The sequence below is a fragment of the Capricornis sumatraensis genome, chromosome 13 (genome assembly GCF_032405125.1).
Source record: "Capricornis sumatraensis isolate serow.1 chromosome 13, serow.2, whole genome shotgun sequence".
Lineage (NCBI taxonomy): Eukaryota > Metazoa > Chordata > Mammalia > Artiodactyla > Bovidae > Capricornis > Capricornis sumatraensis.
Window position 1 is genome coordinate 9,861,181 of NC_091081.1, and position 138,820 is coordinate 10,000,000.

At 38.3% G+C, this 138,820-nt stretch overlaps 1 protein-coding gene across 2 annotated transcripts; it reads right to left on the reverse strand.

The window, feature by feature from the left end:
* Positions 1–40,332: 40,332 nt before the first annotated feature.
* On the reverse strand, positions 40,333–121,683 carry IBTK (inhibitor of Bruton tyrosine kinase). 2 transcript variants are annotated; one of them, XM_068984987.1, is made up of 28 exons: positions 121,363–121,683; positions 114,900–114,996; positions 111,624–111,748; positions 107,596–107,706; positions 105,819–105,989; positions 103,920–104,037; positions 103,652–103,832; positions 101,387–101,510; positions 99,284–99,461; positions 96,321–96,495; positions 94,464–95,063; positions 93,415–93,501; positions 92,511–92,593; positions 92,392–92,429; positions 91,876–91,972; positions 83,246–83,347; positions 80,666–80,783; positions 77,823–77,883; positions 70,184–70,305; positions 68,711–68,823; positions 66,665–66,768; positions 64,056–64,219; positions 62,887–62,979; positions 62,191–62,334; positions 52,799–52,948; positions 42,876–42,947; positions 42,351–42,483; positions 40,333–41,630 (listed from the first exon to the last, which is right to left on the reverse strand). In XM_068984987.1, exons 1-28 carry the CDS (start codon positions 121,681–121,683, stop codon positions 41,499–41,501), a joined length of 4,014 nt encoding a protein of 1,337 aa, XP_068841088.1. In that variant the 3' UTR covers positions 40,333–41,498. The 2 variants fall into 2 exon arrangements, with proteins under 2 accessions (XP_068841088.1, XP_068841087.1); XM_068984986.1 differs by having other exon boundaries at positions 66,665–66,813.
* Positions 121,684–138,820: the final 17,137 nt, after the last annotated feature.

Here is a 138,820-nt window from a genome sequence, read left to right on the forward strand (position 1 = left end):
GTAACTTCACTGGGACCTGGTGCACAGACATGGCAGTTGGATGCCCTGCAATTCCGTGTTTCTCTTCTTTCTCCTGAGTATGCAAAACAGGAATCTAGACCAAGGCCCAAAAGTTCTGAGGTTTTTGTTCAGAGTGAGTTTTTGTCCAGTTTCTGTGTTTCTTTTCTGGGAAGGTGATTTCAGGAAAACTCTTTCTTTTCCCAGTATTACTCATTTCTAAGAGTCTGAGATTGGACATTGGATGTTGTTTTCTAATGAACATGAAACCAGAACTAGCTCAGCATCATGACACAAAAAAATCATAAGCTCCTTGGGAGAAATTTGAGAAATGGGTTGTAAAAAGAATCAAAAGCTCTTTTCTGAGACATGCTTGGGAACTCAGAATGCATTTTTCCGTAGGAAATTTCAGACCAGTCCACCGCAGCCAATGGCACTCATCACAAAGGCAAGAGAGTGCTATACTAACAACATTCTAGAACCTGATCAGAACTGCTGAGAGGACGCATCACAAGTCCCAAGCAGGGCTCCCAGAACCGCGGCCCTCTTGCTTTCCCTGTTTAGTGGCAAGATCTTCTGCTATCCTCCCACCCCCATTTGGTTCCAATGAGCCCCACAGGAGGTTTCTGCCCAGCGTGAGGCAAGGCCACTCCAGCGAAGGCCTTTCAAGGACCTTGCAAGGTCCACAGGGCCTGCATGGTGGGGCTTGCCTGAGAAGAAGCTTCCAACGGAGCAGAAGGATATGAGAGCCTCTAGATTCCAGAATTATAGAGCCGTGCCCCAGTGAGAATGGGATTCCGCAGGAAGTTTTCACTGAGTCTGGTGGGGCAGGAAAGGGGCTTAGAGGGAGAGTGGTAGAAAGAGCCAGATGGCAAAGGGTGGCAGAGCCTAATAGGAAGAGATTTTAAGGGAAGTAATTTTCCTGGTAATGGTTTCGTCAGAGGGTCCTTTGAGAGCCCCGGGAGAAGAGCAGCAGTGGAGACTTTCTGTTGCCATCGCCACTGGTGAAGGCCCCTTTAAATGACCCTGACTTATCTGTCCATCTCGCCTGGGCCCCAAGTCCTGCCTCAGACCGTGTTCACATGACCGTACCTTTGACCTCCTCTTCTGTGACTGGGACATCCTGTTTCAGCACAGTGTCAGTATTTATCCTCCAGCGCCAGAGGGCAAGTCAGAGTTGCTTCTGCTTTTGGAACTGATTAGGTTTCGGTCTGTTTGTAAGAACACATTCTAGGACCAAACCCTTATATCTCTGTGGCCAGGACAATGCAAACGCTTCTCTGCTTGTCCTTTTTCCTCTCCAATACTAAAGACCCACTGTGTGCTGGACTGACTTTGGTCTTGAAGGAACGAGAATGAATGCTAATGGTGGTTGGGTGGAATGGTCGGCGACAGCACAGTTTAACACAAAGTGGTAAATATTATGGAATCATTTGGAATCCAAGCTTTGGGCGCAAAAGGAGGAAATGAGTAATTCTTCCCATCCATGTGTTAAAGAGACCTAAAACAGTGGGAGCCAGAGCGGGGGCCTCTCAGGAAGCTGCAGTGAAAGCAAACAGCTGTAACCACCTCTGAGAACCCAAACGAGTGAGCCTTGGTTACCCTGCAGTCACCAAGATCAAAGCAATCCCACCCTGCTTGGGTTCTTTGACACCTAATCTAAACAGATTCACCCAGATGCTTGCTCACTCATGCTGCCTCTTAGCCATGTGGCTTTTCTCCCCACCTCCAACCTACAGATATTTTGGGGAATCCCCATGTGAAGGACACCTAGAGAGCGGAAAACCAGAGCATAATGGCCAGAATGTGTTTGGCTGAACCCTGACAACTCCACCGTCTGAGATTTCTTTCCTCATTGGCTCTGATTCCACCAGTTAGGGGATGGATGAATGGGGCAACTTTTTTTTAACCTTCTTGTGATTCAACTTCCTCAGCTTCAAAAGGCGGATTTCCCAGCCTCGTGGATTTGTTATGAGAGCGAAACAATACAATGCACAGAAAATGCAAGGCACACTGCCTGGCAGTAAATGGGCCCGGAAGAGCTGGCAACCACTAGTTCTGTTTGCCTCTTCTCTCTAGAGGCTGCCCCAGGCCAAGAAACACGAAGGCTGCTTCCCCTGTGGTTCTCAGAGGTTTCATCTCTCACAACCCACATTCCAGGGCCTGCAGCGGGCCCTGCTGTGGATCCCAGGGAGACACAGTGCGTCTACGAGATTAAAGATGTGGTCACCCAGAGCCTGATGCCAGGAAATGTCACCAGATGGTTCTCCCTTCACCCGGGAGTCTAGGGTTTCCGCTGTCTGGACATCCGTCATTGCCATACGCTGCCACCCTCAGGGCATTGTTCCCTGTAGCTGCCCTGCCCGCCAGCCAGAGGCTGGGGCACCGCTTTCCTTTCCGTTTCCCACAGTGATCTAGGGTTTGATCCAGAAGGAATGGAGAAGCGGGGTGGGGGGCAGGCATTTGGGCACAAGGTCTGGCTGCCTTTTGATCAGATGCTACGTCATCTGATGCCCCTGTGGGAAACCTTTCCTCTGCCACGTCTGGATCCACGGGGCCTTGGGATGAAGCTTTGGGGAGGAGCAGTGTGTGAAGATAGTATTTCCTGGCGTATTTCCCCTCTCTGTATCTTCTGTTTCCTTTCCCCACTCCCAACGTGGTGGCAGGCTCGAATCTTATAGTCTCGGGCCAGTGGGTGGTACCTCTGAGTGTGTTTGAAAGATGGAGCAGGGGAGACACAGCCTGCAAGCCTCTCTGAGTCATGCTTTCTAGAAGTTCCTTTGAGGAAATACACCCAGGCTCTGAAAGAAGTGAAGGGAAGAGAATGTCTTGAAGAAGTAAGGCTGCCCAAGCTTCCCTCTTGCTCTGATTTCACCTCCAAACTGGAAACAGAGACCCCAGACAGGAGTTGAGGACAAGGCCTGGGGTGTATGTGCTGGTTTCTTTTGTTACATCACCTGTCCCTACAAAGCTGGCAGCTTAAAATACCACTCCCGGTTTTGGTTCTGTAGAACCAGCCGGTCTCACTTACAAGCTACAATCCTGTCCTGTAGGTCCAATCTGGTGGGGCTGGATCTCTGCTCAGAGTATCACAAGACTGAAGTCAGGGTGTCAGCCAGGCTGGGAGAAATCCACTCCAAGCTCACTTGGGTTGGAAGAACTCAGTTTCCTGGCACTTGTGGGGCTGAGGCCCATGCTCCCCTGCTGGCCGCCAGTCAGGGCCGCTCTCCATTCTCCCTTCAGGCCAACAGTGGTGTGTTGAATCCTTCCCATGCTTTGAATCCTTGACGTCCTCCTCTATAAGCAGGAAAAACGCTCCGCTTGTAAAAGACTTAGGTAATTAGGTCAGGTCCACGTGAATGCTCTCCCTAATGTAAGGTCAACTGATTCAGAACTTCAGTTACATCTGCAAAATCTCTACACAGCAGTACCCAGACTACTGTTTGTTGAACACTAAGGGAAGGCGTGGGTACCCCTGGAGCCAGGAATCTTGGAGGCTGTCACAGAATTCCACCTCCTGTACTCCTGGGGCAAGGAACTGAAACTTGCTTCCCTGCAGAACCATTAAGGCAGCAGAAGGAAAGAGTGGGTAATGCTGTCCAGGGATACAGGATCACGGGGACCCCTGCAGAGATGCTCACACAGTCTAGGTTTGACATGAAACTAATAGGACAACGTTAACTCCCCAGTCATGAAGCCACCATGTGGAACGGGACAGTGGGCAAGTGAGAAGTGACCAGCTGTAACCATTACTCTCAAAAGTATGCACTTAGACACACCATTAGAAATGAAATTGACTTACAGAAATCAATGACAGTGGTATTTCTTTCACAGCCACAGGATAGCAGTGGGAGACCTCAGTACCTCCAACACTGCCTCTAGTACCTGGTATGTTTTTTCATGACTGAATGAGTGAACCAGGGAATGAAACTAGTAATGAATGGTTGGCAAAAGTTCACAAGAGCCACCAGCTTCATGAATCAATCTTTCTTTAAGTAATGGGAAAGGAAAAAAACGTGTCAGGGAAGCTCTTCAAAAGTTTGGTGAAAAGTTATTAAGTATTATGTTAAAAAATAATTCTTTAATCAAGATTACTGGGAACATGCTAGATCACAATGGTAAGCCAGTTTCTTTCCTGCAGGATTTTTTTTTTTTAATGCCAATGTACATTATTATATAATAACATATGTGGGACAGTATATGTGTCATTTTCAAAATTCATTTGAAAACAGAGAGCCTCCTTTGTTCCTGACAGTGTATTGGTGAGAATGAGCTGGGTCATGCCATTGTAACAAAATCTCAGTGGTTTATAACAATGTTTCTCTTCTCTTTCACTTTACATGACAACTGCTAGGTGGCCTTAGATCTTTTCAACATCTTCTTCACTCTTGGATGAAGGCTGAGAGGGCAGCTCCTATATAAGCCACTGCTGGTCTCATGGTGGAAATCAGAAGAAAATTGTAGAATCTTGCCACGGTCTTAAGATCTTGCTGGAAGTAGCACCCATTTTATTGACGGAAGCAAGTCACATGGCCAAGTCTCATATAAATAGACCGTATATAACCCTCCTACAGGGAGCATTTAGCAATACTGTTTGTGTGTGGAACACACTTTTTAAAAGCCCCACGTTAGGGATGGAGAACTTGACAGTCACTCTGGGCTGGGGGCACCCCGAATCGCCAATGACAGAGGAAGGAGTCAGAACCACAGGGCAGAGTGAGATTAGACCACAGACAAATCTTGGCTTTCACCCCAAATCTATTATACTTGTAGTTTGTGCTTTTCTGTCAACTTGAGAAAAACAGTAAACAAAAGCAAAAGTTATAATTATCTGAACTTTCACCGCTTTAGCTTAATATGCCTACATATTTTTAAAAGAAGAAAAACATTAAATCTTCCCACTATCTTTGGCCTAAAAATTCTGATTGTTGGCCATATCCAAGAGAAAATTGAAACCTGCCTTCTCCTCTTGAAAGGGAACAGATTTTATTTGGTTTTCTTTATGCTATGAATGGTACGGAGCTCCACGAGTGGGAAATTAGCACAGGCCACCCGAGGCTCATCTTTCCTGACAGGGCTGTGAGCAGGTCCAATTTGGCCCTGCCAATGTGTCACTGCAGATAGGTCCAGATGACTTGATGATAAACAACCAGTTGTGTCTAAACGACTACCTAACTCTGGGCTATATCTGGGCCGATAACAAAGCCGGTGAAAGGCTTCAAAATCCCAATGAGAGAACGTGGTATTCTGCTGCCAAGATAAGGAAGAGGATTCAAGAGGAAAAGGCACAAACCCAAGGCTGATGACTGAGGCTTTATTTTTTTCTTTTTCTACTTCTTGCCTTCACCTTCTCTTCTTTTGAACTTAGCAGGGGACTGAGAGGACAAAAATAAAAGCAAGTATGATCATTACCAGCTGGGATCAGTAATTAGCCAATAGGTATGGTTAAACTTCGGGCTTCCCAGGTGGCAGAGTAGTAAAGAATCTGCCTGCCAGTGCAGGAGATTCAAGAGATGTGAGTTTGATCCCTGGATCAGGAAGATCCCCTGGAGCAGGAAATGGCAACCCACTCCAGTATTCTTTCCTGGGAAACCCCACAGAGAGAGGAGCCTGGCGGGCTACAGTCCATGGGGTCGCAAAGAGTCAGACATGACTGAGCGCTCACAGTCAAACTTCATTCTCCTGGCTGCATCCTGAAAGCACATCAGATTTTTACAGATAATCCCAGTAATTTTTACAGTTTCATCCCAGTGAATCCATATCTGACATTTCCAGAGTAAGGATTACTCAGTGAGCTGCACTTTTGTAAGAAATGCCTCTTTACTCTTGCCCTGAGTTGCTGACCTGTTCAATACTGTTAGAGAACCACGTTCAAGATCAGCTTTAAAATGGGATCACATCTACTGGACTCTCTCACCTGTCACTCTCTACCATTCACTCTGGTCCCTTCATTAAAGAAACTTTTCTAATGATGTGAAAACAAACTTTTAATATACACTCACCACACAGACATATACCATGTACAGTTATATGTCTTAAGTTAACTTACTTTAAAACCAAATAGTTATACATTAATAGCTAGAAAGACCATGATTGAAATCTGTTCTAACAAAGGTTCTTTAAGATGGTTTTAATTGATGCCCTTTCAAAAAGCCTAGAACTGACCCACTGAGGGTTTTATAAATGTGTGGGTTTACCCTTTCCTGGGTCATGTGTTTTGAACAGCATAACTATTAAGGTTTGTATTTTCATCCCTGCTCCCAAGCTACTTGGCTTCATGGACAATACAATTGAGCTGAATTTGATTTTGAATGAAACTAGTCCTTGTTCTTTGGAGAAGGCAATGGCACCCCACTCCAGTACTCTTGCCTGGAAAATCCCATGGATGGAGGAGCCTGGTGGGCTGCTGTCTATGGGGTCGCACAGAGTCGGACACGACTGAAGCGACTTAGCAGCAGCAGCAGTCCTTGTTCTCAGCTACATGTCATCAGGATTTGCAGCCAATACCCCAGGCGGATACGATGGGCTTTTTCTTTACACACAAAAGAAGTTGTGTTTCAAGTCTTTTAAGTGGTTTTATGCAAAATAAGTTAGTTTGTACTGCCTAAAATGAGGACAAATCCATCAGAGTGTTTACAAAACAATAATCTATACTCTTCTCCTCCACATGGGTGTTTTGTTTGTTTGTATTTTGGCCTTGCCACACAGCACGTGGGATCTTACTTAGTTCCCAACCAAGGATCAAACCTGCACCCCTGCAGTGGAAGAGCAGTCTTAACCACTGGACCACCAGGGACGTCCCCACATGTCTTTATAAGAGTTTGATTAAATTATTTTGTTAGGTAAAACCTATAATTAAGATGTAATAAGAACCCCCTACATAACTTATAACTAGAAGTCAGAGCTAATCACGTTGAAACGCTGGACAATTTCTCAACTTGGTGCTTATTATTAAACTGTCCAGAGAAATGGAATATGATATTTTATTTTCTTCTAGGCTATGAAGAATATATACTATAGTTATAGCTTTGATTTTTAAGTGTTATAAGTTATTTTTCCAACTTTTCATAGTACCAGAAAACTAGAGGAAATTTGAAGAAAGAAGAAAATGGTCAGGATTCCTGTCAGTGAAGACCACAGATGTGAGCTAACTTGATTGTGGCAAATAGTTACTCCCTGTTGGAGAGAAAAGAGTATGTCGTTGGCTTATAAATATTTCAGGTGGAAAGTTTTAAATTTCCCTTTTATAAAAGCCAGCTTTAAGAGAACCTGAATCCCGTTGCCTAAACCCAAAACTTTTCACTTTTCCCTTTCCCCTCCATGACCCCTTCCCACCCCATCTACATAAAACTTTCAAAAAATATAAAGCGTCCCTTTTAGAATCCAATAGACAAGAAATTCACTCTTAAGAATTTTACACCTTGGGCAATGTAAAAGGTCATTTTCCATGAGCCTAACAAAGAAAATTTCTGTCCTGCCGAGAAGTCATGACCACATTTGATGACAGGTTTTCCTTACATCTTGATGATATTCCCTCACACTCAACCAAGAAAACAGAACAGATGCTTCTCTGATTTCAGAGCACCAATCCACAAACCTTCTTTTATTTTTTTCTATTTTGGTTGTGCCGGCTCTCAGCTGTGGCATGCTGGATGTTTAGCTGTGGCATGTGGGATCCCGTTCCCCAACCAGGCATTGAACCTGGGCCCCCCCTGCACTGGACCACCAGAGAAATTCCCGCAGCCTTCTCTTACCCACTCATGTTCTTTGTTCTCCCCTTTGCTGAGGGAAGAGGTGCTTCTGCTGCTACTCAGCGTCTCCTCTGATCTTCTGGAACCATCTCTCTCTCGTTTTTACCAGGAGGCCCTCCACCCTTGCACTTCTTTCCCCCATCCTTTATTTTTCATTCTCTGAATCCCTCAGCATATGGACGTATGCTTATGTGTTTCATTCTCAAAAAACCAACGATGAGTACAATTAAAACACTCCTTTGGCCCCACAGCACCCTCTCCTCCTGACTCACTGCTCTTCTCATCTTCACAGCAAAAACTTCTCAAAATGTATGTCTACACACTGTCTTCACCCCCAAACCCCTTTCTCCCCTCCCCTGACTGCACTTAACAGGGTCACTGACAAGCTGTATGTTGCCATTCCCAAGGTCATGTACCTGCTGCCCTCATGTAACCTGAACTCCCAAGAGCTCTCAAAGAGGGGACCGCTCCCTCATTCTTCAACACGTTTCCCCCTCGATAGTTCCACCCCTTCCTTCGTCTCCTCCTCTGCTCCTGGCCTCTGCTTTTCTCTCCCTCATGCTCCTCCTCTTCCTTGGCCCAGGTGCTAAGGCGGCAATGCCTCAGACTTAGTCCTCCTTCTCAGCACTTATTCCCTGAGATGAAATACTATTTGTGTGCTAGTGACTTCAGAGTCGTCGGTTAGGACTCATACTGCAAATAACCAAAAATCAAACTCTGTCGTAAGTAATAAAGGGGAGTTATTGGCTCCCTTAACTGAAACGTTCAGATGCAAGATAATTTTCATGGGTTCAGCAACATTATCAGGAATTTCTTTTCAAGTCTCTGTCCCACCTCCCGTGCTATTGGCTTCATTTCAAGCTGATGTCCTTCGGGTTGAGAAAATGGCTACAGCAGTTACAGATATTAATCACAAATCATGCTGCCGAAATGAGAGAGAAGGTTGATTTCTAGTTGCTTTCTTCATGCTCTCAGAAGGACAGGAAACATTCTTTCTTAGAAGACCCCAGAAGTGTGACTCCACATGTCCCACGGGCCCAGATTTTTCACAGACATACTTCTATTTCCTTTCGATAGGGTAATGCCACGTGCAGGGTGGCTTCAATCTATGTTACCTAAATCAATAACAATGACATGGGAGAGGATTATCTTGATGAAGATAAAACAGTCATGAATCCATGTCAGATTTCAGGTGAGGAGTCAATTCCCTCCAGATAATAAGGGTGCGACACAGTGGTGATGGGAGAGAAAGCATCGGGGGAGGTACCCCATTATCTCTGATTTCTTCTCTGTGCTCTAGACTTAAATATCCAACCACCTGTTTTGATATCTCCTTGTGACATAATCAAATGAGCACTCTTGACTCTCTGTTACCCCCACCTGCCCTCACCAAGTCTGGCTTCTCCAACAAGGACCTCCTTGAATAGCACAGGGGACTCTTCAATGTTATGTGGCAGCCTGGATGGGAGGGGAGTTTAGGGGAGAAAGGACACATGTGTATGTATGGCTGAGTTGCTCCACGGTACACCTAAAACTATCACAACATTGTTAATCAGCTATACTCCAATATAAAAAAGTTTAAAAAATTTTAAAAATCCAGTTTCTTATCTAATATTCTGTTGTCAATAAACGGAACCATGATCACTTTGCAAAAGACCAAGACTTAGAGATTGCCTTTGTCTTCTTGCTTGTCCTGACGCTCATAATCTAATCCACCACCAAGTCCTATTGGTTCTACGTCCCAGGTATATATTGTAGCTATTCATTTCCCCGTCTCCCTCCACTGTCACCTTCTAGGTTCACGTCATCACGGTCTCTTGCCTAAACTATTGCAGTTACCAACCAAATGTCGTCTTGATTTCCCTCTTGCCCTCCTATAATCCATTTTCTACACAGCCTCCAGGGTGGTCTTTCCAAAAAATCTGATCATTGCCTTTCAAAGGCTCTTAAATGTCACTGCCATTTTAAAATCCCTTTAGTGATTTCTCAATCAATTTTTTAAAGTATTTATTTATTTGGCTACACCAGGTCTTAGTTCCCTGACCAGGGATCGAACCTGGGCCGCCTGCATTGGGAGCTCAGAGTCTTAGCCACTGGACCACCAGGGAAGTCCCCCTCTCAGCCTGTTTAGGTGGACACCTCAACTCTTTATATGAAGGCCCTCCCGCAGCTAGCTCAGGCCCAGCTCTCCATCATTATCTCATTCCACTTCCTCTCTTCTCCTGTTCCAGAGACGGGCCTTTTTCACATGCTACACGTGGTCAGTTTGGATTTTCTTTCTCTGTTGAACTCTTAGATCTCAACAGCCCGTTCTTTGATCATAACTTCTTATCCTTCCTGTCTCCTCCCTCCTACTTCAGTCACTCCTCCTTATGTTCTCCAGGCCCTGACTCTTTCCCCGATCCACAGTGTAGCCATCCCTCCACCTGTGCTTGCTTCCTGCCCAGCCAAGACAACGTTGAGAAGATTATACAATCGCACATTAGCACCATTGTCTGATCTGACCTTTGGCCTCGACTCTCCCCAACACACTCTTCAACAACCTTCCTTGTGTCTCAAGCCAGATCCTCTTTCATTCCCTTTAAATTGTCATCAATCTTCAATGTCATCCCCTCTCTCATCATCTAGCTTCTTTTTTAAAAAAGATGTTTTTATTTATTTGGCTGCACAGAGTCTTAGTTGCTGCATGTGGAGTCTAGTTCCTTACCAGGGGACTGATCCCTGAGAAGTCCGACATCTAGCTCTTAAATCACACACACAGAAAGCTCCCTCAGCCTCCTGCCCTTTTACCCGCAAACTAAGATTACTATTTTTAATTGTTTCTATCTTATCTCACAGAAAGAGGTTTTTTTTCGTTTGGATGGTGTCTACTGTAAGTACCAACGTATTGAAATGAATAGGATTTAAGCAGGAGGGAAATATAAACCTTCGCATCACACGAAGTCGGAAGTTTCAGGGTGGGTTCAGGAGCTGATGCCATCAAGGACCTGTGTCCTTCCCATCTCTCCACCCTGCAGTCCTCATCAGGTTGGCCTTCATCTTTAGGTATCACTTTCTCACTCAACATAGTCCAGAGGCAGAAAGGTTAGTAGTGAGATCTCTTTGTATATCTGTTGACTTGAAAAATATTCACAGCCTAAAATTTGAGATGCTTTATTTGATATGAATTTTTAGGACTTCAAGCTCAGGAGGCAGCATCTCAAGTAACCCTGAGAGAACTGCTCTGAGGAGGTGAGGCAGGGAGCCAGGTTCTATAGAAGTTTTGCAACAAACAGCAGGTAGGCTGAGTGGCCAAAGATTATTGTAAATTAAAGGAAAACCAGATATCTCAAGGTAAAGGACTTAGTGCTTTTCTGTGTACAGGAAGATATACAAGAGTCTGGGCTCCCTGACATCATTCCTTTGTTATACACCTCAGCTCCCTGGGGCTGGTACCCTGTGTTTTCTTATCCTGAGCTTCCTCTGCTCAGGGCTCACCCTGCAGAGTGGCTGCAGTCTGATGCTGCTAGATGGCAGTCCTTCTTTCCCTCCTGAGTTTTCTCGGGGCTCACTGCTTCCTGTTGGAGAGTTGCAATTGATGATGGCTATGATATCCTTTGTTCATTGATATGGCAAGCAGTGTTCCATTTATCATCTCTTTCATCAAAAGTGGAAACCTTCCCCAGGAGCAACCAGGTATACTGTATCCAAGGCCCATAACTGCCAATGATCACACGCATCGTATGCTATAAATGTTTATAACTGCTAGCTCTCCATGAAAATGCAAATAATCCTCAGTAATTTACCTTCAGTCAAGACCTTGTTTTCCTTTTAATTCTAGATCTCCACAGCCAAGTGTCTTTTATACACTGACATAGTAAGATCTCCCAAGCATCTCTAAAGCTTCTGCCACTGCTTTGCTGGTAAAGCCCATGGCTGACATCAGTTATCCCAATGAGATGGTTTAGAGAGTCATTTAACATCCTTCCATTTCCTCTACCTGTATTCCAAGGAAAGCCCAGCATCGGCACTCTTTCCTCAACATCTCCCAAATCCTTACTCAGGGGCAGGGTCCATATTCAAGAACTGAGCACCTCTTTCTGCAGCACTGCAGTAGCTCCAAGTGGTCTCCGTGTCTCTGGATTTTCCTGCACACCTTTAATCTATCCTATCCTACTTTTCTAGGTCTTTCTGTTGCCTCAAAATTCTTTAGTGGCTTTACATTTTCCAAAGGGTAAATTTGAGCCTCCTCTGATTTATGCATGGACCACCAGGATCTGGACTCCAAGAGCCTGTCCTTTCTCATCTTCTATCGTCCCCTCCTTCCCTTCTTACTCTAATCTCACCCTTTCACCTGTTTGTGCAAAACACACCGTAGTCGCTCCTGCTTCCATTCCTTTGCACATTCCATTCTTTCAAATGTACTTTCTTTGGTTCTATACCCAGAAGACTCTCCGTGATCCTCACGCTCATGCAGTTGTGTCCAACCCTTTGCAACCCCAAGGATTGTGGCCCGTCCGGCTCCTCTGTCCATGGGATTTTCCAGGCAAGAATACTGGAGTGGGTTGCCTTTTCTTGCTCCAGGGGATCTTCCCGATCCATGTCTCTTCTTGTCTCCTGCATCAGCAGATGAAGTCTTTCCCACTTGTGCAAACTGGGAAGTTCAGAAAACACTCAGGAAGTCTCTGTGCCACTGTGAAGTCTTCTCTGAGTAAATCAGAGAAAATAGTGGTTTCTCCTCTCTTCTGACTGCCTTTTGCATATATCATTATGAACAGAATTCTCATTATATTTTAATTCTTGGTTTGTAGACATTTTAAGGATAAGGTCAGTTTTATCCCTGGACCCTCTCTGCCAAGAATAGTACCTAGCACACAATAAGCATTAAATAAAAACTTTTTGAATAACAAACATATTAATACTGAATCTCTAGGATAATAATTGGTATTGTTCAAAAGAAAACAGAGGCTGGTTTAGTAAAGCATCGCAGTGATGAGTCCCAGATCAAGATCGCCAGGCTTGTAAAGATCAGGTAACTCTACTCATCTCCTTGTCAGCCAGCCATCAACTTTTTCCCAACAATATGGTAAGATTGGTATAAATGTGTCTACTATGCAAAAAATAAACTTCATGGTCTATTGATAACAGGACTTTATATACAGTGGAAAACACATAAAAATACACTTTTGAGATAAAATCAGATATGCAAGACTTCTAGAAGCTAATTCATCCATTTCCTCTCATCTAAGTTGATATTAGGCCAATTACATTAGAAGATATCTTTTTTCCTAATTTTTTACATACCCTGCAACCTTCCAGCACAAGTTTTGCATTCTACATTTTTGAACCTTCATCCTGAAGGGATCGCTGCTTCTCTACTATTGTGTCTTGCTTTTTGTAACAGTCTGTTGCTTGGAGAGCAGATTTAGGAAAAACTATGACTACTATTTGGCTATGTTTTGCTTGAGAGGCAAGGCTAAGATTGGCCCTGATGGTCATTGGATGTGGGTCTGAAGGCTGAGTTTATCCATCTCTGTTGCTCTTCATAGTAAATGATGTCACCAATTACACTGTCAGTGATTTCACGGATGACAGGGTTTAGGCGAGATTTTTTTCTATCTATAGGTGTTTCTTTCTTTGTATCCTAAAACGGATTTTAGTTTATATTTCCTAAGTAAAATCAGAATCCTTTTGTGTGTAAACAGTAACAGGGACTCAAGATAATTTCCTACAAAGTGATGGATTGACTTTCTCTATAATTTTCTCAAAAAGCACACATCAAAAATCATATAGTTATTAAATTCAGTCTTAATTAAATAGAGAACAAGTCTTTAAATTATTTGGAATTCAGAAAGAATGGAAGTATGGATGCATTGATGAAATAAATAAAGAACAAGAGTTGAATCCTGAACATTTCTTTAAAGTATCTTCAGGAATCCTTTAAAAGGTCTTGGATTGATCAGAAATAAAGTCATTGATAGGCTATTTTAAAACTATTGATTGCTGGGTCTTTCCTATTGATTGCTGGCCATGTGGTTAAGACTCTGCACTCCCAAAGCAGTAGTCCCAGGTTCGATTCCTTAGTCAGGGAACTAGATCCCGCATGCTGCAACTAATACCTGATGTAGCCAGATAAATTTAGAACAAATTATTGACTGCTAACCTACTTAGTGAAAAGTTACTAGCCTCACTAGTTACTATTTGGGCTTACTTTACCTGAGCTAGGGTCACCTAAAAATTGTTTCCATGGCTTTTAGAGTTGAAATTAAAATTAAATAGATTTTGAAATGTATTTTGAGTCCTTATCAGGAGAGTTTTTAAAATTATAGGCACTTTGAAATAAAATCTTAACAAAATTTTATCATAATCCAGTAGGGACCCTGATGGCTCAGATGGTAAAGAATCCACCTGCAATGCTGGAGACCTGGATTTTATCTGTGGGTCAGGAAGATCCCCCTGAAGAAGGAAATGGCGACCCACTCCAGTATTCTTGCCTGGAATAATGACAGGCTACAGTCCATGTGATTGCAAAGAGTTGGACACAACTTAGCAGCTAAACGCACACACAAGCACAGTTCTTCAACTTGACCAAGTCCTGTTGTCGCAATTCCCGCTTCTTCTCAAGGAACAGGAATATACATCACGCTGGCATCCACTCAGGACTTCCTGACTATATCCTTTTGCTTATCTTTGAATTTGAAGTGATATCTCATTGCCGATTGCACTGGCATTTATCAGAGTAGTGTGAGACTGAGCAGCTGTATCTTTCAAAAATGCGCAGTATTTTTGTATAAAGTATACTCATTAAAAAATGAAAAAAAAAAAAAAAAACCTCAGGAAGAGAAAGCTCGCCCTATAGGGAAGATTCTTGGGATGGAGGGCCTCTATTGGTATTTGGACCAGGGAAATGGATACAGGGCATGGCAGAAAGAAAGACAGAAATTATTCTAGTAGGGGAAGGTGGGATAAAACGCATCAGTTCAGAAGCAGCTCATGGAGAGCTGTCCTTCAGGAGATGGAGATGCTCATGCAAGACTAATGTCGGAATCCCACGGAGCTTACTGGAGTCCACGGGCAGGCATTTGGATTTCCGAGGGAACTGAAAAATCCTCAGAGCAAGTTAAGCCTGTGATCCATCACCCTATTGGACCAGCTGGAGTCCAGAAACACACTTGCATCCTGCTTTCCAGACCCCACCTCCATAAGAAGTTAATTTGCATTGCACAACCCAGTCTTCTGGCTTCAACAGAAACATTTCATTCTTTAGAAATTACCCCCAAATATTTATAGCTTGACGAAGCTAATTTAAAACACACAAGAGAAGGCATGCCATGCCTGATGGAGTTCTCTGGGCTGCAGCTGCGGGTGTGGCCATGCGTCTGGAAGCCAGCAACAGTCCGCCGGGGCCTCTCTGTTACAAGCCATGCTCTCTCATCAGGACCGCCACTCAGGTCACCCGGGTCACCTCTTGCTGTCACTTAGGTGACCGTCCGGCGTGGATGCCGCTGTTGCCCGTCACGCGTCCTTCAGAACCTAAACTTTCGAGGCATTTGGTCCTGGAGCAACATCCTGAGCTTGTCTGAAGATCGAGGCATGTCATGTCCCACATCCTGACCCAGCAAAATGTTTTACAATCCGTATCCTAATCCAGGAAAAGCTGAAAACCTAAGGAGTTTGCCCTGAAAAAAATGAAAGCAATTAAATCAAACAATTGGGAAAAGATTGCCTTTGTTCTGCAGGGAAGATTCCACGCGTGCCCCAGGGCCACAGGCAGGAGTCTGCCAACACTGCAGGCAGTCCCAGAGCTGCCTGGGTCACCTGACCCAGCCACCAGATGTTTCTGCATCTTCTCCTCGGCTCTTCAGTGGAAGCAGGAATGATTGTGAGCCTCTTTAATATTAACAGAGCCAGCAAGGGATTTTCCTGGCGGTCCGGGAGCTAAGACTCCACACTCCCACTGCAGGAGGCCCAGGTTCAATCCCTGGTCTGGGAACTCGATCCTGTGTCTTACAACTAAGACCTGGCACAGCCAAATAAATAAATAAATAGTTTTAAAAAGACATCAAAAGCTTCTCAGATTTCCAGAGAATGGGAATATCAGTGTAGGTATACTAGACAAACTCTGTACTTTTCCAATTAAACTAGTTAAGTTCCAACTGGAAAAGACTTTTCTCAGACATTAGAAAGGGCATGAGAGGAGAAATTTAAAACATGTTGTTTGCTCTGAAATGTCAACATGAAGAAAATAAGAACGGAAGATGGGAGCAGAAGAGGGGGCGCCATTAGGAAACAGAAGTGCCCACCAGGTCACGTTTGTTTGGAGGCAAATATTGACTTCAGCCCACATTTGATTCCCACACGCCTCCCAAGAAAAGCAAAGGGGGCAGAATGACAAAGCCCAGCATTGTCATTGCCATCAAGGAATATGCAGATTACAGTCTTAAAATAAGCCTCGCAGACCTGGGCAGCTTCACCCACAAGAAGGCCACCGCTCTGCTCTGTTCTTACTGTTTGACTAACACTCATCTCCGGTGAAGCGAGCATGGAGTTCCTACCACATGCAGTGTTGTGATTCATGACATTTAACAGATGAGAAAGGGCCCCCCCTCCACCTCCAGGAATGAGCCACTGGGCTGAGACTGGGCAGAAAATAGCCTGAAATGAGTCATGCCATGTGAGACGGCACAAAAGATGATTCACTGGGTCCCAAGGAAAATAAAGAGGAGGGGACCCTGGTGTCACCGGGGGAAGCTAAGGTCCTGGTGGGCAGAGTTTATCGGTCTGCATCCCTGGGAGCCCCACGGAGCTGGGAGGGGAGTGGGGAGGGGGTGCTGGGCGGGAGCAGGGCGCAGTGCCCGCTGGGGTGGGCACCGCAGGGCGGCTGGTTTTCAGTCCAGGATGTCTGTGGCCTGGGGACACATCTGCACTCAATGCTCTGAAGAGGGTGATGTGAAATGATTTCTCCAAAAGGCCGCACAGCTGGCCTCAGAGAAAACCATTTGGAATCGTTTTCCATGTACGTTACCTAGAGGCAAGCTTTCCCTCCCCGGTGCTAAATTTAAACCATTCCTGTCCTTTCAGACGCTCTATTGAAAATCTGTTTCTCATAGAATGTCTCTGTCTTGGAAGTAGCACGCGACCCTCTCATGTAAAAATGGAAGGGAATCTGAAGCATATAAGTCACCTGCTCATTCTTTCTGTCTCCCTTGCTCACTCTCTACACACATACACACCTTGCTCTTTTAAGACAAATTTTTCAGAAGGGAGTAAGGAAGGCATGGAAGGGAGAGAGATGTGCTTCCCAGGATGGGGAGGGGCTGGTGTCCAGTCCCTGCCAGCAGTTCACAGGCCGCAGCGCCGACTGACTCATACAGGAGCCCCAAGGGCATCACTGGTTTCCTCAGTCGCCCTCTAGGAGAAGAGACAGAAAACGTGATATTATAAACGTTCCCACAGAATCACAGCCTTACTGGATCCAAGGGAACCACAGGCTTACACGGCTGCTCACCAGGCTGGAGTGTAAATAAGCCAATGAGTCCCACACAGCTGAAGATCTCACAGAAAACATTTCACACGCACCCTCGCACATGAGAGACAGGGCCAATGGGGAAGTGTCCACAGTCTGACAGAGTGCCCGTTCTACGCTCGAATGCTGCAGTGGGCTTTCAAGTCCTCCAGTATTTCTTGTGGAGAAGCCAATGGCACCCCACTCCAGTACTCTTACCTGGAGAATCCCATGGATGGAGGAGCCTGGTGGGCTGCAGTCCATGGGGTCGCTAAGAGTCGGACACAACTGAGTGACTTCACTTTCACTTTTCACTTTCATGCATTGGAGAAGGCAATGGCAACCCACTCCAGTGTTCTTGCCTGGAGAATCCCAGGGATGGGGGAGCCTGGTGGGCTGCCGTCTGTGGGGTCCCACAGAGTCAGACACGACTGAAGCGACTTAGCAGCAGCAGTATTGCTTGAGAGCTATCTCGGTGGCTCGGACGGTAAAGAATCTGCCCACAATGCAGGAGACCCAGGTCCAGTCCCTGGGTTCGGAAGATCTCCTGGAGAACAGAATGGCAACCCGCTCCAGGATTCTTGCCTGAAAAATCCCACGGACAGAGGAGCCTGGCGAGCCCCAGTCTGTGGGGTGGCAAAGAGTCAGACAAGACTGAGTGACTAACACTTCACTTCACTTCAGTATTTCTTGATGCATTTTAAAAGCAAAGCTAAAAATAAAGCAAAGTCAATGTGTAACTATTAATTGTTGTTGTTCGGTCACTAAGTGTGTCTGACGCTTTGCAACCCCATGGACTGACAACAGGCCAGGCTCCCTCGTCCTCCACTGTCTCCTGGAGCGTGCCCAAATTCATGTCCGTTGAGTAGGTGATGCTATCTAACCATCTCATCCTCTGCTGCCTCCGTCTCCTTTTGCCTTAATACCCTTATGTTAACTGTAGAGCCCATGATCATTTCAAGAAGTTAAAAACCAAGTTTAAACGAAACTCAGGAAGAGTTCTGGCTTGAAGTCCAAACACAGATGTTCTTTGCTGTCGGCAGACACGGACCTAGCTCACGCCCCGACGACGATGACCCACAGGCCTGAGCACACCGCATCTCTCACTTTGTCCACACGTCTTGGTTTCTCGTGGCGACAATGCTGCTGCTCACCCTAGCTCTTCTCCCCGCCTGGAGTGAGCGAGCCCCGGGAGGCGACACTGCCGTATGGGGGGCGGGAAAGATGCCAGGGTTCTGTGCAGTTGGGAGCAGAGCCCGTAAGTGCCTAGAAGTGCAGGAGAGGGTTGGAGCTGTGTCTTGTCTGAGGATCCTCCCCCATTCTCTGTGGGGCCCAGGGAGAACATGGACTAAGTCAGCCTTCGATGCCCCTCTCCAAAGGTGAGCACAGCGGCTCACCTGGAGCCCTCAGCAGAGATGGCTCGATGAGAACCGGGCAAAGTCTTGAGCTGTTCTATACCCCAGGTAACAGGCCTACCGAATACTTCCTTAGAGAGTCCAAACCCTCCGGGCTCCTGGCTCTCTGGAGTTTCCAGGGTTTTCTATCCAGGCCTTTTGCCAAAACTGCTGTTACCACTACGCATTGAGATTATGATGCTCAGCAAATGTGGCTGGAACCCTCCACTCGACATTTTAAGGGCTATGACATAAAGCCACCAGGAAAGAAAGGCATTCTTTGTAGAAAGCCCTAGATCACCATACATCATTTCAAGTGTCAGTCTTCCTCCTCAGCCACGTCGTCGATGCTTCTGGCCTTAATTTAGGCAAGGAAACCACCTGTCGTCCTCAGGCTGGAGCTAAGAGATTTAGCCTGCCTGGGGTTCTGCCACGTTTTTTACCCACATTAAGTGTTGCTGAAACACGTAATCCCCTCACACGTGTTGTTATGAGGGATTTGTCATCATGAGGATGTTTTCTGAAAAGTCAGGCTATCAGTGACAACCCAGCGTGTATCAGTACACGCTGGTGACCGCAAGCGACTCTTCCGCATCACTTACCATATCATTTTGCAATACCTTGCCTGCGTGTTCACCACAAGGTCACCTGCAAAGTCATCTGCAAATGTCACCACCGCTATAGTGACAAAGATGAATGACACTGCTCTGTTACCCAGGCAAAATGTTCAACAATGGCTCTAGCCTACCGACTATACTGCTGATTGTAAACATCTTGGTGGAGTTAGACCAAAGTTACCTCCATGAAGGTTATGTTAATGAAGCCCAGTCCACTTCCTGCTTGGTCACTGAAATCTTTACTCAATGCTCAGAACAAAGTTTGATTGATTACGTGCTGAATTTCAGAACACACAAAAAAATCCGTATTTTCTCTTTGATTAACAGAGCCTGACAATACGTAGTGACAGAAATCTTTCTGTGAAGTATCACAAGATGAGGGACTTTCCTGGTGGTCCAGTGGCTAAGATTCTGTGCTTCTAATGCAGGGGGCCTGGGTTCAATCAGAGAACTAGATCCCACATTCTGTAACTAAGAGTTTGCATGCTGTGACTAATGAAAGATCCTGCCTGCCACAACAAGGCCTGGCACAACCAAATAAGTAAGTAAATAAATAAATATTTCTTAGAAATACCACAAGCTGATTCATAGGTAAGAGGCATGAAACCAGGACTCAGAGTCAGGTATCAAATGAAGCACAATTCTAAGGCATATTTCTTTTCTAATAAAAGGTATTTGCAGAGCTCTCCTTTTGCAATAAGAAATAGTTTTGGTTCTTCAGATAGCTAGTTTCTAACACTGGCTGTCTCCTGAGGGTTTCCAGGGTCCGTGCTCAAGGCGGTGGTTTCTACAGAGGAGAAAGGGTAGCCTAACAGCCATGTGTGAGGGAGGCCTTGAGCTATGCCCAAAGGCTGGGCCAAGAATAGCCTACTTTAGAATATAAAATAAAAGTTAATTCCCATTTTGAGAGCTCAAAGAGCTCTGAGATTTTTTTAAAAAAAAGCTAACTTTGATGGCAACTCACTGAGATAAGGAACAAATGTTAACCAGATTCTTGTTCAACTATTGCAATTCTAGGCGGGAAAGAGCATGGTATGCCAGCAATCCAGTCAATCAACTGGGGTTAAAACAGTTGAGTTCAGTCGCTCAATCGTGTCCCACTCTTTGTGACCCCATGGACTGCAGCATGCCAGGCCTTCCTGTCCATCACCAACTCCTTGAGTTTACTCAAACTCATGTCCATTGAGTCGGTGATGCCATCCAACCATCTCATCCTCTGTCGTCCCCTTCTCCTTCCCACCTTCAATCTTTCTCAGCATCAAGGTCTTTTCACATGAGTCAGCTCTTCGCCTCAGGTGGCCAAAGTATTGGAGCTTCAAAGGGGTTAAACCACTCTGCACTCACTTCAGGTCTGTGTGCCACCAACCTAGCTTCCTGTTGAAGCGTCACTTCATGCTTTCATTCAACATACTTGTCCAACGTGTGAAACTAAATTCAGAATCATCTTCCTGTGAGTGCAAATACTTCTGCTAATTGAAATCTTGGCCTTCATAGTCACTACCGTCATTGTTAAAATACAGCCAGAGTGATGTTTGGTACCACTCGGAGTTATGTTCTAATGGAAAAATCTATATGAAGTTCATGCCAAATTGAAAAGTCGTAAGGGCAACTGAGCGAGCGCATTTATTCACAAATGCTCTGTTTAACTAAGAGCATGTGTTTAAACAGTATCCCACAGTAAACCCCAGATTTTGAAGCACTGCTTATTCAGTAGCCAGTGAAAACCAGCCTATCATCCGTGTAGCAGCATTGACTATCAAATTGAGGTTTGTTTTTTTTTTAAACATCCTCTGTGTACAAGCCAGACTACCACTGGAGATCGAATTAGGTCCTAAGAAAAGATTTAGATTGTGTACCTGTAGCTGACATTTCTAACATTCAAGCGGGGGCTGAGTCACAGCTGCGTGTGGGCAGGAGTGTGGAGCTGGGGCAACTGGAGGGGCACGGAGACGGTTCTGTACTAAACTCGCTTCCTGGGATGGGGTGGAAAGGCAGGGAGGCTGAGTAAGACAACCAGCATTTATCCACGTGCCTATTTACAGTTAACGGGAACATACATGCAAGCCGTTGGTCCATCCGTGTAACCTATGAGGCAGGGATGGAAGGAGAGATCAGGTAAACTCTGGGTTACTACCTTGGAAAGTGGACAAGAGAGCAGGATTTTTTTTTTTTTTGGTCACACAGGATCTTAGTTCCCTGACTAGGGATCGAAAGTCTTAACCATTGGACCGTGAAGGTCCTTGGTCAGGAAAGTTTTTTTTTTTTTTTTAACTTTTTATCTTATATTTTAGTTCAGTCGGTTAACAGCGTGGTGAGAGTTTAAGGTGCACTGCAGCGTGACACAGTCATATGCATACATGTGCGTGCATGCATGCTTAGTCACTCCAGTGTCTCTTTGCGACCCTATGGACTGTAACCCACCAGGCTCCTCTGTCCAAGGGATTTCCCAGGCAAGGATAGTGGAGTGGTCACCATTTCCTCCTCCAGGGGATCTTCCCAATCCAGGGATCGAACCCACACCTCTTGCATTGCAAGTGTACTCTCTACCCACTGAACCACCTGGGAAGCATTCTTCCTCAAATTCCCCTCCCATCCAGGCTGCCATATAACACTGAGCAGAGTTCTTGGCCTGGGAAATTTCTAAACCCAGATCCTTAAATGTGCTGACATAGCTTTGTTGGGAGATTGCATTGAGATTTTTTTTTCAAAACTTTTCTTTCTTATTAAAAGAAGAAAGCAAGGACAGTGTCCATGAAGCACAGTGCCCCTCAGAACCCTCCCGCTGTCCAAAGAAACATAATGACTTCATTCGCCATGTGTGGTTTGAGTCTGCCTAAGTATTGATATAACAGTAACAGTTCTTGGTACAGCAGTGTCTCAGTGCTATAAGAAGTATAGTACTTTGTGGTCATTTCCAAACTGGAAACAGGTTTAAGAAATGGTAAAGGAAAGGAGGTGAAACTCAGGATTCCTTGGAAAAGAAAAGTACCCTAATTCTCTGTGTGCTTGATTTCTCCTGTCTGCATTCTCCAACACTTTTCCACGAGGGGTCTGTCCCAGTTCCAGGGCCCTTTGCATTCTCCTTCCTGGTGGCTCAGATGGTAAAGAATCTGCCTGCAATATGGATCCCTTGGTTGGGAAGATCTCCTGGAGAAGGGGATGACTAGCCGCTCCAGTATTCTTGCCTGGAGAATGCCATGGACTGAGGAGCCTGGTGGGCTACAGTCATAGGGTCGCACAGAGTCGGACACGACTGAGCAACTAAGCCTTTCCCTTCTCGACCCCACCCTGCAGGATGTGGTGCTGAGTCACACAGCCGGTACAGGACCCGCTGGGTCAGATTCCCGCTGCCCTCAAAACTCCTGGGCTCCGCTGCATCTCGGGCTGCCCACTCCCCTCTGCAGTTTGGCCTTGTGTTCAGAGTCGGGTCTCTGTCTGTGTTCTCATTTAACGTGTGTCAGTCAGTTAGGCTCTTCATCCTCAAAGCAGATGCTCCATCCCGAGCCTGCCTTAATGGAGCCGGAGCCATGATGAATCTTGCCAAACCACACCTGCAGCTGGCTCCTGCCCACTCATCCCCACAACTGCTGGAGCAGACCATCCGGGATCACGGCTCTTGTGTGTTGGCTCCAAGAGCCCAAGCAAGTGCCCAGTCTCTGTGCTACTATTTACTGGCGTGTAACTTTATTTACTATTTACTGGTGTGTAACTTGTCTCCAAGATGGTGACAATAACCGTCCCATCCTACGTGCACTTTTTATAACTTTTGTATTTTGAGATAACTAATAGACTCAAGAAGTTGCAAAAATGATACAGTCCCACATAGCCTTCAATCAGCTTCTCCAAATTATGATGGCAGAAGTATAGCTATCGAGTGACACACAATTACAGGGCAATATACGGTGATGTAGCACAGATGGAAATTGGTGTTAGTCTATTACCGTTACCTGGACTATAGGCCTCATTCATTTTCCATCATTTCTTAACCTGTATTTGTGTGTGTGTGTGTGGGTGTGTGTGTACGTACCAGTGCATATAGTTCTATACAGTTTCATACCATGTATAGATCCGCATAATGATCACAGTCAACGCACAGAACTGTTCGGTCACCAAAAAAGGACTCCTTTGTGCTTCTTCTATTTTCCTGGGCCCCTCTCTCCCAAATACCACTCCCTGCCCCAAGTTGCTGTCACCTGCCAACCACCAATCTATTTTCCATCTCCATACTTTCATCATTTTGAGAATATTCTAGAAATGAAACCACACAGTATAATCTTGAGATTTTTCACTAAGCATAAGATCCTTGAGGTCTAGCCACGCTGTGGCTTGTTATCAGCAGTTCATTCTTTTTTTACTGATGAGGAGTACTCCAGTGTATGGATGCGCCAGAGTTGGTTCAGTTGAATGCAGGACAGGAGGGTTATTGCTGGCATCTTGGAGACAAACGACACAGTCCTCTGGCTACGTGAGTAGACAGTGGGCACAGAGGCTGAGAACTATTCACCCATAACGTGGGAGATGTGAGCTGAAGATTTAAGCTGCATCCAGTATTTTACTATCACACAGAAAGCCACTATGAACGTTTGTATACAGATTTTGCGTGAACACAAAGTTTCACTTCTTTAGGATAAATGCCCAAGAGTGAAATTGCTGGGTCAGATGGAAAGTGCATGTTGTACAGGAAACTGCCAAACTGTTTTCCAGAGTAGCTGTACCATCGTACATTCCCACCAATAAATAAAAAACTCCATTTCTCCACATCGTCCCTCATTAGCATTATCACTTCTTTTCACTTAAGCCCTTCTAGTAGGCGTATAATGATATCTCACTGTGGTTTTAATATGTGTCTTTCTAACGGTTAATGATGTTGAACATGGTTTTGTGTGCTTATTAAGCCATCTGTGTCTCGTCTATGGTGAAATATCTGTTTATATCTTTTGCCCATTTCATAATTGGATTTTTTAAAAATGTTCTTTATACAGTCTATTGTGTGCAGCTTGCCTTTCGTCCTCTTAAGTGTCTTTCACAGCACAAAAGTGTTATCTTTTTGTCTGAGGGACAGTACTTCTGATGTCATGTCTGAGAACTGTGCACCTATAAAAGAAACTAACATGTATCTGTATATGCTTGAGTATGCCTAAAGGAACTAGAAGGACAACTAATCTAATAAAAGTGTGGTTGTCTGTAGTGGGAACCAGGAGTTGTGGGCAGGAGCAGGAGGCATGTCTCTTCATCTTTTTATATGAATTGAGTTTTTAACTATATGGATATGTTCATTTAAAAAGGAGATCATGGGTTTTGGAGTCAGGTCAGAGTTTTAGTACAGGCTCCAAGATTAGCTGTGGGAGCTTGGGAAAGTTGTTTTTTTATGACTTCCATTTTCTCATCTTGTAAAATTAAATGTAAAAATAGACATAATATCTCACCAACTTTTAATGAAGATTAAGTGAGATAATGTGTATGAAAATTTTACTCAGTAAGTAAAATTGACTTATTTAAAGTGACTCAATTGTGGGATCGAATTACTAATCATGAACCAAAGAAAGATTTACATTTTAATATAAAATAGTTCCTAGTTTTTCTGCTGCATGACAGTTGTCTTTGGTGACGTAGCGCCCAGTTTTCTAGGCTTGTTACGTTCTGCTGAGGAATGAAGTGCCTGCTTCTGTGATCTCTCTTCTTCAATTGATGCTGTTTTGATAAGTAAGCATTTTTAGTGATAATAAGCTATGTTCTGTACCTGAACTAGTACTCTGTAATGTTTCATTAGGTAGAAATCATTCCTCTTACTGTATGGGTTAAGAGGGCTCAGAGAGGTCAAGTGACTTGCTAGACTGTCTAATTCTAGAGCTTCTATGTCTAACTTTGTTACCAGTGTAATTCAGAATATTCTCTATAGAACTCCAGTCCCTAGGGCTATTGCTAAAAGAAAAGAGTTCACTGGTTAAGTGATTTTGATATACTGCTAAAAAATAAACATATAAGAGTCCCTTCTTGAGAATTTCCAATTCGTTTTAGGAAATTAAAGGTTCTGAAAAGTCCTGTAGTCTGTAACCCAGCATTTCCCAAATTAAATTAGCGAATGGGCGTTTTAGAAATACAGAGAACTAATATGTGGATAAACACCCCTTGGAATTAGCATTCCATAGGAAACATTTTAAGGAATCCTGCACTGAGCATACATTTCTGTCCCATTTTATTATGCTTGATATTTCTGTAAACTAATTCTGTAGTGATACTGAATGTTTCAGCTTCACAAGAACTCCACAAATAGCTCATTCATATGGTGTCATAGCATCTTCCTAATGAAAAGAATAATCCTATGGCAAACTTAGTGTATGTATGTATATATGTGTGTGTATATATATAAAATATGTATGTATGTATTATATATAATATGTCTTTGGTTGATAACAATAACCCTAGAAGAATAGCAAGTTTACACCAACAACTCTGAAGGTAAATGATGTTAAAGAGAACACAAATCTCCTTTCTAACAAGCCTGCTTGAATGGTGTACAGTTCTGAAAAGTTTAAAGTCATTTGGAGGGTTCTATTTAACTAATGCAAAATATATGTTGTATAACATACTAGCTTAATTATAGTACTTACTTCCAATATCTCTTCTTGTAGGCTCTTAGAACATACCATGTTATGTTACATTTCAGTCCCCAGACAGGAGGAGTACACCATATTCTCTGTCTTGAATTCTACTATCTGTACAGTATCAGAGGGCAGTACTGGTAAAGAATCTGCCTGCTAAGGCAGGAGACACAAAAGACGAGGGTTCGATTCTTGGGTCGGGAAGATCCCCTGGAGGAGGAAATGGCAACCCGCTCCAGTATTCTTGCCTGGGAAATCGCGAGGGTGGAGGAGCCTGGCGGACTACAGTCCGTGGGACTGCAGAGAGCTGGACGTGACTGAGCGACTACACGCCCAGCACGTACGGCAGGAGCTCTTTAAACCGATGCCGGTGGCGAGTGTGATGCTGATGGCTTTAGATATAGTTATGGACATACATAAAATATGAAATCATACTAAATGCCTCTTTGCCTCTGAAAGTTTTCCATTTCTAAGGATGCAAAATGAGTCAAATATTCTTATTTTATGGTCATAGCATCAGAGTAATGAGCAAACCCAGACTGGTCACTGTTCCATGTTATTCTTAGAAGGCTAAGGAAAATTCATCTTTTCGCTCCAGCTGAATGTTATTTCCATTTCGTTGGCATTGGAAATAAAAGGAATACTAGAGTTATAAAACTTCAGTGTTTTTCTATTTTTATTGACAAGTGCGATTAGTAATTTGTTTGAAAATTATTTTTTAAATGTTTAAATCACAAATTGAAGCCAGTGACATAGGTAACAAACAGCACTTTAGAGATATAATAGCTAGGGAATTGTTTTCTCTAAAAATTCAAGGAAAATAAGATTTATTTCCTCAAAATATTATGCAAGAAGTTCAGGGTTGAGTTACAGTAATGAATACTGTGTTTATTTTTAATAGTACTGTCTGTAATTTCTACCTAGAGCATACTTTGAAAGGTTCTAAACTAGGACAGTTACTAATATTAGGCATAAATTATTTATGAATTGATCTTAAGATGCTCTTTTTTTCTATCTTATTAATAAATGATTTTTTCCACTGAGGATATAGATTACTTCCTCTTCATCCTAAGGCATACAAAACATAATTTTATAATATTCTAGGATACATTGTTTCCCAGAACTTTAAATTGGGTCATTAGAATAAGCAAAATACTAGAGTATAGCAAAATTTAGCCTGATTTGAAGTTTATGGCTAGGTTTATAAAACAAAAACAGAACTTTGTTTTTGCTTTCTGAATTTTTAAAGCTACTTGGCTCGCAATAAAAATAAAATGAAATAAATGCACTTTATGTAATTCTGTTTAAACATTTACTCACCTACTCTTTTCATACAGAATGCCTAAAGAAAAACCTAAAAAGTTACCTTTTCCAGTTCTTAAGCTAACAGTTGTGATTCACAACTTGAAAATTCTAAAACCGATGTGCCATCTGTTACTATGAATATGAAAGATAGTGCCTCATATGGAGACTTTTAATTATATCAAAACATGAAATTTAGACTTTTGGTTACTATCCCAGTAACCTATAAAAAGCTTCTAATTTCTAATTTTTTGAATACTTTTAGGATTCACAATTTCTTGAAAGAGCAATCCCAAAGAAGAATCTGGGTCTCAAATCAAACATGAAATTTAAAACTCATTTTAAAACTGCTTAACCTTAATAGAAATCAACTTGAAGCATTCATAAATTTTAACTTTCTTAACTTTCTGCTTTGGATTTATTTTCTTTACTGATCCAGAGAGTCCATATAGGAAGACCCAGCAATTCATACGCTTATTAGAAAAGAGTTTGTTCAAATCCACTTCTCTGCTACTATGTGGCATATATTAGCAACTTAACAGAATCCAGAATTTACCTCTCTTCACATAATTAATCCATCATCAGTTCAGTTCAGTTCAGTCACTCAGTCGTGTCCAACTCTTTGCGACCCCATGAATCACAGCACGCCAGGCCTCCCTGTCCATAACCAACTCCTGGAGTTCACCCAAACCCATGTCCGTTGAGTCGGTGATGCCATCCAGCCATCTCATCCTCTGTTGTCCCCTTCTCTTCCTGCCCCCAATCCCTCCCAGCATCAGAGTCTTTTCCAATGAGTCAGCTCTTCGCATCAGGTGGCCAAAGTATTGGAGTTTCAGCTTCAACATCAGTCTTACCAATGAACACTCAGGACTGATCTCCTTTAGAATGGACTAGTTGGATCTCCTTGCAGTCCAAGGCACTCTCAAGAGTCTTCTCCAACACCACAGTTCAAAATCATCAATACTTTGGCGCTCACAGTCCAACTCTCACATCCATACATGACCACTGGAAAAACCATAGCCTTAACTAGATGGACCTTTGTTGGCAAAGTAATGTCTCTTCTTTTCAATATGCTATGTAGGTTGGTCATAACTTTCCTTCCAAGGAGTAAGCATCTTTTAATTTCATGGCTGCAGTCATCATCTGCAGTGATTTTGGAGCCCAGAAAAATAAAGTCTGCCACTGTTTCCAATGTTTCCCCATCTATTTGCCATGAAGTGATGGGACCAGATGACATGATCTTCGTGTTTTGAATAATACATTATAATAGGATTCAAATTTTAGTTTTACTTTAACAAGTCTGAAGTGTATTCAGAGCATTGAAACATACAGATTTCCATATGTAAAACAGCCAATGCGAAGCTGCTCTATAACACGGGGGGCTCAATGTGGCACCGTGTGACAGCCAAGGGCTGGGATGGGGTGGGGTGTTGGCAGAGAGGTTCAGGAGGGAGGGGACGTAGGTATCCTTACGGCTGGTTCATGTTGTTGTGCGGCAGCAGCCAACGCAACATTGTAAAGCAATTATTCTCCAATTAAAAATAAGTTAAGAAAAATAAACTATATTCAGGATTAAGAATAAGATTTATATATATATAAATAAGTGTTTGTTACACTCCAGCACAGATTTTTGCCTTAACGTATCTAATACAGTATCTAATAACATAGAGTGAAGACAGATGTCTTGTACGTCTTCTGAAACTGGGGCTTATTTTATGGAGGAAACTTGGCTTAATATTTCAAACTTTCATGCTAACCAAGTTCAGGGCACTCGCTTTACATAGTTTCAAATTTTAAGATTAAACACAGGGTAGATCAGTATTTATCCTGAGCAAAAATTAAGTCTGGTTCTCTTTTCTATAAAGCCACCTATCTACTTGCTACATTTTTGAGTTTATAGTTTTACAATCTTTAAATTTCATCACTAACTTACACTTGCAGAGCTTAGAAGTCAAACCCTGCTAAAAAGATGAGTGCCGAAAGGGGCTCCCGACCCCAGCTCTGAGGCATCACTTTCAGCTCTCCTGCTCCTCCTTTTTACTTCCACTTATTTTAAAAACCACTTTATTGAGGTATGGTTGACACAGAAAAAGCTGTACATATTTATACAACTTGAAGAGTTTGGAAATGAGAACACACCGTGAAATCACCACCACCATCATGCTGCTGCTGCTGCTGCTAAGTCGCTCAGTCGTGTCCGACTCTGTGTGATCCCATAGACGGCAGCCCACCAGGCTCCCCCGTTCCTGGGATTCTCCAGGAAAGAACACTGGAGTGGGTTGCCATTTCCTTCTCCAATGCGTGAAAGTGAAGTCACTCAGTCGTGTCCGACTCTTAGCGACTCCATGGGCTGCATCCCACCAGGCTCCTCCGTCCATGGGATTCTCCAGGCAAGAGTACTGGAGGTGGGGTGCCAGTGCCTTCTCCTACCACCATCAAGGTCACTGACAAATCCCCCATCATGTCCAGTTTCCAACACCCCCTTTAATAGTATTTTGCATGTGTCTCTGAGAATACATGACCTGCATGTTTTCAGTGTGTAATCATGCTGTTAGCTATAGACACTGTGCTAAAATAGTAGGTCTCCAGTACTTATTTTTGCAAGGTAAGTTCTGGCCCTTTCCAGTCCACTGGGGAAAGAACACACACACACACGCCATCACTCCAGGGAAAGTGAGGCTGTGCTTTGTGGGTTGCAACATGGCAGCAGTTAGTAGAACTGGTGATGAGCCAGCGAGATGCTGTTTTGGGGTCAGCCTGATATTGAGATGGCTTGGGCCATGAGCACGCAGCATACTGATGTTTATTACAAGTCAGTTCTATTGGCTGACCCACAATTACTGAAACTTATCAAACTGGATGGCCAAGTCTACTCTTTGGGGGAAATTTTTAAAAAACTCAGGATACATATATTGGACCCAGAAGAGCTCAAATCAGAACCAACTAAAAAAGGATAAAATACTTAAAAGAACAGGGGCTTTATGGAGTTATAATCAACTAATAAAAGTGGAGGCCATTCTACGACAAGTTTGATGGGCCCACACTCATTCTGTCTTCCTACCCTGTGAAGCAGTCTTAGAGATATCTCCTGATTTGATTTAAAAAAAGGAACTGTGTGTTTGCTTCTTGCTTTTCTTAGCATTTAGAGATGATTTTCAAGAGATAGGGGAAGATGTCTTTTCTCTATCCTAAAACTAGAAATTCTAGTACACACTAAATTGTGCCTACAAAATTGCTGTAAGTAAAAGTTTACAGCACCTTTTTTTTCCCATCACCTCATGTAGAGATGAAAGGATTACAGATTCTTTTAATATTTTTAGCTGAATCTTTAAAAGCTAGTTTTACTTGTGGCTGTGCTGGGTCTTTGTTGCTGCGAGGGCACTTTCTCTAGTTGTGGCGAGCAAGAGCTACTCTCCAGTTGCAGAGCGCGGGCTTCTCACTGCGATAGCTTCTCTTGTTGTGGTGCACCGGCTTAGCTGCCTCACAGTGTGTGGAATCCTCCCAGACCAGGGATCTTGTTGTGGTGCACTGGCTTAGCTGCCTCACAGTGTGTGGAATCCTCCCAGACCAGGGATCTTTCTGTGGTGCACTGGCTTAGCTGCCTCACAGCGTGTGGAATCCTCCCAGACCAAGGATTGAACCCAATGCAGGAGGATTCTTAGCCACTGGACCACCAGGGCAGTTCCTGGCTGAATCTTTTAAAAGGGACAATATATTTGCCATCTATTTCAAATGCCATCTATTTTAAAAGGACTATGTTTACAGGATTTTATTTTTTTGGAGCTTCAAATACAAAAGTACTACATTAAGCTCCGTAGCTAAAGAAAAATTTTAAGCATTTGGAAAATCATTTGCATTATAGGTTGATATTAACCATTTAAAATATATCCACTTCTTCATTATCTATACATATTAACTTCAAATTTAAAGATAATTATACTAGGTATGGGATCTAAGGACTTCCCAGGAGGCACAGTGATAAAGAATCTGCCTGCCAAAGCAGGCACTCTCGGGACATGGGTTTGATCCCTGGGTTGGGAAGATCCCCTAGAGTAGGAAATGGATGGCAACCCACTCCAGTATTCTTGCCTGGAAAATTCCATAGACAGAAGAGCCTGGAAGGCTGCAGTCCATGGGATCACTGGGCATGTGCACACCACACACACACAGAATCTAAAAAGCTTCCATGGACATTTGTTGTTCAGTCCTTATATCGTATTCGACTCTTTGCAACCCCATGGACTGCAACACACCAGGCTTCTCTGTCCTTCACTATCTCCCAGAGGTTTCTCAGACTCATGTCCATTGAGTTGGTGATGCCATCTAACCATCTCATCCTCTGTCATCCCCTTCTCCTTCTGCCCCCAATCTTTCCCAGCATCAGGGTCTTTTCCAATGAGTCAGCTCTTCGCATCAGGTGACCCAGTGTACTGGAGCTTCAGCTTCATCACCAGTCCTTCCAGTGAATATTCAGGGTTGATTTCCTTTAGGACTGACTGGTTTGATCTTGCTGTCCAAGGGACTCTCAAGAGTCTTTTCCAGCACTACAATTTGAAAGCATCAATTCTTCTGCACTCAGCCTTCTTTATGGTCCAACTCTCACCTCCCTACATGACTACTGGAAAAACCGTGGCTTTGACTAGACGGACCTTTGTTGGCAAAGTACTGTCTCTGCTTTTTAATATGCTGTCTGGGTTGGTCATAGCTTTCCTTCCAAGGAGCAAAGCGTCTTTTAATTTCATGGCCACAGTCACTGTTCACGGTGATTTTGGAGCCCAAGGAAGTAAAACCCATCACTCTTCCTACTTCCTCCCCTTCTTTTTGCCATAGTTTTTTGAATGTTGACTTTAAGCCAGCTTTTCATTCTCCTTTCACCCTCATCAAGAGGCTCTTTAGTTCCTCTTCACTTTCTGCCATTAGTTACCACTCTAATATCTGAGGTTGTTATTTCTCCCAGCAATCTTGATTCCAGCGTGTGATTCATCCAGCCTGGCATTTCACATGATATACTCTGCATAAAAGTTAAATAACCAGGGTGACAATATACAGCCTTATTGTACTCCTTTCCCAGTTTGAACCAGTCCATTGTTCCATGTGTGGTTCTAACTGTTGCTTCTTAACCTGCATACAGGTTTCACAGGAGACAGGTAAGGTGGTCTGGTATTCCCATCTCTTTAAGAATTTTCTACAGTTTCTTGTGATCCACACAGTCAAAGGCTTTAGCGTAGTCAGTGAGGCAGATGTTTGTTCTGGAATTCCCTCGCTTTCTCTATTATCTAATGAATGTTGACAATTTGATCTCTTGTTCCTCTGCCTTTTCTAAGCCCAGTTTATATATACATCTGGAAATTCTTGGTTCGTGTATTGCTGAAGCCTAACTTGAAGGATTTTGAGTATTACCTTGCTAGGATATGAAATGAGCACAGCTGTATGGTGGTTTGAACGTTCTTTGGCATTACCCTTCCTTGGAATTGGAATGAAAAGTGAGCTTTTCCAATCCTTTGGCCCCTGTTTTCCAAATCTGCTATCATATTAAGTGCAGCACTTCTACAGCATCATCATCTATGATTTGAGATAGCTCAGCTGGAATTTCATCACTAGCTTTGTAGCAATGCTTCCTAAGGCCCACTTGACGTCACACTCCAGGATGGCTGCCTCTAGGAGAGTGGCCACACCATCATGGTTATCCAGGTCACTGAGACCTTTTTTTGTACAGTTCTGTGTATTCTTGCTACCTCTTCTTAATCTTTTCTGCTTCTGTTAGGCCCTTACCATTTTTATTCTTTATTGTGCCCATCTCTGCGTGAATTGTTTCCTTGATCTCTCAAATTTTCTTGAAGAGATCTCCAGTCTTTCCATTCTGTTGTTTCCCTCTAGATCTTTATTTCTATATGCACATAAACATAAAAAACATGGGGGAAGGGAGACTGTAAAACAGAGTATCTGATTACTTAAGAAGCCATGGTCTATCTTGAATATTTGAAATTGAGCCCAGCCCTATCATTTTTTCCACACAGCCTTAGCCTGAGCCATTCATTTTTTATTTTCAAGCGAAGAATAATGGCCCTAGGAAATTTTTTATTGAGGTATAACTGACATGAACATTAGTTTCAGGTGTACAACCGAATGACTCAGTATTCACATAGACTGTGAAATGATTACTGCGGATTAACTTAATTAACATCTGTCAGCATACCTAGTCACAAAAGTTTTGTACAGTGCTGTACATGACACCCCATGACTTATGTTTTTTTGTAACTGGAAATTAGTACCTTTTGGATCCCTTCGCCCGTTTTGCCCAACCCTCACCTCCTACCTCTGGCAATCACCAGTCTGTTCTCTGAGCTCAGGTTTTTTCCGTGTTTTTCGAAATTACATATAACAGTATATGCCTTTCCCATCTGACTTATTTCACTTAACATAATGCCCTCATGGTTTATCCATGTTGTTGCAATGGCAAGATTTCCTTCTTTTTTATGACTGAATATTCCAGTGTGTGTGTGTATGTGTATGTATCACAGTTTCTTTATCCATCGGTGGACACTTAGTTTATTTCCTTACTTCCCCTATTGTAAATAATGCTGCGTATTTTCATTTTCTCCAGGTAAATACCCAGAAGCAGAGTTACTGGATCGTATGGTAACTTCTTAAATTTTTTGAGGAGCTTCCACACTGTTTTCCACAGTGGCTGCACCAGTTTCTCTCATGCCAACAGCTCACAAGGGTTCCATCTCCACGTTCTTGCCAAAACGTTTACTTGGTAACAGCCATTCTAACAGGTGTAGGGTGATGTCTCATTATGATCTTGATTACATTTCCCTGATGATTAAGAGTGTTGAGGCCTGTTCATGGCCGTCTGTTAAGTACTTTTTGAAAAAGTGTCTGTTCAGGTACTCTGCCTATTTTTTAATCTGTTTGTGTCTTCGTGTTGCTGCTGAGTTGTCTGTTCTTCGTACATTTGTTCTTTATACGTTTGGCTATTATTCCCTTATCAGATATATAAGTTGAAAATATCTTCTCTAATTCAGTAGGCTGCCTTTTGATCTTGTTGGCTTCTCTCTGCAGCAGCTTTTTAGTCTGATGTAGTCGCACTTCTTTGTTTTTGCTTCCACCACCCTTGCTCCCAGTGACAAATCTAGAAAACCATCACCAAGGCCACCTACCACCGTTTTTCCCCCCCCAATTTTATGGTTTCACATATTTCATTTAAATCTAATCCAGTCATTTTTTATATGACAGTAGTCGTTTCATTCTCATGCATATGCTGTCCAGTTTTCCCAACACCTTTTATTGTATGATTTTTGTTCCTTTGTCATAAATTAATTGGCCATATGTGTGTAGGTTTCTATTTTGTTCCGTTCACCTATGTATCTACTTTTGATTACTATAGCTTTAAAATCAGAAGTGTGGTGCCACCAGCTCAATATTGCTTTAGCTATTTGAGTTCTTTGTGGTTCCACTGAAATTTTAGGTTCTATTTTTGTGAAAAATGCCACGGAAATTTTGATAGGGATTGCATTGAATCTGTAGATACTTTGAGTAATGTGAACATTTTAACAATAATTCTTCCAATTCATGTGCACAAAATATTTTTTCACTTGTCTTCTTCAATTTCTTTCATCAATATTTTAGTTTTAACCGGTGTTTCACCTCCTTGGTTATATTTATCCTGAAGTATTTAATTCCTCTTGGTGCAACTATAAATGGGATTTCCTTAATTTCTCTGACAGTTCTTTATTAATGTGTAGAAGCACACCAGACTTTTATATGTTGATTTCTTATGCAAGTATACTAAATTCATTTATTCTAACAGCTTTTCAGTGGAGTCTTTAGTGTTTTCTGTAAATAATATCATGTTACCTGCAAATAGTGAAATTTTACTTTTTCCTTTCAAATTTCAGTGCCTTTTATTTAGCCTAATTGCTCTAGGGCTTCCAAAACTGTTAAATACAAGTAGTGAAAATTGGCATCTTTGTTTTGTTCCTGATCTTAGAGGTAAAGCTTTTAGCCTTTCACTGTTGAGGTATGACACTGGCTGTGAGCTTCTCATATAGTACTTTTCCTCTAAACCCACTTTGTTGAGTCATCACAAATGAATGTTGGATTATGAAATGCTCTTTCTGCATCTACTGAGATGATGATTTTTATTCTTCACTTTGTGGTAGATCACATTGATTAGATGTTGAGTCATCCTTGCATCCCTGAAATAAATTCGACCTCATCATAGTGAATGATCCTCTTCATGTATTTCTGAATTCAGTTTCATGTTTTGTTGAGGATTTTTGTCTTTACGTTCATCAGGGATATTGGCCTGTAGCTTCCTTTTATTGTGGCATCTTTGCTTGGTTTTACTGTTAAAGTGACGTGGCACACATCAGATTCACCTGGAGGCCTTGCTGAAGCACTGATGTGGGGATTCACTCTACGCATTTTGGATTCCATAGAATTCGAGTGGAGCCCGATACTTTGCATTTCTCTTAAATTCCCAGTGATGCTGATGTTGCTGATGTGAAGACAATCTGAGAACCACTGATTAGAGATTATCCAGTTTCTTCCCTGCAGTTTAGGAGAAACAGGTAGCACTTCTCTCCTTTCCCACAAGTTGTACTTTGTACTGCTGCTTCCATCTTCATCCCCATTCTGCAATTATGTCCTCTTTTCCCAGCACCCTCTATAAGCACTGGCTTCCCACCTCCTGTTGTCTGGATGCAGAGACTTCCATTTTTTAAAACACTAAACATGTGCCCTATCTAACCATTATTTCTGTGTCTCATGCATCTATCTATTCACTGCCAAGTTTCTAAATGATATGCTGGAATCAAAACCTCTACATTCTGTTACTTTTCTCCATTACTTGGATCATCTCTGAATTAGTTAAGAGTCCTAGCAAGAAACAGCACTCTCAACTTGGGAAACTATTGAAGGACTGTCTATAAAAGTGTGGTCACAATGGATACTAGCAGTAACCTGGGCTGGAAACAATGGGAGATCTTCTGCCAGTCCTAGAACGGAATGGGTGAAGGGAAACCAAATCTGGAGGGACAATGCTGTGTGGAGTGAGCTACCTGAGGAGCTGTGACCTGCCTGAGAGACATACGGCCCATAGCAATACCATGCAGGTAAAGGGCAGGGGAAGAAAAAGCTTTTCTTCCTGTCAGTATGCCAGTATTTTGCTAGTGTTCCAAACTGGCTAATATAACCAGAGGTTGCCTAATGCTGGCTGGTAAAATCCTAGAGTTTAACCCTATTAAGACAGAGTAGAGGGGAGAACAGAGAATGGGTCTGAGGTACGAATAGAATACATCTAGAATCATCCACCCCTTTTGTTCTTCAGCTTATTCTTGTCCTTTATTTAGGCAACAAATTTATGTTCTCAATGTAAGAATCATACACAGTCCTGAAGCTATCATTTCCTAAGAGGCTGATATCAATTTAGTCATACTCTTCTCATGAATACAATGGAACTTTCTCCAGGATAGATCATACATATGTTAGATGGTAAGACAGGTCTCAATAAATTTAAAAGACTGAAACAATACAAGATCCAAATTTAACAATTAAATTAAAAATCAACAATAAAAGGATATTGGGGGGAAATTCCCAAATATTTTGAAATTGAACAATATACTTTAAGTAATCCTTGGTTCAAAAATGAAATCAAGAAGAAATCAGAAAATATTTTGAACTGAATGAAAATGAAAACACAGCATATAAAAAATTGTGGAATGCAGCTAGAGCAGTGTTTACTGGCAAATTTACAGCTTTAAATGCCTATGTTTTAGAAAGAAGAAAGACCTTAAATCAATAATCTAAGCTTAAACATCTAGAAAAAGAACAACAAATTAAACCTAAAGCAAGCAGAAAAAGGGAAATAATAAAGATCAGGGTTGACCAAGGATGATGCAGGCACAACAGGGAAAGATCTAAAGGAACCACAAAGCTGGTTCTTTGAACAGAACAATAAGATTAATATGATCAAGGGAAAAAAAGAAAACCAGACTACCAAAATCAAGAATGAAAGTGGGGACCTCACCACCAACTGTACATAAACGAAAAGGATTAGAAGTAACTGCTATCAGCAACTTTATGCCAACAAACGACGATTTAGATGAATTAGAAAAATTCCTAAACATACAGATTATTTAAACTGACTCAAGATATAGAAAATCTCAATAGGTGTATAACATGTAAAGAGAAAGAAACTGAATTTATAATTTAAAACCTTTCCATAAAATCCATATCCAAATTCCAGGACACAGGAAAAAAGGACTACTTAAAACAATCTATGAGGCCATCATTACACTAAATCTAAAGGTAGAAAAAAGAGCAAAAGAAAACCACAGACCAATATCATGAATCACAGAAACAAAAATCCTCCATGAAATACTCGCAAATCAAATCCAGCACCTCTTTTCCAAGGGGCTGTTAATGGTCCATTTCTTGGTAAATCACTGAACTAAATATTTTTCTCTTGTGCACTTTTGTCTGTGTAGTTGTTCAAGTTTAATGATTTAAATACACACAAGAATGAAAAGAGTGCCTATTTCTATGCATTCAAACTATAAGTAACAGTAAAAGATAAGGACTAACAGAAAAACAAAAATAATGGCAGAATATGACAAATTCCCTAAAAGGTATAAAGTTGTCAGAGGAAATGGGAACAGAATTGATCCATGTATGCTCCTCTATTTTACTTTTTGAGGTGGTATGAGAAGGAAGAAACAAAAACTTTATAAGAAAAATAGAACTGGGGTTGCATTTATCATGGCTGGGTAGAATTTCAATAGGTGAAGAGAAAGAAACATTTAGGTAGAAATATGCATGGGAAAACTTTAAGCCTGTCTGGAAGAAACACCAGGCCAGGTCTGGCTCTACCACTATATACACACAGAGATTAAAAAAAAAAAATCACTGGAAGCCCAAGGTGAGCAGAGCATAGAGGGAGTAACAAGTTTTCAGAGCAGGAGACTATGCTTTTGGGGCTATTATTTTGAAAGTTAAAGAGTTGAATGTCTTGGACCAGGAGAAAGAGAATAGGGTGGCAGTTAAGGGACTCTGGCAGTTAACTGGACCACTTTCTCAACCTTTCAGGAGTTCGCGAGAACAAAACTATTCATGTTATTTGCCTTTTTCAATCTCAGTCTTTCAAGTTTCCAGACACTATATGACTTTTGTTTTCATACCAGATTAAATGTGGAAATAGATATGAGAGTCTAGGGGTCCTCTATTAAACCAGGTGGTAAAGACCTAAACCTGAAATACTGAGTTACATATTTTTACATATGAAAATATAAAACAAGCTCACTGGCGTAATTTTTTGTAAAACAGTTACATTTTCATTAGAAATGTTATTTATGTTAGCATGTGCTAGTTTATGATTTTTTAATGCATTAAAATTTTACAGTCTGTTGTAACTTGCAATACATTTTGTATGACAGATATGTAATCAATGTAAGTGAACACTGTTTGGGGTCCTCAAAAATTTTAATCATTATAAAGGTATCCTGACACCAAAAGGTTTCAGAACTTTCAGGAAGACGTAAGGACATACAACAGACTAGTACTGCTAAGAATGAAGTGAAAAATATTAGATAAAAGATAGTGCAGAGACAGAACTGATAGGAGTTGGACAGTAAATGTAGGGGCAAAATGGTGAAAAAGACAAAGAATTCAAAAGTTTTTGACTTAGGAGAATGACAGATTAAGAGAGAAGGAAATAAAAAAGATCAGAAAGTTTGGGAAAGGCAAAACTGATAAGAATTCAGCTTTGCCAAGTAACAACATGTAAGAAAATGAACTATGTATAGGGTCTAAGATATAGTTTGATGGTCATTTTCCAGCAAAAGATATACATAAATATTACCATGAATATCTTAGATCACTTGTCCCCAGTTCCTTGGTGGAAGGTTGTGGTAGCTTCTTCTGAAAGTAGCTCTTAAATTGATAATTATGGAAGCTTCCAGATTATATTTATTTTTACTAAGTGTCTTAATATTTTCTTAGTCCTGGCTATATTACTATAGACAATTAGAAAGAGGGCAGTCTGGTGTAGCTGTAGGTGGACCAGACTGAAAAGACAGAATTCTCATTATTCATTTTTTCTGTAGTTCACATTCTTTTAATTTATACAATAAAAAGATATACAGGGTTGATCTATTAGGCTTCTTCAAATCTAAAATTATATGAATCAGCTATCAATCCCCTTCTCATGAACTAAAACATATACACCAGATTCCAGAAGAGTTATAGACAAAACCCAGATGTTAGCTACTAAGTAGCAATACCTTTCTCAATTGACTGTTATCTACTGTTATTCCTCTTTACAGTAAGTCCTAAATCCTAGTATTTTGTCCAAAAAATCTAACTTGTAGACTTCTTGATTTTGCAAATTTTAAGCATATGCTGCTCTGACACTTCTATCCCCAGCAATTCTCCATCCAGTCAACACCTTTCCAGGCTGAGTTCTACACGTGTTGTCATCAATCTTAAAAACCTCTTCATCCCACCGATCCCTTAAATTGCCCACTTCTGGAGTTTTAAGACTTTCTCCAATTCATAAGAGTAAAGATGAATTAATTATTGTAGGCTGAATAATGTTAGGGGGAAAAACCAGTTACTTCCCTAGGCTTTTTCGTCACAATGTATCAGGTTGCTTTCATGCAGTCATGTACGAATCAGTTTATAGCAGTGCTTACCTTTCATTTCAATAGCAAAAGAACTCTTTCCACTCCCGCCAAATGAAGTTTTATATAATACTCTACCATATAAAACAGGTCATAAAGTGCAATTACCCTCAATGAGGTTGGTAAAGACCTAAAACTCCACAGACTTGGTCAGCCCCTGCCCCTCCTTCATATCCCATCCACTAAAGGCTCTTAGGGTGCTTCCCAGGCAGCATGAAGCACGCCCAGAAAATCATCACTTTATGGAATCTTTAAAGATGCCACAATGCATGGAAGAATCAGAGGTTCAAATGCGGTAAAATTATTTCAGAAAATCTCTTTACAGCAACATCAATAACACATTACAAAAGTTGTTTTTTCTCAATTTACTCAAATGTATATAATATAAAACTTTTCACAGATGCATTTCAGGAAAACTGCCCTTTCGAGTAGCGGCTACAATACATGATATTAGGAAGAATCACTGGTAATTCCTCCTATAATAGATGTCAGTAGAGTACAAGATATCAAACACACATCAACAGTGAAATGGATCAAGATTATTTTTTATTGCACATTTGCTTACAAGTTTGTTGCTGTGGGCGGAGCTAAAAAGCTCAAGTGTTGTTAATTTCAGCCATATTTCATCAACCTAATTACAGCAGTGATTTGCCTGTATGTTCCCCGAGGCTTATTATTTCCCAGAAACATTAACCTTTGTAATTTGTCTAGGCGCCGGAGCAGATTTAACATTTGTTGTTTTAAAATTTTAACCACTCAAAAACAACCCGAACAGCACACTGTAAAGAAAACAATGTTTCTGTCTGTTCATATAATCCAGGCTCAGAAAATCTGATTATGTAACATTGCAAAGGTAACTATAAGCCAAACTTCTTCCACACTATTCAATTCTTATATGTATAATTAAGCATTTATTTTAGAAAATTTTAACACCTTTAGGAACTGATTCTTTCACAATTAGGCTTTTTATAAGGTCTCCTCTCCCTATCAAAAAACAATCCCCACAATGACTCCTAATTTTATCTTAGACTAAGCTGCTCAGAATAGTTTTATTTCCTTTCCACAATACTCCACAGATCAATGTAAAATAGAGAATGTGGTGTTCAAACTGAAATAATATGGCATTCAAACAGCTCAAGCTTTAAAAATCAGGCTAGAACCCAAAGCCTGATGAAAAAAGACACAAGAAAGGAGACATAAAACTACCATAGCAAACAGAAAATTTTGACCATTAACAGATCAGAAGTAATGGCTAATGCTCCTACTTGAAGCTCATCAATGTCACACTAAAAAAAAAAAAAATTGGCAAAACTCTTCTAAATTACTTATCCCAAATGAAAGTTATTTTTAATCCATCACTCTTATATTTTACACTTCAATCACTCATTTTTTCCTTTTAAGACTATTCAGAAGAAATAGTTCTACTTAAACTTAGGCTAATAAGTTTTTCCTCTCACACATTTTTACATAAAAGTTACTAAAATCACAATTCTGAAGAATTTCTGTTTTAATCATACAAACATTATATACTTAAAATTCAGTAAAGAAATTATATCCTTTCATATTCTATCCAGAATGATCAGTTACTAAATTTGCATGAACTCTTTTTCCACAGCATTTACTTAGAACAATCACAATTTATGAAACTTGTCTCAACTCCATGGTGAACTAGCATCCATGCTTATTCCACATAGGTACTGCCAGTGGTCCCTGCGGTGTCCTTTCAACAATGACAAACTCATCAGGGTTGCCAAATGCTTCATAGAAAACCAACAAATCCTGTATTGCACGCTCCTCAATCTGAAAGGAGGAAGAGAAGAAAACTTGGTTTACTCTTTGAATTACCACTTTCTATGCCTGCAATACCATGCAATAGGTATCCTGCAAGGAGAAGGGCTGAGGCCTGAGCTAGAATAATCTGATACCCACCTTTCCTTGATTTTAATCTTGAGCAGAAGGAAAAAGAAACTGAAGATAGCTGATGGAATCCATTCATTGCAATCTCTCATCCTGTGAGATACTTCCTGTTATTGTACGGGTTGTCTAGCTCTTTGAGCTCTTTGGGACAACGATGAGTCTTGTCAGTTTCCTAAACCTGGCTCTCTGGTTTTCAGCTAAGTCTATGCAATCTTAGTGTCTCTCAAATAAGTTCTGTTCTCCTTAAGTTAGCCTGGCTGGGTGTCTGTGGCTTACAACCTATGAACTCTGACTGATACAGAAGCCAGGTGGAGAGCTAGGTAAGGCCAGTTCTCTACTGGTCAGTTTCAAAAACTAAAACAGTCCAAAGCATCACCAGTGCTAAAAATATTAGCTTTACATAATTTAATTCTAAATGTATTATCCTGAATACCTTCAATTAATACTTGCTGAATGCTTCAGTTTTGTTTTACATTGCATTTATATTTTAATGTGCTAAATAATGCACCTCTGCAAAGCAAATAGAATTTTCTTAAGACCTAAGAATGAAATACAGTATCTAGTTCTTACCCTGAATTAAACCCAAAAAGGTATGTTACTTACTTGAATCAAAGCCAAGGGTTTCTCTCGGCTTCTGATAAGAGCTGCTTCCTGCTGTAACTCTTCTTCTACGATAGATGCAAAAGTGACTGGCGCTGCCACAGACGGAGCGGTCAGTGACGAAGACAGCCAGGGACTGAGAGAACAGGAATAAAGAGCTTTCAGTCATCTTGCCAAATTTTTGCACATAAAATCTCCCCTGAAATACTCTTTACCAGTATGGCACTGTCTCCTTGTGACCTGTAACATAAGGGGACCTGGAAGCTTCTGCATTCAAACTTAACAGAATGACAAGGTGAGAAAGACAACAAGGAGAATTGATGTTTTATTTGAATCAGTGCTGTAAGGTTTAGAAGCACCAAAAAGTGGAATAGAGCAAAGCAATATAACTGAGAGATGACTCAGATTGTAGAGCAGAGTATTCAGATGATACATTTCTATTCGATACTGTTCTCAATTCTTAGTGTGCTCTCCCAGTGCCAAACCAAGCCTAGCTTTGAGGTCCCAAAGCTGATCAATTAACCTTACTTGGGACTGTCCGGAAGTGGTACATCTGAAACGTGGTTGCCTTCTCGTCCTGGGGAACCATGAGCAGAACACCTGCAAAACAAATGCCGAAACTGGAGGTTAACACTTTCAGTAACGTGAGTAAAGCTCCTTACTAACAGAAACACAGGGGAGGAATTGCAAGGCTCTGACTTGAGACAGATTAATTTATGAAGTCAGACTTACCTTTGAAATTGTAAATAAAACAACAAAAATCTCTAGATAATTATAAAATTCTGTGTATAAAATACCATGGGGGAAGATCTTACAAGGTCTGTTCTTCAGAAACAGAGTCGCAGATGTAGAAAACAAACTTCATGGTGAGCAGGGGAAATGGGTGGGCGAGGGACACCCTGGGAGACTGGGACTGATATCTACACTACTGTATATAAAAGAGATAACCAAGCAGGACTTACTGTGTAGCCCAAGGAGCTTTACTCAATACTTTGTAATGACCTATATGGGAAAAGAATCTAAGAGAGTGGGTGTATGTGCAACTGCTTCACTTTGCTGTATACCTGAACTAACACAACACTAAGTCAACTACACTCCCCAAAAAAGGTCTGTTTCTAATAACATTCATATAGCCAATTTATTATAAAAAACCAAACATTAGGAAATAGACTACTCTATGAAGAATGTTCTACATTAATAACATTTTATGATAAAGTGACAGATTAGCATGAAGCTTCAAAACATATAAAAACATGATAGCAGCCAAAGTCTGTGAGTGACTATAATAGATAGTATAAATACTGTGAGCAACAAAAATACAGAAAATGCTTTGATACCCCAGAGATTATAGACAGGACAGAAATTTGTTTTATTCAAGTACAGATGACATGCAATGTTAATTACTGCTTACTGCTGTTCAGCAAACTGACTCAGTTATACATATCTATACATATCGTTTTTTAAAAACATTGTTTTCCATTATGGTTTTTCATAGGACACTGAATAGTTTTCTGTACTATACAGCAGGCCCTTGTTATCCATTTTATACATAATAGCTTAGACCTGCTAACCCCAACCTCCCACACCATCCTTCCCCCACCCCCCTTCTCCTTGGGAACCACAAGTTTGTTCTCTATGTCTGAGAGTCTGTTTCTGTTTCGTGGATAGGTTTGTTTCTGTCACAGTTTAGATTCCACATATAAATGACACCATATGATATTTCTCCTCTGTCTGATTTACTTTATGATAGTCTCTGGGTGCATCCATGTTGCCGCAAATGGCATTATTTCCTTCTTTTTTATGGCCGAGTAGAACTCGGCTGCATCAATGTACCTCATCTTCTTTACCCTTTTCCCTGTGATGGACATTTAGGTTGCTTCCATGTCTCGGCTATTGTGAATAGTGCTGCTAGGAGCATAGGGGCGGCATGTATTTTTTTTAATTACAGTTTTGTTCAGATATATGCCCAGGAGTGGGGTTGCTGTGGTAATTCTACTTTCAGTTTACTGAGGAACCTCGATACAGTGGCCACACCAACTTACACTCCCACCAAAAGTGTAGGAGGATTTCCTTTATTCCACACCCTCTCCAGCATTTGTTGTTTGTAGGCCTTTTAACGACGCCCATTCTGGCTGGTATGAGGCGGCACCTCATTATAGTTTTTATTTGTAGTTCTCTAATGATCAGCAGTACTGAGCATCCTTCTGTGTGCCTACTGGCCATCTGTATGTCTTGCCCATTTTTATCTTGTTGAGTTTTATGAGTTGTTTACATATTTTGGAAATTAAGCCCTTGTCAGTTGCATAGTTTGCAAATATTTTCTCCCATTTCATAGGTGATCTTTTCATTTTGTTTATGGTTTCCTTTGCTGTGCATGAGGTTTATTTTTGTTTTTATTTCTACTGCTTTGGGAGACTGACCTAAGAAAACATTGGTATGTTTATGTCAGAGAATGTCTTGCCTAAGTTCTCTTCTAGGAGTTTTATGGTATAATATCTTATATTCAAGTCTTTAAGTCATTTTGAGTTTATTTTTGGGTATTTTTGTATATGGTGAGAGGGTGTGTTCTAACTTCACTGATTCATATGTGGCAGATAGAACAGAAATTTAAAACACACTAAGAACTCACGAACTAGATGAGGAACCAAGATATAAAATGACATAACAGAGAAGAATTTAAGAAAACAAACTTAAAGGTCTACTGACTGTAAAGACTAAAACAACCAAATAGATTTGGTCATCTGAGAAGGCCTCACAGAGAAGACAATAAGAAGAGTATAGAATGAGGGAGGTAAGAAGCATTCCTGTAAGGAGAAAAATGAACAAAGGAACTCTGAGAGAGCCCTAGTTGTGGAATTTTATGCTTAGAAAGATACCTAGAAATTACTTAGATTAATCGATTGCCCTCTTTCAGCAATAAGCACATTTAGGTCTAGATGGGCTTTACAACAGGAAGTCAAACAGAGCAAGAATAAATGGGGCCTAAAATACCGACTTTCTGATTTATTTATGCACATTTATTGGGTATATGTCAGTACTATGGTACTGAAAATCAGGTTATAACCCAGTTCTCTTCACTCTGGTAAAACATTTTTTTAAAGGTATTTAAGTAATGATAAAGCAATGTGAGAGTAGATAATTGCTATTTATATCAATATGTACCAAGTACTATGGATTCACGGGAGAAATTACGTAATATGGAGAAGGGTATATACACTACTGGCTTCACTGAGGAAATGGCGTTAAAGCTGAGGAGAGTGGCACCGAGACGGGGCTTGATTGTCCAGATACAGGAAACAGTTCAAGACTGCTGGCTTAAGTAAAGACAGGTTGTTCTCTTCAATGAACTGAATGACTGGGTTAAGAGATTAAGAGGGAAATAAAGTTAAAATGAAACAGGAGGGTCAGAGTACAAATGCACTAAGAATTAAAATGTTTAAACCTGATGTGTGTGTGGGCAAACAAATTTACTGAGTCTATTTTCATATACATTATCTCACTTAATCTTTCTAATACTCTGAAGAAATCACCTATTGTTCCTATTACATTGATTAGGAAACTATTAAAAATACTCAAAGAATATTTAATAATTTGCCTGATTAGCAAGCTGGGTAAATGGTAAAGACAGAACTCAAATCCAGGATTTTTCACTCAAAATACAGAGTATTTTCCATACACTGTAGCACAGTCCATTACAAGGATCTTCTAATTCTTTAAGGACTGGTTCAAATATCACCTTTTCTCTCTGTGAACAGAACTGAATATAAGGACTAAAGTATCTTGTATAGGTCTTGTTAAAGCCAAGCAATCAGAACTTACTTAACATTATATAATTTATAAAGTACTATCATGTGAATTACCTGATATAATCCTTGTAACAAACCCATATGATAGGCATTACTGTTCTCATTTCAGAAAGGTTCACAGTGGACTGCTGTAAGAATTATACCCAACTCAAATCTGTTTTGTAAGATGTTAGAATTGTTTTCATTAATGATTTTCCAATGGATAACGTCATTAGTTATAAATTTACTCAAACATCTTTATCAAAATTTCATCTTAGAATGAAGTAAAATTGCTAAATAGAGCTATGACTAAACAAATACAAAGAGAGTATAAGCTTTCCAATAATAAATAACCGCATTATTAAGCCTCAGGTATTTGTAGCATAGAAACAGACATCCCAACAGATAATCTTATAAAATTTAGCCTTCTGGAAATAAAAGCAACATAAAAGGGCTGGCTAAAATCTTTCAAAGATTTTTGTTCAAAGTGAAGAACATTAATCTTGCCAAATTTAGACTTCAAGAGAAAAACTTACTTTTTGCTCACATGGTTGACAATTATTAAAAATAACTTTGTATTATCACAATTGCAAAGATTTTATATAAAATTAGAGCTGATATAATGATTTTATCTCACATGTAGTTTTCCTTACTAAGTAGAAATGCAAGATCACATTTTCTGCCTAGAAGCACATAAGGGGGTATTTAAGTGAAAGGAAAATGAAGAAAACACATTAAAATGAAAAAGAACACGGAAGTAACAATAAACAAACAAGAAGTGCATAAACCTCTCTCTTCACATCATAAGTAACTTTGCCATTCTTTTACTAGCTCCCTAGCCTGGGGGTGGGGGATGCTCACATTGCCTACAGTTAAGACAGGAATGTATTATTTGTGGAATGTCCTGAGATGAGCCCTCCACCCCTGCCACTCAGTCCCTAAAGCATTCCTGTCGTCTTGTGCTAATTCCCACTATTTCCTCTGTTCATACTGCCCTTTCTCCTCTCTTCTTTTGAAAATCCTATAGATATATGGCTGTTTGATCATTATGTTACGTTAATATAAATAATCATTTAAATATATAGCCATAAATATGATGATCAAAAGTTAATTGAGATCAAAAGTTCAATTTGAGATTGAACAGGAAAAGTGTTTATGAACTAGTGTTCAAACTTTTCCCCTTCAACGAAGTTTTTCTGGACAGCTCTAGCCCATGGTGATTTTCCCTTCTCTGAACCACTCATACAGCATATAGTCATATATTGCTGTGTGACTTCTTTAACACTGTTATATTACACTGTATTTTTGTTCTGTCAGTTAACTTCCATGTATGCATATTTAGACTTACCAGCCAGATTTCAAACATATTTCAGGCTGGGTCTGTGTATGATATTTTTATATATACACCCAAGAGACGCCAGCAGAATACGTATATCAAGTGTCCCATAATCTGGTGAATTAATAAATATTCTACTTTAGCTGTTATATTTTATTATTTCCTTAAATACAGCTCTCTTATAGTAACATATTTTCTATGATGAAATTAAAAATGAAATCAAAGCTGTTTTCTTTCTCTCAGTGACCAGAAGACAAAATACTATTTAAAACATTAACTTCCACTTGCCAAACACCCAAGCTATGGATAGCAAGATACATCATACACTCCTCTAACTAAAATGTCTAAAGCACTATAACTTCACACACCACTTTGCACAATTAATAGCCTGATGTTATAGCACACCCTAGCGATCAACTATGAAACCACACAGCCTTAATATTTTAAAAGATAAACAGAAAATTAGAAAATGTTTAAAATACATTCCATACTTAAAATGTAAAAATGTTACAAAACAATCTTAACATTCACACCTTGACATTTATACATCCAAGGCAAACAATATAGCTCATTACATTAAAAACAAATACTACTTGAAATAAGAGCTACAGCTTTGTTTCATTGATTCTTCCCCTCATTCACCAGATGCTCACTGTAGGAAACATTCTAATCGGTGACAAGCAAAGGTCAGTCTTCCTTGCTCTCACTGAACATACAGCTGAACACAGACATTAAAAAAGACTAGTATTTGAAAACACTGGGCTTCCCTGGTAGCTCATAAAGAATCCGCCTGCCAATACAGGAAACATAAGAGACACAGTTCCATCCCTGGCTCAGGAAGATCCCCTGGAAGAGGAAATGGCAACCCACTCCAATATTCTTGCCTGGGAAATCCCATGGACACAGGAGCCTGGTGGGCTACAATCCATGGAGTCACAATAGAGTTGGACACGACTTAATGACTAAACAATTCAAAAACAGTTAACAAAGAATCACACCAACAGTAAGTTTACAATAGTTCCCATGTTATCCATAGGAATACATTCCTAGTGCCCTAGTGGATGCCTGAAACTGCGGATGGTACTGAACCTTATGCACACTATTGTTTTTCCCTATACATACATACCTATGGTAAAGTTTAATTTCTGAATTAGGCAAAGTAAGAAACTTACAACAATAAAAAAACAATTATATAACAATATAGTGTAATAAAAATTATGTGAATGTGGTCTCTGGCTCTTTCAAAATATCTTATAGAAACATAATGCCTTGTATTTCTATGTTCTAAAGTATGATAGCAAAACTAGCATAAATTTTTCCTTCTTCATAATTTCATGGGTAGAAGATTCATTTATAACATAATCTTAGCACCCTAAAGATACAATTAGTTTTTTCCCCCTCTCATTAGCTTGAGAACTTTCCACTTTTTTTTTTTTTTTTCACTTGAAGCTTTCATTTAAATGGCTTCTCTTTGGCATATTTGCATTGTCAACATCACTACTCCTGTGCTTTGGGGCTGTTAATAAGTAAAGATTACTTGAACATAAGCATCGTGAAACCCTAACAACTGATCTGATAACTGAGACGGCTACTGAATGACTAACGGGCAGGGTACACTGGACAAAGGGACAATTCATGTCCTAGGTAAAATGGTAAAATGGATCAGGTAAAACGGTCAGGATGGGGAGAGATTTCATCACACTACTCAGAACAGTGCAGAATTTAAAACTAAAAATATTGTTTATTTCTGAAATTTTCCATTTAATATTTTCACACTACAGCTCACAGCAAGTAACCAAAACCATGTAAAGGAAAACCACAGACAAGGGGGTACTACTCAAACTGTGGTAAGTGTGATAAGTGAGGAGAGCTATGAAGGCATGTAACAGGAAACTGACCCAGTAAGAGAAGTCGGGCTTCTTCAAAGAATTTGACTGAACAGAGACTGGAAGAAGCAAGTCAACAATTCAAAAGGCAGTTAAGTGGGAAGTAGTAACTGGCATTTGAGAAACTACACGGTCAAGGCTAAAATACAGAGATCATGTGAAAAGCTAAAGAGGTTGACAGGAGCTAGACTGTATCAAGCCTTGAAGGCCATATAAGATTTCTAGCTTTTATCCTACGAGGTAAGATGTGCATTTAAAAATACACGAACACTAGCCAGATATGCTATAGAGAAGGATAAAAGGCTATGGCAAGACTTGTTAGCAGTCTTACTCCGACGGCCCAGGTAAAAGATTAAAGTAGTCTAAATGGGGGTGGCGGCAGTGGAGATAGTTTAATACACACATGGGTATAATACTGAAGAGACATAACTGACAGGCTGGATACTGCTGAGGAAGACCGTCATGTAAAGCTTGCGAATGACACTTGCTGAGGAAACCAAGAATAGACTGGGTTTGTGTTTTGCCTATATTTTTGCTTTTACGAGAAGGCTATGAGGAAAATGTTCAACTTGGTTTGTGACATAAGAGTTTAAGGTATTTCTGAACATTCAAATAGGATGGCAGCATCCGAGAAGGCAGATGGAGACCTAAGTCTGAAGCGCAGATGACAGATGCGGACAGGCAATGTGAGTCTTTCATGTGTAGCTGATAACTGAGCAGTGAAACTCATGAAACAACACAGAACATAAGCGAAATGAGAAGACAACCTATACGTGAGCTTCAAGGATGATGAGTCATATAAGAAGCCCACGGTGCTGGCAATATGGAGGCTACTTCTGAATTTACCCTGAACGGTTTCAGTTTAGTTGTGGGATTGGAAGCCAAAATAAAAAGAAGTAAGTGGGCAATGACAGCTCTTTTGAGAAATCTGGCTGTGAAGGAAGCAGGGAATTGGGAACAACAGGACAATTCTAGAAGAAAGTGAGGAGGCTGAGTGAGGAATTGACTTCCCTCGCCGACCCCCACCCCCTGCCACTCCACATGTGAAACACCTGTGCATATTCAAAACCAAATGGGAAGAATCTACTTAAAAGGAAAACACTGAACATCCATAAGAAAAAGAGACAGTTAGTTAATAATTTAAGCCTTCATTAGTGGAACTGGGTTAAGATACAAGTATAGGTATAAATCGAACCCGCGTCTCTAATGTCTCCTGCACTAGCAGGCAGATTCTTTACCACTGAGCCACCAGGGAAGCCCATAATGGCTTATTTAGAAGATCCCGACTGAAATAAACGGGCTTCCCTGGTGGCTCAGCGGTGAAGAATCTGCCTGCCAATGCAAGAGACATGGACTCAATCCCTGGGTCGGGAAGATCCTCTGGAGGAGAGCATGGCAATCCATTCCAGTATTATTGCCTGGAGAATCCCATGGACAGAGAAGCCTGGCAGACTACATACAGTCCATGGGGTTGCAAGAGTTGCGAGACAGCAAAAGAGACACAGATGTATAGAACAGTCTTTTGGACTCTGTGGGAAAGGGAGAGGGTGGGATGATTTGGGAGAATGGCATTGAAACATGTATAATATCATATAAGAACTGAATCGCCAGTCCAGGTTGGATGCGGGATACAGGATGCTCGGGGCTGGTGCACTGAGATGACCCAGAGGGATGGTACGGGGAGGGAGGTGGGAGGGGGGTTCAGGATGGGGAACACGTGTATACCTGTGGTGGATTCATGTTGATGTATGGCAAAACCAATACAATATTGTAAAGCAATTAACCTCCAATTAAAATAAATCTATATTAAAAAAATAAAAGCAGTTACTCAACCATAAAAAAAAAAGAGTCAGACATGCTTTAGGAACCGAACAACAGTGAAAATAAATACTATACAATTAAAACATGAGAAATAAATTGAGTATCGAGGCTGATAAACTTCCTCTTCATAATGTGTCAGGTTGGTCTTCTGTATGAGCAGGGGCTATGTTAATTTTGTTCACCATACTAATCTACTATAATGTCTAATATACATCAGCTAATATTTGTTAATATTAAGACATCTTACATCGCACCCAATTTGTATTTATGAGCCTATCACAATAGCTTTAATATTCTCCCCTAATCATAGGTAAACATTATATAAAAAGGTGTATCTATTTTACACATTAGAGTTTGACTTAAGATTTTTGTTTTAAAATAACATTACACTGCCAAAAGTATTTGAAAAGTCAGAGACAGATCACGACTTCTTTAGATCCTTTCTAATCTGGTTTTCTGTACTATAAGTAAAAGGCTCAAAAACTACAGTAATAAATATACATATCTGTAACAAGAAAGCTAGTTACAAAAACAACAAAACTATGTTTAAACAGTTCATCTAAACCTGCACTCTGCAGTGTTGTTAGAAGACTCTGACACTCCTCAGGAGCTGCTCACAGGACAGGGAAGGTGCCAGTAAAGTAGTAGGGTTCTAGACTCCTCTCTTCGCTCCAGCAGAGAAGTTTATATTACCTGTTTGATATGTTATAATTGGACGAAAGATTTGATTTTTAAAAAGTAGAGGGGGTGGGGATCTGACAGTGAAAAACTGCTTAATCATTATGAAAAACAAAATTATTAATCTGGTCACAACTAATATTTTTAATTACATTTTTATTTTGTCTAAAACATTCTAGGGAGTATAATATATAGGAGATGTCATATTAGCAGAAATACGGGAAAAAAGAAAACTCCATTTAGTCAACCTACTTGAAACCGTTTTTCCTTCCAACTTTGACCCATCTAATGCCCCAAGAATGTTTGTTCCCTTTTGAACAATAATTAAAAGAGAATTTAATCATGGTGGGAAAACTTTTTAAAAATACCACTTTTAATCTACGTTTAGGTTTTCATGTAGGCATTTATAACATGAAACATCTTTTCAAAATACATTGGACTTTGACAACCAGTATCACAAACAGCTAGAGAAAAAGATGGAAATACCTAAACAGGCTGAAAAAACCTTGGATGCATCTCAAAATGTATGCTAAGTGAAAGAGATTTTTTAAAAAGCATGTGCTGAATGATTCCACTAATATAATAAAACAACAGAATATAAAAGTTAATCCATAATGACAGAATCAGGTTAGAGCTGCAGGAAGACAGGATGGGGAAGGACTGTAAAGGGGCATGGAGAAACTTCTGAGAATGGTGGTTAATAGCCACCAACCCGAAGAGCTGGTGATAATGATTTCACGAAGGTATATATATGCCAAACTTCAAATTGTATACTTTAAATATATATAGTTTACTGTACGCCAACTATCAAAATATATCTTAAAAATAAACACGTTAATTTTGAATGTAAAAAGAATGTATAAAAACCTGCCTCATAAATTTTTAAAGATTATTTCAGAACACAGAACCACTATAAGAATATTTCAAGGTAGGAAAATTTATTACCTTACAACTTTTGGAGACTGGGAACTTTCAATCCCTTTAAAACAAACTTTTTTGACATGATCTCCTGAGCTCTGGCCAATAACAGATTTCTTTTCTTCTACTGAGAAATCCCGGAATGACTTGGATGAAACTGAATGTTGAGAAGATGCCCTGTAGAAAGACAACAAAGATCATGGAAAAAGACTCATTTTTCTTAAAAGGCTGTTGCTGGAAGTGACAAAGGGACAATGAAGTGAATATATACCAAAGTCTAAAGTTGAAGATAAATGTTTTCAATCTTTTCTTCTGATTAACAGTTTTATTGATTTAAGTCAGCCATGGTGACTTATGGTAATATTAAATGTAACCGGACACCCAGAAGGATAGGAGATAGGGCAGATAAAAATATCTAAAGAAACGATGGCCATCTCCAAATCCGGTAAAATCCATAATGTGAAAGACTCAAGAATTTTAGCCAACCCCAAAGAAGAAAAACGTAAAAAAGAACATACTTATACACATAGTAGGCAAACTGCTAAAAACCAGAGAGCAAAAAAGAAAGCTTTAAAGCAGCCACAGAAATCCAACACAGTATGAACACACCTGGCTCATTTACCAGAAATGAAAGTCAAAGAGAGATGTCTTTAATGTGATGGCGGGGAGGGTGCGGGGGAGGAAGGTCCCCCCACTTAATTACATTAAAAAAAGCATTAACCAAGCTAAGCCATAATGGATGCCTGACCCAAAGGACCATAAACACTGGTTGTTTTAAGCTACTGTTTAAGGTAACTGGTTACAAAGCAATAGATAATACAAGATAACAATTTCAAAGGACAATAAAGAAATATAACTATGCAAATAAATTTGACAATTTATAAGAAATGGACATACCTTACTCAAAGATAACAAAAAATAAAATAGAATATCTGTATAAACCTGTATCTAAGAAACCGAATTAATCCCACCAGCTTTTTATTGTAGAAACTAACAAATTGATTCTAAAATTTCTATGAGAATACAAAAACCTAGATTAGCCAACACTATCTTAAGAAAGAAATACAAAACTAGAAAAAGATAAAACAAGTTACTGTAATCAAGACAGTGTGGTATTGACATAATTATTAACAGATCAATGGAACAGATTAGAGAACTCAGTAACAGACCCTCATGTGATAGTTACTTTACTTTCAATAATGGAATTGCTAAAAAGCAAACAAGTGGGAAAAGTGTTTTTTATAGAAGAAAATAAAAAGACCTTTATTTCACACCATACCCCTCAAATTATTTCAAGATGAATTACAGACCTAATGTAAAAGCTAAGTGTCCTGGAAGAAAATTGAATTACAGAACATAAAAGCTGAATGTCCCCAAAGAAAACAGATTATCTTCTTGACTTGGTGGCAAGCAAAGGTTTCTTTGGACATAACCAGAAATGACCATCAAATCAAGGAAAAATAAAAAATATCTGTAAAACATACATCTGACAAATAATTTTTTTTTGGACAAGCCAAATCTAAGATTTATATAAATGTGGTCAAAATTAAAAATAGAAAAAATAATTCTGAATAAAAAACAAAATCAGAGAAACTGCACTATCTGATTTTAATATTTATAAAAAGTTATCATCAACAAGTCAGTCTATATGGGCATAAACACATGCATGTAAGTCATATGGAACTGAGTAGAGTCCAGAATTAGACCCACACATACATGGTCAACTGAGTTCTACCAAAACTGCCAAGTGATAAAATAGAGCAAGGGCAATCTTTTCAGTAAGTTCTGTTGGAACAACTAGGTATCTGCATGAGGAAATAAACAAAAACCTTGCCCTGTACCTTACCCACATACAAAGAGACACTTAATCACAAAAGCTAAACTAAGGAAACATCTACATCAAAACAAAAAATGTTTGTAACCTTAGTCAAAGACATGGAGATACCAATACCATCTCCTTCCTTATAAAGGTTGCTATGTGGATTGAATGTTAACTTATGGTAAAATATTTAACAGTACCTGATACAAAGAAATGCTATGTAAGTCTGTTACTATCCACATTTTCATGCCATTTAACAAAGTTTGCTTAAAGAAAAAAAGACAATGAGAATACAAATTCTGATATGAAGAAATATAGTCAATTAACAGGCATAATATCTTTCCTTCCTAAAGCCTGACTTAGAAAAAAATCCAGAAATGTAACTTTTTCACTATTAATCCTAAGCATCATTTTCAGAATCCTTAATAAGTCAATATTATAAATAACAATATAAAAAATTTCCTAGTCAGATATTAATTTCAGTTATTTTATTTCCTCAGAAAACAAAGTGAATACAAATGCTAACCAGTTAATTGCTCCCAAAACTAAATTCATACTTTGAAGAAACCATAAAATCCATACCAGATTAAATTCATAAACTATTTGGGGTTCCCCATAAAAGATTAGCAAAGCCTTCTAAAATCCTATTATCTTATCTGAATTCAGGGACTCAGTTCAGTCGCTCAGTCATGTCCGACACTCTTTGCAACCCCATGGACTGTAGCATGCCAGGCTTCCCTGTCCATCACCAACTACCGGAGCTTACTCAAACTCATGTTTATTGAGTCAGTGATATCATCCAACCATCTCATCCTCTGTCGTTCCCTTCTCCTCCTGCCTTCAGTCCTTCCCAGCATCAGGGTATTTTCAAATGAGTCAGTTCTTCACATCAGGCGGCCAAAGTACTGGAGTTTCAGCTTCAACATCAGTCTTTCCAATGACTATTCAAGACTGATTTCCTTTAGGATGGACTGGCTGGATCTCCTTGCTGTCCAAGGGACTCAAGAGTCTTCTCCAACACCACACTTCAAAAGCATCAATTCTTCAGCACTCAGCTTTCTTTATGAACTCCAACTCTCACATCCATACATGACCACTGGAAAAACCATAGCTCTGACTAGACAGATCTGAGTCGGCAAAGTAATGTCTCTGCTTTTTAATATGCTGTCTAGGTTGGTCATAGCTTTTCTTCCAAGGAGCAAGCATCTTTTAATTTCATGGCTGCAGTGACCACCTGCAGTGATCTTGGAGCCCAAGAAAATCAAGTCTCTGTTTCCATTGTTTCCCCATGAAGGGATGGGACCAGATGCCATGATTTAGTTTTCTGAATGTTGAGCTTTAAGCCAGCTTTTTCACTCTCCTCTTTCACTTTCAAGAGGCTCTTCCATTCCTCTTCACTTTCTGCCATAAGGGTGGTGTCATCTGCGTATCTGAGGTTATTGATATTTCTCCCAGCAATCTTGATTCCACCTTGTGATTCATCCAGCCTGGCATTTCACATGATGTACTCTGCATATAAGTTAAATAAGCAGGGTAACAATATACAGCCTTGACATACTCCTTTCCCAATTTGGAACCAGTCTGTTGTTCCATGTCCGGTTCTAAATGTTGCTTCTTGACCTGCGTACAGATTTCTCAGGAGGCACGTCAGGTGGTCTGGTATTCCCATCTCTTTCAGAATTTTCCACAGTTTGTTGTGATCTACACAAAGGCTTTGGCATAGTCAATAAGGCAGAAGTAGATGTTTTTCTGGAACTCTCTTGCTTTTTTGATGATCCAACGGATGTTGGCAATTTGATCTCTGGTTCCTCTGCCTTTTCTAAATCCATCTTGAACATCTGGAAGTTCATGGTTCACGTACTTTTGAAGCCTGGCTTGGAAAATTTTGAGCATTACTTTGCTAGCATGTGAAATGACTGCAATTATGTGGTAGTTTGAAAATTCTTTGGCATTGCCTTTTTTTGGGATTGGAATGAAAACTGAACTTTTCCAGTACTGTAGCCACGGCTGAATTTTCCAAATTTCCTAGCATATTGAGTGCAACACTTTCACAGCATCATCTTTTAGGATTTGAAATAGCTGAACTGGAATTCCATCACCTCCACTAGCTTTGTTCATAGTGATGCTTCCTAAGGCCCACTTGACTTCGCATTCCAGGATGTCTGGCTCATGGTGAGTGATCACACCATCGTGGTTATCTGGGTCATGAAGATCTTTTTTCTATAGTTCCTCTGTGTATTCTTGCCACCTCTTCTTGTATCTTCTGCTTCTCTTAGGCCCATACCATATCTGTCCTTTATTATGCTCATCTTTGCATGAAACATTCTTATCTGAATAACTGATATATATCTGATAACTAATATATATTTGATTCTGGCCTAACCACCAAAACACTTTTTTTTGTTTTTGTTTTTTAATATGCATCATTTTATGTAATCTTTACAACAATACTCCTTTACATATTTTCATCACATCCTAAATTTAAAAGAGCACAACCAAAGCTGAGGCATTTGAATGACCCTCAGATCACCAGAGATAAGCAGAACTGGGATCCAACCCCAGTTCTTAATGATCACAAAATTCATGCTTTGCCATCTAGTCTAACACTGGCTTCAATAATAATCAAAATAATACTCCTTATAAAGTGCCAAAGATGGAAGGAAAATGATGATTCACACTTTTGTTATTATGAGCTAATAAGCATCTATTCATAATAAAATCAGCTGAAACCTTCTATCAAATTTCTACCTGCTCAATAATTAAATACAACTGCCTCACATAAGGTTTTTCTAAGAAAAAAAACTCACTAATAACAATACACACTAAAGAAATCAATCATGTGCACATATTACAAATAAAGTTACATTTTATTTATAAACTAATGGTTAATATTTATACTATACAATGCTTAAGGTGCTGTTCTAAATGTGTTTCATTAACTCTGTTTACTCTTCACAATATCCTTGTGAAATAGGTCCTGTTTTTAGCCTATTTATGAACAAGAAAACAGAGAAAGATTAAATAATTGATCTGACAGAGAAAGACTGAAAAGTCAGATTAAACACTTAATCTGAATTCACACTGCTACTAGGCAATAGATCCACATTTTAAAGTTCAGGCAAGGTTGACTCCTGATTTCCAGGCTTAATCACTATACTACTATGTTCACAGAAAGTCATTCACCCTATGCAAAATTCTTAAATCATATGAGAGAGATTTTCTTTACAGATTTATCAGAAATATGATCTACCAAGGCATTCACATTAAAGATATTTCTTCAAAAGGAACTTACCTGACTTTGACTTTATCAGAAAATTTTCTTCAAAGCACATACATCAGCAGAACATTAAAAAATTAAACACAAAGAACCACACCCCATTTCCTTACCAACTCTCTTTTCCTCCCCAAAATACACATACCTGAAAGTTTCTACTGGCAAACAACACAACTATGCTATAAAGTACTTTGTATTATTAGTCACTGGGAACACTGTTGGCAAATACTCTGCCAAAAAAATCTGATGAATGTCTTTTCTAAGTAATTCATGTCTCTAGATACAGAAACTTCACAATCATCTGTATAAAAACCACAAGATGTCAGATTCACCTTAGTGGTAATTTGCAAACTTGCAGATGTGGTAAATAGTGTACACCCTAAAAAAATTATTTCTTTCATAGCTATTTTATGATAACATCTCCTTAAGAATAAATGTAGGTAACAATGCTTACTTAGAAGATATCTTATATTCACGTTTATTAATCATGCATAGTGGTTACTTATAAAATGTCTTATGCAGACTTCTTTAAATGAATTCTATTATTCTTTCCACTGATCATGCCATAATTTGAAACAGTGTCTGATGTCTGATTTCCCACAATTTTACTTTCCTAACTCAAAGGCTCTGGCTCTTTTCCATTTTAGCAGCCAGAGAAACTTAAGAAGCATTTGCAGGCATTTGTAGCCACATAAAAAATTAATCCACATTTTTTTCTCAACTAAGGAAGCTCTAAAAATTGTGCTTTTAATGAGCAAAATTTCTAGCTAAAAAGTTAAGCAACTTAACTTAGTTTATAGGTTAGCTCAAAATGGAATTTGGAAGAAGTTACATTCATACAGCCAGGCCACAAAGATCATGCATTCTTCCACTCAAGATGGCTGGTGAGAAATGTAGTTTTATTTCTCCAAGTAAAATAAAGGATAATGAAAAGTGATCAACTCCCATATGCACTTGGTGTTTTCACAACAGATTTAAAAGTCAACTGGTTAGAATTTCATTGTAACGCAAAAACCAGTTATTTTTCATATTTAACAGTCACACCTAATTGCACGCAGCAGGAGTACTGTTACATACTGGAAGTCATCACACAGACTAGGTGCATGAATGGGTGCACAAACTAAGTAAATTCCCTACCACAAGCAGTAGACTTAAAGGGCTAATTTGTGATTTGCTAATGAAGTGCACATTAAGCTTATTATTAAGAAGTTGTTGTTTAGTTGCTAAGTTGTGTCTGACTCTTTTACAACCCCATGGACTGTATGTAGCCTGCCAAGCTCCTCTGTTCTTGGGATCTCCCAGGCAAGAATATGGGAGTGGGTTGCAATTTCCTCCTCCAGGGGATTTTCCCAACCCAAGGGTCAAAAACCACACCTCCTATATTGGAGGTGGATTCTTTACTGCTGAGTTACCAGAGAAGCCCGTTACCAAGATTAAAAAAAAGAATAAAAACATCCTTTAATAATTAAGAAAAATCACATTAGATGATTCATCAGGAGATGAAGACGTTCCTTTGAGAAGTAGTTGAAAAAAATCACTATAGCAATGAATATATTTCATATATACAATCTGTAAATCAAATCAAATTAAAATGCTAATTTCATATTAATTTTCTACTTTTTTCAAAGCTGAGCAAATTTTAAATTCTACCAACTTTATTTAGACCAACATTTACAAGAGATATCCTCAGAAAAACAAAGACCAACATTTACAAGAGATACCCTCAGAAAAACAAATCTATTCCTTTTTTTTCTAATATGATTTCTAGAGAAAATAGTAAGGAAGAAAGTATCAAATAGTATACAAGTTGTTCCTAGACTTGGATTGGGGTTTTCACAATTAATAAAAGAGCCCACCAAGTAGCCCTTATAATGGATCAAGAAAGAACCCCACATCAAGGCACTTCACTATGGAATTTAAGAACACCAGAGATAAAAAGGGGGAAGGGGGGAAAGAAACTGGTAACATATTAAGAGTTAGGAATTGGAATGGCATTAGACTTCCCAACAGAAATAAAAAAAAGGAACTCTACGAATGATTTCCAACTCAGAATTCTGTTCCCATCTATCAGTCAAAGCTGGCGAAAATAAAAACATTTTCAAAGTTGTAAGAGCTCCAAAAATGTACATCCTATACACTCTTTATCAGAAAACTACTGGTTTTGATGTGGAGTTTGCTACCTCAAATCAAAGAGTAAGCCAAGAAATCAAAATACACAGCCTCTAAGAAACTGGGGATCAAACACTGGAAAGAAGCAAAGGAAATCCCCAGGATGACAATTAAGAGAAGTCTCAAGATCATGGTATTATTAAGCATGCCTGAAAAAGGCCTAGTTCAGACCAGAGAACTCAAGAGTTCTAAATGAAAATGTTTCCAATAAAAAACAAAAGTCATAAGTAATCTGGGATGTTTCCCAGTAAGGGAATTAGTTATTCCAGGGAAAAATAAAAGCGTAAAAAAGGCACTAAATCATACGATGGTTCTGTTGTGAACCTTAACCAGTCAAAAGAGAATTTCTTTATTGGGGTTGGAATAAACTCTGGTATTTGAAATAGATTCTAAAATAAGAGTTGGATTAAGTCTATTAGTTGGATTTCCCAACTTGAGTGATCACTGTTTTGTTTCCCCTGTTCATTTACTTTTTGTTTTTTAATAAGGAAACTGGTTGATGACATGGCTAAAATTGTATTTACTAAGCCCAAAGCTTCCTCAGGCTTCCTAGGTGGCACTAGTTGTAAAGAACCTGCCTGCCAATGCAGGAAACATAAGAGACACAGGTTTGATCCCTGGGTTGGGAAGATCCCCTGCAAAGAGAATGGCAACCCACTCCAGTAGTCTTGCCTGGAGAATCCCACGGCCAGAGGAGCCTGGTGGGCTTTGGTCCGTGCGGTGGCAGAATCAGATATGACTGACATGACAGCAGAAAGCTTCCTCATGTGCTTAGTTAACTGGCTCAAACTGCAATATGTTTAGTATCTTGAGAACTAATTTAAGAAGTTTTTTTTTTGTGTGTTTTTCCATACTTTTGTTTAGGAAAAACATTAACTCTATTTTAACAGCTACTCCATAAACCTAATAGAGGCAGTGATCAAATTACTTTTGTATATTGCCTTATCAGAAACTAGAACGTGTCTTGCATGTAGAAGCTACACAACAAATACCAATGAATTGAAACATTCTACTAAACCCATTCCCTCTAGTTTTACTCTTTTCTTTTTCACTTGGGTTTTCTCATGTCTTCTTTTTTCTGTGATCAAGTTTTAGATTTACTAGTGGTTCTGACATTTAGTCTTCCCGATGACAATCAAAATAAAATGACTTGCCACTCTCTTCAAAATAATTTGCATTTTAATTGGGAAAAAATATTCCTTTTTACAAATAGGAAAAAAGTGGCATTAGAAGCAATGAAAGGATCTCCCCACGCCCCCTCCTCCCCAGTTAAGGATAATCTCTAGTACCTTCTTCTATGCTTGGGACAGCAACAGGGTTTTTTCCTGCCCTTCGTATTTCCATGTATTTTTCCTCTAAAATTGGTTTCCACATATTCTATTAGTGGACTTCCCTGGTGGTATGGAGGCTATCAATCCAGGGGACATAGATTCAATCCCTGGTCCAGGAAGATTCCACATGCCACCGAGCAGCTGGGCCCAAGCACCACAACTACTGAGCCTACACGCCACAACCAGAGAACGCCCAAGCATACTGATGAGGACCCAGTGCAGCCAAAAATAAATAAAAATTTTTAAAGTCTATTATGATATTAGTTACCAAAAAAGGAGGATGCAAGGGAAGCAGGAAGTACAATCTATTTTACATATCTCAAAATTGCCATCTGAACTCTTTGGAAATGACTCCTATTAATGCTGCATTTATGGTTAAATTCTAATGGAGAAAACTATATAACATATTGTTAACTAAATAGCCCTGCTTAAAAGTGACAATGACAAGCTATGATAACATGATACATACAGGGAATGTGCAAAGAAATTAGGGTGCTAGAAGAGATTTATCAAACTTCTCCATGATATATATTATTTTTATAAAACAATGAAAAAATAATGCTCTCAAATTACTTTAGCAATAAACATTAAAATACCAAGAATAAATTTTATCTACACATATAAAAAAATTTGAAAATCATGATATACTTGTCAAAACAAACAAAAAAATAAAGCATTTCCCAAGGTCTGATTCAAAACATAAAAGCAAAGGGGGAACAAAATATTTGAAAAAACAGGAGGGGAAAAAAAAAACACAAAAACCAAAGCCAAGAACCATCTTAAAAGCTAATGTACAAAGCTTATTTTAATAAAAATTAGAGCATACCATGCATTCGCTGGCTTGGGGCTTTTTGAAGGAGCACTTAAAGCTGTTTCCATGTTATTCATTCCTGAATTATTATCTTTGGTAGTCATTGCAATCATTTTTCGTTGCTTCTGAGAAAGTTTAACTCCATGAGAAATCATTTTTCTAGAAATTAAATTAAACCAATCAATTTTACTGCTTCTGAGAAAGTTTAATTCCATAAAAACTACTTTTGCTAGAAATTTCTGCTTAAGAATACAAGTAATTATATTGCTTTGTGTTTATTTGTTGACATTTTACTATTACTAGATCAACATGACCACAAGTTTCAACAGTGTCCATATATATATGTGTGTGTGTGTGTGTATATATATAATCAGTTTATACTACCAAGGATAAAGTAATAGCTACAATGAGCCCTTGTAATAATGTGCATCACACTTGTATCAGAAATAGCCTATACTGATTATTTTAGAGGCCAATTCCTGGCATATAATATTGTATTCCACAAGAGCTAGACTATCAACCCAACTCAATCTTTAGCACATACTTAAGAAATAATGTTATGGAGGCTAAATTACCTATTTAGAAAAGAGCTTAGAACTAACTTTAACATCAAATGCAGAAAAATAACAGGAAAGATCCAGTAGGTCTTTCTAATTCTTTAGGGCAAAACTATAATACATGTTCTTTCCTTTTTATGATTTTGTAACCAACCCCAAATTTGTCTTTGGTGTAGTTCCACATTTTTGTCTACTTTCTTCAATTTGCATGATGGTTCTGAGATCCATGACAGGAGGGCTGACAGGACTAAAAGACATATAAAAGTTACTTTACAACCTATTCATTACTTTATACCCAAATATTACTGAAACTGTAAATTATATATAACATCACTAATGAGAGGACAATTTAGGTCCATTTTGTCAGCTGTAGTCAACTTCAAAAAGGATAAATGAAAGCTACTTTTATATATACATACATAAGTAACAATTAAAATGTATCTAAAGTCAAATGTTAAGTGATACATTTTAATAAAGCAGTCTAACATTAATGATTAGAAGATGCTTCCAAGTGTTCCCACAAGTATGTTTACTTAGGCAAAAAAATTTGTAACTACTTTCTGACTATCTTTAGATCATGAACCATCATAAACCAGGACATCATAATCTTTATTCCAACTGTGCAATAGAGCATATTTCAAAATATTTACACAAATGTTCCAGATGATAGTATAACTAGTAAGGCAATTAACAGTTTTAAGCCTATAATAAACCATACTAGGTAATAAAGATGAAGAACAACCTCAATAAGCATTTTGAAAGAATACTGTATTTTAATTATATTTACTCCAGTTTTAAAAACTGGATTTTCTAAATAAAAGAAAATTATGGATAAAATATATAGGTAAGTTAAAACTACAGTATAACATTAAATGAGTATCTTCTGACAATAACTGTGAATAACAACACATTTTATGAGATCTTAAATACCCTTTAATGTGCTAAAGAAAAGATAAAGTAAGCCTATAAAAGACAAAATGGTCTTCCTGAGTGGGTGTTTTTACTAATATACACTATTCATTAGAAAAAAAAATGGTGGTATCAAGGCACTGTGTGCATATATGTGTTTGCTACAGATGATTTACTAGTATTCATTAATGACACCACAAAGGCAACTATATTTTGTCTGGAAAAAGAGCCTATTTTAGCTGATTAGTAATTTGTATGCACTTTAGCTGGTAATTTGTATGCAGTTAGATAATTTTCTCTATGTTAGAAATTTATATTAATATTTTTAAATGTGCTCCATTAAAATTTTCATTTGACTAAAAATGAATGATATTTTGCTGACAAGTACAGTACAGAACAAAATAAAAATCCTACCTGAAAGAGCCAGAAACCCAACTGGAAGAGCTTGTAGTATCAATTCTGTTACTGGGAATGGGCTGTGGAGCAGTTATTTTAAGTACTGGTGATTTTTCCCATGGTTTTAAATCTTCCCTAAAATATGCAGGAGGTGTACCATTAACATATGATTTAATTTTCCCCTGGAGGTAAAAAAAAAAAAAAAAAATTTTTAAATTGAGTAATAGCAGGCACCCCTAGCATAGCAGTTTACACACAGTTGGTACTCAGTAAATACTGGTTAAACTATATTAAAGAATAAAATTTTATGACAGTAATCATCTAGCACTTTTAATTCACTTCTTCTATAGGTTAGTATCTTGATCAGTTTTCAAATCCTCAGTGGCTATAACCTAATTACTGGAAGCTTTGGGAATAATTTTTAGGGAAATAAATCTGCATATGAAATCCCTATTTACATGAGCATTAAAGAAAAATGTTAATAAATATAAGTGGTTCAAATAAGATATGAAGCAGTAACCAAAATTAATGTCCATGATTTGAAGATGAAAAAAAATTAAAATAAATGTCACACAATTTACTCTGAATATACTTAAAGGACTCTGAATAAAATGAAAGCCAAACAATATTGTCACTTCAAAAGGGATGCTAAAACTATTGCTATTAAAAGAGGTCAAGGAAGTTATTGAAATACTTATTTCCATTGCCAGGATAGATTCTTCTACTACTGCTAGAAAGGCACTTCAACCTTCATTTAAACCTCAACTGTCTTCCAGACCAACTTTAGCGTCATATGAATTGCCCCCAAACTTCTACTCTACATAAAAAAATTTAACAAAAATTTGTTTTGTATCAATGCTTGAGGCCTAGAAGACTCTTAATAAAGGGTACATTTTCTGAGGTCTCACAAATTTCTAGATATTCTAATATGTTTTGTGAATGCACAGAGGTTAAAAAAAAAAATCTGGTAAGTTAGATGTTTTACTTCCCTACAGATTAACAACTATGGAGTAAAATGTTAAGAGATGTCTAAAATATGGCCTCCCAGAGTTGGCCAGACTAGGAGTTCAGCAGCGTGCTGTCAATTATGCTAGACTGGAAGAGCTCTAATCCTACGGCTTCCCTGTGGCTCAGCTGGTAAAGAATACGCCTGCACTGTGGGAGACCTGGGTTCGAGGCCTGGGTTGGGAAAATCTCCTGGAGAAGGGAAAGGCTACCCACTCCAGTATTCTGGCCTGGAGAATTCCATGGACTCTGTAGTCCATGGGGTCGCAAAGAGTCGGACACAACTGAGTGACTCTTATTTCAGATTGCATTGTTCTTAAATACCATGGAGGAAAGATACTAAACAGATTTTGCAATTCAGCTCATTTTCAAAATCACTTTCCCTAGTTTTTACTACTACTGCTACTACTACTAAGTCGCTTCAGTCGTGTCCGACTCTGTGCGACCCCACAGACGGCAGCCCACCAGGCTCCCCTGTCCCTGGGATTCTCCAGGCAAGAACACTGGAGTGGGTTGCCATTTCCTTCTCCAGTTTTCCTTTAAAATTGGAGGAAGTTACAGTTCAGTACACACAGGCAAAATCGTATCCGACTCTTTGTGACCCCATGGACTGTAGCCCACCAGGCTCCTCTGTCCATGGAATTCTCTAGGCAAGAATACTGGAGTAGGTTGCCATTGCCTTCTCCATCCTTAGTTTTTAGCTGGTGTTAACTGACATTCCACAAAATAAATTTTAAGTAATCCAGCCATGAATATAGGTGGTGCTACTGGTAAGGAATCTGCAGGAGACACAAGAGACATGGGTTCAATTCCTGCATCAGGAAGATGTCTGGAGTAGGAAATGGCAACCCACTCCAGTATTCTTACCTGGAAAATTCCATGAACAAAGGAGCCTGGTGGGCTACAGTCTATGGGGTTGCAAAGAGTCAGACATGACTGAGCAACTACACATACATGTATATTTCAACTGCCTATACAGTAGTTATACTTTGCATCAATATTATATTTAATGTAGAAAGATTAGAAATATAACATCATAAAGAGCTCAACACTGTCATTAAGAGGAAAACATTAGGCAAATTTGAGAAAATTAATACTACAGGTATTATGTCACTAATTATATATATATATACATATATATATATTATATATATATATATATATATATAAAATAAACCAGTTAGAGGAGTGTTTTAGAGTAAAACACTTGTAAAAAAAAAGCCCATTAAAAAAGCTAGGTTCTTAGTAGCTCAGCTGGTAAAGAATCTGCCAGCAATGCAGGAGACCTCAGTTCAATTCCTGGGTCAGGAAGATCTCCTGGAGAAGGGATAGGTTACCCACTCCAGTATTCTTGGTCTTCCCTGGTGGTTCAGCTGGTAAAGAATCTGCCTGCAATGTGGGAGATCTGGGTTCAATCCCTGGGTTGGAAGATCCTCTGGAAAAGGGAACAGTTACCCACTCCAGTATTCTGGCCTGCAGAATTCCATGGACTGTATAGCCCATGGAGTTGCAGAGTCAGACACAACTGAGCAACTTTCACTTTACAGCAAAAACAATGAAAGACTAAACTGTCTCTAGATTAGAACTTGAACAAAACAGTGCCTTAAAAAACAAAGACAAACCTCAGACTTATCTGAATGAAATCCTGTTGTGAAGTCAGGAGACTGCAAATCTCTAGGACTACCCACTCCTGCATAGCTTCCTTCAGAGTCCGATGTCAACAGTTCTGGAAGAGACTCCACAGAATTGGTCTTACCAGACTTTAACAATCCTAAAATGTAAAAAGTTTTTAAACATGTAAACACATATACATTAAACATACATGAATTACATTTAAAGAACCAAGTAATTTAATGAAGTAAAAAAACTGAAATGGAGGTTTTAAAACAAGTTTTATTCATTTCAATTACATATCAATTATAAGGAAGATTGTTATTTGGTATCTAATTTAAGAAGTGACTCAGAATATTTTCCCCCATAAAGATAAAAGAGGAAGACAAAAATAAGTAAACTCTATTCTTTTTATAAGACAGAGTATATTTACTAGTGGAATGTTCCCAAAAGTCAAATATAAATTAATCTAATAAATAATGTCTTCTAACTTTAAGGATCAACACAAATATTAAGCATTCACACAACTATCCTTGATGAAATTAGCCTCAAACTCAAAATTTCTTCAAGAATAGTTTTTTTTTTTTTTTTTTTGGCCATTAAACTTAACCTTTCAATCATTATTTGCTTTGGCCACAGAAAGAGTAGTATAGCAGGAAGAATACCAAAGGGAAATCAAGAAAATAAATTCTACTTCTGTCTGTTACTACCTGAAATCACGTAAAAGTTTTCTGACCTTGCTTCAAGTTTAAAGAAAGGGGCATAAGTAAGTTCATTACTAATGTCTCTTCCAACTCTGAAATGCTATGACTCTAACACATGTGCTAACAATACCATCGTTTAAAACAAACCAAATGTCTGCTTTTTCCATAAACCTTTAGGTATTTGGAAAATCACTAGTTCCATGATTGTCTATCCATTTAAATATCTTCCCATCAATGTACCTATGCTTCCTTCTAAGGATGTGAGGTAATTCATGTAACATAGAGAATGAAAAATCACAGAATTTTAAATTTGAAAAGGTCCTAAAATAGGAATCAAGATATGTAGTAAATAAGAAATACCTTTATATTAGCTATCTTTTAAAATATCTTTTATATTACCTAAAACAATTATTCTTCGCATTACTTATTAAATGTCAAATACCTCATTTGTACTTAAGTTGTTTGTATAAAGCTGACTGACTATGAAAGAAAATACTGTGGATAGAAATTGCACCAGTTTGTCTTACTGCTACAGATACACCTACTATTCCTTGAAGCCATATTGTAGTGTCATTATTTGTTTACACTTCAAATTTTTATCTAAAGAAACTTAAAATTTAGGTAGCTTAATTTAGATCTAATCAGATGAATCTAGAATATAGGGTAGTCTATACCACCATTGGCCTCAAATTCTGAAAACAGAACAAAATGCTGTGAGGGGGTGCTACTCTAGTTTAAAAACACTACAAAAACATTAATAAGCAAAGGCAAGGTCAATCTTAGTAAGACATTAGATTTTCTTTTACATTAAAACAAAAAAGGCTATAAAAACATTTTTGGACAAGTAGGGAAAATTGAGTGTAGACTGTAACAATAGATAGTATTATTAATTAATGTCTTCTAAAGTCTGACCCTCTCCAACCTATCTCCTATCTGCAGAGATCTAATATGGCTGAGCCAAGCTGAATTGTATGCATAAGGTATGTGCAATCTTTCTAGGCTTGAAACACTGCCCTATTCTCTTACCATGTCAACCTGCCTCTTCTTCTTAACTAACCTCTCGTTGCTCTGCAAGAGCCAGCTCAGCTATCACTTTCCTCTAACAGATGTGTCCTCTAACAGATCTTCTCAGACTGCTCTGCATGCCTCTCTTGTGCTCAAAGAGCAGATATCAGAGTACTTAACCACAATACACACCATTTTCTGTAGCCTCCCTGAGACAAGGATTATCTGTTTCTGTAGACCCAGCAGATGGCATGCAATAGTATTCAACACATGTTAAATGAATTAGATAAGGAATAGAGTCTTGAAAGATTAGATCAGAAAATACACCCTCAAATAGGTTCCACTCACCTGTAGATGGCGGACTCTGAATAATATCTGAAAGATTATAACCTCCAGAACTATCTGACCGTTTACGTGGCTTCTTTTTCGCCTTTGTTTTCGTCTTCTTAACCATACTTTCCCTAGGAAGGAAGCAAACATAAAAGTCATTTTTAAAAAGTTAAGTTAGAGGTAAAACAGAACAATGAAATTTTGAGCAATGGAATACAGCATCTTCATCAAACAGAAAACACAGAAGAATACACATGCTCTGGACTCCCATTTATCTACGTGGCCCAGAGTTCCACTAAACTTCAATGTGATCCTATCACACTGTAACTCTAGTATTTCCGTGAAAGTCAGAAACAAGCTGGTATATATGAAAATACTTTGAGAAGTAAAATACTGTATATGTTCACATACAAACTATTATAATATGATCTGGAACTGGAAATATTTGGTGATAATAAGTCAGATATTTATAAATATCAAGTATCCCAACAGCTACCATCAAACTCCAGAAAAGAGGTTAAAAAAAATTCTTGGAACCAAGAAGAACTTTTCAGAGAGCAACATAGTTGATTATTATACACTTACAGATATATACACTCATATGTAGTAAATTACTTGAACATCCCAAAATTTTAACAGGTCATTTACCAAGTAAGGGGAAAGTAATTCTATAACCAGCTGATACAATAGCCTGAAACACAGACTGGAAATTCTAAACCTGACTTGTCAAACAGTCAACAGGGAGATTTTGTAGAAGCTGGGATATTTTATTGGAGGACTCCCAAATGCCAGGCACTATAGGTCATGTCTCTTGAACTGGTAGGGTTCTCTATACTAAGGGATCTAGAGGAATGGCTGATGAATCCCCTTGGTTCACCCTCCCCAGAAGGCACACATTTTCTCTTCTATCAAGGGAGGAGAGGCACTTATTTGGTTCAGGAATAGATCAATGCTTTTTGAATAATTCTCAAACAATGCTCTTTTTGAAATCCAACCACGTACACTGCTCTTCATAAACACAGTGCCTCTACTTCTTAAGTCTGTCAAGAATTCTGTTTGTCTTTTCTGTTCTAAGTCATTATTGCTCAACAACCACTTTCCAACTTCCAAAACATTAACATCTCCTGACTGCCATTTACTCCTTTCCTGTTCTCTCTACTCTAGCACAATGTGCCCTTTTCATTTCTTTACTATGCTCTCTACAGGGTTTGGAAAGGTACTGAAGATAACTGCACTTATTCAACCCAACATATTAAACTGGAAGGCTGTATTCCTTTTATGCTTATGCTTAATTTTGTTATATCTGCAAATATTAATTATGCATTCATATCAAGGCTAAGAATGAACATAATACCTATTTTCTATGTTAATTTTGTAAAAATTAAAAAAATTTTCTTTCAGTGTCAATACAAAACTGCCAACAGTGTCCAAGATTGGAAATGGGGGAAGGAGAAAAGAAACAGAAAAAAAAAATCCAAATCTAAAGCTTACGAGTAATTCTGTTCCATATTTACTTCTTCTTTCAAAAAGATATCTCCATCTTCTACATCCAAATAGCTAATATCTGGTCCATCTTGATATGGTGTAATGACTCTTCTCTCCATTGCTGGAATCTATAAGAAAAAAGATGTTACTTTTTTCTTATAAATTCTACAAAATGTGTAGAGGAATGACATCACCTACCTTTCTCTCACCCCTTCGATCTACAACCAGTAAAACAGAGCTCAAGGAAGGTGCTTCTGTCCAACACACTAGGACACCAGAGATTTCCGCACATCTGTACATCTAAAGGTGTAGGTTGGAACACACAGAGGAAGGAGGCAGAACCCCTAAGAGTGGAGTCTGTGCCTGTGATCCTGGGCCTCTAACCACGGCAGTTGAGTCCACAGCTTCAGGGAACCGAGAAGCAGCAGGCAAGGTGGTACACACATCTCTAGCCTCCTGAAAGGAGTGTGGTGCTCACAACCACAGGTTACTGGGTAGCAGCGGCAGTGGGCCCCTGAAGCCAGCCCTCAACCCCCACCTCCCACCGTGGTGGAGCCCAGAAACCTTATACGACAGCAGACACGGTGGAGACGCCTGTGAAACTGTGCCTCCTGCCACTCTCATGCTCCTCCTCCCCCTGTGCAGAGGAGACCGTCACAAAGAACCCCAGACACTGGGGAGGGGCCCGACATCCCAATGATGACAGCAGCTCTGGCTGAAGAAAGGCAGTAAGGATCAGGGAGGCACAGAAGGAATAGTGATGGCACTGAGGCACCCTTCTCACAGAGCCAGTGGGAGCTGCAAAGTGCCAACTAGAAAATGTAATCGGATGCAACTCAGGGAAGAAACCAAAACCTAGTGTTACAATGCCACCTACTGGAAAACAAAAGTAAGGACTCTAACTTCCAACCTATCGTTAACTTCAAATGCACCTGCAGAGGAATAATTCATCAAGCACTATATATAACCACAATAAAACAATATCACAAAAAAGAAAATAATTCTCCAGAATCCAAACTGAATCACAGAGTGTTTCAATATAACTGAAAGATAATTCAAAACAGCTGCTAACTCAAAGAGCTACAAGAAAAGTCAGAAAGGTGGTTTAATGAGCTCAGGAATAAAATTAATGAACAGAAGAAATACTTTACCAAAAAGATAGAAACTCTAAAAAGAGAACCAAACAAACACTGGAACTGAAGAATCCAACAAATGACATAAAGAATGCATTAGAAAGAAATAGAAGTAGAGTTAATATATGGAAGGAAGAATTAGCAAGCTCAAAGACAGAAATCTTGAAATGATACAAGTATAAGAAATAGGAGGAACAAAGTATTAAAAAATGAGGAAATTCCTCAAGACCTATCTCTTTCAGAAGGGCGACACTAAGGTAATCAGTAACCCAGAAGGAGAAGAGAGGGAGAAGGCCGCAGAGCGCCTAATTAAAGAAGTAACAGCTGAGAAAGTCCCACATCTGGGGAAGGAACTGGATAAACAAGCACATGAAATTAAGAGAACACCAAATTACCTCATACAAAATGACCTTCTCCAAGACAGCTAATAAATGATAAAGTTGTTAAGAGTAAATAGCAAAGTTTTTTAAAGGCAGGCAGTGTAAAAAGGATGGTGACCTATAAAGGAACCTCCACTGGGCTATCAACAGATGTCTCAGCAGAAACTCTACAGGCGAGGAGGGAGTGAAACCTCAAAATACTAAAAGACAGTCTCAAAATACTAAAAGATCAATAACTGTGAGCCAAGAATATTCTATCTGGGAAAGATATCATTTAAATATGACAGAGATAAGGTTTTCTCCAGTGAACAAGCTGAGGGAGTTCATCAACATTAGACCTGCATAACAAGACATGCTGAAAGCAGTACTGTAATAGAGACAGAAGTAAATGAAACTTTGAGCAAGATGATAAATAGAACCAGGAAACTGTAGAGCATAAAGGTTAAATGGAGGAAAAAAAAAAACAAACTATAAGCCATTGCTGTTTGGTAGCAAACTCACAACATAAAAAGGGATAATTTGAGAAAGCAAAAACAAAAAAGAGGATGAGAAAAACTGAACAGGTAAGCAAGGTAACATACTATCAGCAGCAAAAAGACTTTTTCTATGAGACGTTTTTTATAAAGCTCAGGACAACCACAAAACTTTACGTTACAGAGCAGAGAGATGAAACATAAAAAAAGAAACCACTGAGAAAAAGACCAAAGAAACCTCCACACCAGAATGACAATAACACAAGGAAAAAGAAACAACAGAGACGCCAAGCAACCAAAAAGCAAAACACAAAATTTCAGGACTAAGGCCTCATCCATCAATAATCACTCTAAATGTAATGGGTTTAGGGTGTCTTCATGAATCAGAGGACAGAGACTAGGTGAATGCACCAAAAAATAAGACTCAACTATATGCTACCTCCAGCAGACACACCTCAGCTGTAAGGACAAACACAAGCTCGAAGTGAAGAGATGGAATATTATACTCCAAGCAAATGGCAGCAAAAAGGAAGCAGGTATAGCCACCCTCATACCAGACAAAACAGACTTCATGAGGAAAAATGTAACAGACAAAAAACGGTCAGTATCCAGTTATAAAGAGGACAACTCATCAAGAAGACACTGAAGTTACTAACACATGTGTACCTAACCTAAAAACTACAAAATATATAAAACAACTATTAACCAACCCAAAGGGAGAGAAATGACAGCAACAAATAATTGTAGGGAGTATTTACCACCCACTTACATCAAGAGATGGTCTCCCCTGTGGCTCAGCTGGTAAAGAATCTGCCTGCAATGTGGGAGACCTAGGTTCAATCCCAGGGTTGGGAAGATCTCCTGGAGAAAGGAAAGGCTACCCACTCCAGTTATTCTGGCCTGGAGAATTTCATGGACTGTATAGTCCATGGGGTCACAAAGAGCCAGACACATCTGAGCAATTTTCACATACACATCAACAGATAGATCAATCTAGAAGGAAAGTCTACAAGCAAACAGTGGCCTTAACTGAAACATCAGACCCAATGTATTTGACAGATCAGATTTGAACAGAACATTCCATCCAAATGTAGCAGAATATACATTCTTTTCAAATGCGCATGAAACTTAATCAAGTATAAGCTGCATGTTGGGACACAAAAGTCTGAACAGATTTAAGAAACCCAAAATCCTATCAAATATCTTTTCTGATTACAATGGTATAAGAAATTAGAAATCAAGAACAAGAACAATAGAAAAATTACAAATATGTAAAAAACAACATGCTGCAGAACAATTGGGTTACTGAAGAAATCAAAGGAGAAACAAAATTCTACCTGAAGACAAATGGAAATATGATACAGCAAAATCTATAAACAGCAAAAGCAGTAGTAAGGGTTTGTGGCAATAAAGGCTTACCTCAAGAAACAAGATAAACTTACACCTAGAGGTACTAGAAAAAGAACAAATGAAGACCAAAGGAAATGAAGACCTTCTAGAAAGAAGGAAATATAAATATAAGAAAGGACAATAAAAAAGATAAAGTAAGAGTTGATTCTTTGAAAAGATAACAAAATTGACAAATCATTAGCTAGACAAAGAAAAAAGAGAAGGCCTGATAAATAAAAGAAAAAATGGTACCAAGAAATGTAAAAGAATATAAGAGAATACAAAAATTGGAAAAGCAAGAAGAAATGGACAAATTCTTAGAATCATAAAACATTCCAAGACTGAATGAATCATGAAGAGACAGAAAATCTGAATTGATAAATCATGAGTACAGAGATTAAGACAGTAATCCAAAAGCACCTATAAAACATAGATCCAGGACCAGACTGCTTCACAGGTGAATTCTACAAAATATTCAAAGATTTAATACCTATCCTAAAACTCTTTCAATGAACTGAAACGGAGGGAATGCTTCCTAACTCCTTTTATAAGGCCAATATCACCCTGATACCAAAACCAGACAAAGACAACAAAGAGAAAGAAAATCACATGCCCTTATCTCTGCTGAACAGATACAAAAATCCTCAACAAAATGTTAGCAACCTGAACTGAATTATACATCAAAAGAATTATACAGCATGATCAAGTAGGATTTATATCAGGGATGTAAGAATGGTTAACATCCTCAAATCAATCAATGTGATTGATATACCACATTAACAAAATAATGCATAAAAATCATGAGATCTTCTCAACAGATGCAGAAAAAGCATTTGACAAAATTCAACACACATTTAGGATAAAAATTCTCAATAAAGTGGGTATAATATATGAAAAATCCACAACTAAAATACATAATGGCAAAGTATTAAAAGCTATCCTCTAACATCAGGAATAAGACAAGGATGCTGACTCTCACCACTCTTATTCAACACAGTGTTAGAAGTGCTAGCCAGAGCAATTAGGCAAGAAAAAAATAAGACATCCAAATTGGAAAGAAAGAAGTAAAACTGGCACTATTTGCAGATGACATGATTTTATACATACACAGATACTCTACACATTCCACCAAAAATCTGTTAGAAATAACAAATACAGCAAAGCAAAGGATGCAAAATCAACATACAAAAATCTGTTGCATTTCTATACACTAAGAATAAGCTATCAGAAAAAGAAATTAAGAAAACAATCACATTTACAATCACAATGAAAAGAATAAAACACCTAAGAAAAGATTTAAACAGGAAGGTGAAAGATCTGTACGTTGAAAACTCTAAGACACTGTTAGAAGAAATTCAAGAAAGTACAAATAAACGGAAACATATTCCAGTCTCATGAAATGGAAAAATTACCATATTACCTAAAGCAGTCCAACTCAATAAAATCCCTATCAAAATCTCAAGAATATTTTTCACAAAAAATTCTAAAATTTATATGGAACCAAAATAGATGCTGAATAGTCAAAGCAACACTGATTAAAAAGAACAAAGCTGGAGGTATCATGCGCCCTGATTTCAAACTATATTACAAACCCATAGTAATCAAAACCACATGGTATTGGCAGAAAAATAATACAAAGATAAATAAATACTTGCATATATGGACTATTAATTTACAACAAAGGAACAAATATCCAATGGAGAAAGGACAATCTCCAATAAATAGCGCTAGGAAAACTGGACAGCCACATGCAAAACAAACTAGACCACTATCACACCATAGACAAAAATTAATTCACAGTGGATTAAAGGCTTTAAGACCTGAAACAATAAGAGTCCTAAAAAAGAAAACATAGGTGGCATGCACTGTCATATGAGTCTCCCAGTATCTTTTTAGATATGTTTTCTCAGTCAAGGAAAACAAAAACATAAACAAAGTGGATTACATCAAACTAGTTTCTACAAAGCAAAGGAAACCATCAATAAAATGAAAAGACAACCTACCAAATGGGAAGAGATATTTGCAGATGATATATCAAAAAACAACTCATATATATGAATTCAATGATATATTTAACAACAAAAAAACTATCTGATTAAAAAATAAACAGGAGTTGAATACATATTTTTCCAAAGAAGACATATAGATGGCCAACAAGCATATGGAAAGATGTTCAGCATCATTAATTATTAGGGAAATGCAAATCAAGACCACACTGAAATTTCACTGTATACCTATCAGAAAGCTAGGGTCAAAATGACAACACAGTATCATATACTGGCAAGGATGTAGAGAAAAGGGAACCCTCACACACTGTTAATGAGACTCTAAATTGGTATAGTCACTAGAGAAGGATGGAGATTACTAAAAAAAATTAAGAACAGATGACCATAACTGGACATGAACAACAAACTAGTTCCAAATAGGAAAAGGAGTACGTCAAGGCTGTATATTGTCACCCTGCTTATTTAACTTATATGCAGAGTACATCATGAGAAAGTCTGGGCTGGAAGAAGCATAAGCTGGAATCAAGATTGCCGGGAGAAATATCAATAACCTCAGATATGCAAATGACACCACCCTTATGGCAGAAAGTGAAGAGGAACTAAAGAGCCTCTTGATGAAAGTGAAAGAGGAAAGTGAAAAAGTTGGCTTAAAGCTCAACATTCAGAAAACTAAGATCATGGTATCCAGTCCCATCACTTCATGGCAGGTAGATGGGGAAACAATGGAAACAGCAGCTGACTTTATTTTTCTGGGGTCCAAAATCACTGCAGATGGTGACTGCAGCCATGAAATTAAAAGACATTTACTCCTTGGAAGGAAAGTTATGACCAACCTAGACAGCATATTCAAAAGCAGAGACATTACTTTGCCCACAAAGGTCTGTCTAGTCAAGGCTATGGTTTTTCCAGTGGTCATGTATGGAATCGAGAGTTGGACTATAAAGAAAGCTGAGCACTGAAGAATTGATGCTTTTCAATTGTGGTGTTGGAGAAGACTCTTGAGAGTCCCTTGGACTGCAAGGAGATCCAACCAGTCCATCCTAAAGATCAGTCCTGGGTGTTCACTGGAAGGACTGATGCTGAAGCTGAAACTCCAATACTTTGGCTACCTGATGTGAACAGCTGACTCATTTGGAAAGACCCTGATGCTGGGAAAGATTGAGAGTAGGAGGAAAAGGGGACGACAGAGGATGAGATGGCTGGATGGCATCACCAACTTGATGGACATGGGTTTGGGTGGACTCCGGGAGTTGATGATGGACAGAGAGGCCTGGTGTGCTGTGGTTCATGGGGTTGCAGAGAGTCGGACCTGACTGACTGACTGAACTGAAGTGAACTGAATTGAACCACATTATAGCCAGGTACTCCACTTCTGGGTATGCATCCAAAGAATACAAAAACACTTATTAGTAAAGATATATGCTCTCCTATATTCACTGCACCATTATTTACAATAGCCAAGATACAGAAACAATGCATGTACCCATCAAGGGATGAATAAAGAACCTGTGTTATATGCATTTGCATATATAAATACATACATACACACACAAACATACAATGGAATACTACTCAACCATGAAAAAAGATGAACTCTTGCCATCTGCAACAACATAGATAGACTCTGAGGGTATTATGCTAAGTGAAGTAAGTCAGATGGAGACAGACAAATATTGTATGATTTCACTCATAGATGGAATATGAAACACTAATAAACAAAAACAAAACAAATGAACAAACTAAACCCCAAAATTCCCTTTGTACAGAGAACAGAACAGTGATTATGAGAGGGAAAAGCAGGTGGTGAAACAGGTAAAAGGGATCAACCATATGCTGATAGACAGAAGTTAAATTTTTGGTTGGAAGCAACCTGTAGGGTATACAGAAACAGAAATATAATGCTGTACACAGGAAACTTACACAGTTTTATAAATCAATGTCACCTCAATAAAAATAAATAAAACCATTTAAAGCCCATGTTTTTATAATTTCTGGATCTTTGCTAAATAAAAAATAGCAAAAGACTCTGAAGCTTTCCATAAATTCCATTTATAAAGGAATTTAAATAGAAATTAATTTTATCACTGAACATCTTTAATTTTGATTATCATGTTTACCTGTACAGTGGGTACTTAAGTCTTATGTCCTCATTTTTAAAAGATCATAATGAATCAGAATTCATTAGGAATTTGTTCTACTGAGAAGTTGGGCCAAATATACTGCTTTACTTGATACTGTAACTGAAAAAAAAACATAAACCTTACCATTTTCCGGTAAAACACAGAAAGGTCCTTCAAAACACCATCACTTAAAACATCAAGAGATCTAAAAATAAATTATAAAATTCTATCTTAAGACTCAAGTAATTTAATACCTGGTAAGATTTTCAAATATATAGAGACATTTTATATTGTTGAATAAGTAACATTTATTTCTTTTAATATGTCAGCAGCAACAAACTCTTTTGGGAAGTATGTGTGATTATATATTTCAAATATACAGCAAACATATTAGACAAACACACTGAATAAAACTCAAGCAACTCTGACAAATAATAGAAAAATATTTTCTATCATAATAAAGTATAAATTTTCAACTTTCATTTTCTACAAATTAAAATCCTGAAAGAGTAACAATATAATAATATATAATTATATATTACAATCATATGTAATATATAATTAATTATAGTTAGTATAATTAATTAATTATAATCCTACAAAAGAGTATTATATTGCTAGAACAATGGCCTATCAGGTAGCTGAATTCTATCTAGAATTATCACTGTTCCTAATCATCTAAATGATCTTGAGCAACTCACTTTATCTCTTTTAAGATCTTCATGTATAAAAATGACATTTGGACTAGTTCAACTGAATTCAAAGAGATTGCAAGGAATTTTACTGATACTTTGAGGCATCAGTAAAATTTTAAATCAGTTTTCATTCTAAAGTATACTTCAAACATTTTTACAACTAATATGAAAACATGGAGAAGGAAATGGCAAACCCACTCCAGTATTCCTAACTAGAGAATCCATGGACAGAGGAGCCTGGTGGGCTGCAGTCCACGGGATCGCAGAGTCAGACATGACTTAGCAACTAAACAACAATATGGAACAAGCATATCCAAATCTGTACCATTCCAGTTTTTTTAGCATTTGAAGATAATTAACTTGTGATGCTACATCAATTTGGATGCAGCTCTCCTTTCTTAACATCTATTTGCATATTTATTTACACTTCTGAAAAATACATATTTGACTAGAAATGTTTACATTTATACAAACAAATCTTTATTTTAATGAAACTCATGCGAGTCTACTTATGTAAAACTATTCAACACAGCACATGTGCCACCCTTAATACTTCAGCTGGCAAACTGGATACAATGTAGTAGCTGAAAACAGTGCGACACATCGTTTTCCAGCATTGTATTTTAGATATGGTGTTCATTTCACACTGTGGTTGATCGTTATCTCACATATTACATGAGCTTAATTTGGCGATGATGAGAAAAAATTGTTATGATTAGAATTACTAATGTCAGCAAAAATAAATGAATTTATTCTGAAACCTTTGTTCTGCCACTAAAATACCAGAGGCATTTTAAATGACATTGTCTAACATCCCATACTATTAATTTGTATTTAGAAAGCATTTTTCACCAAGTAACAAAGATTAAACAGCCATAAGAATTTCTTCTAAATAGAACCCTAAATGTCAATTATTAAGAATCTCTTAATGATTTATCTTTATAAAAATGTAGAAAACTTTTATTTCAAACATGTTTTGAAATTAGTTTTATTAAAAATCATCCTGACTTTGAAAAGTTACTTATCAAACAACTGTTACTACTTCTAATTATATAAATCAAGGTTTTTCTTGATTATTTGCAAAAGAAGTTTCATGGGTTTTTTTATCCTCATATGAGGAAATAAAAAATCTACTTTATAAGGTTTTCATGAAAATTATGAGAATCCATACAACACCTCTAGAATGCTGCCTGGCACATGGTAGTACTATTATCACTAATATTATGTAACTACTATTATATTACTATTACTAGTTATTATTAATAACTATTGTTATGGCAATAAGTGTTGCCTATTATTACAATTAAAACAAAATACAGAATTATATTGGAGACTGACTTTAAAAATGCAACTGACACCAAAAACTCTAATGTGAAATTTCTGTATTCACCAAAAATTTCTGTATTCATCTTCTCATCACTGACTTTATAGTGAATAAATGTAATAAAATCTTGACCTTACACTAAAAAATCAATCTGTAAATTTATTTCATTAAAAAATTCTACTGCTAAAATAGTTGAAAACAATGGGATTAAATTTCTTAAGATTCCTCTAATTCTAAAATGTTCATGACTCCTAAATCATTAGCAGCTATCAAATTCTTTTCATCCAGGTAAACATCAATAATGTGAAATATTAGCTTATAACATAGGATATAATATTTAACTTATTTTTTCATGTAATGTGTCATTTTTCATAATAAATATTCCATTACCATCAAAACTTGAACACATGTACCACCTTGCAATAAACCAGACCAACTAAATTTTTCAGGCCATCTGCTGCACATTAAGTTTGACCAAAGAATCAATATGTATTATAGGGAACATCTTATAAGAAAATAAATACAAAGAGAAAACAGAAATCAACCAGTAACAAATTATATGCATAAATATATGTGAAGTAATTAAATGCTGACTTAATTAGTATTACTGATAGTTTCCAAAAGCCAGGTAACAACTACATAATTACAAATTAGCTTAAACAAGCAGAGAGATATGAATATATATACAAATATACTTGTGATAATATTGTCCCATAACCTTCCAACCAGAATGTAAGCTCCTATAACACTGAGGGCAAGGATATTGCCCGTTTGTTCACTGTAGTACTGTAGCACTGGCTGGCATATATTATGCATCCAAATATTGATGAAATGATTAAATGTCTTACATTTTCACTTTTTCTACAAAGTTAGGATTTATTGTTATTTAGTTTCAAACTACTAACATATTTGTTATTATATATAAATAAGTGCTTTTGCGACAGTCTATATATAAATACTCAACCTACCTTGCTTCAAGTAAAGCTGCCATATTCAGTCCAATAAACTGTAAACAAGAGAGTTTCAACTGTTCAGCATTATACATTGCTGCAAATTCCAGTAGCATAGCAGCATTCTTAAGGGTAACTACAAAGGAAGAAAAGATCCATAAAACAAGATGAAAGGCATTTTAACTACAGCAAATGAAATAATGCTTATTTCTTAACTTGTCAGGTTTGAACATTTAGAAGAAGGAAAACTGAAAGTACTGTCCTGCCAAAATAATGTTATACTAGGGCAAATATAGAATTTATTTTCCAACCTGATATGCCAAAGTAATTTTAAATGATTCGTTATGAGGAAAAATAAACACACAAAATTTTAAGCAAAAGAAAATAGAAAAGGTGCATTACAGTGTCATCTAAAAGCAAACACATAAGAATCAACAATCTTCCACCTAAATTTTTTGGAATATTTTTAACTTTCACTGATAAACAACAATCCTTTTCATTTACATATCACAGAATATTTATTTCCTCTTCTATAAAACTAAAATGATATACTTATGACTAAGAGCAAGTGAAGGAATCATTCTATAAAATATATTTATGTTAAATCAACTATCAGACTTTATGTGAGTATATTTACATATATAAACACATACTATATATTTAGAAAATAAGTACATTTAAATATTACTATATTATCATTCATGCCAGTGCACAATCAGGCATACTGCACAACAGATGCTAGATTTTGTTATAATTCTTGTAACTGCATATATGAAGTGTGTTTTACTGGAGACTGTCCAAGAAGATTCTGCTTACCTAACATTGGCTTCTGAAATCCCCTTTTCTTATTTACTCTGAGCCCCAGACAACAGAGAAACACAACTATTTTCTACACGTGGCTTCCTTCATTTCCTTTCTCTTTCTCTCTTGTAACTCAATCAAAAGTTATATGCAGACAATAATGATCTTTGCCTCACTCTGGACTGACCCAAAGTCTCAACTAAAGATGAACCCAAAGTCTCCCATTTCACAGAAATAAAAATGAATCATATAAAAACTTTATAAAGAGTTGTTCAGCTGGTTTCAAGGACTGCCCAATAAACAGACACCAAAGTTCTGTTGAATCCTTCTCTTGCTAGATTCTAAGATGATCAAGAAATTCATTAATAGGAGCAATTGTGCAGCAGGAGCCAAGAAAAAATATTGAAAGGACAACAGGCAAGTCGACTGAACAACTGAAAATACCCTCAATTTGTATATTTTATGCCTACTGCATGTTGTGTCCTTTAATACAGAGCTGGTCCTCCATACCAGCAAGTTCCACACACAGAGGACCAGCTGTATTCACTGTATTAATACTATACTATTTTACATGAGGGACCTGAGCATCCACAGATTTTGGTATCTGCAGAGGCTCCTAGAGTCAATCCCTTGTGACACTGAGGGACAATTGTATTTCCTTTTTCTGGCTTTTAAGATCATAGCTGTTGCTCTCTTTTTGATAACCAAGAAGAAGATACTCCGCAGAGCTCAAGTGAGTAAATAAGATACCTGAGCTAAGATAAACTATTAGCAAGTACAAATCAGAAAAATCTAACAGGAAATCTTTTCATACTTCCTTAAGAGGCAAAGAAGGAGAACAAGGATAAGATTAGAAAGCCAAGAAACTTTTGTATCAGGCTAAGGAAATTTGACCATTATCTCAGAGGAAGCAATTAAAAATATATGAACAGGAGACGACACTAACCACATCCTATAGGAAGATTAAAGAAAGAGAAGTCAGAAAGGAGAAAGAGGACTTCAAAGACTACTGTGACACTACACAGAAGGGAGAAGTAACAGTGACTCCAACTAGCATAGTGACAGTGAGAATAAAAAGGTGGGAGAATGTGATTAACATAGTTAAGACACTGATCAGTTTTGACAGCTGCAATTTGGATGTAAGGCATAAAATAATAAAAAAATAACTTTGGCTTTCAAAATTCAGTGTTAGGATGACAGTCCTGCAAATAACTGAAATAATAAGCAGAGAGAGAATTAAGTGCCTCAGAAAAAGAGATACTTTTGATCAAATACATTGATGGGATAGTTACATAAAAATTCCAACAAATACAATTCTCTGGCAGTCCATGGGCTTGGATTCTGTACTTGCACAGCCAAGGACACAAGTTCATCCCTGATGGGGAAATAAAATCCCATAAGCTGCACAACGTGGCCCCCCAAAAAAAAAATTCCAGCAAATAACAGGGTAGTTAAGTATAGACTTACAGACCAGGGCAAGTGCAAAGAATTTCCACTTTCAAACTCTCATCCTTCAGATTGCAAAATAATTTCATGCCATCTTTATTATTCAAGTTTTATGATATTTCAAAAAAATTAACATATTTCAATTATAAGACTTACATGTATTCACATATTAACATCTCTGAAATAAGGACATGCTTACAAATGATGACAAGAAATAATTTTAACTGTCTTGACATTTTTCATGATATAAAAACAGGCCTTTTACTTAAACTGCATCATAAAGTCAATAAAATACCATAAATCCTGAATCAACCTGTGAAAACACTATGATTCTAATTCAAAATTACTCACGTTTTTCAGTTAATGCTACTTCACAAATTTCTTTCAATCGAGATATGAGCAGCTGATCAGCCACGACAAGAACACTACAAACAAAATCCACATTTTGAGATTCTGGAAAAAAAAAAAAGTGTCACTCATACTATTCTGTAAACATTATACCTAGGGAAAAAGTCCAAGAAATTAAGATACTACAAAACACTTCAAAAGAGAGTTAAGATGATTAGTTTCTCAAATGTTGAAATTGTAAATATGATAAACAGTAATAACATCAAAATATTTCTATCTCATAGGTAGGAAACTGTTTAAAAAAAACGAAAAACAAAACACCAAAATGCCCTGGTTTACATTACGATCATAAAATGGGCAACTTGAGTAGATCTCTTTTCGTCCTAAAGGGCTAGAATGCCTGCCTTATTTAAAATCTCCAGTTATTGTTACACAAACTAATAGGGGGGAAAGTCAATTCTCATCATCAAAGATAATATACAGGTATATGTTAAAACATACACACACATACAGCAAGAGACGGCAGAGGTGAATAAAGCTCTTAGGTTTATTTAAAACGGATCTGGTCATCTAAGAGTACTTGTAAACTATAGAGAAGTTCCTTAATTTAACATAACCTTGGTCCAGTATACTATTAATGACCTTAAGCAATGCCACTGAGTCACTGCCAGAATAGCAATATAAATAGGAAAAAAAAAAAAAAACCACCACCATAGGAAGAAAAAAATGGTTAAAAAGAAAAAAAGTAGAAAAAACATTAAATGAGAGGTGAAGTCACTGTAAACGGCAGACTAAGGACTACATCAAAAATTCTTCTACCAAAGTAATGAGAATTATTACAAAAAAATGATCAAAAATCAACTCTTTCAGAATTCTAGAAATTAGCTGAAGGCTCACAATAATCAGGGAGCACTGACTCCAAAAACCTGGCTGAATCCTGCTAAGAACAGTGAGCTTTGGGACACCCTGGCTCTTCCTACTTAGATCCTCCTCTCCTCCATTCTCAACAGTAGCCCTGAAAGCCATCACTCCTGCAATCATGGGCTCAAATAAGCAGGTACAGACACTGGAGGTGACAGAACAGTTGTGGGGCAACATTATCAAATAACTGTTATTATTTAACCGATCTGGCAGTTTCCTGGAAACCCCACTAGTAGGGGTTTATTTGACCTGACTCAAAGCTTACCCAGTGTGAACAGCCTCAGAAAAAGGGTATTTATTAAAAACAAATAGCAATTGTTTAACACTGAAGCTGTCCAAGACGATGATAAGGGGCAGAGCAAACAAGAGGCAGGTCAAAACTTAAAAAGAATAGCTCAGGGAAAAGATGCTATTAAAACTGAATGTTTGTGTCCCCTGAAAATTCACGTGGTGCAGTCATAAGGGTAGGGCCCTGATCTGACAAGATTAGTCTCTTTCTATGAGAGATCTATCCATATTTCCCTAACAAGCTGTTCCATCTGCGTGTGCTCTCTCACTCTTTCTCCATACACACTCACACACAAGCGCTGAGGAAAAGCCAAGTAAGGACATAACAAGAGGCTTGTTACACAACACAAGAAGTAAGGACATAATAGCAAGGTTATACACATAACCTGTGTATAAGACAGGAAGAGAACCCTGCCAGACCTTGGTCTGAGACTTCTAACCTCCAGAACTATGAATAATAAATTTCAGTCTGTCATTTTGTTATAGCAGTCTAAGCTGACTAATACAAGTGTACATAAGGGGCTTTGAAAAGTTTTAACATGTTCCTGTGAATCTAGAAGGCCACACAAACGTGGAGGACTGTGGACATGCCCAGAGAACACTTCGGAAGGCCCCAAACTCTTACCTCTGGCTGAACTTCAGATTCTGCAAAAGCAGGAAATAAAAGCTAAGGCAGAATTGTAGGCTGCCTGCCTAAGAGTTGAAGCCATGCCACAACACACACAAAGAACTCCTAGGCACAGGCTGGGAAATTTACTGGTTTAGACATTTAGGGAAAATTCTGTCTATTATCTGAATAAGCAGAGACCTCAGTGGTCACATATGACAAAGAATATCAATCTGACAGAATTAGCTTCAAAAAGTCACTAAATAGGAAAAAAAATAAATAGAATAAATAACCCCTGGAGAAGAAAGAGAATCTGATTTCAAGAGTTGCTACATTATGGGAATTCCCTGATGGCTCGGTGGTTAGTGCAATTGCACTGCCAAGCCCTGGTCAGCGAACTAAGATCCAGCAACTATGAAAGATGAAAAGAGAAATGTCAAGTGTCGCCTATAAGCAAAAAAAGAAAAAAAAAAAAAGTCAAGAGAATGTTCCTAACAATGCCAAGATCCTGAACTATTATAAAGAGTTTAAATCAATTATTTTAAATATGTCCAAAAACAAATTTAAAAAATCGCATCTAAAAATTTAAAAGAAAGTATGAGAATAACATCTCAAGAAATGAAGATTAAAAAAAAAAGAAATGAAGATTATCAATAAAGACAGAAACTATAGGTTAACTGAGATGATCCAATATGAAGAACAGAAAGGGAAAAAAAGAATAAAAACAAACTGAGTATAAGGGATTTATGGAATACTATAAAAAGATACACAGGGGACTCACAGAAGCAAATAAGAAAGGACATAATATTTGAAGAAATAATGGAACTGGAAGATAGGAATTGATATATACATACTTATATATAAAATGGATAACTAATAAGGACCTCCTATTAATACAGGGAACTTTACTCAATACTCTGCAATGGCCTACATGGGAAAAGAATCTAAAAAAGGGTGGATACATGTATATGTATAACTGATTCAAACTAATACAACACTGTAAATCAAGTATATTCCAATAATTAAACAAATACATGCTTTAGTGGTATATAAAAATAAAGTCAGTGGTAATCTGGAAAAAGAGAAATAATATCAGAGGGGGGGAAAACTAAGAGTGAAGAAAATCCAAATGCAAAATTAAGCACTAAATGACAGCCACAACAGGTGTGGCTCAGTCACCATGCCGGGCCTAACTCTCTGCAAGCCCAGGCGTTGTAGCACTCCAGGCTTTCCTGTGCTTCACCATCTCCCAGAGTCTGATCAAGCTCATGTCCCCTGAGCTGGTGATGCCATCCATCCATTTCATCCTCTGTAGTAGCTTTTAACTCTTAATCCCATAACCTTATCTTGCCCCTCCCCTTTCCCTGCCCAAGAGTTGAAGTGTTCCCTTCCAAGAAAGGGAACAACCCAAAAAACCATCAACCAATGAATGGATAAAGGAGATGTGGTGTTTACATTTATGTATACATACATGTATCTGTGTGTGACATACAGTGTAATACTACTTGGCCATAAAAAAGAATGAAATTCTGTCATTTTCAATAATGAACCTAGAGGGTATTATGTTTAATGCTGCTGCTGCTAAGTCTCTTCAGTCGTGTCTGACTCTGTGTGACCCCATAGATGGCAGCCCACCAGGCTCCCCAGTCCCTGGGATTCTCCAGGCAAGAACACTGGAGTGGACTGCCGTTTCCTTCTCCAATGCACGAAAGTGAAAAGTGAAAGTGAAGTCGCTTAGTCATGTCTGACTCTTAGCGATCCCATGGACTGTAGCCTACCAGGCTCCTCTGTCCATGGGATTTGTCAGGCAAGAGTACTGGAGTACCGGGTTGCCATTGCCTTCTCAGATGCTTAATGAAATAAGTCAGAGAGACAAATACTTCATGTTATCACTTGTATGTGGAATCATGGAATTTAAATTTAAACACAAATGTATATAAAAAAGATAAAAACAGATAAAAGAGAACAAAGCAGTAGTAGTTACCACTGGGGAGAGGGAAAGCGGAGGGGCAAGATAAGGTTATGGGATTAAGAGTTAAAAACTACTATGTATAAAATGAGAAGGCAACAAGATATATTGTATAGTACAGAAAAATAAAGACATTGTTTTTTTAACAACTTTACATGAAGCATAATCAATAAAAATATTGAGCCATAATGCTGTACACCTGAAACTAATATTGTAAATCAACCATACATCAATTAAAAGAAATACAGAAAAAAGTGTGATTATTATAATTACATTAGGGCTTCCCTGGTGACTCATATGATAAAGAATCTGCCTGCAATGCAGAAGACCTGGGTTTGGTCCCTGGGTTGGGAAGATCTCCTGGAGAAGGAAATGGCAACCCACTCCAGTATTCTTGCCTGGAGAATCCCATGGACAGAGGAGCCTGGTGGGCTACAGTCCATGGAGTTGGAAAGTCAGACATGACTGAGCCACTAACACTTCCAGTTCCATGATTGCATTACATGTAAGCCTCACTGTAACAACAAAGAAAAAGCTACATTAGATACATTGGAGCACCTGTATAAAGTGAAGTCACTCAGTCATGTCCAACTCTTTGTGACCCCATGGACTGTAGCCTACCAGGTTCCTCTAGTCCATGGGATTTTCCAGGCAATAGTACTGGAGTGGATTGCCATTTCCTTCTCCAGGGGATCTTCCCCCATCCCGGGATTGAACCCAGGTCTCCCGCATTGTAGACAGACGCTTTACTGTCTGAGCCACCAGGGAAGTCCTATATAAAGGAAATATTAAAAGCTGAAGGCAGAAATGGACATGAATACAATAAAAGAAAGGACTTTGGGCATCCCTGGTGGTCCAGTGGTTAAGAATATGCCTCCCAACGCACGGAACACAGGTTTGATCCTTGGTCTGGTAAGGTCCCACATGCTGCAGGGCAGCTAAGCCCATGTACCAGAACTACTGAGCCTGCACTCGAGAGCCCACAAGCCACAACTGCTCTGAGAGCCTGTGCTCGGCAACAAGAGGGGCCACTGTAATGAGGAGCCTACGGCCTGCAACTAGAGTAACCCCCACTCACTGCAACTGCAGAAAGCCCATGTGCAGCAACAAAGACCCAGCACAGCCAAAATAAATAATAAATAAATAAATAAACATTTTTACAATAGTAGAGGACTTCAATACTCCATATTCAACTTGAATAAATAACCCAGACAAAATTAATACAGAAACAGCAGATATGACCAACACGATAGACCAAATTACCCTAACAGACATATATATAACACTCCATCCAACAGCAGCAAAACATTCTTCTCAGGTGTACACAGAACACCCTGCAGGAGAGATCATGTGCAGACCCGCAAAACAACAATTTAAGACTGTAATCATATTAACTATCATCTCCAACTACAATGGCATAAAATTAGAAAAATAGGAAAAAAACTGGAAAATTCACAAATGGTCTTGAATAATCAGGAAGTCAGAGAAGAAAGAGAAAGCAAAGAAAATACCTTGAGTCAAAGGAAAATGGGAAACACAACATATCAAAATTTAAAGGACAAAAGAATTTCTAAGAAAGATGGTTATACTGATAAATGCCCTAAAAAAAAAGATCTCAAAAGAACAACCTTTGAAGGTTTTTACACAACAAAGAACTATAAAAAGAAGAACAAAGCCCAAACTTGGCAGAAGGAAGGAAATACTGAAGATTAAGCAGAAACCAATGACTCAGACACTAGAAAAGCAAGAGAAAAGACCAACAAAGAGTTGTTTATTTGAAAAGAGAAAATTAACACACCTTTAAGTAGACTAAGAAAAACAAAACTCAAAATTGCAAATGAAAGAGGAAACATTACCAATGATATCACAGAAATATAAAGGGTCATAAGAGACTATTATGGATAACCATATGCTAATGAACTGGACAACCTAGAAGAAATGGATCAGCTCCTAGAAACATGAAACATACCAAAACTGAATAATAAAATAGAGAATCTGAACAGACTAATAACAGAATAAAGAGAATGAATCAGCAGTCAAAAAGTTCCAAAACAAAATGCTTCATCAGTGAATTCTACCAAATATTTAAAGAAAAATTAACACAAATCCTTCTTAAATTAATCCCAAAAACCAAAGAGGGGGGAACACTTGCAAACTCACTTTATGAGGCCAACCTTATCCTGCTACCAAAGACAGACAAGTTAACTACAAGGAAATTACAGAACAATATCCCTGATGAATGTGTATATAAAAACCCTCAATACAGTACCAATAAACATAATTAAACAGCACATTAAAAGGACCATACACCATGATCAACTGGGATTTATACCTGTGATGCACGGATAGTTCAAAATGTGCAAATCAATAAAGATGCTACACAACATTAACAGAACAGAGGTTAAAAATCATATGATCATCTCAATAGTTGCAGAAAATGCACATGACAAAATTCAACATCAGTTCAGTTGCTCAATCGTGTCTGATTCTTTGCAAGTCAACATACATTCATAATAAAAACTGTCAACAAATTAGAAATGCAACAGGTTTTTGTATATTTGTTTTTAACCCTGTAAATTTATCCATTTATTATTTCTAATAGTATTTTGGTGGCATCTTTTACTATTAGAAATAATAAATGAATAAAGTTGCAGGGTAAAAAAATCAATATTCAAAAACCTGTTGCATTTCTATACACTAACATTGAGCTAAGAGAAAGAGAAATTAAGAAATCAATCCACTTTACAATCACATCAAAAAGAATAAAAGACTTAGGAATAAATTTAACCAAGGAAATGAAAGATCTGCATACTGAAAACTACAAAACACTGAAAAAACAAATTAAAGAATATGCAAATAAATGGAAACATATTTCATGTTCACGGGCTAGAAGAACTGTTATTGTTAAAATGCCCATTCTACCCAAAGCAATCTACATATTCAATGAAATCCTATGAAAGTTCCAATGGTACCTTTCATAGAAACAGAAAAAGTAATCCTAAAATTCACATGGAACCACAGAAGACCATAAATGGCCAAAGCAACACTGAAAAAGTTCAACAGAACTGGAGTTGTCATATTTTCTGATTTCAAAGTCCTATTAAAAAGCTAGAGGAAGCAATACAGGAACACCCTGGCATAAAAAGAGACACGCAGACCAATGAGACAAAACAGGCCAGAAATAAACTTTCATGTATACAGCCAATTACCCTCTGACAAGAATGTCAAGAATACAAAACACAGACAGACAGTCTCTTCAGTTAAGGATTGAGAAAAACTAATATGCACATGCAAAATAATGAAACTGGACAAAAATCAACTCAAAATGGATTAAAGCTTTAAATCTCAGACCTGAAACCAAAAACTCCTAGAAGAAGAAACAGGAAAAGCTCCTAGACACTGGCCTTGGCAATGATTTTTTAGATGTGACACCAAAACCACATGTAACAAAAGCGAAAATAAACAAGCGGTGTTCCATGAAACCAAAAATCACACCAAAGAGTCAACAGAAAAGGCAACCTTGGAATGGGAGAAAATAATTGCAAAGCGTGAGAGATGAATGTCCAAAACATATAAGGAACTCATATAAATTCAATAGCCAAAAGAAAAACTACAGACTTAGAAGACAAACTTCTGGTTACCAAAGGGGAAAGACTGGGGTGAAGGATAAATTGGGAGTTTGGGACTGACATATACATACTACTATATTCAAAATAGATAACCAACAAGGACCTACTGTATAGCACAGGGAATCTTGCTCAATATTCTGTAATAACCTAAATGGGAAAAGAATTTGAAAAAAGGATGCACGTATATGCATAATTGATTCAGTTTGCTGTATACCTGACACTAATACAACATTATAAATCAATAATAGTCCAATATAAAATAAAAACTTTATTTTTAATGGGCAAAAGATCTTAGACATTTGTCCACGGAAGACATACAAATGGCCAACAGGTAAATGAAAAGGTGCTCAATGTCACTGTTTATCAGAGAAATGCAAATCAAAACCACAAGGACATGTCACCTTATACCTGTTAGGAAGGCTATTATAAAAAAAAAAAAAAACAAGGTAACAAGTGAAGATGTGGAAAAAAGGTTACTCTTGTGCCCTGTTGAGAGGAGTGTAAACTGGTAAAGCCACTATGCAAAGAGTATGGAGGTTCCTCAAAAATTAAAACTAGAATTATCATACAATATAGTAATCCCAATCTTGAGTATTTAGCTAAAGGAACTAAAATCTGGATTTTGAAGATACAGCTGCATTCCCATGTTCACTGCAATATTATTCACAATAGTTAAAGTACAGAAATACCTAAATGTCCATCAACAAACTGATTAAGAAAGTGTGGTATATATAGAAAACAGAACACACAGTGTATCACTCCTATGACTAAAGACACCTGGTAAATAAAACACGGGTGTGTTCCTGACAAAGTATATAAATGCATCCTCTTTATAAATTTCGGTTCAATTATTAGTCTATTTATTTTACTTCAGACACATTCATGAGGGGAAAAACAGACAAGAAAGAACTTTTGTAGACTATCTATCAAGACTACACTCCCTGTTGTCAATTTTTCATCTCAATCATGTAAGTAGCTGGGTATGAAAATGTTAAATCTAATCTCAGCCACTATTAATAATTCTTATAGAGTTCATTTCCACATAGGTAATGAAAATTTTCTATTCCATTCCTTCACTGTTAGTAATCATCTGTATAGCTTATTCTAAATTTAAGCCTTTGTTGATTAATTCAATAAAAGCAGAAAATAAGATTTGTGTAATTTTATGATTTTTAAACTGTATCTTAAATATCTAAAATGTCCTAACTTTTATTAATACCTTTTATCACAACAGCTTCATCAGTATAGAGGTAGTCCAAAATAACTTTCAGTATGTCAGAATGTATTGGCATTTCCAGAGCTGCACAACTGGAAGCCTAAATAAAAGTAAAACAATTAATTTTCAACTACAAAATAACACTACAATCTGATTGAGGTGATCAGTATGAAAAACTTTTAACAGGAATCACATCAAATGCAAAAGAATATAATGTTAAAACACAAAGCTAAAATGAGATACATTTAATTTTAAAATGCCTTGTAACATGAAAAAGAATCAAGAAAATCTGAGAAAAGAGAAACTGGTATTCCAAATATAACTCCAAATAATAATGGAGAATTCATTTAAGTAATTATTTTGCAACAACTTTAATTTCAAAACATTACTATTTTCCAGCCAGTTTAAGCATAAAGTCAGTTAACTGAGTTAAAAATATTAAAAAATTTCTTTAGTATATAATTTCCCAAAAATATAAAGCATAATTAGCAGCCTATGTGGTTTCTACTTAAATCTTACCTCAATCCATGAGCTACTCAGCATACTATGAAAATATTCTGAAAGAAAAAAAAATTCAATCAAGAATAGGAATCAATACCAAAGCAAATAAATCTGCAACCAACAAAAAGTAAACCTACCAAGTCTAGCACAAAGAACGCATTTATGACAAGGAAATTCCTTTCCATCCACTGATTTCATGGTCACATCACATAAAAATGAACTGGAAAAAAAAAAGTTTAACTGAAGCAAAAGCAATTTTAGGATTTGTCTTAACTTTTGATTTTTTTTTATATCGCACCTAATTAAAGGTGGCATATAACAAACAACTTGAGGGAATACATACAAATAAAATATTTTATCTCCTTCCACTTTATGGAAAAAAATAAGGCCTTACAACAAAATATAGTATTTGTAAAAGGAACTGTGTACAGATAAATATTCAAGAAAGTCTTCCTTCTAATTTTCCTTTTTCAATACAGCCCAGGTGCTAATTAATATGACATTAAGCGGCATCACAGTCAAAGGTCATTAATTCACTTATTTGTACAACCTATTCTGTGCTAAGCACAGTCTATATACAACCAGGTTTTTCTCTAAAATTTTCTACCTACAAGAGACAAATACCTAAAAATAAAAACTTTAATAATAAACATATTTAGAATAATATATTATGGAAAAAAATTATACTAAAGGAAATAATCTTCATAATTATGAAGAGAAGAGGCATAATTATTTTGGTTTCTGGGTTATCATCATTACCTATTTATAAAAAAAATACAAAATTTAGGGAAATTTTTAAAAATTCTTCATTAGAGAGTAATCAGGAAAAAAAAATGAACTCTATATCTTACTGAGCAGTTAACATTTTATCCATTTGCCTCAACAATTCTCCAACATTTCCAGACATGAAAAAGATTAATAAAGGTAAGAGGGTATCCACATACACATTTTGCTGCATACATGTATAAATAAAGAAAGCTCTATTTCCAGTTAGGTCCCCAAATCTAGAGATGAAAAGTTTATCTTCATTTCCTAACTTACCATTTTTTCTGATTTAGTTTTGGTTTACTACCAGTTTTCTTGGCAATGATACTAATTTCTTCATTTTCATATCTGACTCCATCTAACCTATCAAGGATAAAAAGTAACAATTGATGACTATATTCCCCTACCAAAATAACAAAAATCCAACAAATAAGCCCACATCTAAACATGATTATATAATCTGTATCACCTAGAAGGGTATCTCAGCAAACCCCTACTCTGTAATAAAGAAGTCATACAGTCTCCTTCAATTTTACTTAATATTTAGAATGTGTTAAACATCATTACTGACAAAAAAACAAGTGAAAGCTACGACACAAAATGCTTCATGGTTTCAATTAGAAAACATGATAAACTCTCCTCCCTTGGCTCCTGCCCCACAACTAAGGTTATACTGCCAAAGGCAACATAAATACCTTAAAAATAGAGAATTCCAAAAAATCTGGTTTGTTAAGATGACAAATATTGTCAGGCACTGTACACATGCTTTATGACCAAACTACACCAATAACATAAGGTAAATATTATCCCTCTCATTTTATCTACTGAGAAACTGAGGTTCAAGAAGTAAGAAATTTGCCCTAGCTAGCTACAGTGGAGCTAAGAGACACATATAGGTCTAACTCCAAAGACAGTACTCTTTCCAGAATACCACACTGCCTGCCACTCCAGATCCCTGTTACAGAGACACCATGAGAGTTCAAATCCACGAACAGCCTTCCTATCCTTTAATGTTTTAATCCAGGGAATCCTAGAGATAGCTTTAGCAGAAAACAGAGAAACAGGTCCCTGGAAAGAAAGAAACAGATCCAAACAGAAAGGGGAGGGGGAGAGAAAAGGAGAGAGAAAGGGAAAGTGAGGGAAAGAGAAAAGAGAAGGAAGATGAGGAGGGGATGGAGGAGGCCGGGGAGGGGAAGAGAAGGACCAAGATCAGCAGCAGGAACAAAGCCAAGTAAAGCTGAGCAGGGGGGAAAAAAAAAAAAAACAGCAGAATTTCTAAAAGGAAGATATAATGAGGTACATGAAGAGATACTGAGGAGTCATACCTACTACTTAAATTACTGAAACCAAATTTCTTTGCGACATTTTGCAACAATTTTACAGGATCATCTTCCCCAACACTTTTTACTTTTTTGGAAGATTTGGATTTACTCTTCTGCTTTTCACTAATTGTATGGGCTTGATTACTTTTGTAAACTTCAAATGCTGACTTCTGATTATCTTCATGGGAACTCATTTTATTCGAATGACAATTTGGAGTGCCTGGATATCCTTCTGGTTTTCTGTTTAAATTTAGTCTTGGTTTGAAGCCATGAGTTAAAAAGTCGCAAGTATCTGTGTATATAAACTGCAAAAGGTATTCAAACAGGTCAGGATGAACCTTCTCTACCACAAAGAGATGGCAACCTGCAGAATCTTCATCTTTCCGGTAAACATCTGTGAAATCTAATGCGGTACCATCCGAAAGAAACAATTTCTGGAAAAAGTCAGAACGCACTGCCAAAATATATTTATGTGCAGGGAAGAGTCTACTGCCAACTTGAAATGTCACATCATGGATGTTGTCCATTTCATCCGTTTCCCTCAACAGCTTGCCAAATTCCTCAAAAAAGGATGAGGAGGACACAGTTGGAATTTCATAAAGGCTAGAAATGAAACAAAAATTATTTTCACTTTCAAAATAATGAAAAAAAAGAAAACACAAAAAAACAAGAGCATCCCTAGGCAATTCTCCTAAAGTATAATTTCTTTTTTACTTATTAAACTTAGAAAATCTTTCACTTGACATTTCCAATAAGAATATTGCATTTGACATTTCCAATAAGAATACTGCATCTTACTTATTCCAATAAGAATAAGACATTTCCAAAAGAATAAATAATTTTACATAACCCTTTAAATATTTTCTATTCCTTTATGTACTTCCCCTAAACTAACACGACAAGAATTAAGTTTTCCTTTGAAAGGAGAGTTTTCTGTTTCTATAGGGAAACACTAGAACATAAATTGGAATGACTTTTGGAGAAATTTTTTAAATGTATTTTTTAAAGTATTACTAAAAACATTCAAAAAGAGTTCAGTACAGTGTTCAACCTTTTCCTGTTTTATATTCTTTCATGTCACAAGTGGAGAATATATATAGAACAGCAAATAAATACTTTAGGTCCCAGACCCCAGAATAAGTTAGAAACTCAAGGAAATAAAGATAAATATACACACACACATCAGTCCATACCCCTGGCTCTTTCAGTACTGTAAGCATGCAATCATGCCTTCCCAATCTACATTTCACTCTTCTCAGCAGGGTGACTGACTCCCCTGGTCTGCCTGGGACTGAGCAGTTTCCCAGGAGAGGAAACTTTCAGTGCTCAAGATGGGACAGACCTGGGCAAACCAGGAGGAATAATAATCCTGTCTCTAGGACTTTTCACCCTCTTCAGTAAGACCCTTGATATTTATCTTAAACCTGTCATCTCTGTACTAATGTGACAGAAGATCTGCACTGAGATTCACAATGCCCTCCAGATGACTCTGCACTACCTCTTCTATCATTTCCCACTGTACTCAATGGTCAGAAATTTTTGTAAACTATGTAACAAATATTTATATTTCTCAAAATCTGAGAACCTACAGGACATCATGAAGTACCAAAGACATCAATAAATTCTGTATGCATGTGTACATATTACCTTCAATATTTTCAATAAATATCCATTTACAAGCTAAAACACTCATAATTTCCAATATAATAAATTCTACCTTTGAGTTAACCTAGTAATAGGATTATATGTCTGAAGTCTCTACAAGACTTGACAACAGCTATTCAATTAAATTTGACAAAAGAAAACTCAATGACTTTTCCTTCTAAAAATGAAATTTAATATAGACAACTGTACATTTACCTTGTTTTAGGATCTGACTGCAAGACTGCAAAGTTGCATCCACTTGGATCTGTGCTGACACTAACAGCTCTATGGGCAAAAGTAAGTTTCTCAAGTCGAATTCTTTCATATACACTATTTATATCAGAGACACAAGACACATCTGGTGAGGAATTATGAAGGTTTGATAAAATCTCTGCTAAAAAGAAAAAAATAAACTTTCATTAATCAAGGCTTTATTGAAACTTAAAATGATTTAGGAGTAAATGGAATAGAAAAACAACTAGGAGAACAGGGAAATCTTTAGTCTGTGTTAAGTCTTTTTGAAGAACTACATCTCTCTCTTCAACATAATTTACACCCTATATATATTATTTGTCTGATACAAGAAATTTTGGTGGGTCTTCTCAATTATTCATGATTTTTTTTTATCTTCTTTTTTCAATTACTCATGATTTTGTCCTCCACACTGCAAGCAAAGTTGTCTAAAAGGCAAATACGATGTTTATACTACCTTTACAAATTTCTCCGCTTCCATTAAAAATGTCATTTGCTTCCTCCCTTCTTCTCCCCCTTCCATTTATTCAGCACATATCTGACTGGCCACATGTGCTACGGTGATATAGTGCTTTTCAGTGTAGCCCTAGTAATACTGTGGTGAACAAGATAGCACGCCTCTATGATCGTGGAGTATACAATCAAGCCGAGAAGACAGACGCTAAACAAACGAGTTTCTCAGCACAAGTCAGATCAAGGATATGAAAGAAAAATATGGCATGTGCATGCAAGCAAATGTTTCTGCCTGTAGTATGAAAAATGTTTAAAGTAAATAAAGACGAAGAGATCACTGACAAAACTAAGAGTCCAGAAAAAGAATGAACACTGTAAGACTGAGGTTGTACCAATGAAACTAGAGAAAGCAGAGATTTCAAAAATATTTGAGATGGAAGTGACAAAACTTGCTGACCAATCAGCTGTAGAGGGTGAGAGAAAATGGGGTGTGAAAGATAGCCATTTACTTAAAAACACTGAAAAGCAGACACATAAGCATGAGAACGTGGATTCAGCTTTAGACCACTAATTATGACGAAGACACGATTCTAAGGGCTCCAACACAAGCCAAAATGCCTCTGGTTACTCTCAATGTCACTCTCTTTTACTCACAGGGATTTACTAATCTTCCTGACACTCAGTTATTCTAATTTCCATGTTCTTAAAAAACTTATGTGTAAATTAGTATCTGTCTCCGTGAACTGCAAATATTTATAAATGTATCTATTGCCCCTACAAACTCATGGCTGTCTGAGAACAGGGGCCCATCTTACATATTTTTGTATCATTAAAACCTAGCCCTATATCTAGCACATAGTAAATATACCTTAAATGTTTATAGACTTATATAATCTATAAAGAAATAAAATACTACAAATCAATAAATATCCAAAAATCATTCCTTTGTGGCTTTATAATTTTGAAGAATATGTTTATAATTTCGAAGAATATGTTTATAATTTCCTGAGTAATTATAAATGTTCTTTATATATCTTTTAGCATATAATAACTGATTTGTTCATTCAATAGATGACTTAATGAGGGAAGGAAATATGCTGAATGCTAATGATTACAAATTAACCTTGATTTCACTGTGAGGATATAATGACTATATATCATGGTCCTTGCCATCTTATAATATGATAGGAGACCAACATTAGAAAAATTAATCACAAAGATAAATACATAAAAACAAGTAAAAATAAGCTATAAGATAAAAATACAAAGAGAACATTAAAAGTTAAACAGGGTAACCAAGTTTAAATAATCGGTGAAAACATCTCTGATGAAGCATAAATTAAGCTGAGATGTGAAAATCAGAAAAGGCCCTGGGACTAACCACAGCTGGACAAGACTGAATACCTGAAGGTCAGAGTGTCTGGAGAGTGGTAATGAGAGGGAGAGAACTCAAGAAGAATTCAGAGATGCAGACAAGGGTCAGAGCAGGAGCCTTGTAGGCCGTGTTCAAGAAGTGAGGAAACCATCAAAAAGTTTTTAAACACAGGTATAATGGGATCAGATCTTAAAAGCTCACTCTGGTAAGAGAATAAAGAGAAACAAGAGTTGAAAAAAGGAAATGTTTTTTGCAGTGACCATTTGATGTGACTTGGGCTAGGGTGGAAGGAATGAGATATGAAGAGGTCAATGAATTCTAGATTTTCTAGAAGAAAAAAAAAATCAACAGATTACTAACTATGGATGAAAGAAAAACTCTGCTACTAGAGTTAAAAAAAAAACAATGTTAAGCAATCCACAAGTTTGTAAATTCATAGTCATAAAATCAAAAATGAACTATATAATGTAATGAATAACTCCTATTTTCCATGCTAGCATCTTAAAGTTTTCCTTTATATTCATCAAGGAATGAATAAAACTTGCCTCAAATTATTCAGTAATTATTTAATAAAGCAACCTGTACTTTTAAAATTCTCAATGAATATAAAAACCTTATTCTTCCTGTAATCTTCCTCTAAATCCTAAACTACCTTATAAAAGTTTCATTTTATATATTCAAAAAACAAAACAAAAAAACCCAAAACACCCCAAAGCATAAGCCATTCAATTCTCAATTTGGGGAGAAGGGGATAAAAAGGAATTTGGAAGATTGTTCAAATCCACCTCCAGAGTTTTTTGTTTTTAATTTTATACTGCTCTGTCCCTAGAGCCAAGGCTAGAGATTAGCAATACTCTGTTACTGATGGGAATGTAAACCACGATTTCAGGGCATACTGACAGATAGAAGGTTGAGAATTTAGGATTTAAGTGGATTGAATTCCCTTTGTTTACCTGCACACAGACAAACCAAAATCAAAAGAAGAGAGATAGAGGTAAAATCTAGTAACATTTGTCAGTTAAACCTAATAATAAGTAAGTACAAAATTAAACATTAGCTAGAAGGTACTTTTACATGCTATTTACATATATGAACTAACCTTTCTTTTCAGAACTCTTTCTTTTTTCTTCAAACCATTTCCCTCTAAATCCCTCTCCATCTCGTGTGACAAAAAGAATTTCATTTCTACTTAAAGCAATATCAGAAATGAAGACTTGGCGTGGATAGGCCCATCGACACTGCTTCATAGAACTGTTGACAGATCTCCAGCAAAATACCTAAGATAAAACCAAATTACAGTGGAATAGAAAGCAATATAGCAGCTGAACAACCAAAAAATGAAATCAACAGATCTTATCTCAAAAACTAAGAGCTCTCAGTATGTTTCAATGTTCATTTTTCCATAGTAAAAAAATATATAAAAGCCATGATGGTGTATCTTTCAGAAAATACATCAAGCAAACATGAAGCATTAAAAATGCTTCAAAGACACTTCTCTTAAGAAGTAATGTTCAGTGTTACTCATTTGGAGCAAACATATGCTACAATGTTTAGCATACAATGTTTAGCGTACAATATGCTAAAGAAAACCAAATTCTTACTGCCAAACCTTGAATGTCAGACTTAAGAGTAATATTTACAAGAATGAAAACCACCCTGCAAAAATTGAAACTTTACTCTCGAGGGGAATAAAAAATATGTCTGCATAACTCAAGTAAAACAAAATCTCAGAGACAGAACAGTCATCATAGACTTCAGGTGCTTCCACATGGTTCTGCCAGCCTTAGCGCTCCCGAGAAACGGCCAAGGGGCTGTTGCTCAAGGACTGAAAATGACAAGAGACCAGATGCTGGGCTTTCCAGTCTATCTAGAGCAGCAAGCCTTTTTTTCATCTACATCATAGACAGGCATTCCAAGCATGATTTCATTTGAAAAATTAATACTACTGATTTTGAAAAGCTCAATCTCCTCATAATTAAGAATCTTAAAGCACAGAATGTTATCTGCCAAGGTCACTCAAGTTATGTACACAAAATATAGACTGTACTGATCAGCTGTTACCATCAGAACTTGTCTTGTCATTTTTAAAGTTATTAATTTTACAGGAAGTAAGTATCCACATGAATAAACAAGCTAGATCTCTATTTATATACATGAATTATATCCCAAAGTCAAATGTTTTTAATATTCAACTTTTTAAACATAATTCTATGCCTCTGCTTCCTTCTTTTAGTACAAATTAGATCTCTAATTCTTAAAGATAGTTCCCTCAAATAAAATGATCAATCACAGAAGATGTATGCCTACAATGTACCAGTGGGTAGAGGTTTATGATTAATTCTTCAGTTTCTAAAATGTCAATTTTTATAGCAATTTATAATACCTCAATACACTTATTGTATGTTTTTATTTTATAAACAAAAAGCAGATACCAATCTGTTTTTCCAGTCACAGTGTAAAACTTATTCAGTGTTTCTAATGTATAATACATATTTTTAATTGACAATTTTATCAAAGAAATGAAAATTACAACTCTAATTACTTAAATGAAAAGAAACAAGAGAGGATTTTTTTTTGGCTGCAACAGGTGGCATGCAGAATCTTAGTTCCCTGACCAGGGATCAAATCTATGCTCCCAGCACTGGGAGTGTTGAGTCTTTACCACTTGACTGCCAGGGAAGTCTCAGAGATTCTTTATATAGCGATCCAGAAATACATTATATTTTCTATATGACAGTTATAATCTCTGTATATATAATATTTTGTGTACATTTAAGATCAAATTTGAGAGATAATTTCCAATTATATATTTTTAATACTGCCAGCTTAGTTTTTTACTTTTTTAAAAGAGTAGTTATATACCTCATATCTATATAATTTAATATCATTTTTGAATACTTAGTGTATATATCAAATAACTCATCAAATCCCTTCTGTTTTAAACACAATAAATGAAATTTTAAACTACAGTTTAACAACGCAGTACTATGCAACATGAAATGTCATACTTTCTTTGAAATACCAATTAGTATTTCAAGCCAATTAGTATTGGACATCAAAAACAAGTAGGGACAAAAACAAGTAGGGAAGCAAAAGTCAGTAGGAATCCACTATCATAGCAACACAGTTTTACATTATCAGGTCCTCTACAGCTGTCAACTGAGAACAAGATTACTAAGCTTTTGCATAAATATATACTCACCCTTCCAGCTCCATCCATTGCAAGAATGCAAATTTTTTGACCCCCATTTTCTTTCAAATGTTCAGGATCAACTTTGTATTCCATATGCCCCCCAGAAACAAGAACCTTTTTCAAGTTTAGTTGTCTGAATGAAAAAAAAAAAAATTCTAGATTAATATGTTTGCTATAATATACCAGCTCAATTTTAAATAAATTACTATTCAAACAATAATTTAGGGTGATTGCCGTGAAAGATAAAGTAAGGTGATTTGACCACTGGTATCCTTAGTCCCTCCTTTTATGAGTTTCCCCTACACAATGACCATTTCTTTCTATGGCAAGTTTCTACCTACTCAGATATACATGCTATGTACCTAAAACCCCATGTGCTAACATACACATTCTCCCCAGATTAAGTAACTGGTAAGGCGAAAAAGCTCCTATATATTATCTGCATTCTTAATAGAAAAAATTTAAACAAAACAGAAATCCTTTCAAAACAAAACAGAAATCCTTATTTCAAATACGGACAACTTTAGATACAGCTACTATAAAAATAATTAGTATTGCTAATAACCCATCCACTAGTCAATTCATTACACATTTCATCATATCTACACATGTGATGCCTATGGCACTGTGTGAAATCTGCCTGCTACTACTCCAATGACTGTTCTCTCTTTCAGGTATTTTTAAATGTTTAAAAATATTTTATTTTAACATTTTAACTTATATTTTTATATTTTATTTAAAAAATATAAATTAAAAAATTTAAAATATTTTCTAATGCTTTTCTTTTCAAAATTACTACGCTGTAACAAAAGAATTTTCTTAGGCAAAACTTGGATGTAACATATTTATGTAACTTAATGTTGTCAGGGTAAGTTTTATGAATGCAAAGCAACAACAAATTCTTACATTCCATAAATCATCTCATGCTCAGAAAGAAATCTACATAACTCAGTTCTAAGAAACATGTTTGATCACATTTTCATATTTTTATAACTGAAATATGACCTTACAATTGGTAACTTTCCAACTGTTACACACAGAAGGTAAGTTGTGTATATTAACAGTTGACATCTTCTGTTCATAATGGTATCTGTTCACGAAGTTACCATCTCACTGACACTAGCAAAAGCACATTCTGTTGCATTTCAGTTCAAATCCCTGATTACTTTACAAGTTGGCTGGCTACTCTCTAGAATTCCTACACATGCCTACTCCCACTAACTGAGCTACTATATCTGTTCAAAGATCGATTTCTCTACTTGTATTTGTTACTACACTTATAATGAAATATGTAAACCAACAAAATAGTAGTCTGAGAACACTTTCTATAAAAGCATAATACTTTAAAATGATGCAACAAATATGACAAGCAAAAAATTACTGTCAAATCAGATATAGACTAACCAACTATATTAAATACTGAAAATGTATGAAAAATACAGGATTCTGCCCTTAACTTACTTCATAATGGTTTTTAAGCACTTGCTCCTAAGGTCATTCAAAATGAAGTAACAGATAACACATTACAAATATGGTTTATGCACAAAAGACAGAACTCCAGCTGACTCATCTATACTTAAACCTTAAGTTTTATAATTCCCTGCTTTAACTGACTTTTTGATTAGACAGCCGACTACTTGTTTACCACATGCTACTATGACGACAGAGGATGAGATGGCTGGATGGCATCACTAACTCGATGGATGTGAGTCTGAGTGAACTCCGGGAGTTGGTGATGGACAGGGAGGCCTGGTGTGCTGCGATTCATGGGGTAGCAAAGAGTTGGACACAACTGAGCGACTGAACTGACTATAGTATGTTATTATCAGATAAAAACTGGCTATATGAAAATATACCAATTAGGTATAAATACTTGGACTGAATAGAGAGTACAGAATATGATTTAACAATGTTTTTAAATAAATGTATAATGTACAAAGGCTATACATGAACCAAAGATGATTGTGTCACAAACCAAGAATTATGATTAATCTAGTTCTGTGCACCTGAAGCATAAACAAGGGAAACTTACAGGTCATGTTTAACCATATGTTATCTTAATTCAGAAATACTCTTTACAACCCTACAAAGAACTTTTACATATATTTACTGAACATTTGCCAAAAGATTATCATCTTAGGCAAAAACTCTTGACTTTCCCACCATTCAATGTGCCCATTTGACACTTCAGAGAATAACATAAAGCTGAAACTCAGATATTTGCTGGAAGAGTTGAATTATTAAGGTATGTTTCTTTCACAGAAATATACATACTTAGAAGCCAGCTTCTTGCACTGATAGTCTGCAAGTAAGTAAATGTCTCCCTTTGTGGTGACACAGACAGTAGCCCCATCACTAGCAGCAACCAAAGACAGAGTGATGTCCTTATGATGAAGGGCAGAGACTTGACGAGGAGCAGTTACACACTTTTCCCCATTGGGATCTAGTAAATAACCTAAAAAATTACATAAACAAACAAATCACAAAATACCCATTTTAAGAACACAATTTTTTTCAGATATTGTCATCCTGGATTTCTTACCCAGTTGTCCACCATTTAGTCCCATAGTGTAAACAGCTTCTCTAGTCCACAGCACGGTATGAAACCTGCCAGCTGCTACTCCAATGATTGTCCTTCCTTTCAGATACTTTGCCTGCATCTGTTCAAAAGGCAAGTACGGCTTCAGTTTATTATGTATCTATAACTAACAGAATTTTGCAAAAGATCCAGCAGACCAGGGTAGCAAATACAGGGCATACTTGCTGCCAGTAACCCCTTCAAGTGCTAACGACAGTCATCACCAATAGATCTCAGCACTAATACTGACTTCAACTCCTCTCAGAACATAAGACATTTTGATGCAACCACCTTAAGTCAGCAGTTTTAATATATAAAAAACTTTATACAAACCAAATCATTAAACTTTTGTTAACAAGCAATATAAACAACAGGCATTCTGGTTCTTATTAGAAAACATGGTACTTTTACATTTGATATATCCTGAGTCTCTCTACAGTAACACTGCTGACAGTTTGAATCAGATGATTGTTGTGGGGGATTGTGTCATAGAAGGTTCAGCAGCATCCTTGGCCTCTGTCCACCAGATGTCAATACCACTATCCCCACCCCTACCCCCAGCTGTAACAACTAAAACTGTCTCTAGACACTGGCAAATGACTCTGGGGCACAAATCTGCCCTCACTTAAGAACACTGGATATGTCTGTAACAAGCCAGAGCTCCAAGATAGCCACACGAAGAGAATGAAAATGTGAGTAAAAGCTACCATTCCTACAGAAGTCTACAATATGATTAAATATCTACAAATTCCACAGTTGGTTGAGGAAAATGGCTTCTAAGAAACTACCTCTAATTATCTTAGAGTAATTACTATTGATTCATTAGCCATCCAGAATGCAAAAGCATTGGATTTTAAAGCTTTAATAAAAAAATGTATATCTAATAATCATTTTAAATCCAGAGAATTAAATCAGTGAAGAATTTTAATACCAGAAATGCAAATTTTTATGAGTTGAAAACACATGTGTTATAGATGATTCTGCTGCTGCTGCTAAGTCGCTTCAGTCGTGGCCGACTCCATGAGACCCCATAGACGGCAGCCCACCAGGCTCCTCTGTCCCTGGGATTCTCCAGGCAAGAATACTGGAGTGGGTTGCCATTTCCTTCTCCAATGCATGCATGCACGCTAAGTCGTTTTAGTCGTGTCGGACTCTGTGCAACCCTGTGGACAGCAGCCCACCAGGCTCCTCTGTCCAGGGGATTCTCCAGGCAAGAGTACTGGAGTGGGTTGGCATTTCCTTCTCCAGCAGATGATTCTAGTAATATATTAATTTAAAGCACCAGTCCTGGCCTGTGTACTAGGTCCCTGAAGGTGAGGGAAGGCCACCTTCTGCTGGTAGTGGTACAGCAGAAAAATGGACAATGGAACACAAAACAGTGGCTTTCCGGCTTGCATTCCCTCGAACAGACTTGCCAGGTGAGAATGCTGTGCAGAGACAGACTGACCATGAAGCCAATAAGCGTAAGCTTCTGGGGACCTCATTTGCATGGCCTCTTTTCTACTTATAAAAAATTTGTGTGTTTTTTTAAGGAGGGCCTCAAAATTAAGCTTCAAACCCCAAATATCTGGATCCCCCTCTGCAAAATATCTGGATCCCCCTCTGCTTGTGACCACTTGTAAGTTGAATCAAAGGCAGTTTGCTGCCTAATATCCCAAGTGCTTTCTTTCCTTCTCACTCCAAACAAATTTTAATTTGTACTATGCTCAGTTCCTCCTGTGAAAAATAAAATATATACCACTGAAGAAACACACACCACTGACTATAGGTAAAATAAGTTGCTCTTATCAACACCTTCTATCTTTCTGTCCATATAGGTTTTATGGCAATGGTCACATTATTGTTTAAAAAAGAGAAGTTTACCTGTCTGGGTATATTACAACTGGAAGGCGGAGGAATGAGTCCTAATTGATGAAAAATATTTAGACCAAATGTATAAACACATCCATCTTCAGTTAATACAACAGTGTGATCCTTAGCAGCTGCTACTTGAGAACAATTATGACCACTCAGTCCTTCCACAAGCCTAGGGACCTACAAAATAAAATTAACTTTAGTATATTACATTAACCATTTATATAAAATATACAAATAGAATCTGAGGATATTACATCCCAAATGACATGACTGCTATATGGCTGTATCGTTCATAGGCAAACTCTACAATTCAACAAGGAGGGGGATGAATTTACTAGGACACAGACATTGCTTTATAAATAAAATACAAAATCCCAGTAAAACATTTTAATAAAACAATTGGATTTGATAAATGATTTTGAGCCCTTATCATATATCATACACCAAGTGCAAATTTGTTTGGTCTGAACAAAGGGCACTCTTTAACCGAAGTATTCACTGGTGGAGTGAAGCAATAAATAAAAATACAGGAATCAACAAAGCCCTTCAATGATTACCAAACAATATTATATTCCTTTAAAGTCATCTGTTCTGGGTTCAAATCTTAATCCAGCCATTTACCAGCTGCTGCTGCTACTGCTAAATTGCTTCAGTCGTGTCCGGCTCTGTACGACCCCATAGGCGGCAGCCCAGCAGGCTCCCCCATCCCTGGGATTCTCCAGGCAAGAACATTGGAATGGGTTGCCATTGCCTTCTCCAATGCATGAAAATGAAAAGTGAAAGTGAAGTCGCTCAGTCATGTCCGACTCTTAGCGACCCCATGGACTGAAGCCTATCAGGCTCCTCCATCCATGGGATTTTCCAGGCAAGAGTGCTGGAGTGGGGTGCCATTGTCTTCTCTGCATTTATCAGCTATTTGATCTCAAAAACATCTCTTAACTTCTCTCATTTTCTTCATCTAAATGCAAAATAATAATAGTATTTTGGATGATAATAAGATCAATATAAGGAGTAAATGAGTTGGTAAGCGCAAAACAACCATCTCTGGCTCAGAGTAAACAACTGATAAATGAGTACTATTATTACTATTGTCATTATGTATAAAATGAGGATAATAAGGCTATAACTTCACAAGGCTGTTTAAGGCTTAAATCAAGGTAACAATACTAAATGGAAAGCATAAACAGTGCCTAGCACATAATATACCATTCAAATAATAGAAGCAATTATCATAGCTTGCTCTCCTTTTTAAAGACCTCTTAATCGATGAATATGCCAAAAGTCCCCTCAAAAAAAAAAAACTTAAAAATAAACTAGTAAGGTATTTTCCTGAATGTAATGATTATTAGGTTTTCCCAATTAGCTGACTCAATTTTGTGATTATATAATTATAATTTTTGTGAAAATATTGGCTCAATTTTTAGACCACAAATACCTTAATGAGAAGTTAAAAATGAATAAATCCTGGACTACAACAGGAAAAATGGTTTACAATTAGTAAACTCCTTTTAAAATTTCAACTATGGAAATATTTTAAAGCTTATTTTTATATACTATATCTCCTGACTCAATACTTGCTATAAGAAAAAATTTTTTGATGCTTTAGAATTTTATGTGTTTAAATCTTTATTTTAAACACAATATGCCAGGAAAGTAACTGATCTTTTAAAATCAATTATCAGTTGGTATACTATTTTCTCCTTTCAGTTAGTTAAAAAAAAAAAATTTAGTTAAGTGAAGCTTCCAATCTACCAAATTTTACCAAAGTTATTATTTCAATTACCAAGCATGTCTGTTCATCTCCATGGCCTAATCGTCCTCCAGGACCATGACCACAGGTGTAAACCTGCCCTTTCTGAGACAGAAACACTGAGTGAAATTTACAAAGCACCACCTACAGGAAAACAAGAGAATATCATTAAATGTCTGTATAAAATATCCTTTATTTTATAAAAAGAAATAACAGAACATTACTAATTGTTTAAGCTAGATAATGGGTACATCAGAATTCATTATACTATTCTCTCTACTTCATACATGTTTAAAATTTTCTGAAATAAAAATTTAAAATATATACTGGTCTATTTTAAAACTATGTCTAAAAACACCAACAGATGGGAAAAAATAAATTTAGAAGGAATTAAGCACATGTAACCCAGAAGAGACTAAACAAAGGAAAATACAAAAAGTAACCAACTGTTTTCCAATTTCATAAAATCCCACACAACAAGAAGTGAACAGAATTAAATACAAAGTATAAAGATTACCAGATAGTGATATACTACTAAAGAAAATAGTAGAAATGCTGTAAGAATATTTTTTCAATATCACCTATACAGAGGGAGTGGTGGGTAAACAGTATGTCCTTTTTATATCTCTGAAATGTTTCAGTTCAGTTCAGTTCAGTTGCTCAGTCGTGTCCGACTTTTTGCGACCCCATGAATTGCAGCACGCCAGGCCTCCCTGTCTATCACCAACTCCTGGAGTTCACTCAGACTCACGTCCATCGAGTCAGTGATGCCATCCAGCCATCTCATCCTCTGTCATCCCCTTCTCCTCCTGCCCCCACAATCCCTCCAAGCATCAGTCTTTTCCAATATGTCAACTTTTCGCATGAGGTGGCCAAAGTACTGGAGTTTCAGCTTCAGCATCATATCATTACAAGGCTTTAAATAATTTATACTGATTTTCAAGCTTTTTTCAAGGCATCATCAGTACACTCATTTTACCTAAATACTATTTAAAAATCCTTTTATCTTTAAAAAATTTGCATTTGTATTTCTTATGCTATCCATAAATATTTCTGAGTACACTAAAAAAGGATTAAGAAATTAAAAAATCCTAGAATTGTTTATAAGAATATTATAAGCTGAACTGCAAGTGCTATTTACACATATCCTTAACCACTTGGCAAGTTTTGTAAATACTTTTTTATAGAACTTGTTTTTTATAGAAGAAAGTTTATCAAAGACTCTAGGTCTTTGATTAAAGAAATAAAGTCATTTATTTAGCTATACCACAAACATCTAGAAAGTCTAAAAATAAAATAAAAAACTGTATTCAAATTTGTAATACAAAGTTAAAATCTGTAAAGGAAATATTATTTTATGAAACTGAAATAATACATTTTGTTCAATCCTATATTCAACATTAGAGCACCTCTGTAATTTCCAACTTCGGCTTCCTTGGTGGCTCAGTGGCAAAGAATCTGCCTGCCAATGCAGGGTTCAATCCCTGGGTAAGAAAGTGCCCCTGGAGAAGGAAACGGCAACCCACTCCAATATTCTTGTATGGCAAATCCTATGGACAGAGAGGAACCTGGCGGGCTATGGTCGACAGGGTCTCAAAAGAGTCAGACACGGCTTAATAACTAACAACAACATCAAACAACCAATGCCAGAGTATAAGACCTTCAACTTTAAAACCTCTGAATTTTTTAAAGAGGCAACTGATCAAGGATTTTCATCTTAATTATCAGGAATACATAATGCTAATAACAATAATCTCTGTCCCACGGCAGTCAATTCATCTGGCACGACAGAATCAGCTGTTTTTCAGTGAGTAATGCAGAGGTCTACATAACCAGGCATTCAGTAAGTAGTGCCAAACACTTGTTTCCTTTTTTCTTACTAATTTACACTACTTTCCTCTCAAATCTATCCATAGTGTTTGTGTTTCAACCCTTACTTTGTGGTTAAAAAAAATCCTTTACATCCTTAATTTCTTTACAAAATACTTAAGTGTCCTTGTCTTAACTGAAATATAGCTTTGTTTTCATGTACACTGTTTCATCCTTAACCCTACCAAGTGGAATATGCTCAATTCTTCTATAGCACGAAGTGGAATATGCTCAATTCTTCTATATTCTTCTACGTATCTTAGAATCAAAAGGTACAGTCAGCCAGCCCATTTCCTGATGCCTCCATAACTCCTTCACATTCGTGTAAAAATCTCTGCTCCTGAAAAATCTTACCTCACCAAATCTGACTGTATCTTGTACCAAGTCAGAAAAGGAAAACAGGAGCCTAAGTGCCTCAACTCTGATCAATCATTCGTGGCTGCTGACAGGTGAATTCTGAGGACTTGCTCCAATTCACTTTAAGACAGAGAGGCAGGGAAGAAGACAGTGGGACTGAAGGAGGAGGGCAGAGCAAGTGTGCGCTGTGATTGAGCCACAGTATCTACCAAAAGCTTGCAAGCAGGTGAGAAAGAACAGCTAGCCCCGCTCTGGCAGTTTCCCTCACGTTCTCTAGAGACTCTGACCCCAGGCTTAAGACTCTAGTCTGTCCCAAGTCCTTTCAGCATCCTCCATTCCTTCCCAGTCTTTGTATTAACAGATGGCTAGCCAGAATCAGGACACCTGATCTGAAGAATTGAGCATATTCCACGTGGTAGGGTTAAAGGATGAAACAGTATACACAAAAACACAGCTCACTTCAGTTAAGACAAGGACACTGAGTACTTTGTGAAGAAATTAAGGATGTAAAGGATTTTTTTTTTTTAACCACAAAATAAGGGTTGAAATACAAACACTATGGATAGGTTTGAGAGGAAGGAAAGCAGTATTTGGCACTATTTACTGAGTGCCTGGTTATGTAGACAGCCCCATTACCCCTGATACCTCCATTGCTCCTTCACATTTGCGTAAAAATCTCTGCTCCTGAAAAAACCTCCCCTCACCCAATCGACTGTATCTTGTACCAAGTCAGAAAAGGAAAACAGGTGCCTTTCTAAGCTTTCAGGACACCACTCTACTCTCTACTTCTTTCGTCACTCTTTATTCTCATGTGGGCTCCTATTCTTGCCCTCTCAAATTTTAATATTCTCCAGGGTTTAACTATTACGTTTTTTAAATTGCTAGTCATGATACATTAGTGACTTCTGGTGTGAAAAACAGTGTCCTGCTGCTGCTGCTGCTGAGTCACTTCAGTTGTGTCCGACTCTGTGCGACCCCAGAGACGGCAGCCCACCAGGCTGCCCCGTCCCTGGGGCCCTAAATATGGTGGCTGTATACTTTATCATCCAATAATTGGGGGAATAAAAAGGGATGACAGTTATGATTACATTAAGGGGAAAACACGAAGAAAAGGACTCAGCAGACATACTCTGAGTGTAATTTTCGGATTTAGAAAATGAGATTTATAGCTTTAAAAATTATTAAGTAGAGGTTGTTTAGGAGTGGCAAAATTAACACTTCAGTTAAACTTAAAAACTTTGAAGACTATCCAGAGTACAACTGAAATGAAGCTCAAGAGGAAGAAACGCTGAGGCTAGATATGTATTGTACACACAGAGACACACACATACAGAGCATTATAGAAAAAGATGAGTAGGCCAACAGTACCAAAATCCACTGAAGAGGGAGATAACCAGAATTATGATATAAGGACAAAGGCAAAACCTTTACAATTATCAATTAAAATTTTACAGTTACTTATATTTAACAACTCAGGTTCACTTACCTAAAACTAATAACAAATTGAGTTTCAACAACAAATTCACTTGAGAAACAATTTGAAGAACTCTAAATGGAAAAAAAAGCTAGAAAACCCAACAGAAGTTCTACCTTTAAAAAACTACTACCTGTACAACGCCTTCTAATTTCTAATGCCCCTTATACAAACGTGAATGTGTTAGCCACTCAGTCGTGTCCAACTCTTTGTGACCCCGTGGACTGTAGCCCACCAGGCACCTCTGTCCATGGAATTCTCCAGGCAAGATTAATGCACAAACATCTCATAGTTTTATGATACTTTACACAGTCTAATTATGATTAAGACTAACAAAATCTTAAAAGAATTAGTAAAATACCTGCTTGATATAAATCCCACTCCTGGAGAACAGATCCACCAACTCTGGATGATGTTTGCTATTCTGGCTTCCATGACCCAGGGTGAAATTTGTATTATCTCCCCAAGTGTAGACATCTGTAGGATCTAAAATGAAAATTAGTTTTTATATTCTATCACATTTTAAACAAGTATCAGTGTTGTTTAATTACACACTGAACTGATCAATTTACTTCAAATATGACTCTTTACCAAAACCAAACTACCGTATTTAGAAAGATACTACCAAAATTTTATTTTATATTATCCATCTATTAATTTAGTATAACACTCTAGAAACAGAAATCAGAGGATCCAAAACAGCACAGGCCTGTCTCAACGAAGGCAATTTAACATGTTGAACCCTTGTTTCTTTAGCAGCTAAGATTTAACTGCCAAATGAGTAAAATGCCACCTGCCATATTCACTTAGCTCTCAGGAAAACACTACATATAACTATTTAAATGTAGATGTCATTAAAATGGTTCATATATACAGGTTCTAAATGAAGCACGTGGTATTAGTTTCTATTATTACATATAGATTATTTTTGAATAGTTTGCTCTTGATAGATGCAAAATCACACTAGGAATTAGGGCAACAAAAATGAAAATGGGATAAAAATCACAGCTAATTATGATATAAATCTTCATTTTTATTTTGGAACGCTTATCAAGTTCTTGAATGGAACAATAACTGTAACTTGCAATATAGTGTCCAAAACAGAAATAAAATGGAGAACATGTCTTCACCTAGATTGCTCATTAGTTAAAGTGCAAGTTAACTAGTGTCCCCATTTACATCTCTTCTTCTTTTCGATCAATTTACATTCACAAAGCTCACAGGGCACAAAAATTGAAAAGATAAGTGCCACTACAAGAACGAACATGTGGACAGAAGAACGCACCTCCTTTCCCTTTGACCTTAAATGCTGTCCTTTCTCAACACACATCAATCACTTTACAGTAGCTACAATTCCAGCTGCCTTTGTTTGTTGTTCAGTCACAATCATGACCGACTTCTTTGTGACCCCATGGACTGCAGCACACCAGGCTTCCCTGTCCTTCTCTATCTCCTGGAGCTTGCTCAAACTCATGTCCATCGAGTCAGTGACGCCATCCAACCATCTCATCCTGTCGTCCCCTTCTCCTCATGCCTTCAATCTTTGCCAGCAGCAAAGTCTTTTCTAATGAGTCGGTCAACTCCTTGCATCAGGAAGCCAAAGTTCTGGAACTTCAGTTTCAGCATCAGTCCTTCCAATGAATGTTCAGAACTGACTTCCTTTAGGATGGACAGGTTTGATCTCCTAGCAGTCCAAAGGACTCTCAAGAGTCTTCTCCAACATCACAGTTCAAAAGCATCAATTCTTTGGCACTCAGCTTTCTTTATAGGCCAACTCTCACATCCAAACATGACTATTGGAAAAACCATAGCACTGACTAGACAGACCTTTGCTGGCAAAGTAATGTCTCTGCTTTTTAATACACTCTCTAGATTGGTCATAGCTTTTCTTCCAAGGAGCAAGCGTCTTTTCATTTCATGGCTGCAGTCACCGTCTGCAGTGATTTTGGACCCTAAGAAAATAAAAGTCTGTCACTGTTTCCATTGTTTCCCCATTTTTTTTGCCATGAAGTGATGGGACCGGATGTCATGATCTTAGCTTTGTGAATGTTGAGTTTTAAGCCAACATTTGCACTCTTCTCTTTCACTTTCATCAAGAGGCTCTTTAGTTCTTCTTCACTTTCTGCCCTAAGGGTGGTGTCACCTGTGTATCTGAGGTTATTGATATCTCTCTGCAATCCTGATTCCAACTTGTGCTTCATCCAGCCTGGTATTTCACATGATGTACTCTGCACAGAAGTTAAATAAGCAAGGTGACACTATACAGCCTTGATATACTCCTGTCCCAATTTGGAACCAGTTCATTGTTCCATGTACAGCTCTTACTGTTGCTTCTTGACCTGCATACAGATTTCTCAGGAGGAAGGTAACACGGTCTGGTGTTCCGATCTCTTTCAGAATTTCCCAGTTTGTCGTCATTCACATAGCCAAAAGCTTTAGCGTAGTCAATGAAACAGAAGTAGATGTTCTTCTGAAATTGTCTTGCCTTTCCTATGATCCAATGGACGTTGGCAATTTGATCTCTGTTTCCTCTGCCTTTTCTAAATTCAGCTTGAACATCTGAAAGTTCATATACTGTTGAAGTCTGGCTTGGAGAATTTTGAGCCTGACTTTGCTAGCATGTTAGATGAGTGCAACTGTGTGGTAGTTTGCACATTCTTTGGCATTGCCTTTCTTTGGGACTGCAGTGAAAACTGACCTGTGGCCACTGCTGAGTTTTCCAAATTTGCTTGAGTGCAGCAGTTTAACAGCATCATCTTTTAAATTTGAAGTAGCTCAGCTGGAATTCCATCACTTCCACTAGGCTTTGTTTGTAGTGATGCTTCCTAAGGCCCACGATGTCTAGCTCTAGGTGAGTGATCATACCATCATGATTATCTGGGTCATGAAAATCTTTTTGTATAGTTCATTTGTGTATTCTTGCCACCTCTTCTTAATGTCTTCTGCTTCTGTTAAGGCCGTACCATTTCTGTCCTTTATTGTGCCCATCTTTGCATGAAATGTTCCCTTGGTATCTCTAATTTTCTTGAAGAGATCTCTAGTCTTTCCCATTCTATTGTTTTCCTCTATTTCTTTGCATTGATCACTGAGGAAGGCTTTCCTATCTCTCCTTGCTATCCCTTGTAACTCTGCATTCAGATGGGTATATTTTTCCTTTTCTCCTTTGACTTTTGCGTCTCTTCTTTTCTCAGCTATTTGTAAAGCCTCCTCAGACAACCATTTTGCCTTTTTGCATTTCTTTTTCTTGGGGAAGGTTTTGATCACCGCCTCTTGTACAATGTTACAAACCTCCATCTACAGTTTTTCAGGCACTCTGTCTATCAGATCTAATTCCTTGAATCTGTGTAATTATAAGGGGTTTGACTTAGGTGATACCTGAATGACCTAGTGGTTTTCCCTACTTTCTTCAAGACTGTGTTTTTACTCTTATACACATAAATGTAGATTGAAATTAAAAAGTATAAAATAAACCTAAGTGTTCTGAAAGAAAATCAAAGTTATCAACCTATATATATTAGAGTAAAAGTCTTTGCAGATATCCACACACAAATTTTCTCAGGTATTTTTATAACAATAAAATTTCTTTAAAATTTTCTAAACTTTACTTTAATGGAATATATTTATGGAGTTTTCTTACCAGTATTTTTGAATACTACATGAGTTGGTCTATCCTTCATTACAAGATCCAAAGCTGACAAGCCTTCTTTATCTTGAATATACAGATTAACACCATGCTAAAAGAGGAAAAAATGTGCGTATAGATACAGACATACATGCATATATTTTTAATTACTTATCTATAATCAGTAACATTTATATTTATCAAGTCAGATGATCAAACTATAAAGAACATCAAAAATAACACCTAATAACAATTATCTCCTATGCTCATAAACATTTATTTCTCACACAGAAGAAAACTAAGAGAAGTCAAATATCCAGTTCTTGGTAGAATAAAGAAGAACCATAAAATGTAAAGAAGCAACATTTAAAACCAAAATGAAACAAAAGTCTAAATGAACTAGATATGAAAGTTTTCCATGGCCACCCAAGTCAGTTACCTAGAGGCCCTAACTCTGAGAGTGTGTGTGTATGTACATACAGTTTTTGTTTTTGTTTTTGTTTTTGTTTTTTGGTATTTAAAAAACCAAATTCCACATCCAGATAAGGGGTGTAAAGATTTCAACACAATGGCAAACAATAGTTTTTACTTTTTGTATGTTTATTTTTTCAGATTTACTGTACATGTGATCACCTATGCTCCATCTTTTTTACTTAAATTCTGTTATATCTACTATTGATATGAAGACAATCATATTTTTTATTTCTATTTGTGTGATTTATATCTTTCCACTTAAAATTTTCTACGTGCAATTTCAGAGCATTGTCTCATCACTTACAGTTAGACTGTGTCTTCAAAGTCACTACTGAGGGCACAGGTTCAATCCGTGGTTGGGGAACTAAGATTCCATAAGAAGTGTGGTGTGGCCATAAATAAATGTGAGACTGTGCATTTGTGTGTTTTAAGAATGAATTTTAATCTATAGTTTTTTATCTCCAGAATTTAAACATGAAATAGAACATTTTCCATCCCATTTATTTAAGGCAGTTAGTATACCCGATCCTTAGTACATACTTACTGTCTTTTAAAATATAATGGGAGGAGAGGAGAAGTACAATGTTCAATTCATATTACTTTTACATTACAGCTTTTTAAATACAAAAGGTACTCCTTTTCAAAAATAACAGTATTTGTTGACAGTTTAATAAGGCATTCAACAATTACTTTTTAATCTAAGTTTCTTTTTGCTAAGATTTATTACTTATTTTGGGCTGTGCTAGGGCTTCATTGCTGTGCTCAGGCTCTCTCCAGCTGCAGGGAGCAGGGGCTGCTCTGCCGCGGTGCCCGTGCTTCTCCCGTGGCGGCTTCTCTGGCTGCCCGGCAGGGACTCGAGGTGCACGGCCTTCAGCAGTTGCGGCTCGCAGGCTCCGCAGTAGTGACGCATGGCTCAGTCGCTCCGTGGCACACGGGATATTCTCAGAGCAGGGATCATAGCCATGACCTCTGCACTGGTGGGTGGGTTCTTAACCACTTAACACAGGGAAGCCCTCAACAACTATACTTTAACTGATGTGAGTGATCACTGCCTATCCTCACACACTGGAGTTATAGGCTGAGATGGAACCATGAAATTTTTAAACTTTAACCAGAATACGTCAGAACACTGTTTTGGGTTACTCAAGAAAGGGACTCTCCTCTTATCTTGTAACAATGAATTTTAATAAACTAAAATTAATTCTTTACCACGGAGCCACCAGGGAAACCCAGTCCATGGCATTGCAAAAGAGACAGACAAGACTTAGCAACTAAACAGCAATACCAATTCTAACTTCATTGTGTTCTAGACAGTAACGACATCTGATTTCACAAGGATTGTCAATGAACAAAAACTACTCAAGGTAGTGAGCTGACAAATAAAACAAAATTCAGAAGTGATCTTTTAATAAGATCTTAATAAATTTAAAAACGTATGTTGCCTATTTTCTAAGTCAGATATAATAAATCCACATAGAAAGACCTGATTTTGACCTTTATAAGCATAAAAAGGGCTGATTCCAGGGCAGTGTTCCAAGTTACGAATTTGACAAACAGGATCCCAGAAACTTAGATCCCTGCAGATTTTACTTTACCAGTTTTATAAATTCATCCTAAACTTTACTGGATCCTATTTGCATCTTCTTAAATAGCCCCAAATGCATAAAGGACTAGGAACTTGTTTTGCCTTTGGAGTTCCCTATGTATGGTGGTCTCTGATATTTTTTAATATGCTCACTTTAAACTCTAAAGGTAGAGGACCAGTGTGTAGTCTATCTCATTTATTTAAAGATCAACTCTTTACATATTCCCCAAAGAGGAGATAAATTCACCAGCTTACTAAATAGCATCTAAGCATAACAAAAAAAAAGCAAAAAAGGATTCTTTTTTTTTCATTACAATATCTCTAGCACTGAGATCACTGCCTAATACACATCAGGCACTAAAGAAAAACTTCTATTCCAAATACTTTACAAATAGGTTATCATTTAGTCCACGCACTCTTATGATTCAGCTAGTTCTTCCATAAGAAGCTTCTGCTGAGGGTTTTCATCTTTGGCAACTGGGAACTGACAGTATAGGTGTATTTTTATTGTACAATTTTAGCACTTAATTTTAAAATTTCATACTATAAAGTTGTTATCAAATGTAATTCATTTAAAACGTGTTTTTCTGTATAGGCTCTTCCTGGTCATCCATAACACCTTAAATGCCAGAGTTGTCAACAGGAGCGAAATTGACAGCAAACACCTCTATCATTGCAGCCCCTCCAATTAAAGAGTTAAAAGGGGAAAAGAAAGAAATCTGGGCTAAACAAATGCAGATGGATTACAGCAACATGGGAGTACTGAGTGGAAGAAAGACGTTTCTATGGGATATTTTATCAGTGGGAAGCATCCATGTTGGATGTCTATCACTGATCAGAAGGACACTTGATGAAAATCAGACAGCCAAGCCAAGAGCAAGGTGGCCCAAGGCACAATGTCCTGGCCTCTCCTGGCCAAGGCAGCAAGAATGACTGAGGATTTCTAAAGGTAAATGCAAGCCAAAGGGAGGGAAGGTCCAAAATTCATACCAGAACCTATTTCAAACTGAAGACCCAAATCCTCACACCTGAATGGCAAACCCTAGGACACCAGAAAGCCAAAGTACGTTCTCAGGCTTGAAAGGGTCAGCGGTCACCCAGTTTCCAGCAGAAACTACAGGGGGAGGGCAAAGCAGAGCTGACGGATACTGTAGTGCTTACTAACCCAACTCTTCCTATAAGAGGTTATAACAAGGGAATTAAACTGATACCCAACAGTTTTAGATATAACAGGAATTAACAGTACTATTAATACTTAAGAAAAGTTTTTCTTCACTGAAATTCCCTGGGGAAGAAAAAATGAGGACGGTACCATCATTATCCTTTCTTTTGTAGTTGAAACTGAGGTTCAAGATTCAGTAACTCATCCAAGATGACTTGGTAAGTGGTAGACCTAGAGAGTTTAGCTCCAAAAAGGATATGTTGCTATTAATATATACTGAAAATCATTTTGATCAGTAAATGTTACTATCTAAAGACCACGACCCAGATAATCACGATGGTGTGATCACTCATATAGAGCCAGGCATCCTGGACTGTGAAGTCAAGTGGGCCTTAGAAAGCATCACTATGAACAAAGCTAGTGGAGGTGATGGAATTCCAGTTGAGCTGTTTCAAATCCTGAAAGATGATGCTGTGAAAGTGCTGCACTCAATATGCAAGCACATTTGGAAAACTCAGCAGTGGCCACAGGACTGGAAAAGATCAGTTTTCATTCCAATCCCAAAGAAAGGCAATGCCAAAGAATGTTCAAACTATCGCACAATTGCACTCATCTCACACGCTAGTAAAGTAATGCTCAAAATTCTCCAAGCCAGGCTTCAGCAATACGTGAACCGTGAACTTCCAAATGTTCAAGCTGGATTTAGAAAAGGCAAAGGAACCAGAGATCAAATTGCCAACATCTGCTGGATCACCGAAAAAACAAGAGAGTTCCAGAAAAACATCTGCTTCTGCTTTATTGACTATGCCAAAGCCTTTGACTGTGTGGATCACAATAAACTGTGGAAAATTCTGAAAGAGATGGGAATACTAGACCACCTAACCTGCCTCTTGAGAAATCTGTATGCAGGTCAGGAAGCAACAGTTAGAACTGGACATGGAACAACAGACTGGTTCCAAATAGGAAAAGGAGTACGTCAACGCTGTATATTGTCACCCTGCTTATTTAACTTATATGCAGAGTACATCATGAGAAACGCTGGGCTGGAAGAAACACAAGCTAGAATCAAGACTGCCGGGAGAAATATCAATAACCTCAGATATGCAGATGACATCACCCTTATGGCAGAAAGTGAAGAGGAACTAAAAAGTCTCTTGATGAAAGTGAAAGTGGAGAGTGAAAAAGTTGGCTTAAAGCTCAACATTCAGAAAATGAAGATCATGGCATCTGGTCCCATCTCTTCATGGGAAATAGATGAGGAAACAGTGGAAACAGTGTCAGACTTTATTTTTCTGGGCTCCAAAATCACTGCAGATGGTGACTGCAGCCATGAAATTAAAAGACGCTTACTCCTTGGAAGAAAAGTTATGACCAACCTAGAGAGCATATTCAAAAGCAGAGACATTACTTTGCTGACTAAGGTCCATCTAGTCAAGGCTATGGTTTTTCCAGTAGTCATGTATGGATGTGAGAGTTGGACTGTGAAGAAAGCTGAGCACTGAAGAACTGATGCTTTTGAACTGTGGTGTTGGAGAAGACTCTTGAGAGTCCCTTGGACTGCAAGGAGATCCAACCAGTCCATTCTGAAGGAGATCAGCCCTGGGATTTCTTTGGAGGGAATGATGCTGAAGCTGAAGCTCCAGTACTTTGGCCACCTCATGCAAAGAGCTGACTCATTGGAATAGACTCTGATGCTGGGAGGGATTGGGGGCAGGAGAAGGGGACGACAGAGGATGAGATGGCGGATAGCATCACTGACTCAATGGATGCAAGTCTGAGTGAACTCCAGGAGTTGGTGATGGACAGGGAGGCCTGGCGTGCTGCGATTCAAGGGGTCGCAAAGAGTCAGACACGACTGAGCGACTGAACTGAACTGAAAGATCACTATGCAAACAATTGTTTTCAAGTCAAAAACAGAATATAAGCTCCTTAATGTCTTACAATGTGACCGCAAGTTCCTTGAGGACAGGAACTTTGTTCTGCTTTGTTCTTCTCTGGTCCTCCACAAACACGACTGAATGCCTGTACAAAAACAAACTGTGCAATTTAAAACTCATGATTTCTGACAGTTTTTAACCTGCGTTTATTAATGAAACGATACCAGGGTATATCGCAAAACATTATTTGTCTAACCAGTACAACAAGCCTAGATTTAATCTACTTCATGGGAAATTTAAAATAAACTGATTCTGGGAAATCTCACGGACAGAGGAGCCTGGCGGGCTATAGTCCATGGAATTGCAATGAGTCGGACACTACTGAGCAACTAACACTTTTTGGGCTTCCCAGGTGGTGCTAGTGGTAAAGAACCTACCTGCCAATGCAGGAGAGTCCCTGGGTTGGGAAGATTCCCTGGAGGAGGAAATGGCAACCCGCTCCAGTATTCTTGCCTGGAGAATTCCATGGACAAAGGAGCCTGGTATGCTACAGCCCACAGGGTTGCAAAGAGTCGGACATGACTGAAGCGCCCTAGCACGCATGCAAAACTGATTCTGATTATTATTTTTTTAAACAACTATAAAAACTCTGCCTTTTCATACTGTTTATGGACAGCAAGGAGGTCAAACCACTCAATCCTAAAGGAAATCAACCCTGACTAACCAATGGAAGGCCTGAAGCTGAAGCCCCAATACTTTGGCCACCTGATGTGAAGAGCCAACTCACTGGAAAAGACCCTGAGGCTGGGAAAGACTGAGGGCAGGAGGAGGAGGCTGCAGGGAACAAGATGGTTAGACAGCATCACTGACTCAATGGACATGAATTTGAGCAAACTCCGGGAGATACTGAAGGACAGAGAAGCCCAGTGTGCTGAAGTCCACGGGGTCACAAAGAGTTAGACACGACTCAGTGACTGAGCAAAATAACAATAAAAACTTAATCCCTAGCCAAACAAGAAATGAACACACTACTCAAATCAGAGTCCTTACATGATTTCAATAACTAGCACCCTTTTAAAGTAGCTAATAATATAGTTATAGAAAAGGAAACCATACTTCTTAAAAATACTGAAAGATATATAGTACTGTGTAAGTGACAAAATGTCTGGGATTTACTTTAAAATAACACGGGGTGGGGAAAGTCAGTGGAGACATATTAAATATGTAACACAAAATTGGCCAGTAGTTTACAATCTAAAAATGGTTACAATAGTAAAAGATATCAAGTTCTTATCAACGACAAGAACGCCAATCTCTTCGTGGAGATTAAGAAAAACACATGCCAGACCAAAAAGTTTTAAAAAAACAGATGACACTTACCTTCAGTAGAGACCAAACACAATCAATATGTCCATAAAAAATGCTTCTATGCAAAGCTGTCCATCCTGACTCCTTGTCTTTCACCAAGGGATCCACTCCTTTCTCAATAAGCCAATCCAACACTCCTTTTTTTCCACAGGAGGCAACAAGGTGGAGGGCATTCCGGCCAAAGGCATCCTTGATGGTTGCAGCATTGTAACAATGACTGGAGAGAAAGGCCTTAATCTGGTTTTCACTCCCCTTCGTTACCACAGAAAGGACATCCAAAGCATGCGTCAGGGAGCGACACTTTGATGTGCAGTCAGGGATGGAAGAATTCATCCTAATTGTTTTTATGCAGCTTCCTTCTTCAGAATAGTCAGATAATTTAAAAAAATGAAAAAGCCAGGCCACAGAGCTGCTATTCAGAAAGACTGATAGAGAATAAATGGCCTGCTTAGGGTTATAATTTAAATCTTCCTGGCAACAGTATAAAACTATATAGATTTGTACAATGTATTTTGGCATTTAAATCAAAAAATTATAAATAACTCTATAAAGTTTATATCAAAAACAAGTTCTTTCTTTAAAAAAGGAAACTTTCCACAGTTTATAAATTATTCCTGGAGTCAAGCACCAAGGGGGAGTGAGGAGGGGAACTCCCCCTCCACACTGTGTGATCCTTTTAAATATCCATAATTGCAAGGGTGACCTGTAAGAGAAGGAGAAACAAAGTGAAAGCTACAGGACCTCTCTCTCACTCAAGCATTTCACAATACAATCATCCCCTATGTAAGCGCCTCTGACTCCCACCTTCAAAAGCGAGCAACGGCTGGCTCTGGCTTCAGCCGCTCCGCCTCCCCTGTGATCCTCTCCGTATGGAATTTGTGGCGAAGTTGAGAGCTTCGCTGACAAAAGCTCGGCCTCCTCTCCCAGTTTTGATGAGGGAGGTGAGTTCTGCTTGACTATAAGCCTGTCTGAAACGTGGCTCCATCCACCCCCACCGAGAAAACTGAGGAGGAAAGGAAGTGGGTCCACCTGGCAGCCACCTTCCAGCTTGTTTGCCTGGATTCTTCAACGTCACCATACAGATGACTGGAAGGGTCTCTCACATCCGAGGTATGTCTAAACTCTGACTTCACTCAAACTTTACCTCAGGATCCAGGCATTATGGGTAGGTATGTATATGGGGAGTGATGAAGTTAATTCATTTAATCAGGCCCTGCGTGTATCACAAACCCAAGCCTACGTCAGTCCACAGTTACAGATACACTCATCCAGGAAACCTAACACCAATCAATCCTCCAACTCTGCTTTGGTGTGCTCACCTCCCAGTACAAAATAGGACCTGCACGCCTCAGTAGGAAATCCCCAACCTCCTAGTCAAGCACACCCTGTTTCAGAGTTGCCTCTTCCAACATTCTGCAAAATTCTCTCTCTGTTGCCCCAAATCCCCTGGAAGCCTGCCTCACTGCTAGTGAGAACTGAACTCCCCGCAATCCATGGGTTGTTTTCCCTTCAATAAAGAACGGCAAAGTTGTTACCAATATTTTTAAATTTTGTCATCCGACAGGAGAGAGAGTGTGAGTGAGAGAGATGAGGAAGGGAAGAAAGGACAGAAAGGAAGAGAGAGGCATTACTTTGTGCTATTCCTGCGTTTTAGGAGATTTCAAGCCCTGAAACTGCAGTCACCTGTCCCTACTTCATATGTAACTTTGAAAGAAATAAATTTTGAGGTCATCTTGATATTGTTTTTAGGTGGCCACAGTTTTGCATTATCGGCTCTGTTACGGTTGCCAAAAAAAAAAAAAAATTAACCAGGTTGTTAAAAAAAAAAAACTTTTCACTAATAGAAGAAATTTTCCCATACTGAGATATGGAGAGGTCATTCTTGCTTATACATGATTTGGCTTTAAATTTATGCTAACTAAAAACAGCCTGTCTTATGGCCTGTCAAACACACTGTACATCTGCTTTTACCATTAAAGAAGAGTGTGGCTCACCATCCAGTAACACAAAGCTTGAGTCACAACCCACTACAGTAACACACTGACCGTACGTCCTGAGGAAAATTTAGGATGGGAAAAACAGGATGAAGCATTCTACACTGGGGATCTACAGGCTCCACGATAGGTAAGACAACCAGATTCTCGCACCTCCCCACACAGAGAAAAACACTACAATCATTTACTTGAGATATCTGTCATTTGTGATTAGCAGTACTTTTACCAACATGTATGCTTGACTGTATGTATTTCCCAGCAAAAAAAAAAAAAAAATCATGTTTATACTGACTCCTCCCAAGTTACTGAGATGATGTTTCCTGGGCTACAGTCTGCAGTTGAGTTGGAATAAAACCCTCGTTTATTCTTACTATGGGTCACTGGTTATTTGCATCGACATCACCTTCACACCCATAGTATTCTGTATCTGTATCAGTCATCCTCTCAGCGTTTTTCCAGTCTCATGTTTAAGGTTAACTTCTGTGTGTTACTCTGGAATCTGCCTCTTTTCTTCCAGAACCTTCATTACTTCTCTCTTGTATTTCTACACTCTAACCAGTTATACCTCCACAAGCTATAAACACACTTAAATCTACTGTCTTTATAGGAATCCTACTTGAAAACTTTACCCCTTAAAACTGAATGATCAGGCTTCCTCAGTGGTCCAGTGGGTAAGAACCTGCCTGCCAACACAGAGGACATGGGTTTAACTCCTGCCCCAGGAAGATCCCACAAGCCTCAAAGCAACTAAGCCAGTGCGCCACAGCTCCTGGGCCTGCACTCGGAAGCCCTCCAGCAGACACAGCTACTGGAGCCCACGTGCCCTAAAGAGCAGTCCCTGCCTGCTGCAACTAGAGAAGGCCCTCGTGCGCCAATGAAGACCCAGAGCAGCCAATTAAACAAAATTTTAAATCATTATCACCAGCGCCTCCACCACCACAATAACCAACACTCTTATCATTTAGTATTTACTAAGTGCCAGGCACCGTGCTAACATTGTTTTTTCTGCCTGGAAGGTTCTTCATCACAGAGGGAGATGTTAATAAAACCCCAGGTATTGGAACTTTCCTGGTGGTCTAGTGGTTAAGACTCCATGCTCCCAATTCAGGGGGCCGAGGTTCAACCTCTGGTCAAGAAACTTGATCTTGTAACTAAAGACCCTGCATGCCACAACAAAAAGATCCTCCGTGCCCTAACTAGAACCCAGTGCTGGTTCTAAATAAATAAGTATTTTTAAAAATATGCCAAACAACAAGTATCAAAACAACTGGATAGCTGTCTAGGGGGAAAAAGTCTATAAACACTTATTTCATACCTTACACCAATATAAATTCCAGATGGGTCAAACATAAAATATAACACCATAAAAATACTAGATGAAAAACAAAGAGACTCTCTTTTATAATCTCAAAGCACAAAAAGTCTCTCTAAATGTGACTTAAAATCCAAAAGTTATAAAACTCCAATAAATTCCATCAGTTTAAAACATACATAAAAAACTTTAAAGACAAAAAAGGAGAAAATTTTTCCTTTAATATATCATCTATACAAAATAGTAAGAGACCAACAGAATAAAAGTCAAAGAATGTGACCAACTTTCTCACACAAAAAGGGAGGTGGGGTGGATTTAAATGGATTTTTAAAAAGAAACTCATCTCATTCAAAATAAATGTAAATTAAAACTACAATGAGACACTAATTTTATCAGAAAGACAAAGATCAAAAAGGTTGATATCACTATGTATAGACAAGGGTGTGGAGAAATAGTACTTGGTGAGTGTACACCAGTACAGTTATTATAGATAGCAATTCAGTAATATTTGCCAAAATGTAAAATGCACATTCCTTCTGACTCAAGTAATTTTACTCCTAAGAGTTTATCCTGTAAAAATATATCTATATGTGAAACAGCATAAGTACAAGAACAGTCACTGCATCAATGCATGAAAAAAATCTTCATAGTTAAGATAGATATGGTATGTCCATGCAAAAGATTGTTCATGTATCAAAAAAAAAGGCAGCTACATATTTTCTAATATGAAATAGCCTGCAAGATAAATTGTAAAATGTTTCTAAGACTAGATGCATGTATGATGCCACTCATGAGAAAATGTATATGTAAGCACATGTTTACGCTTAAATACGCATGAAAGATGTTTAGAAGAACATACAAGAAAATGGTTAATAGTGGTTGCTTCAGGGAAGAGCACATGGCTGGAGACAGAAATGCAAGGCAGACTTACTTTTTACTACAAACCTCTTTTGAATGCTTTAACAAGTGCATGTACACATTTTAAAATAAACATACATCTTAAAAACACACATAAATGCTAATGTGTTGATTAGAGAGGCCACAGGCAAGTCAAGAAAACTCAACCATCACACATGAGCCTCTAGTCTTTTTCAAATATGCTAATGTTTCTTGCTTTGCCCTTTCAGATCTGGAGAAACAAAATATTATTTGTCAACCACCTGATGGAGAAGGAAATGGCAACCTACTCCAGTGTTCTTGCCTGGAGAATCCCAGGGACAGGGGAGCCTGGTGGGCCGCCGTCTATGGTGTCTCACAGAGTCCGACACGACTGAAGCGACTTAGCAGCAGCAGCAGCAGCCACTTGATAAACTACTTATCTTCAGTTTCTTCACTGTTACAAAACTAAACACCAATATACTAGAAATTTTATATCTAGAGTGGACTACTTCACATTAAGCATTTCTCCATCACCTTCTATTTATCATCTCCTGATTATCTTCTCCTGTCAGTATTTTTGTCTTCTGGATTTTAAATGAGTAGTCAATCCATCTATAATGCCTAGATTTTAAAGCTTTTATAGGAGAAATTCTACATAAGTTACCTTTTCCAAGGTATCAAATTAAGTTCCCAAAATACTTTTTTCATTTTATTTTAAATATGTAGTCAGCCTTTCATATCTGCAAGTTTCACATCTGTTAATCGAACCAAGCTTGGATTCAAAGTATTTAAAAATTCCACAAAGTTCCAAAAACAAAAGCTTAATTTTGCCTCACGCTGACCAACTATATTTACATAGCATTTTCAACTACAGTTGACCCTTGAACAACACAATGACCCTCTCATTGCCAGCTTTCCCTGTGCTGCTGCTGCTAAGTCGCTTCAGTCATGTCCGACTCTGTGTGACCCCATAGACAGCAGCCCACCAGGCTCCCCTGTCCCTGGGATTCTCCAGGCAAGAACACTGGAGTGGGTTGCCATTGCCTTTTCCAATGCATGAAAGTGAAAAGTGAAAGTGAAGTCGCTCAGTCATGTCTAACTCTTCAGCGACCCCATGGACCGCAGCCCACCAGGCTCCTCCATCCATGGGATTTTCCAGGCAAGAGTGCTGGAGTGGGGTGCCACCCCATGCTAGGTTCCTCCTATTCACAGTTCCACATCTGCAATTTCAACCAAAGGCAGATCTTGGTAGTACTGCAGTACACATTTATTAACAAAAATCCAAGTATAAGTCGACCTATGCACTCCAAATCCATGTTGCTCAAGGTTTAACCATATTTACATAGCATTGGCATTGTATTTAGATATTGGAAGTAATCTAAAGATGATTCAAAGTATACTTGTATGCAGATATTAAGTCATTTTACATACAGGACCTAAGCATCTGTGGATTCTGGTATACCACTGGGGTCCTAGAACCAATATCTGACTGATACCAAGAGGCTTCTGTATTTATACGAAGGACAGAGGAAAAACAGTTATATGACTATTTAAAGGGACATAAGTGAGTTTACATGTATGTACAGGGAAAACTTCTGTGCAGCAGACATAAACATTCCAAATCCATATTTTCCACTCACATTTCAAATCACACTCAGTCAGAAATTCTAAACCTAGTTGGTCCCTAACTATTATGATTTCCCCATTTGGAAATGACAGCACAGAACTAGCGAACTCCTAGTTCTTTCTAGCTCCAGTTCTGTTTCCCCTAGACTACATGTAAACCAGCTAACACAGCATTCAGCAGTTAGTAGACATGAAGACAAAGTACCAAAGCCTCAAGTAGTTTAAAATGTTAAACTGGAAAACATGATAGGTGGCAAAATAGTCACAAGTACTTAATTCCTTTGAGGCTCTAAAATTTTGTGTTTTCAGTGTCTTCCTAATACCTGAAAAGAACCACTTACATCAATCACTCAAACCCTACATGCAATAATTAAGGTACAAGAGAAAAGAATTCCCTGATTTGTTATGATACATAATTCCAGCACTTAATGGGAAAAGAGAATATTAAATCTAAATAAAAGTGACACTATACAATCTGTAACGGGAGGCACATACAGAGTACTATGACCATAAATATGGAAATGACTAAGAGCTAGTGCTTCTCTCAATCCTACATATTTGAATTCAAATATAGCAATGCCAGCTGTTACCAATTATGTAACTACAAAGTACAATAATCTCTCCAAGCCTTCATTTCTTCACCTGAAAACAGAGACAATGCCACCCACCTCACAGAGTTTCTATAATGATAAATGAAGCTGCTCAGCATGGTATCTGCCACCAAATGTATATTCCACAAATAGTAGTTTTTATTACTACCATTTCTTCAGTAACAAAAAGACAACTTTTATCCCAGAGCTCATGTTTGGCCTTGCAATATCTCTGTCACTGGTTTCCGAGCACTCTCCTCCAAGGAAACCACACATACCAAGGTTACCAATGACATACAAATTGCCAAATATTACTTGGGGATAATGTTACTTGACGTCCCTGCTGTTGAATCGTTACCACCACATTCATATCTCCAAGGAGTACTGAAAGGACAGGGAACCACTGAAGCATTTACGCACAGGCTCTCTCTCCTGCCACTTCTTCCAAAGGCATTTTCCCTTCCCCTGACATTCAAATGCTGGGCTTCTCTCAGTGTTCCACTGAGTCTTCCTTTCCTAATTCATACTCTCCTTGGATAGTTTCAATCTCTTCCTGCCACTTTAACCTATGTGCTCATAATCCTCAAACCTGTCCCCTGCCCTCATGTTTCCCCTAAATTCCTGGCCCAATGCCTAGTGTTAACCCAGGTCTCCCGCACTGCAGGGAGACGCTTTAACCTCTGAGCCACCAGGGAAGTCCAAGCTATTTCTATAACACTATGCTGCCTCCTCAGTGCATCTACAGGTCACAAGATACTGCAAAAACAAAAATACATAGAGCCTAAGGGCTTCCCTGGTGGCTCAGATGGTAAAGAATCTGCCCACAATGCAGGAGACCCGGGTTCAATCCCTAGGTTGGGAAGATCCCCTGGAGAAGGGAATGGCTACACACTCCAGTATTCTTGCCTAAGAAATCCCACGGACAGAGGAGCCTAGGGAGGGCTACAGTCGTGGGATTGCAGAGTTAGACACAACTAAGCAACTGACAGTTTTCACTGTTACTCTTGATAATTCGAAAAATTCTGTTCTCAATATTCATCGATAATACTTGAGTGAAAATACAGCTCATTTAACAACTGTATTGACTGAACAAGATTTATTATCTAGTACACAGTCTACCATCAGCGGGTCACAGTTCTGTACGGGGGAATGAACTGCTTAGTAGAAGGGAATGAATTTAAGCAAGTTCTAAAAAAAATCATGATTAAAAATCTATGGTAAAGATATAACAAGTGACTCATAGCAATGTAGAGTCAATAGGAGGGATAGAGAGATTTCCCAAAGGATATGTATAAACGAAGACTTAAGATGAGCATGTGTCAGCCTGGGTTTAATGGGCATTTGAGGCAGAAGTAAGAGTAAATATAAAAGCACTAAAATCACCTTGGTCCATTCTGAAAATTCCAAGAAATTCAGAAAACAGAAATGCATAATGCCTAATATATATATATATATATATATATATATATATATACACACACACATACTGGATGCACTAGATTATAGACAGTCTTACGTGCCTTTCTTTAGGGATAAAGAAAGTGAGCAATCAAAAACATATTTAGGACCCTGAGTTGATTAGACATGGTGATAACTTCTAGGTTTCTGGCTTGGGCAGCCAGGAAGAAAAATAGAGGGTGAATACTTTAGAAATCAGAGAAAACAAACTTAAAACAAAAGGAACAAACAGAAATTAAAGGTGAAAATTTGTTTTATATGTGATGAAGTGTTGATGAGAAATTGCGTGGAGGAGTATACCTAGCTACAGGCAATTGTTAACCTTAAAGACTGGTTCACTATAACAGTGCCAGTCACTAGAGGTTGAGCCCTCAACAATGGCTCATAATCCTATGTATACACTTGGTTAAAAGTTCAGTTATATTCCTAAAACACAAATCTGATCATGCTAGTCTCTGAAATATTTAAAACCAAAATGAAACAATATATTTCATGCGTTAATAGCCTTGTGACCTCAGAAAGAGGATGCCAGTTAGACTTGGCGATTACGTAGCACATAAAGTTCAGACTGTGAATTCAGAACACTGAGCTAGTAACTCAGATACACCACTAATTAAATTATAAATTACCCTGGGCACATCACCCATCGCCTAAGCTTCAACTCTCTCCTGTAAAAAGGGAATAACTATCTCCTGAGTTGTTCTGAAAAATCAATGAGACAATTCATGCACATATAAGTACCCAAGAAATGTTATGAAGGAAAAAGGAACATAGTGATATATATAGATCAGAAAATGGAGTAACTATATTAAAGTCCCTTCTACTTGGAACGTTTTTACTCAAACCTTTACAAGGCTGCCAACTTGTCCATGGCTTACAAACGTTATGTCTACCATCTTTTGAACTTTCATATGGACAAGCATAGTGCTTTACATAAATGAACTAACTTAATCCTCTTTCCAGCCTGTATTGCCCTGTATATATTATTATCTTTTACTTTACAAAGAGGAAATTGATGTAAAAGCTTGATGTAAATTGATGTAAAATCACACAGATAGAAAACAGTGTGAATTCTACCTATTCTCTCTACCCAAATTGCTCTTTCAAAATGCAGTTAGGAAATCTTCAATAAGAACTAGAATGCTGCTGCTGCTGCTAAGTCGCTTCAGTCGTGTCCGACTCTGTGTGACCCCATAGATGGCAGCCCACCAGGCTCCCCCATCCCTGGGATTCTCCAGGCAAGAACACTGGAGTGGGTTGCCATTTCCTTCTCCAAAGCATGAAAGTGAAAAGGGAAAGTGAAGTTGCTCAGTCGTGTCCGACTCTTAGCGACCCCATGGACTGCAGCCTACCAGACTCCTCCGTCCATGGGATTTTCCAGGCAACAGTACTGGAGTGGGGTGGCATCGCCTTCTCGGAAGAACTAGAATAGTGTGCCAGAAAAGAGCTACCCTTACTTGTAGTCATAAGAACTGGGCTCCTACTATGGATGTGGTTTTAACAAATCCTTGTATTACTAAGAACTTAAGTTTTCTAAACTGTGTCAAACTTGGGATGCCACCAACCAGTCTCAAAAGAATGTCTGCTAGCAGCTGGTGACCACAACCTTACTTTTTAAAGGCCTCCTCTTATATTTTTAGACAATGAATTTGCTTTAAATCATATGTTAACAAGATGAGAAAACCCATGTGCAGAGACCAACAGCACTCGTTATCCATATGTTAATACCACATCAAGAGTTAAAACCTACCTAGATAAAATGAGACAAATGGCTAGAAGTCTCTCCAAAGCACCAGGGCCAGACTGGGTTTCTGACTTACTCTCCTGAAAACAAATGTGACCAATTTTATCTATTAACATTCACACTGTCACTTGTCCAACTACTTCTAACTGGGTCTGTGACACCTACATCAATCATACTGGGCTAACAGGACAAAGAAAATGTGTATGACCTTGCCAAATAGCTCCATTTCTCCGGACAGGGTAACCCAAGCTCTGACTCTGTCTATACCAGGATCAAAACTGCTACCAAATGTAACCTGGTTCTTACTCCTGCTTGGGCCTCTGGTTACAAAATATTCTTTTGTTGATATTTGGCCCCTGACTTTTCCAATCTAGATTATTAAATTTTTCTCTTCCAAACTGTAACTGTTTTGCATCGAGATGATGGTGATGGAGAGATACCAGCCACTCCTCGAAACAGATCCTGCCAAAATAACAGCAGAAGTCACCCTGGGTTCCTTGGTGAGACAGAACAAGAGCTCTGTGACCCCAACTAGGTAGAGTGTATGAGCTCCTTGTCAGTCTAAACAAGCTAGAGAAGACAGACCTTTGCCCTTAACCCTCCCAATAAAGATTTCTTGGGGTTCATATCTCTCAGGGGGGCTTTGGGGCAGACATTACTTTGTCAATAAAGGTCCATTTAGTCAAGGCTATGGTTTTTCCAGTGGTTATGTATGGATATGAGAGTTGGACTATAAAGAAAGCTGAGTGCCGAAGAATTGATGCTTTTGAACTTTGGTGTTGGAGAAGACACTTGAGAGTCCCTTGGACTGCAAGGAGATCCAACCAGTCCATCCTAAAGGAGATGAGTCCTGGGTGTTCATTGGAAGGACTGATGCTGGAGCTGAAACTCCAATACTTTGGCCACCTGATGCGAAGAGCTGACTCATTTGAAAAGACCCTGGTGCTGGGAAAGATTGAGGGCAGGAGGAGAAGGGGACAACAAAGGATAAGATGGTTTGGATGGCATCACCGACTCAATGGACATGGGTTTGGGTGAACTCCGGGAGTTGGTGATGGACAGGGAGGCCTGGCATGCTGTGGTTCATGGGGTCGCAGAGTCGGACACGACTGAGTGACTGAATTGAGCTGAACAGTTTCTCCCCTGTGGACAGAAACTCCATAAATACCAGAAACTCCGTAAAAGCTGGACAATGGAAGAGTCTGGGCCCTGCCCAGATAAGAAATAAAAGACCACTTATTCCTCATTCTTGAAGTCAAGGAGACCTTTCAGTCTACACATGAAAGGCTCCTCAGAGGTCAAAAAGGGAGGAGGCATCACCTCACAGTAAATGATGCCAACTACCCATAAGCCTCTGCACTAGAATCCATCTTGGCTAAGAGATAAGCAGGCACACATGGGAAGTTTCTAAGCTATACTAAATACAGACTCAGAAGCAGGCAAATCAAAATGACTGGCAAAATGAAACCCGGAAGGCCTAAAAAGTAATTCAAACTACCATGAGGGCACAACTCTTTTCTGCCTAATAAATATATGTTTCACTTGAAAAAAAAAAAAAAATTGGATTCCTACCATCTAAAACCCTGTTCAAGTAGCTTAATCTCCCTAATCCAAATTTCTTCATCTGTAAAATGATAACAACTTGCCTTATGAGTGGAGACCTTGCCTACAAAGATTTTAAGTTCCTGAAGGGAGGGAAGGGAATGCCATACTAACTTATATTTCTCACAAAATTATAATATGTATTCAACCAGTAGGTTTTTTTTTGAAGAGCTCTCTAAAATCAAAATATCTTCCCTAAAGACTTGTATCTATGTTAACTGTTACAAAGCTACAAATTATAGTGACTTATAATCAAAGAATATTTAAAATTTTAAATTCCTCTGTAAGCCCTGAAAATATTTCACCTAATTTTAAAACATCAAGACTTACTACTTTAGGAAATAATTTACCTTTATCAATACTGTATTTCATTCTAATGTTTTCTCAATTATTCTCTGGGTACAAGAGAAAAAATTCAACATTGTATTAGCACAAAACCCAGTTTCACAATTGAACAATTCCCCAAATTTAAGGGGGCAAGCACATCTCTGGAGGTGGCAAAGAATTACCACCCTATTAATGATAATAATGGGTCCCTCCAGTGGTTAAGATTCTGTGCTCCACTGCAAGGGGTACAGGTTTTATCCCTGGTCCTAGTTGGGGAACTAAGATCCCACATGACACAGGACATGACCAAAAGATTAAAAATAATAATAATAAGCTAACTTGGAAATCATTTATAAAAATTAACCAAGTAACACTGAGCTCCTTATGTAATATGGTCTATTGAACTTTATGGTCTTGAAGCATAATGTACAATTTAGCATACTGAAAGCCGTGGACACGTTTTTAAAAAAAATTTTTAAATAATAGAAGAGCCACTTTTTAAAATTCCTTGAAATAAGCTGCTTTGACTAAATATCTGTACTTTCTGCAAGGATCTGTACTATAATTCTTTTTAGAAAGCAGCTCTTTCTGCCCTGTATCAGTTTCTAAAATCCATAAAAATCAAGGAATTCAAATTAGAACGGGCAGGGACTTCCCTGGTGGTCCAGTGGCTAGGACGTTGGGCTCCCAGCGCAGGGAGTCCAGGTTTCATCCCTGGTCAGGGAGCTAGATCCCAGATGCCCCAACTAAGACCAGGTGCAGCCAAATAAACAAAAATTAAAAAGTTAAAAAAGGGGGGAGGGGCAGTGAAAAGATCAAGGATCTATGGCAGGATATGAATTTGGACATCACGGGCATAGAAACACTGGTTCTTTTATCATTTCTGATAAATTTCGACTTTCAAACTCCCTACCTTCCATGCATGGGGGAAAAAAAAAAAGGTGTCACATCAATTTCTACTTCCTGACCTGTCTGGTGAACACCCTTTACGTTTTATTACCTACGCTGGAAATACGGAATCACGGAGATCCTGGGTTACTTATTTCGCTGCTGAACTAAAACTTTATTTTTGTTTTTAGAAATCCGCAACATGATACAAGAACAGAAGGCCTCTATCCTGTCTCCTCCATCCCCCAAGAAAAGAACGGGTCCCTTCCACAGAACAGTCGATTCACTCTGCACTTCATCGTTAGCATCCCCAGAGTGAACCAAAACTTCTGTGACGCGACGAAGGGGCTGAGGGATACGGGCGCCTCGAGGAATGGCTTCACATTCGCGCTCGAGGGACAGTGACAGGAGACAACCACCAGAAACGAGCAGCGCGACGTCGCTGGAAGGCGTGGCAGGAGAACCGCTAAGTAGCTCGCTGCCCGCACACATCATTCATTAGCTCGGGGAGGAGGCGGGGAGGTGGCCGCTGGGACCCGGGCCACACGGCCGGCCTCGCGCCGCCTCGCGCGGAGCCCGGCGGCCTCGGCGCCGCCGAGTCCCCTGCCCGCTGTCCCCCGCACCCTGCGGGAAGATCACACCGTCCCGTCGCCTCTGCCCGGCTCCATACGGCCGGGCGCGGCCGAAGCCTCCCTCACCAGTCGCTAGATGAAAATACGCCAGTGGTCTCCGCAGGGTGGGCGCACGGCAGCGCAGGGACTCATCCTCAGTGAAAGCAGCAGGAGAAAGCGAAGGGCGCCAGTGGAGGCCGGTCCCCAGGCCCGGGTCAGCTCTGAAGGCGGCTGTAGCTACAGCCGCGTCTACAGGCGCCTGGAAGGGGGGTAGGAGGTGGGTCTGGGAGGAAAGGCCGGCGCGGGCGGGACCTAGGAATAAGACGGGCGCTGATTGGTTGGGGCTCTTGTATGCCTCTTGAGGATTGGCTAGTGTCTGCTCAGAAGGCCTCGCGTGGCAGCACCGAAACTGTGGCCTTGCCCTGGCGCCCTAAAGGAACTTGACCCCGCCGGCCTTGGGACTGCCAGCGCTGGCGGGTGGGGGTGTGCAGAGGGGGACGGCGGGGTTGGGGAAGGCCGCGGTCGGGGACTCTTAAACCAACGGGGGTGGTGGAAATGTCCGCCTCGCGTCAGCTGTCGCCCAAGGAGAAATCCTGTTCGCCCCCACAGCCGGAGACTTGGCAGTTCACGATAAACCCTGGTGGAGAGACTGAACTTGGGGAACCTGGACGGATCCCTTGGTCATCACGCAACAGAAACCAAAGGCGTAGGCATCTGGCACCTGAGTTTCCTCCCCGACGCCCTACCAGTGGGGTCACTGAAAAGCTCAGGGCGCGGTCTGGCAGAGAGACAGCATCGCCCCTCCCACACCCAGATGATCCGGGGGCGGGGGCGTCACTCCCTGGGTCAGAAGGCGTCAAGGACTTCTTAGATCATGGCTGTGCCGGTCCAGCCGCCGACCCGGCGCCCGCCAGTCACTCTGCCTGACGCCAGGCTGGCTCTTATCCTTTTTGCCCCCCTTTAACTCCGCACGGAAGGGCCGTTTTTTAAAACAGTCGCGTGAAAAATGAGGGAGGAAAAGCAAGCAGCCAATAATCGATACTAGGGTAGCGAAAAAGAAACGCCCTGCCTGGGAATGCCTAATACTGTAGGGCCCGGTCAATGTTTGTTCGGGGAGGGCTGGGTGACTCAGAACAAACAACTCAAGTCAGGAGGTAGCTGTGCGGCTCTGCCACGTGGTCAGTTATACAAGCCATTTAATCTCTCTCATCTGTAAAACGACAGAGTTGGACTAAATGTCTTCTTTGGGACGGCCCATTCAGCTGAACTCATTCAGGAGCCTGCCTTGTGGAAGCCTAAAGACACCCAGCTAGTTAGTGAAGAGAATAACTAGCTCTGTTTTGTCTCTTTGCCCCTTATTCTAGGTGCCCTTCTTTGACAGGTAACAAAAACTAATTTATAATGTAAACATTGAAGTGATTTTGAAAATAAGCTATTTTGATGACTTTTGTATTCACGCACAAAGAAGCTAGCAATGGCAAGCAAAATAATGTAAATAAATGCACTGACCAAAAATCAAATATTTTATCAGTCTCTGAGCAAATTAATTGGCTTTTTGGAAGCCTCCATTTCCTCATTTGTAAAATAGGAGCAACAATGCAATTACCATTGTGAAAATGTAATTATATAGAGACATATTGCACTTAGCAGAGTGCCTGAAACACAATAACCCTTCCTAAATGGTAGATGTTACTTTTTATAAATAAGTATTTCCTTAGCAGTGGAATTATTCTAGTTCCCTAGCAATTATTCCATTTATTTTAACAATAGCCAGTGTTAGGCACTTGTAAACAATAGGGATCCAATTAGTGACCAAAACACTTACATAGACCCAGATAATCCCACACATAAGAACTGTTTGCAACTTGTACAAAAACTGCAAATAATACTATGATAAATTGAAGCTTCCAAAGAAGTGACACTTGAACTAAGATTGGAAGAATGAGTAGATGATAACAAGATGAAGCAGAAAAAGAACACTGCAAGCCAAAGGATGTGAGATTGCTCCCCATTTCCCTGGAAGATTAGATGTCTTCAAAGATATACTGGTAATTTGCAGGATGGAATACTGCAATGATTAGGAAATAGTACAAATAAAGGAAAATGAAGTGAAAAATGCATTGGAGATGAGGTTAGTGAAGGAAGAGATCAAAATTAGCCATTAAAAAAAAATTCTCTTTGTGCTGACACAGAGAAGAGAGAGAGCTATACCAGTAGCAACTATTATCTGTGTGGTGGGTTATTGGTGACTTTTAATTTCTATCATTTTGAATTTGTCATTTTTATTTGCAATAATTAAAGTTACTTCATTAAGTTAAAAAAAAAAATGGAAGTTTAGAAAAATAGTTGACTGGAATCTCCAAAGCAGGCATAGGAAATTCCCTGGTGGTCCAGTGGTTAGGATTCTGTGCTTTCTCTGCCAAGGGCCTAGTTTCCACTCCTAGTGAGAGAACTAAGAACCCAGATCCCTTATGGTATGGCCAAAAAACAAACACGTTTTTAAAATTAGGCTTAAAGCAAGAAATCTAAGGATGGCTTTAGAAGATTACGGTGATTTAGAGGCAGAGAAGTAGGAAAATAGTCCAGGCATCAGGAATGGAGCTTGAAATGAGGCCAAGACAGAGAATCGCAGAGATGTTTGAACCACACCATTTCCAATAAACTCCATAAATGCCACTTTTCCCATGTTAATTAATTGTGCTCTCCTTCATAATCAGAATGCATTGTGCTACCATTGAAGTTGTACAGAGACAAGGAATACAGTACTCCCCCTACTTCAGCTGGTGACAGAAAAAAGAATATCAGAATTTGTATGGTTGCGATGAACCAAAACCCTGACCTGCTCAAGTTTTGCAAGAGTGGTTATCACTACTGGAAGATCAGCAATGCAGCTGGCCTACAGATGATGAGAACTTTATTGTTTGACCTGATTTTCTTCTACTCCAAACTGCCTTCCAGGTAAGAACGCTTGGCTCGAAGCAGCTTTCTGACACCCACCTCGGCTTTGCCACTAGGGAAGATAGCACTGAGCCCTCTGCCTCAAGCACAAAAATCTCAGGGCCCCTGATGTACCCTGATATTGTCTCAGATTAGGTGAAGCGTAAGGGCATCATGACTGACAGCCTTTATTAGAGTTCTATAGTGGCTCAGTGGTAAAGAATCCACCTACCAATGCAGGAGACATGGGTTCAGTCCCTGAATCTGGAAGAGGCCCTGGAGAAGCAAATGACAATACACTCCAGTATTCCTGCCTGGGAAATTCCATGGACAGAGAAAACTGGGCTGGCTATAGTCCAGGGGGTTGCAAAGAGCCAGACATGACTTAGCAACTAAACAACAAATAATTGAAGCAGAATGACAAGTAGTTTCCCAGAAGAAGACAGGGTACAATGGCAGATAAAATTAGATAACTCTTCATTGGAAGGACTGATGCTAAAGCTGAAACTCCAATACTTTGGCCACCTGATACGAAGAGCAGACTCATTTGAAAGACCCTGACCCTGGGAAAGATTGAAGGCAGGAGGAGAAGGGGACGACAGAGGATGAGATGGTTGGATGGCATCACCAACTCAACGGACATGAGTTTGAGTAAACTCCAGGAGTTGGTGATGGACAGAGAGGCCTGGTGTGCTGCGGTTCATGGGGTCACAAACAGTTGGACATGACAGACCGACTGAACTGAACTGAGGGTATTTCTATACTATGAGATCCAGGGGTTATGGTCTCTGCTGCGTCCTCCCAATGGGAAAATTATCCTTCTAATTCTCACTTAGAGGAGGCAACCTCCTCACAAATCTGTGATGCCTTCCCTGATGCCCTTTCCTAATAGTTATCCTCTCTTCTCTACTCGTTCTATAGCTTGTTCATATTACTGTGTCACATTGGGTTGTTTTAGATTTATTAGCTTTATATGCGGGTGCAGTACAAGTAATGGTCCTGAAGGCAAACTGTCTGAATATAAAAATTTACTTCTATTATTACCAGCTTCTGAAGGAGATCAACCCTGGGATTTCTTTGGAAGGAATGATGCTAAAGCTGAAGCTCCAGTACTTTGGCCACCTCATGCGAAGAGTTGACTCATTGGAAAAGACTCTGATGCTGGGAGGGATTGGGGGCAAGAGGAGAAGGGGACGACTGAGGATGAGATGGCTGGATGGCATCACGGACTCGATGGACGTGAGTCTGAGTGAACTCCGGGAGATGGTGATGGACAGGGAAGCCTGGCGTGCTGCGATTCATGGGGTTGCAAAGAGTCGGACACGACTGAGAGACTGAACTGAAACTGAACTTGAGACCTGAGGCAAATTACACAACCTCTCTAGGCCTCAGTTTCCTCACCTCTGATGGGCTTAACAGTACCTCCTTCATAAAGGCCTTATGAAGTTTAATGACTTCATATATATCTCAGTACTGCTATTAGTGGGCCTAACAAACCTTGA

What these genes read in the sequence shown, in the direction of transcription:
- IBTK (XM_068984986.1), bottom strand. Translation starts at nt 121,683, where the DNA reads ATGAATTCTTCCATCCCTGACTGCACATCAAAGTGTCGCTCCCTGACG. An exon ending in TGAGTAGCTCATGGATTGAG is followed by an intron (nt 91,973 to 92,391) that starts GTAAGATTTAAG and finishes ACTTTTATTTAG; the next exon opens with GCTTCCAGTTGTGCAGCTCT. An exon ending in AACCCTTGGCTTTGATTCAA is followed by an intron (nt 41,631 to 42,350) that starts GTAAGTAACATA and finishes TCCTCCTTTCAG; the next exon opens with ATTGAGGAGCGTGCAATACA.